This window comes from Cryptomeria japonica, chromosome 4, assembly GCF_030272615.1.
Source record: "Cryptomeria japonica chromosome 4, Sugi_1.0, whole genome shotgun sequence".
Taxonomy (NCBI): domain Eukaryota; kingdom Viridiplantae; phylum Streptophyta; class Pinopsida; order Cupressales; family Cupressaceae; genus Cryptomeria; species Cryptomeria japonica.
Window position 1 is genome coordinate 452,405,784 of NC_081408.1, and position 144,179 is coordinate 452,549,962.

The 144,179-nt window shown below is 37.7% G+C and overlaps 1 protein-coding gene across 1 annotated transcript; it reads left to right on the forward strand.

Annotated features, from left to right (window-relative positions):
- The first annotated feature begins 3,603 nt into the window (after positions 1-3,603).
- LOC131077389 (glutaredoxin) lies at positions 3,604-78,446 on the forward strand. Its single transcript, XM_058014883.2, has 4 exons — positions 3,604-3,829; positions 3,928-4,016; positions 37,819-37,917; positions 78,200-78,446. The coding sequence occupies exons 1-4, from the start codon at positions 3,735-3,737 to the stop codon at positions 78,262-78,264; spliced, it is 348 nt and encodes a 115-aa protein (XP_057870866.1). The 5' UTR covers positions 3,604-3,734; the 3' UTR covers positions 78,265-78,446.
- The last annotated feature ends 65,733 nt before the right edge of the window (positions 78,447-144,179 follow it).

Sequence of the window (144,179 nt, forward strand, 5' to 3'; positions counted from 1 at the left end):
AAATTAAGCACCCAACCTATCCATAGTTGAGTAAAAGGAAGTAAAGAAATATAAAAAGATACCATTCAATTCAAGAAAAAATAAAAAAATTGCAGTACTTATTAGTTTTATCTTTCCCACAACCTGCTAATAGGATTTGCACTCTTTATCTTCATCAATGCTTACCCTATAAGGATATTTAGAAGAAAAATGACCTACTTTACCACAATTGAAACATTTGAAGGGTAGATTACCTCTGTATCTACCAAATCCTCTCTTTAACTTTCTTACAAAGTTAGCTTTTTTCAAATTTGATTCATCATTGGGATAAGACTATTCAATCTTCTTAGATGTCTTGAAAGCTACCTCTTTTCTTGAAGATTTGTCATTCACAATCCTCATTTCATATCCAATCAATATTCCATGTAATTTATCCATAGTCAAAGTATTAAGATCTTTAGCTTCTTCAACTACAAAAACTTTTGAATCAAAACTTGAGGGAAGGATCTAAGTACCCTTTTCATAATTACTGATTCTTTCATTTCTTCATCAACTCCTCTAATGGTGTTGATAATCTCATCAACTTGGAGTAGTACGCAATAAAGTTTTCTTCTTCCTTCATCTTTATACTTTCAAATTGTCTTCAATAGGTCTAAAGTTTTGCTTGCTTGACCTTGTCATCCCCTTCATAGATATTATGCAATTTATCCTAAATTTATTTTGCGGTCTTGTAGTGCATTATTTTGACAAAAGTTACATGGAATGGCATTCCTTTCCCTCAAATTATTCTCACAAGCCTTCTTGTTGACTTGATCTCTTAAAGATTTTTTTGGAATCTCATAACCATTTGTGACTTCCTAACAAACATCAAAACCTAAAGCCATCGAATAGGTTTCCCTCCTTACACTCCAAAATGCATAATTGGATCCATCAAACAATGGTGCCTTGTTTGAAGAAAGGCCTTCTTCATCTGTTATGTATGTCATCGTGGATATGCTTCAAGTTGTTAAGATTCTCCAAGGAACTTAGCTCTCATAACAATTGTTATACACAAAGATATGTTGAGAGGTGGGGCTAAATCAATATATACCATTTTTTAACTTCAAAAACCATATGCAACATCAAGATCAATATCACATCTTAAGATGACAGATCAAAATAACTAGGCAAGAGATAAACACATCTAGAAATTGACATAAATGGATTCCAAATTTATGTGGAAACCCATAAGGGAAAAACCATGATGAGAATAGGTACTTGGATTCATTGCCAAAATCTAGCCTCACAAAATAATAATGAAATTACAATAATTTTTTAGGTAACAACCCATAGGGATTACAACCCAAAAAGGAGACACCAATCCTCAGTCTGATTTTTAGGCACCAACCTATAGGAGAGATCAATCCCTTAATCCAACTTGAACCAAGCACCATCTCAGATTATGAGTCTTTAACCTTAATTACAAAGAAGATATAAGAAATACAAAATATACTTGTCATGCAGACCTTTCAAACTCAATCCACATCACTTGATTGATATGATCTACTTCATAACACTCTCACTATGTGTACAAGATGTTTGCATCTTAGTTTGCATACTTTACAATGCATGTTCATTCATCGGGTCTTCTTCATCTCATCACATATTTTGAATCACATACAACCATACTTCTTCATTAGCTATTAAATGATATATCAATAACAAATATGCATTCCAATTCACTATTTTTATCTTATATCACCTAAAAATTACAAATTCTGCAAGTTGGCCAAAGATAAATTCCTCAATCTAAATGTTTAGTTAGCTCAATCCCAAGGATAACACTTTACACCAAGAGTAAGAACACACTATACATTTTTTTATCATGAACTTAACTAGTCCCAATTTACCCTCACACACTTCCTTAGCTAGAGCACATTTTCATTCTTTGACCCATCCAATAGAAATTTTTGCACAATCAACAAATAAACATGATGTGCACTCTGTCACTTGTAACTTTTGCCTTCTAAAACAAAGACTCTAAAACTCTAGTTGATTTGTCTTCATGTGTAGCTTTACTAACTATCCAAATCACAAGCCAAAATACTCAACTACAATAGAATGTGGTATCAATAATTATGATAGTGCAACTTGATACATGACCAGTCTTTGAGCAATGAACCACAATACCTTAACACAAACACTTCTAGGCTTTTACAGATGCATTAGATATTTAGGAACACTAGATCCCAATACATAATGACAACATTAGCATTTTGTAAGAGAGCTTTGCATGCTTTAAATGAGAGTACTTGTCCAATAAAATTTGTTTTTCTACTTTCTCATGCTTACTTGACATTGCTTTATTCTTGACATGTTTCTAGACATCAATGTTATAAATCTCCTTGATATCAATTATAACACAATATTCAAAAACTATATATTCACATTTTGATGGTCTATAATAACATGCTTGACAATTGTTGTAGACACCTAAAATTGCCCATACCTAACCATAATTAATTTTAGCCTATCCTAAGTCATTAATAAAATAAATATTTATTATTTAACTAATTTATCCATCTTCTATCCTACATTATCTTAACTTTTAATTAAATAAATATATATTATTTCTTTAATTAGTTTCACCAATTACCTTTATCTCTCAATCCTTATTCATTTACTTCCAGCTATTAGATTTATTCATATGGCACATAATCCAAAATTGTCATCATTGACAAGTGTCCCTTTCATATGTCTAACTAAGACCTTGTCCACATTTATTGAACTTGACACTTTCTAAAAGTCAAACTATTTTTTCTTCTCAACCATTCATTTCATACCACATCTCTTAATCTTAGCCATATACATAATGATGTTTCTCTAATGCCAATGCTTAACCTAAACTTTGTCCCTCACGCGACAATTGTCACATGACTACATCTTTGATCCTAATCTTAATCCTCATCTTATCATAACCATCCATCACTGATCAATCATAACCTTTGATTTTGCCTTTTGGGAATCCTATAAATAAATGACTTCATCATTCATCTACCTTATAGAAAATGAATCAAGTATATGCTAGAGAGTTCATGCTACTATTTTTCTATCATAAAATCCTTTCTATACTAAGGCTATGCTAGTTTCATATTGAGCATTCTAGATTTTATCATAATCTAGAACAAATCAAATATGACTAGGGTGCATTCTATTTTAGCTAAATGTAAGATGGAGATTGTTTATAGTATGCATTTGATTATTCACATCATCTTATAGATAATGTTGTTTTGTTTTAATCATTTTTCCATGTCTTTAAATTCTTTGAAAGATTTTTCCATGTTTCTAATGTTATATTTTTTTAACCCAAACTTTCTGTTTTCTATAACATATATCTTCAATACAAGACAAACCATGCATTTATAATAAATAAGTCTACTAACTTCTTGATAAATATGTAGTAATCAAACAAATAGAGAAAAACAAATTTCAATCCAAAATTATTTGATAGAAACAAAATAAATTGAAGGAAAATTGATTAAACCAAATATATAATACAAACATTTTAAACAATATTATGTGCACTTCAAACCTTATTTCAAAATTATATTCTCAAACAAAAATATTCTTTATATAAAAAGGATAAAAATGTGAATTTTCTTCTGGAATAACCATTGTACCTCCTTCTGCAAGTGAGAGTTTCCTATTGGCTAACATTTACCTCTTGGCGGTGGAAGTACTACTTTAATAGAAGGGTAGAGCGGGGGTATTGCTACATGGGTGTATCCAGCAGTAAGAATCCTGAATTAATTGTAACGGCAATGGAGAAAGCCAAGTCTACCGTTTCGTCACATCCAGTTGTTATTTTCAGGTTCTATTCTTATCTTTATATATATATATATATATATATTTTTTTTGATAAATCATGAAAACAAATAGTGTGGGCTGACGTGGGTTTCTGTACTGCAGCAAGACATACTGTCCGTATTGCACTCAAGTCAAACAACTATTGACAAGGTTGGGCACCAAGCCGGAGGTCATTGAGCTTGATACTGAAAGTTAGTATTATCCCGAAGCCCTTATTTTTCCCCCAACATTTCTTTGGAATTTGCCAGCATCTATCGCTAAATTTAGACATGTTTACTATTTTATACCAACTTCATCATTCTTCACTGCTAATAAATTTGCGGATTAGATTTTAAACTGCCGTGGTCATGATACCTTACACCATGGAGTATTAGGAAAGTTTGACATTTGATGTTTTGCCTTAATTGGAAGAGAATCAGGGTTGCATTTCGAGAAAATGCCTTCATTAATTACGCGAACATGGATCTTGGATGAGCAGCCAAGGGAGGAATTTGTTTGATTAAATTGAACTTGGGTTTAGAGTTTTGGTTTAATAAATTCCGTTCCACAAGTAGTTGATAATAGGTTCTCGATTCTTAGGTATGCTTTCATGTTTATTACACCATAAAGCATGTTTATCAACCTATCTTCCTTGTTAATCTCTTAGTTGCCATGTTTTTTCTATTCACACCTGGCACAGAGAGCTTAGATCCTCTTGGCCAGAGTTATGAAATGATGCATTATATTTGTGACGTCAATATACACTAGTTTAACATCAATTTTGACCTCGATAACCTCAAACCATATAGTATTCCACAGCTTCCAATTTTGATAAATACGAATAAAGTAGTGTCACTCTAGAGTTTTAGACATACTGATCGACCTACAGGGTTGGCAACCATCCTCAAACAATCCACAAAAAGAGGTGATTATAAATTATGAGCTGGAAAGGAACCAAAGATTCCAATCCAGTTTGCAGAAAACGATGTTATAATTTATAAAACATGAATACTAACTTTCTTTAGTACAGTGGGTTTGACGAGAAAAGGCTTGCCTTTGTTAGTAGAGGGAAAACACAATATAGCCTTTCATCGTGCCACGAAAGTTAGCTTGTTGACCTTAAGAATTTTTAGTTCTGTCATGCCCCCACCATGAAAGAAGGCGTCAATGCTCAGAAAATCGTCTTATTTATAAGACTTCACGATTTGCTATAGGAGTTAACATATTAAGCTAGTAATTATCTTCATAAGTGTGAGATTTTGCCAAGATCAAGAGGCAATGGAAAGCACAAATAAGAGAGACAAAATAGATGATAGGAATAAATTGTATTCTATCAAGATGAAAATACTGATCAACTGGATCATCAATCGTTACATACAATGAATATGACCCTGCTTATATAGGCAAGGCTATATGGATATGTGAGCACACAAACATGACATGTGGCTCAATAAGAAACAAGGGTAGGTAGGAAATAGGTGTGGGTAGGTAGGAGAAACAATATAATATTCCACATGAGGTGGATCACCCACTGAATGTGGAGTGTAACAACAAGATCACACCATAAAAGGTGAAAATTCTCCTACATACACTATCCCAATGTGGCACAAACACCCAAGCGTCTCATACCCAAACTACTATGAAATGCATTTCCTAAGTAAACTTAAGTAAGGTGTAATAATATCCAACATGAATAATTATTTATACCAACACCCCCCCTTAAGTGCAACTTAGGGGAATGCACTAAAGTCTACAATGCAACTAAGCAATGCAAGATGGGTCTCGACTACGAGGCCATGTTGAGTACCCATGTACAAATGCAAATGCATGCAAACCAATACAATGAAATCTCCCACAAAGCAAGGAAAGAGAGAAAAACCCAATGGGAAAAAACCCTCCCCCAAAAGAGAGATGAAAACTAGATACAAAGAACTCTCATAGAAGTATGTGAAGGACAAAACCCCATGTGAGGAAAAAGTCCCCCCCATATGAGAGAAGAAGAAGAGAGACTAGGAAGCCCCCCCTCAATGTGGAATCTACACCAATGATAGAAGTTCGAAGTTGAATGAAGAAACTGTTCCACGAACTTTGAACCACGTTCCTCCCCTTAGGAAGAAACAAAACCAAAGGTGTATCCAAAAAGTCTCCCCAACCATGAAGGGAAGATGAAGCAAAAATACTCATGATGAAAGGAATCTCTGAAAACTGCTTAAGTGTCCCCATGTCGATGCTTAAAGTAACCTCCTCCAAAGGTGGTAAACTGTGCCATGCTGCTGAAAAAGGCACTCCAAGATCTAGTGGAGATGAATATAGAACAATGTCCAAAGACTCATATGTCTCCTCAAAGATAAAGAGACCTCCTCCAAGTGTTGGACAAAAGTATCCACAATCATGTCAACCTCTAAAGATTGATCATGTAGAGAATCCACAAGAGGGTCAGAGTGATCCCTCGCAACAATCAAAGAAGGATCATCTTCATCAAAGAGAAGATGATTATGTCATCAATGGTGTCTCCCAAATCTGCAATGTAGGACTCCACAAACAAACCTACAATGTCTGTCAAGTAGGCATCCCAGTCAACTGAAACTGGAAGACATGAAATATCCTGTTGCACTGAATCATAAGAAGGCAAAACTGTCGCACTAGCTGCATCATCAGGTGCAATAGGTGGTGTGATATCAAGAGAAGGAGATGAAATGCAAGGCTCAAGAACGGGACCACAAGTGAGAATCCCCAAGTTCAAATGCCCAAAGTTCTCAAAATCTGAATCATCAACATAGGAAGAATCAACCTCATCAATAGGACTAAAATCTGAAAAAGAGTACAACCGAGATGCATGATCAACCACCCTAGTCGCAATGATAGCTCCACTCTCCAAGTCTCTAATGATAACTGGATCAGGTGTGAACTCCACAAGTTTCCTAGTTGCCCCATGTGTGATTTGATAGATGGAAAGAAGATTATTTGTCAAGTGGGGTACACACAACACATCATTGAAGGAGTTATCCCCAATGGCAATAGATCCTTTCCGAATCACATCCATGTATGTATGATTGCCCATCAAAATCTACGGCATGTGGCAAGGCTCAAATGTAGAAAATATAGACTGCGAAGATGCCATATGATGAGAAGCCCCTGAATCTAGAAGCCATCTCCCTGAGTCAGGACTTGTAGTAGCACAAAGAGCTTGTCTCTTTCCTTTATCTGTCCCAAAAGAGTGATCCTTTCCTTTATCCTTGGAAGAAGAAGCCGATGTAGACATTCTAGAAGGTAGGTTGATTCTATTCTTCTCAAGAAGATTCTTCAACTCATCAATATCCTTCTTATAACAATGATGTTCATCATGTCTTGACTTCTTGCAATATCCACAAAAAAGATTTTCCTAATAATATTTCCTCTTAGGTGAGAATGGTGAATCACCTTGTTGTGGAGAGGAAGATTGTGCTCCATCTTGTTGTGGTTTTGACTTAGGTTGCTTTTGATTCTTACCTTTTCCTTGATTACTTTGATTCCCTTTGTTAGCCACCAAAGCTTGTGACTTTGAAGATTTGAGAATCCCCATTGTGGTCAACTTAGATTGCTCAAGTATCAACATCTCCGTGAATGAATCAAATGAGGGAGAAGTGTATGAGGAACCTTGAGCTAACCTATGGGTGTGAAAGCTAGATACAAAGGCTGCATACTCTGAAGGAAGCTTGTCCAACATGTTATAAACCAATTGAGCATCTTTTTTGTCAATTCCACAATCCTTTCGCTTTGCTCTTAACTCAATTGCTTTTATGACATAATCTTGGATTGTATCAAAATCCTTGGGATCCAAAGTTGTGAGTTCACTATCAAGCTTGTAGCCCTTAATCTCATCAACTTGACCATACAATTTCTTAAAAATATCCCAAGCCTCTTTAATTGTTGTACACTTATCAATGTGAAAAATGAGGTCATCTGATACATATTTTCGAAGAGTTCCAAGTGCCATAGCATTCTTAGTAAGCCATTCAATTTGAGCATTAGGATCAGCCTTAGGATCAGGTGGTGCTGTTATAGTTTCATTTACATAATGAATGAGTCATTTTTCCATTAGTTTACTCCTTGCCTTAATCTTCCATGATGCATAATTATGAGGAGTTAAAAGTGGAAATTTAGGAGAACCCATAGCACCAAAATTAAAAAATACAAGATAGAGAGAGGCACAATCACACAAGACACCCCCCCCAAAATACTCAATCAAGAAACCCCCCCCAAAAAATGGTGATTTGACACTTTATACTTAGTGCGTATACAATGGGCCACTTGCAAAACAAGGCAAAGTGGACTTCTGATTTCAATTTACAACTTCTCAAAATGAGATCTAAGAGACTTCAACAAATACTGCTAGTGATCTAAACTGAGATCTAAGCAAAATGCAAGTACCAAATATGCTAAGAATGGCCAAATACTGAAAGTACAATTTCTACTCAAAATCACTGCAAACTAATGGCAGATTATGAAAGTAGACAAAAAATTATGCACTCTAAAAAAAAGGCACCTGAAAAGGAGTCCATATGAGCCCAAACAAAGCCTCCAAAGTTGTAAAAATCGGGATTTCATGATTTCCGAAAAATCCGTATTCGAAAAACAGAAAACTTCTACACCACTGTACAGATCACAAAATTCTATCCCAAAACAAAAAACATTTCTCGAAAAAAGGAGTCCAGATGAGTGAGATATCGCTATTTGAAAATTGCCTGGAAAATTATAATTTTTCGAAAATTTCTGCCGCAGCTTCAAACTTCAAATGTCTCTAGATTTGGCCTCCGAAGTCCGATTTGGATGAAACAAAAGGCAAAACTGACTTTCTTGGACTTCCTCAATCCAATGGTAGCCTCAGATTTGACCCATCAAGCTTCGATAATAACCTGCAATAGAAAGCTCCAAAATACACAACCCCAAATAGCATCAAATTTCTCTCAATTGACAAACCAATGACACTCTAATGGCTCTGATACCATGTGAGATTTTGCCAAGATCAAGAGGCAATGGAAAACACAAATAAGAGAGACAAAATAGATGATAGGAATAAACTATATTCTATCAAGATGAAAATACTGATCAACTGGATCATCAATCGTTACATACAATGAATATGAGCCTATAGGCAAGGCTATATGGATATGTGAGCACACAAACATGACATGTGGCTCAATAAAAAACAAGGGTAGGTAGGAAATAGGTGTGGGTAGGTAGGAGAAACAATATAATATTCCACATGAGGTGGATCACCCACTGAATGTGGAGTGTAACAACAAGATCACACCATAAAAGGTGGAAATTCTCCTACACACACTATCCTAATGTGGCACAAACACCCAAGTGTCCCATACTCAAACTACAATGAAATGCATTTTCTAAGTAAACTTAAGTAAGGTGTAATAATATCCAACATGAATAATTATTTACACCAATAATAAGCAAAGTTTAGAATGCAGCGATAGTATCTAAAACTGCATCTATGCATAAGTATGTATAGTGATCCATATGCAAGTTAACATGGCAGCGAATAGATAAAGGATATGTTAAGAATTATGTTTACATTAATATGTGTTATTAATAACTATTGATGAGCTGCGATCACAGAAGCAGTTATTAATTAAAAGGCAAAGGATAATTTATCAAGATTTGTCACTTTGCAAGGATGGTGTCCGTGGGAAAAGACACAACCTTCCATCCAAATGGAGGGATATATAAACAGCATATTGACCACTCAAAAGGGGCATCGAATCATGAAGAAGAAGAACAAAAAACAATACCTAATCTGCACTCAGCATTCTTAAAGAATTTCTGCAATAACTTGTATTCTACAAGTGTTTTGGTATGCAATGGAATAATAGACCGATACTTAACTTCATATGGAATTTCTGCAATAACTTGTTTTCTACAAGTGTTTTCGTATGCATTGGAATAATAGACCGATACTTAATTTCATATATTTTATATGCAGTAATATGAAATGCTATTCCTTAATTATTAAATTACTTTTTTTTAACAAGTAAACATGTGGAGGTGAGTAAGGAAATACAAGGAGGGAGAGCAAATACGAGATCCTCTTTTAAGTAGGCCACCCTGTGATGGATGACTGACGTGTCTGCCACATGTGGGCCAAGGGGGTATTGCATTCCGCCCTTGGGCTTAGATAGGAGGATTTCCGGGCACCCTGTTGCTGTTTCCTTGCCAACCTCTAGGATGGTTGATTGTTGAAGTTACAATCATAGGTGGGCAAATAAGGTGACACAAATAGGAAGGGCAGAGATGAGCACCCCCACTAGGTAGGCCACCCCATGATGGATGACTGATGTGTCTGGCACATGTGGTCTAAGGGGGTATTATACCCACTCTTGGGCTTAGTGTGAGGGTTGCTTTGGGCACCCTATTGTGTTCCCTCATTCAACCCCTGTTACGGGTGAATACTAAAAATGAATATAGATATTACATGATATGACATTTTTGGCAGATTACATCCTGGAAATATGTACATTATGTATCATTGTGCAATTTTGTGGTAACCCAAGCATCGTGTCACATCTTAAAATCAATATGAAATATTTGAGAAGTGGGTTTGGTCTGCTTAAGAAATTAAGGACAAATTTTCTTACTCTCATTATGCTCACTTGTAAATTGCTTGTGAGGGTATGTGGTTGGCTGCTAGAATTTTAAAGAACATTTAAATATACCTTTGTACTGATGCTCAAGCATAACTCTTTCCAGAATTAGGTTTTAAAACCTTATGTGGGTCATTTGGGATTTTGTGGTTAAGTTAGTTATTCTACTAACATTTTTTATGCTTATGTAATTCTTAGTTTTTTTAGTAGTAAGCAAATTTTTTTGTAAAATATAATTATCTTACAAGTGAAAGACTTAAGATTTAATGCGGGTTATCATCTATAAAGAAGTACATAGAAGTAAACTAGACATGCTTTGAGTAGAAGTTCGAGTTTTACCCGTGTCCTCCAAGGGTGCTCAGCAACATAGCAGTGCTCTCAGCAAAGAAGTGTACCCAACAGCGTCTTTGGTCTGTGTGCAGGTGGCTCGAAATCACAGTCAAGAACAGCATTAGCATGGCATAGCAGTACTACTTTGGTGGGGCTCACTCACCAATTTCAACGCAGCACTGTAACATTTTATTAGCGTTTTTTATTTTAGCTGGGTGCAGTTCTCCTTTTTTAGGATGCTTTTATATTTAGACAGGATTTATTTTCTTTTTTTTAGATTGTGTTCTAATTCTTTCAGCTGATGTTCTTATTTTAGATCGAGGTGCTTTAATAACTTTTATTTTTGAATTAGGTCAGGGTTTCTCTTCTCCTGGCCTATGCACTTCATTGAGATGGGGGTTTATAATTGTAAGTGCCAGATTTTATTTTCTTATTCTTCATTCAGAGAGAGAGAGAGAGAGGGGAGGGGGATGTAATTCTTTGTTCTTCATTAATAGAAGGTAGGTGGTGTGGAATCTGTAGATGAAGGAAATGGAGGTCTGAATTAGAGATTCAGATTTGTTCCAACATCATAACAATGGAGTACCTGCCAAATAAACACACATGCAAAACAAATATCAAATAAACACACACATGCATTCAAATAAAAACCTCACTCCATTGCCTCCTACCAACCAAGATCTCGTGTTCGAAAATGTTTGCTCTCAAAGCATTGTGTACAAGAAGCTATGGAGAACGGACATTAGAAGATGAATTGCAATTGATGTGGAGAATATGAAAATGCAAGAGGATGCAAAAGCATGAAAAAGCGAGAATGCAAGAATGTGAGAATGTGTGAATGAATGAGAAATGAAAGGGAGCAAGGTTTAAAATTTTAAATAGATGTCCTCAAGGTGGATCCAAGTACTGGGATGAATGTGAGATAAAAGAATAGGGTAGAAATGTAAATGTTTATCCTACATTGACTAAGTGGATGTGGTTGATGAAAGTGAAAGAGGATAAATAAGAAGTTGTGATATGAGAGGGATTAGGAAATGGATAATAATGAAATAATAAAATATATGGAAAAATGGAATTAATGGAATTAATGGAATAATGATATGAAATGATGTGAAAGATATATTATTATGAAATGGAATAATAAGTAATTAATAAATAAATAATGGATCCACATATTGATAAAAGCATTAAGATTATTAGAGGAAATTTTTATGTGTCTACAGGTGGAGTTTCAAGAGTGCAGCTCTGTGAGTAGTTGCTGTTTATTTTATTTCCAGCAGTATGTTTTTGTAGATAAGCACACTCAGATCTGCTGTTGGTGCTTTTGATTTAAGCTGCTCTGTACTTGGGGATTAATTTGCTGGGTGCAGAATTCGCTTACCTTGGTCTGAAAATTTAACAGAAGTGGTTATTTATGCTGGTCTATGGAAAGTTTGTTCACCTCCATATATAGTGGGGTCATGATGCTGGTGTTAGAGAGCTGACATTCTTTGGCCTTGAGCACATACAACAAGGATGGTTTCATATTTCAATTGCTTTAGAAAAATGATTTGAAATTAGAAATTGTATTATTGTGGTATGTTCCACCAGCATCCACAAATAATTGTTTCATTAATAAAAAAGGACCTTAATCAGAACAGAGCAAAATATAGATTACAAGTTTTATCGATAAGAAAACTACCGGATACACATGGTGGCAGCAGTTACACATTTGCAATGGCTGTTATGTAAGTGGCAAGGCAGTTTCATGAGTGTCATGGGCCCATGGCCGGTTTGTCTTGACAATTATGTTGGTTCTCATTATAGCCATTTCAAACAAGAAATAAAAGCAATGACAGAAAATAGTAACTTTACAAATTCTTTGACATTTGGAGGCCCTTTGGTACAAAAAGAGACATTATTATTAATTGTATATATAAGCAACATATATCCAATTGAGATAGAAGGGTGTGAGAATTGGTTTTGAAGAGTGTTAATTGGTCATAGGAGAAGATATTGTTGTAAAGAGTAGCAGAGTGGATATAGCAATGGGGAGTGTTGATGTGTTTTATGCACATGTGAACACAGAATAAAATACCAAGGTATCTTATCCTCTCTTGAACAAAATCTTTTAGATGCTGAAGATTTGCTTAAGGTTCATCCAAAAAAGACTCCAAGGTTCTTATATGTAGGGTCTCTACGTGTGGATAAACTTAGTTGGTTTGATGTGATTTTGCTGGATTCACAAGGGGACTTACATTTGATTGCTTGAAAGCTTGATTTGCTGGAACTCAAGTCCTATCTACTCACCAGGGAGAATAAAGAAATAGCAAAAGGTGTAGGGTTTAGAGAATCTATTCTAGGACCTAGAATGTAAGAATATAGATGAACGACTAGGTGGAGTCCTACTGGGTTGGGTCTCACCATCAGGTTGAACAATTTGACACCAACTCAGTGCAATCTTTTAAGGGATGCTTCGAACATGTTCAAATCGTTACACCATCAGACACTGATCACCATTTAAGTTAATGCATGAACAATAAACGCATAACAATTCGAGATTAAGCTCATTCAATGCCAGTTGACCACGCAGGGCGCCCGTACAATTAGTAAGAGGCTAGTGGTATGGACTAGGCGGATTCCACACAAGTGTATTCAACAATTTTCTCCATTCAATTTAATTATCTACCATCTAATATGAAAATCCAACAAGAAACCATGCATATTGCAAGAAACAACACATTTCACCTTAACTTCAATGAAAAATGAAGTTTATTTACAATCTTGGGCAATAATCTCTTGCCTTCTCCTCCTACTCTACTCTAATTGCTATTTTATTCTACTGACTACTTGTTGTGACCTAATCACACATCACCCCATCCCAGATAGGGACCCCCCCTTTGCTTTTAGGCCTTTTCGGTCGTTTGGCTTTCGTTTTTGTGTGTGTTAGTGGCAATCTCTTCAATCTCTCCGTGTTATAGGTGTTTGGGAGTCAATTGGGGTTAATCTGCTTCTCTGTCAAGCAAATTCTGTGGGGTCTAGGGCCTGTTTTGTCCTTTTTCTAGGGTTTTGCCTTCTGTCCTAGATTTTAGGGGTTCCTGTTAGGGTTTTGGAAAAACTAAGCATACGACTGGAGTCAGGACCCTTCAGGGGACCTCCCAGCAAAATTTGAGCCCAAACGGAGTAACTTTCTATTTTTAGAAAGTCCCTATTTTTTAGGGATTTTTCCGAGTCCCAGAATGTCGCCATTTTGCCAAAAATCAAACTTACTATTTTTAGTAATTTCTATTTTTAGTAAATTTCTATTTTTAGTAAGTCATCCCGCGCCTTGTCTTGGGCTCTAACTCTAACATTTTGGAAAGTTTCTATTTCGGGAAAGTCTATTTGTGGCAGGATCAGGCTAGCAGACAACGGAGAGTCAGCATGCACAAATCACTTCTAAATCTGGAAAGTTGAAAGCAGGCAGGCAGGAGTCTAAAATGGCTAAATTTGAAGAATCATCCTTGAAGTGGAAGGTCAAGATATTCTAAGTCTGGAAGTCATTCACAAGCAGGAAATTCCGCCTCTCCATGGACAGGGTGAAAATGCGCCCAGGTCAGGCCTGGGGCGCTGAAACCAAGAAGGCATTCACAAGTGCAATTTTCCGCCTCTCCATGGACATGGCAAAAATGCGCCCAGGTCAGGCTTGGGGCGCTGAAACCAAGAAGTCATTCATAGGCACAATTTTCCACCTCTCCATGGACAGAGCAAAAATGTGCCCAGGTCAGGCTTGGGGCACTGAAACCAAGAAAGCATTCACAACTGCAATTTTCCGCCTCTCCATGGACAGGGTGAAAATGCGCCCAGGTCAGGCCTGGGGCGTTGAAATCAAGAAGTCATTCATAGGCACAATTTTCCACCTCTCCATGGACAGGGCAAAAATGTGCCCAGGTCAGGCCTGGGGCGCTAAAACCAAGAAAGCATTTACAACTGCAATTTTCCGCCTCTCCATGGACAGAGCCAAAATGTGCCCAGGTCAGGTCTGGGGCGCTGAATCCATGAAGGCATTCACAAGTGGAAAATTCATGAATCCTTGGCATGGTAAAATTTCACCTAAATAGAAAATTTGAAATTTTGCCTAAGGCACGGATTCCAAGGAGTTAAGGAAGAATAAAAAGCAGAAATTCCCCTCGGGCGAATTTTCAATTATGCTATTTTAAGACATCAAATCCCGGCCAAATATGGAAATTTTCATAGATTCCGAATCGGGACGAAATTCCCCATCCAATGAACTTGACTCCTAAAATTTAGGAAGATCCCTAAAAAATAGGGATATGGAGAAAAGCTGGAAAAGTTCCTTTGACAGCACGAGAAGAGAAGTCGGAGTGGAATTGAGCAAATCTCGAGAAAAATCCTGCAATCTCCCTCCAAAATTGGAAAGTATGGAATCAACGAGTTGGCAGGGAGAATCTTCCAAAGCATGACGCATGACTGGGAGCATTTAAGGAAGGTTCTAAATTTGAACTCACATGCATGGGAAACTGCCTTGCATGTCATAATAATTAAGGAAAGTATGACGCGCCATAAATACAGTTACTAATTTGATGCCTCTTGAGAATTTTATATAAGTTGGAAAAAACATTTCATTCTTCATGTGCGAGATTCGGGAAAGGAAGAGTGAAGAAGTGAAAAGTTTTTATACTTAGTCTCTATTTCATCATTTTGAAATATTCCCAGGATGGCGGAACCTAGTAGGACAGCTACTATCTCCAGGCAAGCAATGATCAAAGCAGAGACGAAGGGTTTTCTCCCCCATTCTCGGTTGAATTCAAGATGGGAAGAGATCAGTGATACCAACTTCGGCATGTTCAACTGGGCTGCATTCAAGATAAGAATGCTCTGAACTGCAGGACACAATCCATCTCCGACAGCTGTCAAGATTGTGAGAAGCGGAATAGTTGCAGCAGCTGGGTTTCCTCCCGCCATTCAATGCCCAAATCTAGTCTTGGAATGTGCAGCATGTTACAATCTGGAGCGGAAGACGATCTCAATGCCAGACGGCAAGTTACTGGCAACATTGACTCCAGAGGCGATTGGTGAAGCCTTCAGAATCCCTTCACATTACTCCATGACATACAAGACCAGCAGCGGAGCCCAAGCAGTCTATGAAGCAGGCCCCACCAGGTGTGCTGATTTGATCAACAAGCAATGGTTGCTAAAACCTAGAGTGCACGTTTCCAAGATGCCCAAAACTCTCACAATCTTCGAGTTCAAGCAGGAATATGTGGACATGATAAAAATGCTGAGCAGAGTAATGGGATGCTCGCACACGGTTAACTTCGAGCCTTGGATGTTCTTCTACATTGGCGAGATCATGAATGCTAATACATTGATTGACTGGGCTAGATTGATCAGCCACTACTTGCACGAACAATTGAAGAACCTGTAGGAGAAAAAGTCTCAGTCCTTTTTCATGAGTTCCTACCTATTCTATATGCTGGCACGAAGGGGTGGATTCGATGGGCTGCCAGCAAGAGGAATCATGGGCTGCGGGCCAGCTCAGCTAAAGGTACATGAATGTTATCGTCAACTGCATCTCCACAACGTGAATTCTTACAAGTTGGCGAATGACACCTTCACCATGTACCTGACACAACTTATGCAAAATAAGTTGCACATGAGGTTGTCTCCGAGCAAGTGCTTTGGTCCAGAAGTATGGCGTCGCATTCCTGCAGTTCCCCAAGTTCACCTACATCAGGACACAGGGTTTCTCCTTCCAATCTTACAAATTGCCTAGATATTCGTCAGATAAGCTTATACTGCTCGAGCTCATGAGGCAATTGACTGCCTACGATCAACTGTAGAAGAAGAAGAAGAAGCATTCTATTGAATTTCCAGTTGTCTTGGGAGATTTCATGGAGATATGCCCAGGATTGGAGGCCGCTGAAAGTGCAGCAAGCGAGTTTGCAATCTACCGACTACCATTTTACACTTCCAAGGCCATATATGATCCTTACAGCCAGATTAGGAAGGTTGCCGGTGTCAAATTCATACACAGATTTCACTTGGAGGATTACTGGGCCGGTGCCGAGGATGACTTTGAGGTCCGGAGAAGGATGCACTCCAGACTGCCCCTTGACACCATTAGAATAAGTGAGATCCATCAGGTGCCAGATTAGGTAAAGGAAGACTCAGATTTGATGCAACCCGAATTCGAGAGGATAAAAGATCAACCTATCCTGTTGCCAGATTGGTCGGAGCCTGAGGTAGATGATTTGAACATTTTGGCTAGGCCAGTGCTAAAATTCACTAAGCACTGGATTGACAGGCAGACAAGAAAGTTGGTTGAAAACCATGTCCCTTTGACATACCAGGTGATGGGAAATCTGGATTCTCACAGCGAGGCAACTGAAGACTCTTCACAGGGTCAGGCAGGAAGAGAGGCCCGGATAGACAAAGGAAAAAGTGCCCCAAAGAGGCCAAGGATAACAAAGACGAAGGATGCTCAACAGGAAATCCCGCGCGAGGTTCAACAGGAAGCCCAGCAGGAGGAGCCTCCACAAAAGAGAACGAGGACAGGAAGGGAACATTCACCAGTCAGCTCCGCGAGCGTACAAGAAGTAGAAATGTTCCCACATCCCGCAGGCCCACTTCCAGGAAACGTTCCATCACCTGATATACTCAGCATCAATGCTTCATAGGGCCGTCATCAGCCAAGAAGTTAGAGGCAAGAGGTTTCCCCGCGCCTGGAAGAAGTTCGCCAGGATAATTTCATAGAGACTATCCCTGGCGAAATGGAAGAGGAATCTCAAGAGCGGGAGCATGCAGGGGAGTACAACCATTCCATCCCCGCGCCAGATTGGTTGGTAGGCAGATTGGGAAATGAAGCAAGAGGGGAGCCCAATCTTGCTCAGGAATTAGAAGAATTATTGAAGAGGATGGATCAGCCACCGGAAAGGAAGGCCCCTCGGAAGTTTTCCAAGGTAGTCAGGGAAGAATCCGGAGCCCGGACGTTGCACATTGCTGAACCTGCTGTGGATAGGGATAGGAGTGAGATCAGGCAGGAAGATTACGTCATCAGACAAGTGGATCTTGGCCATCCTTCCACCGGTCAAGTAATGGGAGATTTCGACGATTCTTCCTTTGCCATGAAGGAGAAATTGCTGAAAACAAAAGCAAAGTGTAAGCGGCTGAAGGAGGAAAACGAACTTCTATGTGAGTATGTCAGGAGTTTCAAGAAACCCCTCAGGGAAGCAGGTCCTTCATCCACTCCCCCTCCCTTCCTTCCTAAGGAAGTAATTGACGATGCGGAACTTACAAAGGCAATGGCACAAAATTCCCGAGAATGGGTAGAGGATGTTTATGCTGAGGCAGGGAAATTTGTAGAAGATCTAGCTCAGCTCCATTCAAGGTTTGTGGCCCTCCTAAGTAGGTTGGAAACGACGGAAGGACTATGGGAAGATGTTGATGTCTACCAAGACTTAACCATTTCCTGACTTAGGGCTCTGATGAGGACTCCAAGGCAAACACTGGTAGACGGGAAAGTAATCCAGGAGAATGAAGCCTACGACTTTCCCCGATGGTTCTACGCCATCTGTTCAGGGAAGAACACCCTTGATAAATTCAGCATTGATTCCGTCACCTTGAAGGAATCCATTAGGGGGATACAGGAAGAAATCCTCAGTGCCATGGAAGCTTCATTTTCAAGGAAACTCAACGACGGGGAAATAACAGTGAATTCTTTGAAATCCTAGTTGCATGATTTCTTCTTCGTCGGTTTGTTTCCCAAGGAACATTTTGCAAATGTTTCTTCATTCTCCGGTATGATGAAGAAAACACAGGAAGCCATGGCGGATTGGGAAAGTTTCTTTTCCAGAAGTGAAGAGGAGATTGCCTTGATGGAATTCAATATCGAGAATGTGCCAAGTGTCTCCATCGGAGAATTGGAAGCCGTCGTCGGTAGGTTCATTATTTACGCCATTAATGAGTGAGATAATGGTCGTCCGTTTTTGGACGGAAGTCTTTTGACTGAACCATGATGGCGTATTTATGGCTGAAGAGAACATTGACTAGGTGCGGGACTGGTCAACGCATGCCACCACAGGATAAGGGAATCTTCTTGCATGTCATCCCCTCATAATGGTTTTATGACGGATTCTTTTTGCATGTCACCGTCGCTTGAAGAGTGATGGGTATTTATGACGACGTCAGTTATATTCCGGGCATGATCATCATCATGGGCGCTATTTGAAGCCCTTTTAAATTTATTGTAAGTGGGCATAGTGGGTTATTTAATGCAGATTCCCACCTTGTTGCATAATGTGTGGAGAATCTTTTGGGCAAACCCTAATCAGGGTTTTGCATGTAATCTGGTCTTGAGGCCTATATAAGGGGGTGCCCCCTCATTTGTAATCAGGAGAGACTATAGTCAGAGATTGTTGCTAAGAGTTTTTGAAGCAAACACTTAATACATTGTTCAATTGTTGGTGTGTTCTTGTGTTTTTTTGGAACTCGCATGGTCTCGTTCTCTTCATAGATTAGATTTGTTTTCATGCAATTAGATGAACTGGATTTGATAGGATCGCTTGTTGCCAAATTCCTGCTCATACTTTTGGTGTGCAACTGATTGTTGCATACCGTGCAAAGTCAGTCTGAGCCTCGTCATATGTGTATGTTCAACTTCGATTGTTGGAAGAGATTGTTCTATTTGATGGTTTCTTTTGACGATTTGAAACTCCTTAGCACTCCCCCTGAAGATTGCACCGCCTTCGTGTAAGTTGTGCTTTGTTGGCGAAGCGAAGCGCGGTTGGATTTTGCACAAGTTTATCCCGTCTCCTTGTTCCTAGGATTAGATTACCTTTAGTTTAGTTTCCCTCTGCCCTATTCCTATTTACTTTTTGCATATTTCATAATCCGAAAATCTAAAACTTAGAGCTTCATTGCAAATCATCCGCGTCAATAAATTCTCGAGCTTGCATAGATTTCTTCAACATACGTAAGGCCCCTTGGATTACCAGCAATCACATCGGCCAACTGAGTCACATCCGCAACATAAAAGGAACCTTGGAGTCGGTTGTCTGTTTCTCCTGCCATATCAGCATGCAATCGTACTTTGATCAAGAGAGAGTGAAGTGACCGTTGGGCAACTTTATTCTGTGTTGGACGCTGTCATAAAAAACACGTCAACACTACTCATTATTGACTATTAGCTATTGTAACCTCTATTCTAACAACTATTAATCCACTATTCTAACAACTCTTAACCTTTACAAAATGAAGAGCCAAAGCTTTATATAGAGAGCTCTTTACATCTCAATGGCTAAGATTTTAAGAGAAAAACCTTAATTAGGATTTGTTACAACAAACTCCTTTAGCCAATGAGAAAATTACATTTAATGCATGAGAACCAATAGGAAACAGGGGTAGGTACATCGGAGTTTGTGTCTCTATGCATAAGTGTGGTTCATCGAATCTGGACATGCTGATGCGGACCCTTTTGATTGGAGGAATAGTAATTGGGATGCCACCTTGTCCTACACTTGTGTTTGGTCAAGGAACGTTGAGCAATTTCTCTTGATACTCAATGTGATGATGATGAGAAGAGGACTTTGATTAACTCTTTTGAAACTATCTGCCTCTTCGATCATGTTCAACGTACCCTTGCGATGACCTTGGTTAATCCTCCTTTGTCCCTGATGTACTTGATGAATAGCTTACCCCTCCTTGACTCTCTTGCGTTTGATGAGGCTTCCTCTTGATCTCACATAGTGATGGTAGAAGGTCATAGTCAAGTCATTCCTTTTCCGGTAGCATATCTCTCTTTGAAGTGTTTGTATGATCCTTTTCTTGATGTCCTATGATTTCCTTGAGGATAGCTCTAACACTTGAAGTCCCTTGATCTTAGTAGCACTTTGAGTCTTCTTCTATGCGCTTAAGGTGCCCTTGAGGATGATGGAGCTTCCTAATGGCATCTTGTTTGTCCATGTCCATTCTTCCTTTATCCTAATTCTCAATCTTTTCAAGGTTCAAGCGCATTCAGCTAGGTTTCAATTCATTCTCAAGGCATTAGCATTCCTTTCCTCTCTCACTCATGCCATGGGAACAAGGTTTGTGGTCTAAACTTAGGTATAAAAGAGGATTTTAAGGAATTCGCTCCTGTACCCTTGGAAGGGTCAGGAGCGAATTTGGCTTTAGGGCTCTAATTCCACTCATTTTCCTCATTCTATCATGTTGCAACTTACTTCCAAGGCACGTTCAAATGAACTTCTCTTTCAATCATGCCATAGGAACAAAGATCTCAGTCTAAGCTAGGAGCAAATAGGCGATTCTAAGGAATTCGCTCCTGTACCCTTGGAAGGGTCAGGAGCGAATTTTGCTTCAAAGCTCAAATCCTCCATGGTTCATCCTTTAACTTGGTTTACATGCACTTCAAAGGCATGAACAAATCATCCTCTCTTCACTCAAAGCTTAAAAACACCAAATTGATCCAAATTAGAGGGAAGAAGGGAGGTTTTAGGAGAGTTCGCTCCTGTACCCTTGGAAGGGTTAGGAGCGGATTTCATGCTTGTGCTTAAATTCTCCAATTCCCTCTCAAACTCTCAAGTCTAGGGTGGCTCAAACTCATACTCAAAGGCGCGCTTAGGTTGATCTCCTTCCAATTCAAACCTTGAAAGTGAGATTTCATCCAAATTAGGAGAGCAAAATGAGCCTAGGAAGATTTCTCTCTTGTACCTCTGGAAGGGTCAGGAGCGAAATTCACAACCTAGCTCAAATTTTCCACTTTCCTCCAAGTTTTCACCCTCAAGCTTCGTGTCCTTTGCTCCTCAAAGTGTAAATGAGTGGAATTGGTATCAAACAAGGCTCTAGGATGAAGTCTCCTATCCAAATGAGGGCAAAAATTCTCTACCAAGAAAGTTGCTCCTGTACCTTTGGAAGGTACCAGAGCGAACTTGGTTCTTAACCTCTAAGTTCCTCATTAACAGTCATTCAAACATATTTCAAAAGCATGCTTAGGTCAACTTCGCCTGGGTCGGGGCCTTGAAGCAAGGATTTAGGCCTAATTTGAAGATAATGGATAGGGCTCTAGAGGATTTGCTTCATTTGCCTCTGTCCCTCGTAGTTGCACTTGATCCTCGCTTTACTCATGACCAACTTAGACCCAAAAGGGGGCTCTTGACAACAACTTTCATCTTCATTCATATCCTTGATTGACTCTAACTCAAACTTCCAGGACCACGCTAAGATTTACTTTCAGGTTCTAGACATAATGCAAAGACTCTCCCAAACTCAATCAAGGCATGACCCCAAAACTAGAGCAAGGCCTGACCTAGAGAAGGCCTTCAAAGAGACCCTGACCGGGACCACCTACTGATCCATCTCAACTCAAGGAGACCATTCAATCCCAATGAGCTCTCTGGCAACTCCCCAATGCAAAGATTAAAAGCATGAACCTAAAAGACTAAGCCAAGAAAACTAACCCTAGAAAGCAAAAAAGCAAGGGTCCCCATTTGCAATGGGGCGATATGTGAATACGTCACAACAGGGAGGTTACTTTCATATACTCTATAGTCTGTCCTAGTTCTTTGTAACGAGCTTTGTTGAAGGAAGGCGGGTAAGTTGAGCATTTGCCATATCAGTTTTGTTTTCTCCACATCAAGGGTTCTAGATTAAAAATGTTTGTGTCACTTGTTTTATGGTGGTTATGTTATTTTCTTTTACATTTTGTGCAGTTACTGTCGTATGACACTCTAGCAGTCAAAGAACACAATTTCTAGCACTAAATTGCACTCTAAAAGCACTTAATATGAAGTTAATTCGAGTATTAAAACATGGATTAAAGAACACAATTTCTTATCACACTCTAGCAGTCAAAGAACACAATTTCTAGCACTAAATTGCACTCTAAAAGCACTTAATATGAAGTTAATTCAAGTATTAAAACATGAATTAAGATCTACATTATTTTTTGTTATTGAATGGTAGTTGACTCTAAGGAGTTGTTAAAGATGAATTGTGATGCAAAGTTGTGGAAAGAATAGCAAAGGAATGAAAAATTCCATTAAGGTCGAGAAATGACCTCAACATAAAGGTTTGGTATACTTTGGTGGCAAACAAGAAGCTGGCTCAAAAGCAGCTGAAGCAAGAGAACCATGCAAAGACAAGAAGCTCAAGCCACTATCTTAGCGAAATTAGCCCAAGCAAGATAACGACATCATATTTTTTACAAATTTAATGAATTAATGAAGTCTCTGAAGTGAAAAGAAGCCAAGTGAGTGGAAGAAGCTTTCTACACTAATCTATGCAGAGGAGATAGTGCAATTTTTTTTGAAATTCATTCAATGTAACAGATATTTATTGAACATAGAATAACACATGACACAACATGTATGTGGGGAAAACCCTTTCGGGAGGAAAACCGCACACTCCAAAATACAAACCAATGTATTATCAATAAATAGAGTTTACAATACAATTGCAGAGCTTTGCTCTTATAGGAGTCTTCATGCTTCTACAAGATTCTGGAGTAATTCAGCAACATAATGGTACTTGTAAATACAACATAATGTTACTCTAAAATACAAGTGTACAGGAGTTTACAATGTAGGATTGCCTATGGGCTTATATGCTCCTACATCAAAAACATGTAAAATATACATTACATTCCTAACTTTTACTGATTTAGCTTCAAACAAAATCTTCTCACATATTCTATTGGGGTTGAAATTGTCCAGGTGAGTTAGCAGAATGCAGAGTTTGTAGTTTGTCAATATAGACAGGTATGATTTTCCACACTGGAGAGGTCTGGCAGTGTGCTACAAAGGTTGTAATGAGCTTTTTCACATTTTTCCATGCATGTATAAATTGTTGTGGACTATCAACTAAGGTAGAATGCATTTTGGGCAATACAATGTGGCATTGTTGGTCTGATTTTATCATTAGTGTCTTGTGAAGTCCACTAATTTCAGGTGAAAGTATGCTTATTGTCAGTATTCAGAATGGCTCTTTTGTAGGGATAAATCTTGTATTTTCCTTCTCAATTATTGGGTTTGGGGGTCAGGGTGTGTGTGTGGGTAAGATACTAGACAGTACAGCACAAACACTCCCAGCACATAAACCTATTAAAAGAAATTTTAATGAACATAAAGAAGCCCTTAATTTGGAAAATCATTAGGATTGTTCATTACAATATCTAGACTTAACATATATTTGATTGAATTACAAATACAAGCCGATGTTTGGTGTTGGAAGTTGCCAAATCTAGTATCGCACCCCTTTGTATTATTCCACGATAAGCAGCTCCCGCCAGGATATTTCCACACGCACCTGGCAGTATTGCTCCCTTCAGTTGCAGTTGATTCGATCTCAGAAATAGCTGCGGTACTCTCACAGCAATGATACAATTGACCGATATTTGGAATATAGCAAAGATTGATATATCTATTACCCACAGCCAGTATTAATTCCGAGCCTCAATGGAGCCCGTTTATAATTGCCTTCGGCAGTATGGGTGAATGAAACCGGTAGAAGCAATTGAATAGCCCGCTATGAACATAAGATCCAATCACCGAAAGATATGTTCTTTATTTTTCCTTCAGAACATTGATTTATCAGACATATGACTCTATAAAATTGAACCTTTGCTTATTTTCTTTCCTCCACCACTATTTGCCACTCAACATAACACTCACACAAATACTATAATGAATCTTGGACTCCTCAATTATAAGGTGCCTCAATAGTAGAGTCGGTCCATTAATATCAAAGGTCTGCGCTAGAATATTTCTACTCTCACAAAAGCCTTTCAATGAAATTGATACCTTGAGCCAAAGATTTAATCAAACTATAGTGCCGCACTATTCTTTCGGATCAATACAATGCCGTCAATATTATTATTTCCTCAATAATGCTCAGCTCGGGACCTTAGAGCTTTCCTCTTTAATAACACTCATAACAAAAATCAAGCCCGATAATATTCATTGCCACAAGGAACTAACTTTGGACTTGTTTTGATATTCATGGCGATAAAGACTTCAAATGCCAAATATAATACTCAGAAATGTAACAACCAAAATACCTTAACAGTATAAATCAACAACTTATAACAATCCTATAGAAAAGATTTGTAATAACAATCAAGTTTAGCTAAAAATGAAACAATTACTAACCAACTTAACTACTAGCTAACTAACCATTTCGGCAGAAAGGAAATTAACCATCAATTTAACATTATTTAATTTCTAATGAAAAGAAAGAGAAGGGTTAAGAGATTACAGAGTAACGAACTTCTTGTTGAAATAGATGCATAACTCAGTACAACACAGGAGAGGGAGAGCATCATCAAGGGCTTTTCCGCCCAACCACGAACATAAGTCTCACGTGCCTCTTCTACTGGAAGGGCCTGACCCTTCACAAGGGTAGCAAACTAAAGATAGAACAATGCCATTAAGCCCTCTTAGCCTGGTGTTTAGAATCTACACAGACTAGCCGGTCATACACTATAGGTACCCACCTAACTAGCATGACACTCTGGCTAGTGGTGTATCCGACTCTAGTGAACTAACGGTCGCTTGCTGACCACAACACCACCTTGGCCAAGGTTTTAAAACAAAGCACGATAGAGTGTAGTCAACGTTCATCACCCTTACTCGGCATAATGAAAGGAAGTATTTCCATGCACAACATTACACAGGGTCTTACTGACCAAAAATAGTTTCACATAACCATTCATAAAAAAACAAACTACAGTAACTACCAACACAATGGGTCTGATATTTCAATACATCTTGATGCAGAGACTAGAAGCTTACATTCTTCTAACTTGGCTCAGACAGAGACGTGATAGATTGATCAAATAAACATAAGTAATGCATCATTATTACAAGGTTAGGAAAACTTCAAATGACTCCTCAAACTTTCCTCCTTAATAGATATGGATTCCACAACCCTTACAATGGTTCTCTAAGAAAACAGACCTCCAAACAAAATGGATTCAGACACAGTCCATTAGAGAAAAGAATGCAGACTCAAGCCTATGCGTCATATTATCAATCAGATCGATCAGTTTCAGCAGCATGAATTGGTTACCATGATCAGTATCTAGATGAGTGCAATTCCAAACCAAGACTCATACATAGAGAAACACTAACAGCAAAGAAAGAACAAATATCGATACGCTCCTTCGAGCTCCTATGTGCATTATACATCAAGTAAATGATTTGCAAGAATTCACAAACATAAGCAGAGAAAATGTCTCAATATATCTCTCAAACAAATCAATTAAGAATGCTCATAGTTAACTTGATATGAGCATCAATAGAATAATCTCATGCCTGAATGATTGGGATTAGGTTGACAAGCTTCCACAGCTTCACTTGATTCGGCTCCAATACGAACGGTGGACTCTGCACTTGATTTTGATGGAAGAATGCCATCACCCCTGAGTTCCAATAAACTCTATCCGTCTCCTTAACGTCGGTCTATGATTCACTGTTTATGATCAGAGTTATGCTCTTCCTTTCATACCATCATTTTCCCCCAAAAACATATTCTTCCCTGCCTCATTACGTATTTTTCCAAAGATAAATGAAGGGCAACCCCCACAGTTGTCTTCAATGGCCATCTTTATTGATGCAAAAGGAGCTCGGCCAAGAAAACTGACACAGCCTGAAAGCTGGTAACGTTGGACATTACCAAGGTAACTTAAGCCATAAGAACATGGACTCACTCGACTTGCTTGTCGGTGATGAAAATGGAATCCGCCACCAAAGTGTTATTTGCCATATCATAATATATATATAGCTTAACCACGAAGTCACAATGACAGGAAAACATGATGAACACAAAGATACATAACCGCTCAAGAGACACATGAGGCGACAAGGTAAACACAGGTTGACATCAACAAGTAGGATGGAACAGACCCTACCCAACCAAAGTGGCAACGATCAAAAGAATACATCTTACTTCCCTGGCTCAAGGCTTAATGACAATTATTCTTTTCCAAAGTCTGCGATCCTCTCCTTGATGATACTCTCCCTACCTCTTGAGGGTGTTGTGATTCCTGCATCCACTCGGTTATACAAAAATCAGTTAGCCACATCTTAACCATATTAACAGATCTCATAAATTATTGAAACAAGATAATTTTCATTTTTCATTATCCATTCATAGCAGAAAACAAAAGCAATATCATTGATTAGCTGAACCAAAGTATAATAAGCATTTTCCAGAGCCAAGAAAAAGGGATGTAACAAGAAAATAATTAATTATTTGCCCAAATAAGATATAAACTTCAAATACCTCAGAAGTGCAAATGACCTTATTTTCTGCAAATTTGTCTCCAAAAGAGACTTCACAAATTTGTCCAGATGTAGACTCCGTCATGAATCCACCCCTTAGGAAGAGCTAGGTTTCAGTCCAACCCTTCTTCGGATTCCTGAGGGTTTCCTTCTCTAGAAATCATGAAATGTTTTGTCAAATCAAGCATGCCTTGCTGAAACCCCAAGACCTCCTTGTAAAGTCCTCCAAGAAACATCTAGAAGATCAAGCCAACTGGAGAACTTTATTAAATAAAGTGACCTTATAATAATATTTTATTATATTATTGTTATCTTATTAAATTAATTAATATTAAGTCGTTGAATGAATATTTTATTTATATTTTGATAACTTATTAAAAATTAATTGAATTAAATGTCACCTTAAAAATTAAGGACATTACAGTGTGGGTATGGTGTTGGTGTGGGCCAGGGTATGCACTGGGTTCTGCAGCATAAAATGTATATTTAATGTATTCATTTCGTCCGATCTTGGCTTGTCCAAAAATAGATGTTCATTCCAGCTTAATCAACACCAAATCTGGCTTTAAGCAATGGTCCCGGTTTGAAGGTATGCATATAGATCTAATGTACATTAGGAACATGTCAAAAGCTCAGAAAATATTATATATTGTTGAATTAGAAGTTGAAGATGTATTATATATAGTTTTATTAAATATATAATAACATTATGAATATTTATATTTAATATTTTACATATATTTAATGTATTAAATTATATATATATATATATATATATATATATATGTATGTACTGACGTACCTGTATTTGTATCCAAAGAAACTTTTTTTCCGTACCCGCATATCTGAATCGGTATCCCATTGTCATGTCCCCACCTTAGTTACATTTTCCATCCTGTCCTAAGATAAGTTCAGATATAATTAATTCAAGAAATGTCTTCATTACAATGAGAGGCAATTCGTTTACAAAGTAGAAGAAAGTTAGTGGCAGACCGGTTCTGATGCATGTCAGAACTTTCTGCCTTTGTAGCAGTTAAATAATCTAGTAATACTTAACAGCAACTTTATTATGAATACGTATTAAAGAGCAATCCGATATTAATAAGGAACACACTCAGATTTATTTCAGCTTAACAAGTAGCAATTGTATTAAGACTTGCTAAGGGAAACTAATAGTTATTTCAGTGTTTTCCAAAAGCCATAATTAGTTAAGAAATATATTAAGGAAGGCAGCGATTTATTAAGAAGGGACACCACCCGTGGGAAGAGGCAAGAAGAGGTGCCTAATCAACCTTCATGGAAACTATATAATGAAGAACCTCATTTGGGTGAAGGCATAATGAAAAGGGAAAGACGGATGGATCTAGGACAAATCTGGAATCAGAGTTAATTAAGGAAAGTTTGCATGAATATTGGCATTTGACATTCTTTACATTAGTCTATCCTTGAACATTATTGTGGTATCATTATGGTTCATAAATATAATTTACTAATTTAAATAAGAAGAATAATAAATAGGCGAATACGCAGATTGCGAATTCGCAAAAGTGTTTTAATCAAAATATTTCTAGGGAACAAAATTCGGTAGGCAAGAAGGTTTACTCTTAAGGAAATAGTGATTGAAATGGTGGAAACTGTAGATAGAGACATGCAGGGCTTTCAAAAAATGGTGATAATTGGAAGAATCATGGGTGCTTACAGACATAGAGATGAAATTTGAAGATGGGTTAAGCAAAATTGGCCTAACACGCAGCGAGTATATTTCATGCAGAAACAATTCTTTGTTGCCGAATTTGGGAATGAAGAGGAGCAGGAAGCTGTTATTGACAACGGTCCCTGGCGAATAGAAGAATCCTTTGTGTATACTCAGAAATGGGATCCTAATTTCAACCCAAAAATAATGGAGCCATGCAATAATCCAATTTGGATTCGCTTATACAACCTTCCTTTTGAATTCTGGAGCGAAGATGGTTTGAAAATGATCAGGAATAACCCAGGGCATACCCTGAACATAGATATGGGAGAGGATGATTTGATACACTATGCCAGGATAAAAATAATCTCAATAGAGGTGATACCGAAGGTATAATTCTGAAAACTTCGGCTGGCATTTGGAAACAGGAGATCGAAGTAGAAGAGCAAAAGTTTTATTGTTGTTGATGCAATAGGAGAAATGACTCCGAGGATGATTACTGTATTCTAGAAAGGAAGGTATGGAGACAAAAAAAGTCAAAGGAGGAAATCAAGATTTAGGGCGATAGAGCGAATACAATTGACTCCCCGATATTGGGAAATGATTGCAGAAGCAGGAGTAATTTGTTAACCAAGAGGATTCGATGGTTGAGGAACGGAAACCAAAAGTGGTTCAAGAAACGGTAGCGGAGGATGCCCCCTTGTTTATCGAATATCCTTTAGAAATCTTGTGAATTGAGGCACAAGAATCTCTTGGTGATGAATTGGACATAACAGAGCTTGGGACTATCAGTCAATCTATGGCAAGGGAGTCTGAGAGCGTGGTCACCAAGCGGAAAATAGGAAGAAAAACAAACAGTAAAAAGCGAGTAGAGGATGGTCTTCTTCTAGACCAATCCTCAATCAAAACCTACTTGTTCAGATCTAGGGGAGACAAGGCCTCCTTTGGGGGGCAAGGAGGGTCCTCACGTGGAATGTTAGGGTCTTAATGCCCCTAACAGGTGGTGTATGATCAAATGCCAGATTGATAACCAATTGATCGATATGATATTATTATAGGAAACTAAACTTTCCAAGGAAAATGCAAAGGAGTTTGTCAAATATTGCTATGGTTGGACAAGGTTAGCGTAAGGTGCTGATGGAGTGGCTGGAGGTTTGTGTGTAATGTGGAAACCAAATAAGATAATGGTCACAATTTTGAAATCTGAACAAAACTGGATGAAATGTGAGGTTAAAAGCTTAGCCTCTGATTTGGATTTTTTTTATACAATATTTAAGGGCCTGTGAGGACTGTGGACAAAAGAGAACTATGGAGAACACTTGAGGAGGATTTGCAAATTAGACAAAATAAGGCAATTTTGGCGGGGGACTTTAATGCAATATTGCATCCAAGTGAAAAAGTAGGAGGTCTCGGGAGAACCACTCAGACTCAAGCAGATTTCAGTCAATTTATATCGGATTGTGGATTAATGGAAATATCACCAATTAATGGTAATTATACATGGACAAATTGAAGCTGGGGTTTCTCCAATATAGCGGAGCAACTTGACAGGTTTCTTTTGTTAGAGGATTGGATGGAGGGGCCTTTGCCACCAACTTCTACCATTAAACCAATTCCTATATTTGACCACTTCCTCGTTGAACTTAATATCCTGGAGGACGCTCGGCCTATGAGGTACTAGTTCAAATTTGAAAAGATGTGATTTAGATGGCCTGGAATGACATAGATTATTTTGGGTTAGTGGGAGGACTCAAAGCACGTCAAAGGTACACGAATGTTTGTTTTTTGTAAGCAACTACAACTACTTAAGGAAAAACTCAAGATCTAGAACAAAGGAGTTTTTAAGAACATTTTCGTGGAGAAGAAATGATTAGAAGAGGAAATGGAGATGTTGAGCGACAAAGTTATCAAGGATGGCATGACCAATGCAAATTTCATTAAGGAAAATGAGTTCTTGAAAGAATATGATGAAATCTTGGCCAGAGAGGAATGCTATTGGAAAGAAAAATCAAGAGAAGTTGGTTGAATAAAGGCGACCTGAACACTAAGTCGTTTAACAATTCAACCAAAATGAAAAGATGCTAGAACAAGATCACTCAAATTCAGGGGGACGGTCAGATCCTAAATAAGGAGGAAGATATTCAAAAGGAAGGAGTAAGATTTTTCCATGATTTGTTGGGTGGTGATGGGCTTGCAAAAAATCTATGTGGAGATTTCATTGACGACATTCCATCACTGATCTCGGAGGAAGACAATAGGATGTCAACGGAGCCAGTGACTATGGAGGAAATCAAAGATGCCACTTTCCACTTGAGCCTCGACAAGGCCCTTGGGCCAAATGGATTTATTGCGGCTATGTTCTAGAAATGTTGGAACAATATGGCTAAGGACATATGGGCAGTGGTGGAGGAATCTCGAAAGTAGAGCTTGATGCTGAAAGAGATGAACAATACGAACATTGCCCTCATCCCCAAAAAACAAGAGGCTGAAAAAGGTCCTACCAAGAATCATTTCTCTGGAGTAAAGCAACTTCGTCCTAGGAAGAAATATAGCAGATGGTATTGTTGTTGCTCATGAATTGGTACATTTGATCAAAAAGGAAAATCTGAGGAGTATGAAGCTCGACGTCAGGAAGGCCTATGACCATGTATAGTGGAGGTTTTTGATGATGGTTCTGAAAAGATTTGGTTTTTGCAGTAGGTGGCTGGACTGGGTATTCAGATGTATTTCCACTCTGAGATTCTCCATCTTGATCAATGGGATGTCGTGTGGTTTTTTTTAGGGTGGGAGGGGCCTGAGACAGGGTAATCCCCTCTCGCCATTTCTTTTTGTAATCATGGCAGACGTGCTTAGTAGGAAGATTGAAGCTACAAAGAGGTCGGGAACATGGAAAGGTATTAGAGCCATTCAGTCATTCCCAACTTTCACTCATCAACTTTTTGTTGATGACACCAACTTATATGGGATAGCAACCTGTGACGAGGCCACAACAATCAAACATATCCTAGATGACTACTGCAAAGTATCAAGGCAACAAATTAATAAAGACAAATCTAGAGTCTACTTCTTCAACACCAGACAAGCGACTTAGCATAGGATAGCTACAATACTTGGATAAGTTGCCATCCACTTACCTTGGTGTCTCGTTGTTTTGTGGGGTTATAAAGAGCAATCTTTGGAGGGAGGTCATGAAGAAGTCTGGGAGGAAAATTGAGTGTTGGAAAGGAAGGCGGCTGACAATGGCAGGGTGCATCACTATGATAAAATCAATTTTATCGGTGATTCCAATCTATATGCTTTCAATAGTAGAAATCACCAAAAGGATTGAGCGTGATATTACCAAACTTCTTCGAAATTTTTTGTGGGATGGAGCTAGTGATTCTCACAAGATACCGCTACTTGTTTGGGATATCTCAAAGAAATCAAAAGAGGCTGGGGGTGTTGGTATAAAGGTTATCATGACTCAGAAAAAAGCGTTAGTAGCAAAACTGATCTAGAGAATGTCCAAAGAGCCAGAGGCATTGTGGTGCAAGGTGCTACAAGGAAAATACTTGGACACAAATATCCTAGAGCGCATACTGACGATTGCTAATCCCCCCAATGGTTCTTCTATTTGGAACCACAGGATAAGGAGCAAACATGTAATAATTGATCACCTCTCGCGGAGAATCAAAGATGGGAGGCTTGCAGACTTTTGGATGGATTCGTGGAATGGCTATGAAAGGTTGACTGATCTTCCTGAGATGGAAGGAATCAGGGAGAGGCTGATTCCACTTTCAGGGCACAAAGTCAGAGACCATCTGGAGATCACAAAACATAATGGTTTCTATATTATACAGTGGAAAAATCTGGCGGTTTTGGATGAGGAAAGCCATAAGGTCCTCAAATATGAATTGGACAAGCGATAGGTTTTGATATTGAATGGACAAGACCAAATCTTTTGGTGTGTTGCTAAGTTAGGGGAGTACTCGACCAAGCTTGGATACGAGGTATTATGGAAGGATTGGGATAGATGTGAGTGGTGTTCTGATTTGTGTTGGCACCCGAGTATCCTACCAAAGGTAGGTGCCTTTGCTTGGTTGGCTGTTCAGAATAGAATTATGACAGGAGAAAGATTGATGAAATTGGGGTTTGCTGGTCCTTTTAGATGCCCGATGTGCTATAATCATGAGGAATTGGTTGATCATCTCTTTGTTCAATGTGAGGTGGCACGTAGATGCTAGCATTTATGTCTTGAAAAGATTAACTGTTCTCTACCTGCCATTGTGAAGGGAATCTTTACATGTTGGTCAACACTACACAAGGGGTGATGTGGGGTATATTGTGGTATGCTATCCCGACAACTATCATATGGACTATCTAGAAAGAACGAAATAGTAGATTTTCAATGGGAAGGAGAACAATACATAAGGCATATTGGTTAAGGCACATATAGCCATTTGTGAGCACCTCAACTCTATGTGGCATCAAGGAAATTTAATGCTTACTCTTTATGGGATGACTGTATGGTGCGGGCTTGGCCACATCTCATCCCTCCAAAAGCGGAGACAATTAGAATGACACTGCAAGACAAGATGCATGTTGGATCCTTCCTGCTCGTGGGCTTCTAAAGATGAATTTCGACGATGCCTCAAAAGGGAATCTTGGTCCCTCAGGCGCAGGTTTCATTGTTCGTGATGACAGAGGCACATTGGTTTTGGGAGGATCTATCAAGCTGCCAAATGGTACCAACAACGATGCAGAGTTTGACGCCCTTTTGATCAGGCTTAGATGGTGTTTGGAGAAGGGACTGCTTCGACTTGACATTGAGGGTGACTCCCTAAATGTCTTCTGAGCCATTATGATTGGATTTGCACCAAGTTGGAAATCTCGCATGTGGACAGAGGGTATACAGGGCATCCTTCAAAATTTTGTAGACTTTACAATTAAACATGCCTACAGAGAGGCGAATATTGAAGCAGATTTCTTCTCTAATCACGGGATCAACTAGTCAAAAATGAGATCATTGCCAATGATACGGGCGCTTGACACGGTTTAAGTCTCTAGACTCCCATGGTAGGATAGGACATGGCCCTTAGGTCGAGTTAGCAACCCGTGAATCTTGTTCATGGGATGGTGGTGATCATGCCATCTCTATAAATTGATGCTAATGGGGCAATAGACAGACATTCGACAATGGCTTCTTTGTCTGAGTTTGTCAACATTTCAGGTGTTGGGTGTTAATGCGACTATGGGTTGGTGGGCCTGCAACTAAAGGATATCTTCCCCATTGATGGCAATGTGGAGGAAGATACTTGGGGAATCATTACTGTTACGTCCCCATATCTACAATTTTGCTTTGGTGGAGTGCTTCATCTACAATGTTGCCAGAATCACGGGAGATCATGAGGCAACTGAACAAGCGACAAGGAGAATGGTGGCTCCGAGGTTGCAGGAGGTAGCTGTGATGGCTTTCAACGGATTGAACCCCACGGCTCACACTAGTTTGGTGACATATGCCTCTGATGTGGCGGACTTGCTAAGAATGTGTATGAGTTTGATACCATCAAGGTGTTGACTGATGGTATCATGAGTAAAAATTTGGAAATAAATGAGTTCATGATGTCTCACAATGGAAGCATGTTCCCATCTGCACATATAGAGAGGTCCCAGGAAGTCATTGCACTGTCTGGACTTTGCTGTTCTCTCTGTGTGCTTAACTATGTAATCCCTTTGATATTAATAGAATGGTAGCTACCCCTAGGTAGCAATTTGCTTAAAGTAAAAGAATAATAATAATAAATAAATATAATTGTCCATTAAATGAAGTAATAATGAATATTGGTATATGTTATTATATATATAAGCATGTTTATTTGTGAAATAGAAAGTCGTATAATTGATATTGAATTATTTAATAAATAGGAATAAGGGCCAATAATAATGAATTCAGTTTATATATATATGTATATATACACATGGAAGACTATTATAATGACCTTTCCTTAAATCTTTTGCTAATGTTTTTAGGAAGGACAGGTTGTCTTGTGTAGGGAGAGGTGGAGTAATTCCATTGCAATATAGGTGAGCCCCAAGAGGTGGTATTGATGGGTGTTCATGAAACCCTTGGGCCAAGTGGTGGTATTGATGGGTGTTCATGAAACCCTTGGGCTTATTGTGGAGAGGGTTTCCAAGCACCCTATGACAATAAACCCCCATCCTCCATTAAGGTTAGGAAAGAAGTAAGGATAAGGTCTAAATATAAAAATTAAAAAATTGCTCATCTCTAGCTTAATAATTTGAAATAAAGAGTAATGGTGCATAATAATGTATAATGTTGCATGTTAAACGGGAAGTTCCTAGTAGGGGACATTACACCCATACCCGAATCCGAATTGGCAACTTAGTTTTCCTTCGAGAGTGATTTTTAGACTAGCATGCATCTTGAATTGATTTATGCACTAAGTCATGATCATAGTATGACAATAATTTTTTAAAATTAAAAATTGTAGACTCCAACAGAGCAGAGATTGGTATTGCATCTTTCACAAGACAAAACAATAGAATTGATGGCTTGTTTCGGGAATGGTATTGGTTCTCCTTCTATCTTTTTGCATTAGCCTTTTGATCAATTCATATATCCATCCTTTAAGCATAAATATACTCATTGAGGTATTTGCAAGATCCTGTCTTCATGGGAAGACAAGAAAGGGTTGACGGGAGAGTTTTCTTGAAAATTATATTCTAGTGATACTAGTCCTAGGATTATTGGCAATTAAAGGTAGAAGTCCATCACCATATTTCTTAAGGTTGTATGTAGCCGTTGTAGTCCACTAAATTAGGTGCAAGTGGGAGGATGCTAGAGTGGCATTCTTATGGCCCTCATGAAGGGAACAAGCTTGTACAATTGATTGATAGTACTTTGCTAAAGTATTCTTCCATATTGGGTTTATCTAGGGTTAATCTCGTTATTTTGCTTGTCTCGTTGTTATTATTTACTTGCTCCATGCTTATTCTTGTAAGTTGCTAACTACTAGAGCTTAAGTGGATATGGATCATGTGAAAATAAATTTCTCTCTCATTAATGTTAAGCATGATGTTTATGAATCAGTCACAAAGCATTTGAACCTCATACTTTCAGTTTTCTATGTTTCTCAATTGAAGTGTTGAAATAGGGAATACAAAATAATGAATATATGTTTCATATTGGTGAATTGTGCAATGGAATATCCATGCCAGTTAGAGATCATTGCATTTCCATGCAAAAACATATGTAGAGGGTTGTCAAGAGTCATCTTACAAAAAAGCTGTTCTCTAAGGACAGTCCAACAAAATGAGAGATAAAAAGACTATGTTAAATATAATTGATCTCTTATTTTTACTGCTCAACAGTTTGAAGGAAGAATGGAGGACTCTGCTAAGGTTAATTTTTACTCAACAGCTTTTCTCACTGGCAAATAGGTTCGGTGTGAGGTACACAAGTACATAGTGTATGTTCACATGAAGATCATTAGGAAACAGTTTAGAACAATCACAAAGACGAAGTACAAATTTTGGATTAAACTCAAGAATGGAGAGAGATATTTGTTTCACTTGCTTCCATGGTAGGAATCAATTGATACCAACCATTGATTGTAACAATGTAAAGAGAAAAAGTGAAGAGAAGAATATTTCAGTCAATACTGGTGATTGGTGGTAAAGAGAAAGGTGAATGGAGAATGCTTTGTTCCTTATTGATTTTAGCACCATTCCCGAGCTAATGAAATTAGTATTTAGCATCTGTTAGCCTAAGAGTTGTGTCCTTATCAACTTTTTAAGTACGAGTGACCAATACCGTTTGAGTGCAAGGGGATGATAAATAGGGCTGGAATCATGCCTGGGTATATGCAAATGCACTTTGATTCTTGTAGTATTGAGAACAGACTAACCTGGTCGTGTAGGTACAATGGTTGAGATCCCTAGAGGAATTCCTTATAAATTTGATGGGCCGTAAGTGAAATTTAAGGACAAATGGTTATTGAGCTGAAATCAGGTACAAATTGAAATCAAGTTATATCAATTTATAGAAAAACCACTTCAAAAAGTGAATTATGCTATATCTTTCGATGTAATCCTGTGAAGGGTCTTGAGTTCATGTTGAATGCAGAACCCACAAAAAAAGAAGTATGATGTCTAACTGGTGAGTATGCAGAATTTTGAGTACCCTCTATGGTTGCTATCAAATATAGGGGTAAGATCCCAGAGTTCACTTAAATACCTTTGAGATGTTAGTCAACATCTCCATGAGATGTTTCTTGACTTATTAGTAACCAAAACATCCAAGCATCACATTTCATTGAGTTGGACATCCAACTTTGCTTTATAAGCAGGGTAAGTGCTATGAATGCCAAGGGCTCATCTTGCAATGACATTTTATGATTATTAAAAGCTGAGGAAACAGAGCATGAGAAGAGATCACTGTAGAGAGCTATAAGAAGTTAAGCAGAACTTTGAGAATTATTTCAAGGCTCGACATACCCACTTACATTTTGTGTAATGCATTAGTGCTTGTTTTGTAATGAGTAGATTAGTAAAATGATGATATTATTAATGAAGGATGTATAACAAGGGATTTTAGTTAGCATCAGTGGCTTACATTTGGATTTTTCTCCAAATCAACATGTTGTGGTAATTTTGAGTTTTATCTAACAGATATATAGGTTCTGCTAGCTTTGGGTTTGAGGTTGAGCAAATTGAGTGTTATTTTGAAAATTGTCTGCAATTTTCATTGGAGATCTGTGTGTTTCCATAGTAATGTTGTCATTGTTTCTATAGTTGATGACTATAATAAATCTCTGCTAAGTGAAGGTGTGGATTCAATCGTTTACATTATGTGATTGTTCATATTGCAACTTGCATGCTTATTGAATCTTATCATTGTAATCGATTGTTTTCACTGTTGGTGTTGCATTGTTTGGCTGCCATTGATCTAGTTGCTAGTGAATGTGTTGAAGTATTTCCATTATAAAATATTGAAATTCATTGAATGCATTCTGGTAGATTTCTGTTTAATGATTTCTCTTGAGTTTTGGTGATATGTGCTTGATTCTATGCTACTGTTGTTTGGATTTCACTCATGCAGGTGATGGTTCAGATATACAGGCAGCTTTGAAAGAATGGACAGGACAACGAACTGTCCCAAACGTATTCATTGGAGGCACACACATTGGTGGCTGTGATGGTTAGTAATTCAATGCAGGAACATATCTCGATAATTGCACAGTTTATAGTATATTTTTTACATTAATAGGAATTATCCATTTGCTTTTTTAAAACAATGGCATATCGTCTTTTGATGGCTAAATTACGTTTTACATCACTTTCTTGCAATGTGTAAGATTTCTTGTGGGAACTGCTCTAATATAATTGCATGTGTACAACTTTTGGAAGGAGAATCATAAAACCTCTAAAATGTACTTAAAAAAGCTTTATTTTTATGTTTAGGTTTATTAGCGAGGGTTCTAGCGCTTGCCTGAAAAATTATGAGAAAACATAAAGCCGGATAAGGACTATCACAGCAAGCCTTTTGAGCTCTTACTACCACATCTAAGCATATAAGATGCAATTTTCTTTGTTTTACCAGAATTTGGAAACTGAAGTCCAATCCACATCTCCTGGAATTCCAAATTGTGCTGCTACTTTGACATAAGAGGCTTCTCCTCACATTCCTTATTCAAATGAATGAGAGGCTCTACAGGATCTATTGGAGGTGTACTTGCCGTCTCCAGTGTATATGCTAAATGGGTTTTAAGGAATAACTTTATCCTCCATCGGAGCTTTCAGTTTTAACCTCTTAGAAGAGGAAGAAGGGATTGCTTGAGATTGTGCTTCATGTGCAGAAAGACATCCACCAAATGAGGCTTTTCCTGAGACTTCTCAGAAGACAAAGATGGGATTAAAGGAGCCCCGTGATGGGGCTCTAAAACATCAGAGATACCTGTGGGGTCTTTGAGGGAAAATAAGCCTCATTTAAAGCATTCATGACAATAAAGTGGTGGGGAAGAACTTCTTTCTATCACGAAGCTTGGCTGGCAGATTTATGGTAAGGCTAGAAAAGTCAGTGGCAACATGTCCTGTAGCAAAGCACTTGTGGCAATGGAATGTGAGTCTCTCATAGTCCAATAGCTGCGTCTGTGATCACTTAAGCACAATATCTGTTGGGAGATCTTTTGAAATGTTTGGCTCAACCAAAATACGGGCAAAAGTTGTGTGGGATAAAGCTGAAGTTGCCACATTTGTAGATGGAAATCTTCCCAAGGAGTTACCAAATGCTATAAAACAAGAATCAATCCAAAATTGGAGAGGGTGATTAGAAAGCGTAATCCAAATTTGCATGACATTTTAAGATTCTGTTGAAGGATTGAAATTCAGGAACTATGGCACAACGAGGAGCAAATGCTTCCTCCATGCCTAAACTTGATCATGAAGAATAAAGTCACTATGTTTTGGGAATTCAAACGCTACAATAAAAAAATCCTATGCACAAGGGTGATTTTCAAGATGGCTGTCCATGTATGTTTGCTGAGCTTGAGAACCATTTGTGCATATCAGAAACTCCAAAACATAGGTGATTAAAATGATAGACCAAACCACATTTGGATAAGAACTCCTCTCCTTCCAATACTTCTTCACTAGAAACTAAAATAGGGGATGACTTAGAGCATTTGATCAGTTTTAACTCTACCTTGGTTTTAGCTTGCAAATTCTATTTTTCAAAATTGCATCCTCTAACCTAGAAGCTTCCCTGGTGCAATACGTATAACTGCACTATCGATGCTGCTGTAAATGGCTATCTTTGTCCTATCCTATGCCTCTAGGGAAGAAAGAGATTCAGGTGCAACATCAATGTTCCCCAACCTTGAAAAGAAGACAAACACTAAGTATATATTGTAGAGGCAGACACAACAATGCTACTCGATGAGAATTTTAAACCCAATGGATGATCATTGTTCAAAGGAGAACGACAGCAATTAGAAACCTTATGCACTAGATTTTCAAAAAAGATATATTAACTTCCATATTTCACCTTTAATAAATAATATATAAGTAGAAAAAATGAGCCCTTGACAAATGAGGTAACTATTAACTCTAGTCTTAAGTATTGATTTTATTTCTACATATTTAATAAAATTAAGCTTTCACAAATGAGATAAACTATTAACTTAAATGTTTAGTCTTAAACTGATTTTATTTCTAACATATTTAATAAATTAAGCGAAGTTATCAATCCTAGTATTTGTTTGGTTTGGGGGTTTGGTTCATGGATACAGTAAAAAAATTAGCAGTTGGGTTTGTTTTGGGTTCATCTATACAAATAAAAATTATATATAAGACTTTTCTTTAATAGATAATAAATACATGAAGTATCATGATATCATGAAATTTGATATATATTAAAAAAATAAAAAATATATCTAATATCCATTTACATAAATATAAAATATATAGAGCTGTAAATACTTTTGATAATATGATACTTCATTATTGCTCAATGGTAGTGATGAAGATAAATACCTATATGTATATGCAAAAAAACCAATAGATATATGGAGCTGTAAATACATTTAATAGTATGATACTTTATCATTGATCAATGGTAGTGATAAAGATACATGCCAATTCAATAATATGTCATATATCATATTTGTCTGGGACGATTCACATGAAAAACCATTACAATTACAATTTGAAAATTGAAATAAATACAAGAAATTTTTTGTATAATTATCTTTTGTTTTCATCAATCATCAAAAGGATCTAGATCAAGGTCATTGTTTGGTTCAAGATCATTTGAACCATAAGTAAATGTGGTGCCACTCCCACTAGCTGCATCATGTGTAAGAGTTTCATCATCATCATGTCATGACCCTGCAACAGAGAGCTCTAAATATCAGAAGATTGTCTTATGAAATAAGATTTCACAATTTTCTAAGGGATTTCGGTCCAGGATATCAAGGTATTAAACCCATCGAATCTGCGTCAATTTCCTTATCCACATATATGTTGGTCTCTATGTTTGATCATTTGGAAAGCATGTTTGCTAAGGCATTGTTGTGACCATTTCACACATCGCCCCATTAAAATGGGGACCCCCTCTTTTTGCTCGTTTTTGCTCGCCTTTCTCTCTGCTTTTTAGGATTTTGGTTTAGTATGCCAGTTGTCTGGACTAGGGACAAGCCTTAGGGTTTCTGTTTCTGTGTTTTCAAGCCAGAGTCCAGTCAATCTTGAGAGCTTTTTTGAGCTTCCTCTCGTAGGATGCAATTTTGAATAAAGTAAATTCGCCAGAGGCTAAGTGAGTTGGTCTAGTTTCAATTGGAATTTTGAATGCAAAGTCCAAATTTGTCTAAGTGTGAATGATGAGATTTTTTGATTTTTGTCCGATTGAGTAATTTTGACCAAATTTTGAAAATTTTGATAATTGATCCCGGGCATTGGAAATGACTTGTTTTCACCTTGTGAAGTGATTAAAATCCCAAAATCTTGATATTTTGGCCTGTGGAAGCAAAATCGCTCCTGTCCCTCAGTGAAGGACCGGAGCTTGTTTCTCAAAATTTTACTGTCTCTACAGGATCAAGATGAATTTCGGATTAGAAATGATAAAGGGAGGCATGTTCTTTCCGTTGAATATAATTTGAAGAATTTTACAAACACGGAAATGTGCCAGGAGCAAAAATCGCTCCTGTCCCTCGGTGAAGGACCGGAGCTTGTTTCTCAAAATTTTACTGTCTCTGCAGGATCAAGATGAATTTCGGATTAGAAATGATAAAGGGAGGCATGTTCTTTCTGTTGAATATAATTTGAAGAATTTTACAAACACGGAAATGTGCCAGGAGCAAAAATCGCTCCTGTCCCTCAGTGAAGGACCGGAGCTCAAAATCAAACATTGCCTTGTCCTTGCAGGATTTGAACAATTTGACGATTTGAGGAGATCAAAGGAGATATGTTTCATCAATTGAATATAATTTGGAAGTGCCTTCGTGAAGAAAATTGGACCTAGAAGCTAAATCGCTCCTGTCCTTCAGTCAGGGACCAGGGCGAAATTCAGTGGTAGCTCCTGTCCCTCTCCCAGGGACCAGAGCGATTTTCCTTGTAAGGCAAAAGTTGAGCAAAGAGCAAGCAAGTTTTAAGTTTGAGGTAAGCAAAGAAGGTGTAATGAACCCGTTGAAGACGAATTGAAGATTACAAGACATCAAAGTGAACCCCATATTGGCCTGGGCGCTCCTGTCCCTCAGCCAGGGACCAGAGCGATTTTTGCCTTAGACCAATTTCTCACCAAGTTAGAACAAACTCCAGGCCAAGGATGAATGAAAGGGTGCACAACAAGACCGTTGAAGATAATTTTGGAAGTTAGCAAAGTGTGATGGAGCCTACAAGTGAAAATTCGCTCCTGTCCCTCAGCCAGGGACCAGGGCGAAATGTTAGTTATCTCGCCTTCCACTCAAGTTTAAATCACTCCAAGTCAGGATACAGGGTGGCAAGGACGTTTTGAGGTGTCTCGACGAAGAACGAAGTTGCAAGGACCACCAAGGATGAAGGATTTACACTCAAATACCCAAATTCGCTCCTGTCCCTCTCCAAGGGACCAGAGCGAAATGTTCAAATGTGTCCAAATTTATGTTAATTAATCACATTTCAAGCGTTTGAAAGGAAGTAAGGAACATCATTTTGCGCCTTGAAGACAATTGCAAGTCAATATGATGAAGATTTTGCACTAAATGCCCTAGTTCGCTCCTGTCCCTCAGTCAGGGACCAGAGCGAAATTTCTATGGAGGCTTAAGTTTTGGATGTTGATCACGTTTCGAGTGCTCAATAAGGATCAAAGGACCTCATTCTACGTTGTGAAGGTGATTGCAAATTGATGGAAACAAAGATGAGCCCAGAATACTAAAGTTCGCTCCTGTCCTTCAGGCAAGGACCAGGGCGATATTCACTATACTAGCCATTTCCTTCAAAAATCACGCTAAGTAAAGGATGTACAAAGTTGCACAAAGTCTAAGGTGTTCTTAAGAAGATGATATACGAGGAAGTCAAACATCAAAAAGTGAGCAACTAGAGCATGGAGACAAAATCGCTCCTGTCCTTCAGGCAAGGACCAGGGCGATTTTCATCAAAAACACTCATTTTCCTTCGAAGATCATGTCAAAGCAAGATTATATAAGATCGAAAACGTCATTTGGAACGCGACAAGTAAGAAGCTAAGATTAAAAGATGATGAATTTTGGCTAGAGCATAAGGTTCACTCCTGTCCCTCACCAAGGGACCAGGGCGAAAACCATTCAAACATCAAAATGCCTTGTTAAGGACGAATAAAGTAAGCGTGGAACCAAGGGATAACGTCATTGCTTGCCACATGATGAAGATTGGTAATTGAAGAAGTTAGGATCAAGGAGAAAACACAAGGTTCGCTCCTGTCCCTCACCAAGGGACCAGGGCGATAATGGTCACAAAGGGCATTCGTCTACGAAATCAAATCAATCAAGCACAAGATTCTTGTCAAAAATGCCAGTTTCAACGTAAAGATGAAGATTTTGAATGTAAAAGGTAAAAGAATCAAGGCTAAGATGATAATTCGCTCCTGTCCCTCTCCCAGGGACCAGAGCGATATGGTTTGTATCTTTCCACCTCTCCAAATTTTGGCGCTAAAACATTTTTTTTGAATTTTATTAAATGCTAAAAATCGATAAATTCAATTAAAAGTTAGCATTTAAAATTTGCGCGTGAGCATTTAATTAATTATTTCTTGCCTTTAAAAAATCGAAAAAATTAATTATAAAGGCATTAAATTAATTAATTATTAATAAAAAGTGGGGCGCTTGGGGTTTATTTGTTTTATTTTACCAAAGTCGGCCTTTAAATTTATTTTAAATTTGTTTTAAATTACCAAGTCGGCCTAAAGGTAATGGGGGGTTAAGCGCCTATAAAGGAAGGTGAAAATTTTCATTTTTAATCATCATTTTAAACCTTCATTTAAATGCAATTTGGAGTAGACAAAGGGGTGTGCGAATTTCATAAAGGAGAGGTGCGAATTTAGCAAAGGAAGTGGTGCGAACATCATCCAAAGGAGTGCGAGTTTGAGATTGAGCGAACTTGCCAAAGACTACGTCAAGGACCCCCCAAAGGTGGCGAATTGCTAAGGAGGACATTCGCTAAAGGAAGATCACTTGGGAAGGCTTCAAATTTTGATTTTGCCTAGGCGAATCTCTTTATTTTGCATTTTAGAGTTAGATCTCAAGTAAGGTATGGCGAAATCTTCCTTTCTCTCGAATTTTGAATTTTGATCGTCATAGCCTTAAGTTTTGAATTTTGAAATTTTGAATTTCAATAGCTCAATCGTTTTTTGGGAAATGATAACTCAAGGACTTATCATGAAGTTTCCTAAAAATTAATCTCTAATCTATGTTTGTATATTGCAAAATCTAGTTTTTTTTATTATGAAATGTTGTGTAGGTATGGCGACCCCGAAGGCGGGAGCATCCACCAGTCGTCCAGCTCTCATGAAGGAAGATCAAAAGACCGAAGAACTGGAGACCAAGATCGTGTCTAAGTGGAGCAACATTGGAGATACCAGCTTGGGCAACTTTAGCATGAAGAAGTTTCGAGAGGTCCCTTACATTGGCAAGCCATCACCTGTCGCCAGGAGGATAATTGAGAGTGGCATCATTAAGGCGGCCGGCTTCCCTCCAGCAATTCAGTGCCATGAGTTGATGATTGAGTGTGCTCGTCATTATGATCCACAGTCTAGAACGATCGTGTCCAAGGAGGGAAACACTTTAGCATATCTTTCAGAGGAGGCTATAAGTGAGGCTTTCCATCTTCCAGAGCACAGAGATATGGTCTACAAGAGCATAGAGGGAGCCAGGTCTATGTACGAAGATGATCCAGATGCTTGCCTAAGCATCATCAACAAGAATTGGTTACTTAAGAGTCGTCCTCGCTTGAGCAAGATCCCGAACACACCACATAGGATCGATTTCCAGGAGGAGTACAGAGATTTGATAACAATGCTCAACTGAGTCACAGGAGCCCCTCAAGCCTTCTATTTCGAGAAGTGGATGTTCTACTTCATCCAAGTGATAGTTCAGGGAAAAGGAACAATTCATTGGGTTAGAATGATTAGCCATTGCTTGGACGTACAGTTGAGGAGATTAAAAGCTACCAAGTCCTTCCACATGAGTTCGTACGTCATATATGCCTTAATCAGAAGCTTTGAGTACGCAGGACTACCTCACAGAGGAGTGATTGGAAGAGGACCCGGCGAGGTCAGGGTTTGTGATTCCTATGTCCACTTGCATCATCCGCCAGGAAGTAACTACAAGTTAGTTAATGATACCTTCACAATGAACATCACAAGGACGTTGCAAGGTGGGATTCACAACAGATTATCTCAGGATGCACAGGAGCTAGTGAAGAGGTACAGTGCTTGGTTTATCCAATTTCCGAAATTTACTTATATTAGAGTTCATGGATGTCCTTCACCTCCATACATGTTGCCGAGATATCCGACAGACAGAGTAGTGTTACTTGAGGTAACAAGACAATTGGCAGCTTATGCGAAGGCGTTCAGACACAGGCATGGGAATGGAGTTCCGGTACCTATCATATTGGGCAATTCAGTTGAGGTATGTCCTAATGCTTTAGCCATGGATGACGCAGAGAAGGAGTTAGCTTTGTATTCTTTTTCATTCTTTGCTTTGAGAGAAAGCTTTGATCCACATGGATATATAGAGGAGACAGTCGGTAGGAAGTTTAAGCATGAGTTCCAAATAGAAGATTTTATGATGAATCTCTTAGACGATCTTGAAGTGAAAAGAAAGATGCATTCTAGATTGCCTTTGGATTTCATCAGGAAATGCAAGATTTACAGAGTGGCCGACCAAGCTCAGGACAGTGGCAGACATCTCCAGTCATCCTATGATCGGGAAAGCAAATCAGTAAGGTTAGATTGGAATGAGCCCGACGTTGTGGATCTAGATACTTTGATGGCTCCAGTCTTGTCTTGTACTCGCAGATGGGTTGATGTGCAGCATCAGAAGTTGAGAGAGCAAGGCATAGCTATGACTTTCACCTTGGAAGAGAAACCCGCCGAAGGTGGAGCTAGTGTAAGTGAAGGCAATCCTAATCCCAGAAATGCAAGTGAAGGCAACCTTCGAAGTGCAAGTGAAGGCAATATCCATCCAAGAGGCTCGAAGAGGAAAGAGAGACCTGAGAAGAGAGAATCTTCCAAAAAGAAGCAAGAGGCCAACCGAGATCGTTCATCCAGCACATCTTCTCGACAAGAGAAGAGGACACTTGAAGTGGAAGAGTCTATGGAGTCAATGGTACAGAATGATAAAGAAGGACAGACACCTCGAGGGTCACCAAGTGGATCTCTCCAAGATTATGAGTTGCATGATGATAAGGAAGACAATGACGAGGTAACATCTCCTCCTAGAGAAGAAGAAGCATTGCATAAGGAGATACAGGTTAAAGAGACAAGATCGGCTATCCCAGATTGGCTGAAGGAAAGATTAACGAAGGTGATTGTGATCGAGGACGAAGACAATGTGATTGATTTAGAGAGCCTTGTTGGACATTCCCAGGAAGTGACAGAGAAGAGAAAAGCTACCAAGATGTCCAAGATGATTAGAGATGAGACTGGATCCAGAATATTGCAGATAGCTACACCGGCCGTGGACAAGTATGAAGGTGAGATCCTTGCAGAAGAATATGATGTAGAGACATTTGAGCTTGGTCCACTCACAGCCGAGCAGACACTAGATGATGCCACCGATTCGTTTGAGGCATTGAAAGATAAGCTTAGGGAAGAAATGGAGAAAAATAGAAAGCTTGAGAGAGAAGTTGGTGCATGGAGAACATATTTCAGCCATCTCAATCAGCCTTTGGGACGTCAGGATCCAGCAAGATCACCCGTACAGGCACTTCCCCTTCAATCAATTAGTGAGGCAGAGAGATTCAGGAGTATGGTCCAGCATATGAGCACTTGGATGGACAAATCTCATACAGTTGCCATAGAATTTGCAACAAGGATGATGAAGACCATTCATAGGGCTATCCAGGTTCTTGAGATCATCCACAACTTGATGATAATAGTGGCCGCTTTTGCTCATACCAAAGAGGTTATCATTCCTGTCTTGCGAGTAATCAGACAAACATCGAGGAAGGTCTTAGCACAGGGAAAGATCATGGATCGAGGACCTCACAGTTTGCTTCAGTGGTCAACCTTACTCCAGATAAAGGAAGTCCTCTTCGAGGACATCAGTACTAGGTGCAATCATGTTGAGGAGGTGATCAACCCGATCCAGGACAGAGTATTTGAGGTACTTCGTACCATTCTTGGCAGGAGAATCGAAGTTGAGACAGATGTGGATTTGCAGGAATTGGAGGATAGAATCAAGGTCACCTTTTGCAAGGACGCTAATATCACAGATGAGCAACGGGACCAGATGTTTGCTACCATGCTCCTGATTGAAAAGACTAAAGAACTTGAACCTGGATGGGACGCTGCTCTTCTCGAGGCATTTGATCAGGTCATCCACTTGGAAGAAAGAATGAAGAATCTTCCCGAGATTCCAATTGCTGAGATCGAAGGAATCGTATCAAGATTCATTGCATATGCTAAAAAGGAGCATTGGAAAGGGAATAAGATTCTAGATGAAAGGTTGTTATAGATGACATGGCATCTTAATTGTCATTGGTCTATGTCTCCTAGGTTTTTGTGCCAAATTTAATATTTGGTTATGCATTTAATATTGTTCAGTAAAAAGGAGGCTATTTGTAACAAACCCTAATTAGGGTTTAGGTGTCATGATCTTGACCGTTGATCTGCTTTTTGATCTGGACCGTTCATTGTAATTGAGGATGCTATTTATACCCTCATTTCTTTCATTTTATGTAACTAGAAATTAGAGAGAGTTAGAAATTATTGATGTATTAGAGAGATTAGAGTTTAGAAGCAATTTACTTTTGTAGCAAGATTGAGCTTTGAGAAAGGAATTCAAACAATTGTTGTGCATGATGGCTTTGAGATCAATGAAATATTGAAGTTATGGTGTTTTGTTGCAATTCTCTTGATTATCTTCATGGTTGTTCAATTTTCTTGAATCATTCTCAATCGAAGTAGTGTGTTAATTCGAAGGACAAAGTGTTGGACTTGATCTTTGGTAGGATTTGCTTTCCAAACCACTAGCTTCTTGCTGATTGTAGGAACGCCTTGCGTGGTCGACTGGAGATATTTGAATCGCCTAAAATTTCAATCGTTGTTGTATCTTGGATATGTACCTTCGTGGTAGTGTTCTTGATCTTTGATGTATTGAAAAATCATTTGTTACCTTAGAAGATCGCATCAATTTCAATTGAGTTGTTAATTTATGGCAATATTGAAGTTGGTTGAATCTTGCCAAGTCTTGTCCGCATTGAGCCATTCTTAGGGTTAGACTAGATTAGATCTCTTGCAAACCCTATCCTTTTGATATTTTTTGAAAAGCTTGTTTAGTTTGGCAAAATCTTCGGCGACGTAAGGGCCCTTGATGACACAGCAATCACAACGACCACTGGTGCTTATCCACACGTAGAGACCCTACTAAAAAGAACATTGGAGTCATCCTAACTGATCCTTCTTGCGATATCTTCAGCAGTTAGCGGCTTTATTCAAGAGAGGATAAGATGCCTTTGGGTATTTTATTCTGTGTATGATTGTGTACAAAATACACGTCAACAAAATTGGTGCTAGAAGGAGGGCGAGTACTATCATGCCTCGATCATTATCAAGCTGTTCATAGATAATCATATTCGCAAGGAGTTGTGCAGGACTTTTGTCCCTCCTCTCGCGCACAACAGAATTGGTGCTAGAAGGAGGGCTTAGTATCCGAAGTCCGAAATTTTTTTGAAGAAGAACACATTTCAAACATGATCATGAATCACGATGGTGTTGCCACATGAAGGATTGAATCAAGTATTGCAACCAAATTTGCAGATAGGCGACACTCAAGAAGATATCGTTTCAGGATTGAATCAAGTAGCGTGGAACATAAGGAGAAGTGAAGTTGAGTATAACAGAGTCAGAATCATCTTGGAACAAGAAGAAGATAGAGCCGAAGAACATCAAAGGGTCGTAGCTAGAGAACTTCACAATCAAAGGAATCTACAATAATCTTCGCAAGACTTCACGCTGGATCGCATTGGTTCTTTCTCGCCCGAGAAACATCAAAGATTATTGAGGTCGACACCAGGCATCAAGAATCTAAGTGAACTTCAGTTTACTTCAAAGGCGAAGCGAGTCAAAAGAGAAGACACTCCTAAGGAATTCGAACTAAGATTGGAGGAATCTCCTGAGTCATCACAAGTTCTTCAAGAACAAGTACAAGCGGCAATCCAATCAAGTATCCAGGCAATTTCTCAAACAAAAGACCAGGCTAGTTCATCAAGTCCCGTTTCAAACACTCAAGCCTCGAAGAGTACGATGGCTCACCACGCTCCGCCTCCTCCTCCTCCTCCTCATGTGCTTAATGGCGCAACTTGGCTAATCAACAATCCATCATCGTTGGAATTTGCAGTTTATCATGATATGCCAAAGAATCCAGAGCATTTCTGTTCCAAGTTCAATGTCAGTGATTTCCATCGCACAGCAGAAGATCATATCAAGATGTTCGAAGACCTTCTTCGTAACAGGCGGATCGAATATGGAGATGTAGCATGTAGGCTTTTTCCCTACTCATTGGGAGAAGAGGCATACTTTTGGTTCATTCACTTGCCTACAGGGTCAATCAGGACTTGGGACGCGATGAAAGATGCATTCATTGCAAAATTTGGTATACCAACCACACCAGTTGAGTTGTATCGACAATTTGTTGAAGTTCGAAGGAGAGAACATGAGCCAATCACTTCCTTTAACAATAGGTTTCACCGCGCATACACGATGTTACGGCATCCTTATCTCATTGCGGACCCAAGGGAAATCTATTATGGAGCTTTAGATCATCTCACTGCTATGTTTGTAAGGACGTATCCAACCCCGAATGATCTAAACGCAGCATATGCAAAAACTATTGAAGTAAGTAAGCACATGGGACAGAATATCACTGGGCCACTACTACACATGGGACCTGTCGCAGCACCAAACCAGATGCAGGCAGTTGGAATGGCATTGGCCAACCAGACTCCAGTCATGAATCCGGTTCCACAAACAACATATCCGAATGTACAACCGACAAATCAGTTGGTCCTTCACCCCGGAGTTCCAATTTCACAAGCTCCACCCGCACAACCTGTGTACCTGCAAAATGCCACAAGCTTGTCAAGGACACAAGAAGAAAAAGACGAAATGAAAGAGTTGATTGAACAAGTCAAGAAGTTGTCAACCGAAGTGACTCACCTGAGAAACCAGAATAATCAACTCCAAAGTATGCAAAGGGTCAATCATGCCCAACATACGAACAATCAAAATTTCCAAGGAAACAACAATCAAGGTTTCAGAAATAATTATCAAGGAAATAATAACCAAGGCTTCCAGAGGAGACCATGGAATACAGCTCCCAACAATGGAAATGTGGTGACACCATTAGATAACCCACCAAATTCGCAGAATCAAGAAAATCCTTCTACCAGCAAAGTGTTTTTAGCCGAAGCAGCCTTGTCTAGTTGGTGTAGACTCCATAATACGAACCAACATTCTGAGTTGCAGTGTCCTGAGTTCAAGATCGCGGCCGACATTTTCCAACAAGAGATGCGTAGCACTGATCCACCCGAAAATCCGCCCACAACAGGATACGAGATGGTCCCAACCACGCAGTACGGTCAAGCCATGATTGTTGAAAGCTGCAAGTATTCACAAGAAGAGGTTAATCAAGCACGAAATGGGAGATTTCCACCAGAATCTGCGAATGGACCAATGGTTCCTCCAGGTTCCCAGTTCCCGCCAGCATCTGCAAATGGACCTATAGAAGATTCAGAGTATTATTTTCCACCATTGAACAACAGTGTCTTGGTAGAAGGGATAAAAGAGGTATTTCACCAATCTTCGGGAGGTGTAAACCAAAGGGTTTATCATAGAAATCAAAGGAATCAAGAACCTCTAACTACATCAATTCCTCCAAACAATTTCTCTACTCCGCCGGATCCCCAAGCCAGCAACAATCCGGAGTATCCACAGAACACGCAAGAATACAGATAGAGAAATTTTGCGTCCCCTGTGGGCAATGAAATGAAAAGATTGGCCGCATTGGTGTTAGATGAACTCAAGAAAGTTAAAGTTAGTCTACCACTCTATGAGTTACTCAAAGTTTCAGAAATCAAAGATGCAGTGATCAATAGTTTGAGTGAGTCTAGTACAGTAAGGTCAAATGTTCAGGACTCGACTAACAGAGCTCAAGCCACTATCAATGTGACCCAAGAGGAAACTAATAACCAAGGACAATCCGAACAGAATGAATGCATGGTCCAGACCATAACCTTTCTAGCTAAAAGGGAAGACATGTTGGAAGGAAAGGTACTACTCAAAAGGGGCGAAACTAAGAAAACTCAGCCTACCATCAAAGAAGGCCTCGCCACTAACCAGATTCTTCCAGAAAAGGAAGTCGCAATTAAGAAAGATGTGGTCAAGAAAGGAAAATCCATAAACAAAACAGATCACTCAAGAGAAGAGAGTCTAGCAAAAGACGACCATTCAAAGGTCAATGAAGTGAAACATCAAGAACTCGGTGAGGATTCTTCAGGCCCTTCTCAAGGGAAAGACGAACCGGCTCCGTTCTTGCTATCAGTTAGAATTTTCGGAAAATTATTACACAATTGCCTTTATGATTCAGGAGCTTCCAGTAATGTGATGCCCCTAGCTGTCTATCAAAGACTAGGAATAACTCCCGCTCCTACCAAGAGAAAGGTCACTTAGCTAGACAAGACAGAAGTTCCAGTCATGGGCGAATTGAACAATATTCACATGCAATTGGCCGCGGATCCAAGAGTTCAAAATTTCATAGATATTTCAGTTGTGGATATTCCTGATTCATATGGGATGCTTCTGAGTAGGGATTGGTCACGAAAATTGAATGGGTATGTGTCGACAGACTTTGCACACATGTGGTTACCATGGAGAGGAGTCCCAAATCAAATCAAGATCGATAGCACCCCAAGATTGAGACTTATGATAACCGAGTATGGGGAAGACAATGAGGTCCTGTTCTTAGAGTCCGATCTGGGGACATACAAGCCCAAAGTGGAGGAAGTCTTGATGATACGAAACATACAAGATGAAGATGGCCAGCAAGAAGTAATGGAATCTACCGAAATTGTCGTCGAAAGTGATCAAGGATCCGACCAAGAAGATGAAGGAATGTTTGAAAATTTCAGGAGGTTCGTACATAGAAACATACAGCAAAGTGTGCAACTTGGTAATTTGGCGTCCATCCGAGATTTGCTTCTTCCAAATTGGTGTAGGATACACAATACCGTCCATTCAGAACTATCTTGTGCTTTATGTCAAACCGCATTAGAACAAGTATACAAGAGAGCCCCGCAGGCATTGATCTTAGAAGAAATTCAAGATTCAGAGACCGAGAGTTCTGTGGAAGATGAAACCTTATCCGATACATCAACTGAAAGTCAGGAAGGCCCAGAGACAGAAAATCAAGAAAATGCAATATGGACATTAAGGTTCGATGGATCTAAGTCTAAACAAGGATCTGGAGCTGGCTATGAATTAATTAGCCCAACAGGAGAGACCTACCTTGCCGCTCACAGATTACAATTTCCTTGCACCAACAATGTAGCTGAATATGAATCCTTGATTTATGGATTATTGTTAGCCATCAAAAAAGGGGCGAAAATACTGCAAGTATATGGAGACTCAGAAATAGCTATAAGACAAATCAGGAAGCAGTATGTTTGCCATGACAAAAGATTGACCAGATACAGAAATCGAGTCTGGGATCTCATTGAGAGTTTTGAGGCTTTCAATATCAATTCTATATATAGACATCAGAATCAAGTGGCCAATTCCCTTGCACAAGCCGCCAGTTCATTGATACCATTAGCAATGGAAGGATTGAAGAAATTCACAGTCGAGTTAGTATCAGTACCTTCGGTCCCAGATAACATCACCAATTTTCAAGTTTTTGAAGACGACAAGCACATCCTGGATTTCTTAACTAACACAGATGTCTTCATAGCCCAGATCATTGATGAAGAAGAAGTGGGAGAAGCAGAACTTGATGCCGAAGGTGTCCTGAATTTAAAGACAAACACTATTCCAAAAGGAATGGTAGAATTGGAAAGAATTTTTGATCCTGATAAATTGAAAGAAAAGAAGAACCACAGCATGGAAGGAAACGTGTGCGACACAATCAATCTAGGTGATGATATACAAGCTAAGAATGTGTTTATCGGAAAGTCTTGCACAGCAACTGAAAGAAATGGGATCCTGAAAAACATGAAGGATTTCCCAGATGTCATTGCGTGGAGTTATGAAGATCTCAAGACTTACGACACTGCAATTATTACTCACACAATCCCTTTGAAGCCAGGGAGCAAACCATTCAGGCAGAGACAAAGACCGGTTAATCCTTTGTTGGAACCCCTGATATACCAAGAAGTGAAGAAGCTGCTCTCAGCCAAGATCATCTTCCCAGTGAGACACTCGACGTGGGTCGCCAACCCGGTACCTGTCAGAAAGAAAAATGGAGAGATCAGATTGTGTGTTGATTTCCGAAATCTCAACCGAGCATCAAAAAAGGACAATTATCCGCTACCATCACTAGATGAAGTATTGCAGATTGTCAATGGGTCTCAGATGATGTCCTTTCTAGATGGATATTCAGGATATAACCAAGTTCTGGTCGAGCCCGAAGATCGACTAAAGACTGCTTTTACCACCAAGTGGGGAACATTCGCATATAAGAGAATGCCTTTTGGACTTATAAATGCCGGGGCCACATTCCAGAGAGCTATGGATATCGCTTTCAGGGACTTAATTGGAAAATGCATTGTTATATATATGGATGATATCACAGTTTTCTCCAGGCAAAGAGAGGATCATGTGGACGACTTAAGAAGGGTCTTCCAAAGGTGCAGAAGATACGGTGTCTCTCTCAATCCAAAGAAATGTATATTTGGAGTAACAGAAGGAAAACTTTTAGGACATGTTATTTCAGAAAGAGGAATCTCCATCGATCCTGAAAGAGTAAAGGCCATATCCACTATTAATTTGCCGGCTAGCAAGAAGGAACTCAAATCATTTTTCGGCAAGATTAACTTCGTCAGAAAATTCATTACCGGATTTGCCGAGATAGTTAGACCCCTGAACGAGATGTTGAAGAAAGACGCAAAGATTGAATGGTCTCCACAAGCCAAAAGGGCATTCGAGGAGATAAAGACGACAATTACAGAAGCACCAGTATTGATCAGTCCAGATTATCACAAGCCCTTCTATCTATATTCCTTCGCTTCTGACTACACTTGTGCCGCTATTCTCACCCAGAGAAGTGAGGAAAAGGATGAAAATCCAATTGCATTCATGAGTACCCCGCTGAAAGATGCAGAACTCAGATATCCCACCATTGAAAAACAAGCATACGCACTGGTAAAGGTAGTTAAGAAATTCAGACATTACCTCCTGAGGGCCAAAATTTATGCAATAGTGCCTGATGCAGCAGTCAAGACTCTTCTCATGCAAAATGAACTAGGAGAAAGAAGAGGCAAGTGGGTCGCCATTATTCAAGAATTTGATATTGAAATCCAGCCCATGAAACTTGTTCGAGGACAAGCTTTGGCGCAGACATTGGCGATTGATGGACCAGGATTAGTCCAGCAAATTTACGAATTAGAGGATGTCACCCCTGATGAATGGTACAAAGATATTGTGACATACTTACTTAATCACAGATGTCCTGCTCGCATGACGCCCACACAGAAGAGAGCACTAAGAATGAAGTGTCAACATTACATGCTTCAAGGATCTGTTTTATATCGCAGAAATCATGAAGGAGTATATTTGAGGTGTGTTGGCAAAGATGAAGCTAAACAGATAATCGAACATTTCCATTCCAAGTTTGGGACCGGACATGGAGCCAACCTCGCTACAGCTCACCAGATCCTAAGGGCAGGATATTACTGGCCTACACTTTTCAAAGATACATTTAATCATATCAGGACTTGCCACACATGCCAAGTTGCAGCTTTTAGAGAAAGGAATCCTGCCATGCCACTAAACCCAGTGATTGAAGCCAGACCATTTGCAAAATGGGGGATGGATTTTATTGGTGTCATCAATCCCGCATCCTCAGCACAACACAAGTATATTATCACAGCTACTGATTATTGTACCAGATGGTCAGAAGCACAAGCACTTAAAGTTTGCACTACTGAAGTTGTAATCAAATTCCTAGAGGAAAACATAATCACAAGGTTTGGATGTCCTTATGCATTGGTTTGCGACAATGGATCGGCATTCACATCATTGAGATTCTCGAATTGGGCTTTTGAATATGGAATAACCCTCAAGTTTTCATCAAATTATTATCCTCAGGGTAATGGGTTAGCTGAGTCAACCAACAAGAACTTACTCAGCGTTATCAAGAAATTGCTAGAAAGAAGCCCGAGAGAATGGCATACCCAATTGAGATTCGCCTTATGGGCAGACCGAATCAGGACTAAGAACGCATTAGGCATTTCACCTTATTTTCTGGTTTATGGCCAAGATCCAGTCTTTCCCATGCAACTCAGGATCCCGACTTTGAGATTTATTCAGGAGTACATGGAAGACACTGATGCCGTTCAAGCCCGATTGATGCAGTTAATGAATTTGGAAGAAAAGAGAGATCAAGCGTTAGAAACTTTTGCGAAACACCAAGGAGTGGTGAAAAGATGGTTCGATCAACAAGCTAGAGTCAAAGCATTCCGGATCTCAGATCTCGTCCTATATTGGGACAAGGCACATGAGAAAAGAGGAGAACATGACAAGTTTGATAAGCTCTGGAAAGGCCCTTATCAAATTTCAGAGATATTGGGAGAAAATGCATTTAGGTTGAAGACTTTAACTGGAGAAGACATCCCATTGCCTGTCAATGGGAGGTATCTCAAACATTATTTCCAATCTTAAGATGCCTAAGGCCTTCCCTTGTACATAGTTAGTTTAGTTTGCTTTCGTTGTTTTTCGTTTGTTTGCTTTTCTTTTCGCTTTGGTTTGCCTTTCGCTTTGTTTTTCGTTTTTTTAGTTTAGGTGTTTTGTTTTAGGTTAGTTGTTTTGTCCTGCGGGGGTATCCATTTGAAATTGGGTGATTTTGTCATGTAACGCTTTGACTTCCCGCTAGGTTGTTGGTTGCATTTGGAAAATCATGAGGTCTTTTGGAATTACACAGGGGGTTTCTTTTAATAAAGCTTTGAGTCAGGACATATTTGCATTGAAGCAAGATTAGCTTATTGAGCTCACTATATTAATTTATAGGCAGATTGTATTATATTGGCAATAATTGTGTAACAGCAGATTGGTATGCTGTATCTCACTCATATACTGAATGTTTATTTACAGTATTATTACATATGAATTCTATTAGGTATAAAGGACAGATATATGGCCTATAGTATAAACTGTTACATTAATTCTTATATACACATATAACAGAAATAATAATATTTATATTTGTTAATCAGATTTATATAATAGTTATGCTTAAATTCATTTGTTTACATATATATTCATAATACATGAGAGAATAGTATACTCATAGCCTAATCCTTAATCATTCTCTATTACCCTTCATGAGGATAGGTTGTTATTGTTAGGGAAAGGCAGTTGTAATACCTCCCAAAGTAGGTGAGTCCCAAGAGGTGGTATGGACGGGTGTTCCTGAAACCCTTGGGCCTATTTGTGGAGAATGGTTTTCTTAGCTCCTTAACGAGTAATTCCCCATCCTCCGTTATTGATGATTAGGAAAGAAATAAGGATTGGGGCTTCAATATAGTAACTATCGACTGTATTGTGAATGCTAATTGTTCTCTAGTTTAGTGTTCTGATTTAAGGCATATTCATGTATGTCAATTATACAGGCAGCCTCCTAGCAGGGGGCATTACACATCATCTATATTCATTCTAGCAAGTTCCGCGATAGATGCATTCAAGTTGGTACACTCAGGGGCTAAGTACCAATGCTTTGTTGCCCCTTGTAGTGATCTTGCTTATGTGATAGAAGGTGCAAGTTGGAATGGGTGTGAACCAAGTCTTTTGCTTTTTTTGTAGCCGATTTGTTACTCTTCATTGAGTGAAAAAAAGGAGTATGTACTCGAGTTCCATTTAACTGCAGAAGAACTTGCAACTTGTTGAAATTGGAGAGAAAACAAACACAACTTAAAAATAGAAAAGCATTAAATTAAAGAATGGTAAGTACTAATGTCTACAATACAAATGTAAAAAATAAAAAAATAAAAAATACTTTGTGATAGAATTTTGATTGCAAGAGGCCAGAGTAACAAATAATCTTGTCCATGGAGGTACCACCATGTACAAGCATCTTATTTGTATTGGTCTTGAAGAGCACAAATACTATGATCTTGTTTTGAGATGAACTTGCCAAACACTTTCCTAACATTATCCACCACTTATGGTTCTGAGAAGAGTCTTAAAAATGTTGACTATATCTATTACTAACTTCATTATCTCTACATGGTGTAGTTCTTCCCATCAAAGCAAGTATCTGTGCGCTATAATATTTGGAAGATAATTCATGTGCAAAGAGATGCAATGGTGTGTTCATCTTGTTCTAGTGGTGATGATTGAATTTTTCCACACTTACGGAAAATGTTTCTTTGGACTCATTCTTTTTTTGTTCCATCATAGATTTCCCCCCATCCTGACTAATCTGTATCAACAAACTTGATCATACTCATGATAGGCTCAGTGAAACTCAAGACATAGCCCACACGAGCCCACCAATTGTCAACTAGGATTAATGATATGACCTTTTGGGCCCTCTTTGAATTTGATTGCTTCCAAATACTCCATTAGTGGCTAATAACTACGACACCCAATGCCCCTCACACCTTCACAAGTCATCTCAAAATGATTATGTGTAATGCAAATTAGGTCTGAGTAAGCTAAGATCATTTAAAAAATAAATAACATTTTAAAATATAAGTAAACATGGCATAAATAAAACTAAAAATTAAATTAAATTTACCTTCAACAATTCCAAATTCTAGAAAGCCCTAAAAATGCCTTGTGACATATGGTGGTTTGTCACAAACATTTGGATCTCCTCACCCTCTTGGTTTATAGCTTTCAACCTCTCTATTTGAGTGCCAATTGCTTGCATCACCAAGTTAAGGGAATGTACGATGAATGGTGTCCAAAAAATGTGTGCATACCTTTTCTCAACCAAAGCATTTGCAATTTTTTTGTATTGTCAGTAATGACTTGGACAACATTTTTAGGAACCACCATCTCTATGGGCTCAATGAGGATTTTAGAAATTAATTTTGCATTCTTGATTTGCCCTTCATAATCAATCGCCTTCAAAAATATTGCTTCTTTGGGGGACACTGCAATAATATTTATTAAAGGTGTGTTTTTTCAAATTTTCCATCCATCAGAAACAATAGATGCTCTTGTTTCAATCCAAGAATCCCTAATTGATTTGAGTGATGTCTCCGCATTTTTTTTTCTTTTGCCAATAAGGTGGTGTCCACCTTTTCATACCCAGGACTTGTGTGTGATGTCCCCATCAACAACCTAGTTATAATAACAATAAAATGATCAAGGGTGGCAGCCTTGATAGTAACTTCCATTAGTTAGAAGTTAGCAAGAGTAGTCATACCACAGATTGATAGTTAGAATACATGAGTGAAAGAATAAGATGTTAGGAAACCGTGCGGTCTTATAAATAAGACGGTTTCCTAGTTACCTTAGGAGGAATAAGAGATTGATTCCAAGTGATGATCATCTTCAAGGAAACTTATGGTTGCATCTTCATCATCAAGTAAACATTAAAAAGATCATCTTGCTTCAATATTGGATAAAGACAAATAAGAGATTAACATATCATCCAACCATCAAGGAATAAAGACTTGCAAGTATCCAGGTTCTCGTGATAATGATCTTGCTAACAACTCTCTCACCATATGAGGATCCAGAAATCAGTTAAATGTTATCAGTGGTAACAAACGCGCATCAGAGATGAATCCAGAATTATGTACATCCGATTTGTGTAAGCAAGATCACAAGGCTGTCAGCATAGTATATACACATCAGTATGTCATCAAGAGATCTTCAAACCAGCATCCTTGGGATGATGATCAGATCCGTAAGAACTTCAGCACCTTGATCAATGGCAAACAAATAATAATCTGCCTGTGATTCGTATCCAGTCATTAACAACGGAGATTTCTGTGACTAGGGTTAGTAGTCGAAACATGATGATAACCACTTATCATCAGAGAATAATGCCTTACCATGTGATCCATTTAGGAACCCAAATTATGTGTTAACAATCAATAACTAAGAGTGTGATTAGATATTTATGAGAGGACACGTTTGGGAAAAGGTTTATCTTCAAACGTAAGGGCACGACTCCTCACCGTCTCAACCTTCCATCACATATTAAAGGTGTATCACATCCTCACAAAGGTATTGTATAAGTTTGTTTATTATTTCTTATCCAGTTTGGATCTCTCTTAGTGAGAAAATGCTGTAGGAACAATATCAGGTGCATAAGGAAAACAATTACAAATCTGATACAGCCCCTAATGTTGCAAGCATTCAAATTACCATCAGGAAAAGCAACCTGATCACTATCCAGCGATATCAGAACCATTATCTGCTTATATCATCGAAAAATCAGACAGAGCAGCCCAACGCAAATAGCAGTGAAGACAAGTGATTGCATACATTAAAGAATCATTCAGAGACAGCAGCCTCTTTGCCTGAAGATATTACATAATTGCATGAACATCTTGGTTTACATCAGACATAGCATTGTACTACCATAAGGGATAAAGTGATCATATTCAAAGCAAGTTGCATAATTGTATAATCTGATATTGCTATCAGTTCATTCTCATTTTGCATATACCTATATATTACATCAGAAATAGCAATGGTTAACTGAGTAGAATATCCATTTTGATTTCATTGCCATCGATTGATAAAGTAAGAAGGATAAATTAAGGTAATTGTCTCATAAAGGCTAACAGTCCTGAAGTGGGACATTACGTTGTGAAACTAGAAGGCACACTATTGATTGCTGCTAGTTGCCACCATTTCCGCTAATATGGTGATCTCACCAAGTTGAAAGGAAGACCATTGGCAGAAATGCAATGTGCAACTTTTTCCTTTGCAATGTTTCGTGCTTCGTTTTGAAATGCCTTATCCAGTGGGCCTCTTTTTTGGGAAGTGTTGGTATCTGTTTTATCATCTACCAAACATTAGAATAAGATACCCAAAGGTATTCTATCCTCTCCTGAAAAATCACCGCTTATCATATGGCGATTCCAAGGTCTATATGTGTGAACAAGCGACTTTAGTGGGATAGTGTTGACGTGTATTTTGTACACTATCAAACACAGAATAAAATACCCAAGGGTACCTTATCCTCTCTTGAGTAAAGCCTCTGATTGCTGAAGATGTCGCGAAAAAGGATCAATCAGGATGACTCCAAGGTTCTTTGATGTAGGGTCTCTACGTGTGGATAAACACCAGTGGTCGTTGTGAATGCTGTTTCATCAAGGGGCCTTACGTTTCCGAATTGTAGGAACAGAATTTCCTAAAACTAACAAGTTCTCAAAAAGATCAAAAGGTAGAGTTTGCAAGAGATGAATTCTAACCTAATCCTAAGAATGACTCGATGTAGGCTAGACTTGGTAAGGTTCTACCAATTTCAGTATTGCCAAGGAATTACAACTTTACTGGAATTGATGCGATCTTCTAAGGTGACTAATGATTTTTCAAATCATCGAGAATTATAGACACTACCATGAAGGTACATATCAATAGTTCAATAATGATTGAAGGTTCAAGCAATCCAAATATCTCCAGTTGACCACACAAGGCGTTCTTACAATCAGTAAGAAGCTAGTGGTTTGGAACATGAATCTCACCAAAGATCAAGCCCAACACTTAGTCCTTCAAACTTAAATACTACTTCGACTGAGAATGATTCAAGAAAGTAAACAACCATGAAAATAGCCACAAGAATTGCAATAAAACACCATAACTTCAATATTTTATTGATCTCAAAGCCAAAATAGACAACAATTGCTTGGAATTCTTACTTCAATGCTCAATCTTGCTACAAAATAACTTTCTTCTCTCTAAATTCTAATATCTCCTCTAATATCTAGTCTCTAACTACAAAATGAAACAGAGTGAGGGTATATATAGCATCCTCAATTACAATGAACGACCCAGATCAAAAGAAGATCAATGGCTGAGATTTTGACACCTAAACCCTAATTAGGGTTTGTTACAAAAAGTCCCCTTTTTATTGAACAATATTAAATGTATAGCCAAATATTTAATTGGCACAAAAATCTAGGAAACATAGACCAATGATAATTAAGGGGCCACATCATCTACAACAACCTCTCTTCTAGAACCTTATTTCCTTTCCAATGCTCTTTCTTAGCATATGCAATGAATCTGGACACAATTCCTTCAATCTCAGCGATAGGAATCTCGGGAAGATTCCTCATTCGTTCCTCCAAGTGGATAACCTGATCAAAGGCCTTGAGAAGAGCCGCATCCCATCCAGGTTCGAGTCCCTTGATTTTCTCAATCAGGAGCATAGTAGCAAACATTTGATCCCTTTGCTCATCTGTGATAACATTCTCATCTTTGCAAAAGATGACCTTGACCTTTTCTTCCAATTCTTGAAGATCCACATCTGTCTCAACTTCAATCCTCCTGCCAAGAATAGTACATAACACCTCAAACACCTTGTCCTGAATTGGATGGATGACTTCTTCAACTTGATTGCATTTGGTGCTGACGTCTTCGAAAAGAACTTCCTTCATCTGGAGTAGAGTTGACCACTGGAGTAAATTATGAGCTCCTCCATCCATTATCCTTTCTTGTGCTAGGATCTTCCTTGGTGTTTGCCTGATTACTTGTAGAACAGGAATGATAACATCTCTAGTGTGGGCAAAGGCAGCTACTGTTATCATTAGGTTGTGGATGATCTCAAGGACCTGGATAGCTCGATGGATCGTCTGCATCATTCTTGTTGCAAATTCAACGACAACTGTGTGGGATTTGTCAATCCAAGAGCTCATAAGCTGAACCAAGCTCTTGACTCTTTCTGCCTCGCCAACTGATTCAAGGGGAAGTGCTTGCACGGGAGACACTGCTGGATCCTGACGTCCCAAAGGCTGATTGAGATGGCTAAAGTAGCCTCTCCAAGCACCGACCTCTCGCTCAAGCTTTCTATTCTTTTCCATTTCTTCCTTAAGCTTGTCTTTAAGTGCCTCAAATGAATCGGTTGCCTCATCCAGTGTCTGCTCAGCGGTGAGTGGACCAAGTTCAAATGTTTCTACATCATACTCCTCTGCAAGGATTTCTCCTTCATACTTGTCCACTGCTGGTGTAGCTATCTGCAACTTCCTGGACCCTGTCTCATCTCTGATCATCTTGGACATCTTGGTGGCCTTCTTCTTCTCTGTTACTTCCTGAGAATTTCCTACAAGGCTCTCTAAGTCAATCACATTATCTTCATCCTCGATCACAATCACCCTTGTTAGTCTCTCCTTCAACCAATCTGGAATGGCAGATCTCGTCTCTCTAACTTGTATCTCTTTAGGCAATGGTTCTTCTTCTCGGAGAGGAGATGTCACTTCATCATCATTCTTGTCTTCATGTAGCTCATTGACTTGGAGAGATTGACTTGATGAACGTTGAGATGCCTGCCCTTCTTCGTGTTTATCATTCTGTACCATTGATTCCATAGATTCCTCGACTTCAAGTACCCTCTTCTCTTGTCCTACAACCTGACTCGTCCTTTTTTCATGTCGAGAAGATGTACCGGATGAGCGATCTCGATTGGCCTCTTGCTTCTTCTTGGAGAGTTCCCTTTTCTCAGGTCTTTCTTTCCTCTTCGCGCCTCTAGGAATGAGGATTGCCTTCACTTGCGCTTCTGGGATGAGGATTGCCTTCACTTGTGCTTCTAGGATGAGGATTGCCTTCATTTGCGCTTGCTTCTCCTTCTCCCGGCCTTTCCTCCAAAGTAAAAGTTATTGGTACGTTCTGTTCTCTCAACCTTTGATGTTGTACATCTACCCATTTGCGAGTACATGACAAAACTGGAGCCATCAAAGCTTTTAAGTCCAAAACCTCAGGCTCGTTCCAATCTATCCTCATTGCTTTGTCTTCTCGGTCATAAGATGATTGGAGATGTCTGCCACTGTCCTGAGCTTGATCGGCCACTCTGTAAACTTTGCATTTCCTGATGAAATCTAAAGGCAATCTGGAATGCATCTTTCTCTTTACTTCTAGATCACTTGAGAGATTCATCCAAAAGTCCTCTACCTGACATTCATGCCTGTACTTTCTACCAATTGTCTCTTCTATATACCCATAAGGATCAAAATTCTCCCTCAAGGCAAAGATTGAAAATGAATATAAGGCCAACTTCCTTTCTGCATCATCCAAGGCTAGAGCATTAGGACATACCTCAACTGAATTCCCTAGTATGATAGGCACAGGAATTCCATTTCCATGCCTGTGTCTGAATGCCTTCGCATAAGCCGCCAACTGCCTAGTCACCTCAAGTAGCACTATCCTGTCTGTCGGATATCTCGGCAACATATAGGGAGGTGAAGGACACCCATGAACTCTAATATATGTAAACTTTTGGAATTGGATGAACCAAGCACCATACCTCTTTACAAGCTCTTGTGCATCTTGAGATAGCCGATTGTGAATCCCGCCTTGCAATATCCTGGTGATGTTCATCGTGAAGGTATCATTGACTAACTTGTAGTCACTTCCAGGTGGATGATGCAAATGAAGATAAGAGTCACAAACTCTGACTTCCCTGGGTCCCCTTCCGGTCACTCCTTTGTGAGGTAGTCCTGCATATTCGAAACTCCTGATCAAGGCATATATGATGTACGAGCTCATGTGGAATGACTTGGTAGGCTTTAGTCTCCTTAACTGCACGTCCAAGCAATGGCTAATAATTCTAGCCCAATGAATTGTTCCTTTTCCTTGAACTATTACTTGGATGAAGTAGAACATCCACTTCTCAAAATAGAAGGCTTGAGGAGCCCCTGTAACTCGATTGAGTAAAGTTATCAAATCTCTGTATTCCTCCTGGAAGTCGATCCTATGTGGTGTGTTGGGAATCTTGCTCAGGCGAGGCCGACTTTTGAGTAACCAATTCTTATTGATGATGCTCAAGCAAGTGTCTGGATCATCTTCATACATGGACTTGGCTCCTTCTAAGCTTTTGTAAATCATATCTTTATGTTCTGGAAGATGGAGAGCCTCACTTATAGCCTCTTCCGAAAGGTAAGCCAAAGTGTTCCCTTCCTTGGACACGATTGATCTTGATTGTGGATCATAATGGCGGGCACACTTGATCATCAGCTCATGGCACTGGACCGCTGGAGGGAAACCGGCCGCCTTGATGATGCCACTTTCAATTATTCTCTTTGCGACAGGTGATGGTTTTCCAATGTAAGGGACCTCTCGAAACTTCTTCACACTGAAGTTTCCCAAGTTGGTATCTCCAATGTTGCTCCACTTTGACACGATCTTGGTCTCCAATTCTTCATTCCTCTGATCTTCCTTCATGAGAGCTGGACGACTAGTGGATGTTCCTGCCTTTGGGGTCGCCATCTTGACACCTACACAACATTTCATAATGAGCAATATATTTTTCAACGTAGAAATATAGATTAGAAAGGAAGATTTAAGCTTTTAATTAGGAAACTTCATGATAAATTTTTGAGTTATTATTTCCTAATTAACTTATGCAATTTCAAAAAACTTGAAGTTCAAAATTCAAAATTTCTACATTGGGACAAGGATGATCACGCCATACCTCCACTTGAGAATTAACTCTAAGAAATGATGCAAAAATAGGAGAATTTGCTAGGCGAAAGATAGATCGAAGTCCTCCCTTTAGCAAAATGTACTTCCTCTAGTCTTCACAAGCATCAATTCCAGCACCTTTAGCCTCCAACAAAATTCGCTCCAACCAGACCAGTTTTCACACTTCTTTCTTGCTCTTCCAAATCGCACTTGAAACAATGAGTGAATGATTTGAATAATGAGAACATGCCCCAAATATATAGAGCGCTCACCATTTCATTTTCCATAGGCCGACTTGGTAAAATAGAACCCAAAATAAACAAAAACTAATAAAAGAAGAAGGCCGACAAAATATCAAAATGATACCTTAAGCGCTCTATCTTTTAATTTTAATTTAATAATAATTAATTTCAAATGCCTCAATTAATTTAAAAAAATGATTTTCTAAGGCTCAAATTAATTATTAAATACCCATGCACCTTTATTAAATGCCAATTTAATTAAAATTTTTAAAATATTTCGAAGTTTTTAGCGAACTTGGCATCTAATGCAATTTGGAGGATATTAACGCCCAAGCATGGTAAAAAATAACGAATGTCAATAACCTCGCTCTGGTCCCTTGGAGAGGGACAGGAGCGCTCTTGCATTTTACACCTTGTATTCCTTGCTTTCACGCTCAAAACCTCATCTTTGGTGTCCAAAATGGCCTTGTTATTTGGAAATTTGAGTTTAATTCACTTGATCTTTAGAAGGAGTGTGCCTTAGGACATTTTCGCCCTGGTCCCTTGGTGAGGGACAGGAGCGATTTTCTACTTTTGTCCTTGATCTTTATCTTTTAAATCGCCAATTCATGTTGTGGGGTAAGCAATGATCCCCATTGTTCATTCTATGCATGCTTAACTCGTTTCCTCAAGGCAAAATAGGCTCTCCCAAGATTTTCGCCCTGGTCCTCTAGTGAAGGACAGGAGCGATTTTTGCATTTGAGCCTAGGATTGTCAATTTTTGGAAGCAATTCCTTGTTCACCATTTTTAAAAAAGCATTTCTCATCTTGCACTACCTTGCCTTGATGTGATTTTGGAGGGAAATTGTTGATTTTATAAAAATCGCCCTAGTCCTTTGGTGAAGGACAGGAGCGTTCTTTAATTCATTGTACAAACTTTTGATCACATCAACCTCCAATTACCTTCAAAGCATAAAACATCATTCCCCACTCCTTGAGTCTTGGAAACAAAAAAATAGCATTTCAAAATGTTAGGCAAATAGGCATATGTGGGGATTTCGCCCTGGTCCCTTGGAGAGGGACAGGAGCGATTTTGCAAATTGTCATTGAAATTTGTGGTCCTTGCAACTCCATTCCACCCTAAAGCATTTTATGTATCATTCCAAACTTGTACCTTAGCCTGGATTCGTCCCAATTTGGAGAAAAGAGATAGTCTTTTAGGTTTTTCGCCCTGGTCCCCTGGAGAGGGACAGGAGCGATTTTGCAATCATGAGCTTACCTGTGCTTTGCTAGCCTTCGAAATTACCTTCAATGGACCAACCACGCCCTCTTTCATTCATTTCACACACGAAACTTGCCTTACCTTTGCAAGAATTTTGCCTTTTTAGAAAATCGCTCTAGTCCCTTGGAGAGGGATAGGAGCGATTATTGTCTTTTGGGTTGATTCCCTCCTTTGTGGTCCACTCAAGTTATATTCAACGGACAAAACATGCCTCCCTTGACCTCTTCAAATCGTAAAATCATTTTAATCTTGCAAGGATAATGCAAAATTTGAAATTCAAGCTCCGGTCCTTCAGTGAGGGACAGGAGCGAATTTTGCCCTCTAGGCCAAATCTTTTCGCTTTTCATCTCGAAATTCCTTTGCTAGGGAAGATATCATCCTGTTACAAGCTATGAACAAGAGTTCAAGTCCGAAAAAGGTCTTAAAAGGTGTGTATAAAGAAAAAACGCTCTGGTCCTTCAGTGAGGGACAAGGGCAAATTTATCTTTTTTAGACAAAATCTCCATCATTTCATTGCCTTTAATTAAGCCTGGATGCTCTAACATGTGTAATTCATCTTTCACCATGCCCTTGACATTTCAATTTGACCAATCAAGGCTAAGAATGACTCAAATAAACCTTTTCGCCTTGGTCCTTCAGGGAGGGACAGGAGCGAATTTATCTTAATCCTTCAAATTTCATCATCTTCAAACCTTCAAAATCCTTAAAGTCCTCAAGTCACGTCCAATTAGCTCCCCTGGAGACCCTGCACAAAACAATTTAAAAAAAGTCAGAGACAAATATGCACTAAATAACATTTTCGCCTTGGTCCCTGGGAGAGGGACAGGAGCGATTTCACCTTTCTAAGCTAAAATATCCACAATTTAGGTCTTCAATCATTTCACAAGGCATAATTAGGTCATCTTCAAGGCCAGGAATCAGTTATCTTGAAAAAAAAACGGCATCGTCCTTCAGGGAGGGACAGGAGCACTTTCTCTGTTTCAGGCATCATCTTGCCTCCAAAATTTGATCAAAATTTACCTAGGCAAAAATGTACAATTTTATCTTCAAAATGCTAACACTTAGACAAAATTTGAATTTTCCCAAAAGAACCCTGACTAGACCTAACCTGAGACATATCTGACTTCGAGACAGACTCACCCTACTTTAAGAATCTCAGTCTTCGGGAGGATGCGTAATAACTTTCAAAATTTGACTGGGCTTGGCTTGAAAATATCCAAAAGAAACCCCTAAGGCTTAGCCCTAGCCCAGACAACTCACTTACTCAAAATCCTAGAAGCAGAGAGAAGAACAGGCAAAAACAAAAAGCAAAAAGAGGGGGTCCCCATTTTAATGGGGCGATGTGTGAAATGGTCACAACAGATAGCTACTTGGATAGTGTATGCTGAAAATCTCAAGGGGGACTTACGCTTGGATCATTTAATTCATGGTGAAGGTTTAGATAATGAAGCTCTATCATTTGAGACTTGGATCATGGAAAAACTGAAAAGGGTTTAGAAGTTCTAATCTACTCCTAAGAATTTCAGAGACGGTATTAACTAGGTGTTCTCGGGCAACCACACTTTGCTTCGCCACACTAAGGACAACTACACAAAGCGGGTGCAATCTTCAACGAGTTGTGCTTATGATCGAAGTTTTGGCATACACAAGGGATAGGCTCAGACTAACTTTGCACAGTGAAATGAAAATCATCCATTCACCAAAAGTATGAGCGGAGATACACCGTTAATTAATACTTATCAAATCCTTCATTCAACTCTAACAACTTGAAAGCAAATCTAAATTAACCTCTAACTAATGTGTTGAGGAAATTGAAACCATGCTAATCACTCAAATAACAGAGATTACAAAGCCTTAAGAGAAAGTGCACATGCAATGTATTATTTTAAAACTGACCTTCACGCAACAATATATCAAAAACCTCACACTCTCCAAATAAGAGGAGGTAGCCTTATATAGTTTTCCAGAAAACAATGAATGATCGAGATCAAACAGTGATCAAGGGCCCAGATTGAAAGCTACAAACCCTAATTAGGGTTTCTCAAAACTCTAACAGTTAGAACAAGTAAAAGAGTGACACGTGGCACAGTTGCTATTATCATTGAGGTGAGTGTCTAGTTTCCTGTTTAGATAAGTCAGGTTCATTGAATCTGGACACGTTAACTTGGATCCATCTGATTAGTCGGAAGATGACGAGGCGCCACCTCAACGTGAGTCACTTTGTTCTTCTTCCATGTACTTGCCTTAGAATATTTTCCATAATTAGCCAAATTTTGGCCATCTTCATGTCCGGACGAACCTTGCTCGTGGACTTGTCTTCAAATCTGAATTTGGCTTGAAACTCTAGGTGTGTTTGATGATCCGGCCTCAGCTATCATCTGCGACCCTTGAAACCAGATTTCTCCTTTAGAAAAGATGAATTTGCTTTCCAATCAGTGAAGGCTCTTCCAAAATCTGTGTGCAAACTTGTGATAAATGGTTGAAAATCTCAACCTTATACTTGGAATCACCCTTAAAATCTTCTTTCAACCTGCAAAGCTCAAAACTTCTCTCAAAATGTTCTTTACCTGTAGAAAACCTCTCTTAATTGCTCTCAACTTGCTCAAGAAATTCGAACCTCATGTGTAAAAATGAGAGAGTGAATGAAATATTTGTATGAGGGTTCAATTTTATAATTAGAAATTCAGAAAATCTCTTCAAAATTTGTTTCTAATCCTTCCCTAGTCTTTTGAATCTGCAGAGAATGTTTCTAATTTGGTCTTTAGTTTGCAAATCGAACTCAATCTTCCATATTCTTCTTTCCGACTTTCCAAATCTGCACTCAGTTCAAACTTGGATGATAGATTCTGCTGACATCATCTTCTTGTCTTCCATTTTAGCAAGTATCTTACTTGGCCGGACTTATTTCAAGTTGGGGAACTAAACAAGGCACCACACTCCAGCGTAGGGCGGACTTTGGAAGATTGGTGGAACAAGACAAGGTACCATACTTCAACATAGGGCAGACTTTGGAAGATTGGTGGAACAAGACAAGGTACCATACTTCATATTCATTCATACTTAACCAAAATCTGATCATTTCATCCCGAACTTGAACTCCTCTTCAGCTTAATACCTCATCTTCAAACCTGATCTTACCATGATCTGATCATTTTCAAGGCATACTTTGGAGTTTGTTTGATCTTTCATCAGTGGGGCTGACTTCAACCAACTCATGACACCACACTTGTTCATCTTTTGGGGCGGAGTTTAGAGAGTTTGTGGCACCACACAATCATCTTCATTAATACTTCCAAGGGCGGACTTTATGAAGTTCATGGAACAGCTCTTTTAAACATAGGGCAGAGTTTATGAAACTCATGGAACAGCACTTGGAACCAAACTATTCACCTTGGGCAGAGTTTCTTGAGCACATGGAACAAGTCTTAGCACTTCATCAAGTAGGGCAGAGATTTTCAATCCTTTGGAACCTTTCATCTGCAGCATGGGGCGGACTTGACAACACTTAGGAACTTTGTAGGAGGGCGGACTTGGAAATACATATGCATCATTTACTTGCTTCTTATTTCACCTTAGAGCGGACTTTACTTGTTCTCTTCCCAAGTAGGAAGGCGGAGTTCATGCCTTTCATTCCCCAATGCAAACTAGTCCTAGGCGGACTTTCCTTGCCTTTCATTCCCCAATGAAAACTAGTCCTAGGCAGACTTTCCTTGCCTTATGCACTTGGTCTTTGAAATCTCCCTCAAGGCGGACTTTGGAGGGATTGATGACTCATTACCTCAAGGCGGACTTCAAGAGGAACATGATTATGCTTTTGCTTTGGACTCACCCCTAGGGCAGACCTTGTTTGATCCATGATCTTAGGAGGGCGGACTTTCTTGGTTCCTTGCACCATAGCTATGACCTCCAAACACTTAGAAACTTCCTTCAACTTTGACAAGGCAGACTTTATATGCTGATGGAGGGCGGACTTTGAGAAACCTTGGAGAGCGGACTTCATCAGCTTCATGCCTCATTGCTTGGGCAGACTTTCTGGAGTTCATGACACTTATACTTCACCTTGGGCAGACTTTATCCATCTCTCCTACATGGCGGACTTTGCTGAAGTTAGGCATCATCACTCATCACCTTGGGCGGACTTTATCCACCTCTCCTACATGGCGGACTGTTGTGACGTTTTCACACATCGCCCCATTGCAAATGGGGACCCATGTTTTTTTGCTCGTTTTGCTCGTTTTCGCTTTGCTTTTTAGGGTTTTGGTTTAGTTTGTCAGTTGTCTGGATTTAGGGTCAAGCCCTAGGGTTCCTTTTTCGATCTTTTCAGGCCAGAATCCAGTCAGTTTTGAGAGCTTTTTGAGCTTCCTGTTGTAGGATGCAATTTTGAATGAAATGAATTCGCCAAAAGGTCTATTTTCAATTGGAATTTTGAATGCAGAGTCTGAATTTTTCTAAGTGTTGATAATGAAATATGATTGAGCAATTTTGACCAAATTTTGACTTTTTTGATTTTTGATCCTGGGCATGGGAAATAATTTGTTTTCGCCTTGTGAAGTGATTAAATGTGTAAAATCATGATGTTTTGGCCTGTAGGAGCAAAATCGCTCCTGTCCCTCAGTGAAGGACCGGAGCTCGTTTTCAAATATCTTATTGTCCCTGCAGAGTCAAGATGAATTTCGAATTGCAAGTGATGAAGAGAGGCGTGATCTTTCCGTTGAATATAAATTGAAGAATTTCACGAACACGGAAGTGCCTCCAGGAGTCAAAATCGCTCCTGTCCCTCAGTGAAGGACCGGAGCTACAAATTAAATATTGCTTTGTCCTTGCAGGATTTTAATGACTTGACAATTTGAAGATGCTCAAGGAGAGATGTTTTATCAAATGAATATAACTTGAAGTGCCGACATGAAGGAGAATGACCCAGAATGCCAAAATCGCTCCTGTCCCTCAGGAAGGGACCAGAGCGATATTCTTCATAGGGCATGTTCTAGGCAAAAATCAAGCAAGTTATAAGTTTGAAGGCAAGAAAAGAGGTGAGTTGAAACTGTTGAAGACAAATTGAAGATTATCAAATGTCAACAAGGGACCCAAATGCCCAAGTTCGCTCCTGTCCCTCAGGCAGGGACCAGAGTGATTTTTGTCTTAGATGATTTTCTTGCCAAATTTAAATAATTTCCAAGGCATGGATGAATGAAAAGGTACATTACGAATCCGATGAAGATAATTTTTGAAGGTGAAAAAGAAAGATGAAGCCTACAGGACCAGGATCCCTCCTGTCCCTCTCCAAGGGACCAGGGCGATATGATGATTATGTTGCCTTTTCTTCAAGTTCAGGACATTCCAAGTTCGGATACATGGTGGTGAAGACATTTTAAGGCGTCTTAATCAAGCACAAAGTTACAAAGGTCGCCTATGTTGAAGGAATTACACCAAGACCCCTAGTTCGCTCCTGTCCCTCAGGAAGGGACCAGAGCAAAATTCTTATAATGGCTTAGATTTCGAAAATTTGTCAAGTGTCAAGCGACCAAGGGGATCAAGGGGACTTCATTTTACGCGTTGAAAGCAACTACAAGTTGAAGAAGACAAGGACAAACTCAAAACCTTGAAGTTCGCTCCTGTCCCTCAGGAAGGGACCAGAGCGATATTGATTATATTGGCTAAATCTCTCAAAAATCACGTTAAGTCAAGGTTTTGCAAGGTCGTAAAAGGTCTAAGGTGTCATTTGAAGATGATTTACAAAGGTTTCAAACGTTAAAGTGCTATCAATTAAGCAAAGAGCCTATATCGCTCCTGTCCTTTGGACAAGGACCAAAGCGATTTTCATCAAAACACTCATGTCCCGTCAAAACCAAGACAAGGCAAGGATAGGCAAGGTCAAGGACGTCCTTTGGAAGGCAATGAACGAAGAACGAAGATCAAAAGTTTGCAAATTTGAGCCAGGACACTAGGATCGCTCCTGTCCCTCAGGAAGGGACCAGGGCGATATTTGCCAAAGCACTCATTTTCCTTCGGAGATCATGACAAAACAAACTTGCAAAGGGTTCAAAGCGTTGTTTGAAAGGTAATAAAGGAGAAGTTGATATCAAGGACGGAGAATTTCAAGTAAAAATTGATGGATCGCTCCTGTCCCTCTCCAAGGGACCAGGGCGATAATAGTCATGAGATGCATTCATTCGCACAAACAAGTCAATTAAGCTCAAAGATCCTAGCAAAAATGTCTAATTCAACGTGGAAATAAATACTTTGGACGTCGAAATTGCAAGAATCAAGACCCAGTTGATGGATCGCTCGTGTCCCTCTCCAAGGGACCAGGGCGATGAGGTACGTATCTTTCCATCTTCAAAATATTTTGGCGCTCAAACACATTTTTGAATTTATTTAAATGCTAGAAAATTCGATAAGATTGAAAATTTAATTAAAAATAGCATTTAAATATTGCATTTAAATATTAATTAATTTTTGCCTCGTAAAAAAAATCGAAGTTTATTAATTAAAAACGATGGCAAATTAATTAATTATTATAGGGCGCTTGGTATTTTATTGTTTTATGAAGGTCGGCCTTTCTTATTTATTAAAAAATCGTTTATAATTGCTTTATTTACCAAAGTCGGCCTAAGATCAATATGAAGGTAAGCGCCTATAAAGGGAAGGTGGTTTATTCATTTCAAATCATCATTTAACATCCTTCATTAGCATGCGATTTGAAGAATACAAAGGAGGTGCGAAATTGTCATTCAAGAGGAGGGCGCAGACATCATCAAAGGAGTGCGAGCTTAGTCTCAAGTTAGGCGAACTTGCCAAAGACCACGTCAAAGATATCCTCAAGGGTGATGAATTGATAAAGGGATCGTTCATTTGAACAAGAGATCACGTTGAAGCCATCTAATATCAATTTTGCCTAGGCGAATTTTCTTCATTTTGCACTCTAGAGTTAGCTCTCAAGAGAGGTATGGCGATATGGATTTGTTGTTTTGATTTTGATTGTTGATCGTCATAGCTTAAATTTTGAGTCTTGAAATTTTGTTTTCCCCTAGCTCAATCGTTTTTAGGAAATAATAACTCAAGGATTTATTATGAAGTTTCCTAAAAATTAATCTAATCTATGTTATGTATTGCAAAATCATGTTACTAATTTTGAAATGTTGTGTAGGCATCAAATGGAGATCTCATCAAGGAAAATCAAGCCGGATCAAGGACGGTCTTCGCCGGGACGATCAAGCCAGGACAGGGACGACCTCTTTCAATCCAGCGTTCCAAGGCGAGGTACATCATCATCTTGCAAATCAAGGACAAAAGGAGTTAGAACAAGAGTTAATTAAAGATAGCCTCTCAACGACATCAAATTGAATATCTAGCAAGCTACAAGTGTCAGATGAGGTGGCATCCTAGTCATCACTCCTCCAGTCAGTGTGGTCCACCTCAACATGTCCAGATTCAATGTACCTAACTCATGGAAGGTGGCACAAACTCCGATGTACCTACCCCGGCTATCCATTGGTCGATTTTTCCAGAGAGGACATGTGTCCAAGCAATACAATTTTATCATTGGTCAAGCATTAAATGTTATGTAATGGTTGTAACAAACCCTAATTAGGGTTTTCATTGTTGAATCTTGGCCATTGATCTTGAATTGATCTAAGCCATCAAATTGTATTGTGGGCACTATATAAGCCCAGGCATTTCATTTGTAAAGGCTAATTAGCAAGAAATTAGCAATAAGTTAGAGATAGTATGTAAATAGTTGGAAGAGTTAGAATATAGTTGATAGAATAGCAATTAGAGTAGAATAGGAGGACAAGGCAAGAAATTGTTGCCATTGATTGTAAACAAACTCCATTTTCATTAAAGTAATGGTGAAATATGTCGTTTTCTTGCAATTTGCATGGTTTCTTGTTGAGTCTTCAATCATAGATGGTAGATGATTAGATGAATGGAGGAAATGTGATTGATTGATGGTGGAATTCGTATATCCATACTACTAGCAGTTTGTTGATTGCAGACTCGCCTTGTGTAGTCAACTGGAATCGTTCAGCCTAAGCTCAATTTCAATTTGTCGCTTCTTCATTGATATGCATCAACTTGATGGTGTCTATGCCTGCGGTGATGATTTGAACATCATAAAGCTTCCCTTAGAAGATCGCACTAGCCTTGTGTAGATGTTCCATTGATGTCAAAACAAGACCTAGTTAGAGTTTTGTCAAAGATCAATCATTGCTCCTACATTCTTAGTATTAGGATTAAGTCCTCTCTTCCCCCTCCTTCCTTTTTCCTTTTTTTTTAATCTAAGTTAGTTAGAGCCTGTGTTCCAGCAAAGCAGATCGGAAGTTCAATCATAAGTCCCCTTGTGATTCCAGCAAATCACATCACACCACGAAGAGCTTATCCACACGTAGAGACCCTACCAAAAGAACCTTGGAGTCTTCCTAACTGATCCTTTATGCGAATCTTCAGCAGTTAGAGACTATTTTCTCAAGAGAGGATAAGATGCCTATTGGTATTTTATTCTGTGTATGATCGTGTACAAAATACACGTCAACACGGACTTTGTGAGCCTCCCTCTCCATCATGGGGCAGACTTTTTGGAGTTCCTGACATAAACACCAAACATGATTAGCCAGACTTAGAGAAATACTTGGAAAACTTCAAAATTTGATAACCTCTTCAATTTTAGCCAGATTAACATGACATTTGAAATCCATACTCAGGTAACCCATCCGAAGTGCCATGACCCCTAAAATGTAGGAACTTTAGCTTTTTGGGTCAAAACTTGAAAATTTTCGATTGCGATCGATGTAGGCTAGTGGTACCAGTGCAAACCCTAGGTCCCCACTCCGAAAAAGCAAAAAGAAGACATCCCTAAAAAATAGGAAAAACTTTCTAAAAATAGTCATCCCCGGGATCAAGCTAAAAATGCCAAAAACGAAACTTCCTAAAAATAGGAAGAAAACAAAAAAAAAAAACTTTCCAAAAATAGAAAGTTATCTGAATTCGTTCAAATCAATTGCGTTCTTCGTCCTTTGGCCTTTCTAGGCACTTTGACGGTGTCTAGACTCTATTATCACTTGGCTCGCAAAAACTAACTTTCAATCCTTAAGAGACAAACCGTTCAAAACTTGACAAAATTGAGCAAAACTGAAGCGGAAGGCCACCCGACTCTAACAAAAAACCCTAGAAAGCGGGAAAAGAGAGGGTCCCCATTGGCAATGGGGCGATGTGTGAAAAAGGTCACAACAGGAAGGAGAGGGATCTTCTTCTTGTATAAAAGGTGTCTCCAAGAAAAGGATGTTGGGAGGCCATCATTGAATCTATAGGTGTATTCATTGACATTTTCTTTGCTAAAGGATGAGATCTTAGTTTATCTCTTTCACTCACAACATCAATTATTTGTTCTTTAATGAATGCCATTTTTTTTTTGGCAACCCCTTCCTAGTTCACCCTTCCCATATTCTAATCCCTTTCGCACTTATAGCACAAGTGGCTCTTGCTCGACTATATGAGCTTTTAAATTGGACTCCACACTCACCACAATTCCAAATGAATGCCTCATCCCATGGAAGTTGTGAGATGCATTGAGTGCTATGGACATCAACACTTTTGGAGTAAATGGAGGCTCTCAAATACATAGAGAGATCCTAGGTGATTAGTGGTGGGCTTGTGGAATATGTTTTAAGTTTCATTGAGCCCCATCTTCAACATGATTAGATATGCTTATATAGATTGCTCATGTTTGGGTGAAATTTATGATGACATGAACTTACAAGGACCATATAGAAGCTACAAGGCATGACCACACCACCTCTTTTCAAAAGGGTGCAAAAGCCCTTGCATCTCCTAGCATTTATGTCGTCTCTGAAAAAATATAGCTCAAAGACACTTTTTTGATACTTTTTTAGTTAAGGGTGGCACCATACATAATGAAGAGATTGATCTTGGTTACAAGATTGCATTCAAAAGAATATTTCTAGATGTATATATAAAAAAATGTTTTCTTGAGTGAGTTTAAATATTTTATATCTTCAAAGAATTATGATTTTTCCACTCTTCAAGTCCAAGTACGAGAAGTATGCTCATGAATGGTGGTGCATACATGTCCAAGGCTCTTTTTATTTGTAGCCCTCTTGCAATAAAAATTCTCTTTCAAGTGTGCATCTTTTTAGTTTCAAACTTACTCATTTTTCATTCTCTGCTATATATTATAAATTTATAATTTATAATTTATGTTTTGTAATTGTAAATGTTGTGTACGAATTCAACAGGTTGTGAGTTCTTTTTTAGTTGAGTAGACATTGGAGTAAAATTTATAATTTATGTTTTGTAATTTTAAATGTTGTATACAAATTCAACAGGTTGTGAGTTCTTTTTTAGTTGAGCGGAGTTGGAGTACATACTCTTTTATCTACTTAGTTAAGCACAATCCATTGTTTGCAAAAAAAAGCTAAGGATTTGGTCTTTGTGCATTCCAACTTGTGTCTCTTGTTACAAAACAGACTTGATTACAATGAGGGGTTGACGAGGAATTGGGACCTAACTCTTTTGTGTGCCAATTTACATGCTATAGTTGTGCATCTTGCCAAAGTCCCTATACATGAGTTAGCTTCTACATGACATGGCTATTGAGACGCTAGAACTGATTGTGATTCAAATGAAATTGAACTAAATGATAACTTTGATGCTCTTGACAAAGAGACAATATGAAAATGATTGAATATTGTGTGTGTGTGTGTGTGTGTGTGTGGGTATTGCCACTTTTACCAAGGTACATTACTACACAAGAAGATCCCAAGTCACATAGACAATTTATTGGTTGAGCCTATGCATTTATATGTTTCTTACACAGAGGTACACAAAACTTTAACATGCTGATGGATGTCTGACAGCTTCTACAACATCTAGCATTATTGTATTGTAGGGTCCTTTAATTGCATATTACAACTTTGCCAAGTATCCAAGATAAAGCTCATATAGTGGTAGATGATGGGATGCTAAGCCCATGCTTGTGATGAGATAGTGACCAATGATCTTGCTAAAATTTCTGGTGGGACTGGAGATAGTGGTAATGAGCTTAAGAAAGGAAACTGGGTGTTTTTTTCACAAATAACCACTGGGAGTAACAAAAAGGGGAGGAGGAGAAAAGGGTTGATTGTTATAAGATGCTTTCTAAGGGTGGGGTGAAATAGCTTGACCATCTCCCAAAATAATAATGAAGATAGTGAAGTGTATCATAAGAGGCTTGAAGCATGGGATAGTAAGTTAGGTTTAAATGTTTTGCCAGTCTAGAGATTCATTGGGCTTTGTGTTGTTGCAAGAGGTTATGTTGGTTTCTTCATGGAAAGCTCTTTCAAATTTATTTGGCCAGAGGCCTCATTTGTATGCATTTGCCATCTTAAGAGTAGATGTGTCACATTGTTTTGTTGAGCTAGGGCTTGGGAACATGAATTATTGACAAAGATTGATATTCTAATAGGTTGCTTGGGTTGTTGTCTCTCCCCCAATGGTTGAATTAAAACAGCATATAAGCTGAATGTTTGTCATTTGAAGGATCTAGACTGTCTTGCTGCTTTTAAAATTTTGTCAACCCTTAATAAGGCTTATAATTCCTGACCCAACGATCTTGAGATTGTAAATTGTTATGGAGGCCCTTCAGGAGCATATGAGAATCTCTGGTAGGAGCGAGGTTTGGAGTAAGCAGCACTTTTCTTGGATTCTTTAAGAGAAATTTATTGATCTTGATTCACAACTTCAACATAAGCAAGAAATTTGGTTCTACAGGAGAAGTTCGTGAAAGCTGCTTTGGAACTTCAAAAAAAGTTTTTCTTGGTTGTTTCTAAATTTTATATATGAAATGATCAATTTGCATATTTATGCTTGTTAGCCTTTTGAACTCTGTTTTTGGCTGTTCCTCACAATAGACAAAGATTGCATTACTCGAAGGTCTCTAACTCTATTTTTCTGTGTGTAGATACTGTGGCAAAGCATAATAGTGGAAAGCTTGTACCACTCTTGTCGGAAGCTGGTGCTCTTTGAGAACTGTTTGGCTAGTATTAATATGTCAACAAACAAAGGAAATTCGTTTCCAGAACAATAATTATGTATTTATGCTTATTGTAGACAGTAGACTGTGCTGCATATTTAAAACATTATATGGTTGTACTTGAGATTTATGCCATGTTTTAATTTAATATACTCTGATATTTGGTTGGTATTAATATGGTGATAAATAGAGGAAATTCCTCTATAGAATAGTAGGATATATATACATACACATTATAGACAGCATATTGTGCCGCATATTTAAAACACTAAATGGTTGTATTTGAGATTTATGCTAGGATTTAATCTTAATAAACTTTTTCTGTGATTGATATGAAAAAAGGTGAATTATTAAGAAATTCTGTGCTACTTCACCCCATTGATTCTATATCCAGTCAAATCTATTTCTCCTGCTTGTATTGTCAAGTAGAATCTGTTGTCTTGTGAAAATATGAATCATATATGAAACGAGAAACTCTGCTACTTTACCCCCAATGAATCTGTCTACATCCATCAAACCCGTTTCTTCCTTATGAGTTTGGCAAGCAAGAAAATTCTCTCGAGGTCATTTGTCTGTTAGCCTTAAACTTTATCAAAAAGTGGATTTCGCCTGCTTGTATTGGAAATATGAAAATCTCATCAGATATCTGCCAATTGGCCAATTTTTTGTAACCTGTTTTAGAAAATTAGATTATGTCCGGTCAAAAGATAGCTTGTATTTATGAAAAGTACGCATGAGTTTTTGCAAGAGATCTGCCAATTCGCCAATTTTTTGTTTTAAAAAAAGTTAGATTATGTCATGTCAGTAATCAATTTGTAGATGGTAACAAAGAAAATTTAACTAAGCTTGTACCTATGCAGTTAAATTTCAAAAGATGCTTCTCAATCTACATAGAGGATGAAATGTCTATAGTTGTCAATTTAATGTAGCACTTGGGTAAAGGGGCATCACTGGATTATATCGTAGTAGCAACTATCTTTCTTGGTAATAACTTTTTCAAAAAAATGGGATTTAATGGGAAAATTGATGAATTCTCTTTCTTGGTAATAACTTTAAAAAAAGAATGGGATTCAATGGGAAAATTGATGAATTCAAAAAATAAAAATAAAAAATCAGGCGTCTCTTATCTGAAATGGATGAGCTAGCTTGTTGCATCCACTGCTCAAAAAGGACAGCAAGATTGAAAAAATTTTGACCGTCCATTTTTTTTTTTTAAAACATCATCGTTATTTGCTATTTCCCTGTCGTACAACACAACACGATGTGCTACCCATGTCGAACGCATTTTGTGGGATTCTCCGCCCACGGTCTGACAGATTGGCACCGATATAATAACTCGAGTCTTGCTGTGGTAAAATAAAGTTTGTTAGATGTGCACATTTAAATTATTAATAAAATGACCTGTCGTGATAAAAGAAGTTTTAAAATGGTGAGATCTGTATATGGTTTGGCCTAGCCCTCATCCAAAAAAAAAATGCAATATTAATTCTACTTGCATATAAATTTACTGTACCATTATCTCTCTCTCTCTCTCTTCCCCCCCTCTCCCACTATCCTAAACAAAGTATCGGATATCAAATATTATCCAATATCTGATATCTTTTATTATTAATATATTAATAAAAAAATTAATAATATATTTTAATATATAGATTTATATATTAATATGTTGTATATATATATATAAGATTATGATTTAATCATTGTAAAAAGTTTTTATTTATTTTTAATCTTTTAAACTTATTTTTACTCATAATTTTTTTGGTCGATAAGGGCACTGCCGAACATTATTGCTGTTAAAATCTGCGAGCATGTCAGCCAAGCATGTCTTCGAACATAGCGGTCTAGTGGGGATTTGAATCTTGGCGGTGGTTTCACCAAACAAGTGTTTTAACCGTTGAACTACATGGGACACTCCATTTTTACTTGTAATTTCTAATATTACAATAAAATTTTAGTTTAAATATAATTAATTTGATTTAAAATACAGTTTTATGTTCAATTTTATAATAATTTTTTTATTATTAATATTGAATTTATCTATCAATTAATGTTAATGTTGTGTTGGTTCCTAAAATAGGGTTTACACTAATGACTAGTAATCAAGCTGATCATTCAATTACCTATGGAGAAGCCAACTCTAATTATCAGTAATTTCTTGAACTTGGACCAACTAACAAGGATATTTCAAACCCTTCTGCGCTTTGGGCTCTGCAAAACCTGGGAGGGTGATCCCTTAATGCATTTACAACATCTGCATCATATTTGCAAATGGTAATAAAATGGCATTAAACCTAAGCAAATAATCTCATCTAAACGACTCAACAAAGAGGGAGAATGCTACAAAATGGCTAATTCTCAATGATCTTTCATCAACTTTAGAGCATGAGATGTCTTCAATAAATAGTAACATACGTGGAATGAAAAGATATTCTGATATTCAACAAATTATAGCAAGTTATCGGTGAATTTGAACACAAAACTGACATTAAAGGTAGTTACAAGCTCTGATCAGTGCCTTACTCCATTGGGTACCTGAATTTACAAGATGTAAAATGAAAATATGATAGAATCTTATCTAATAGCATAGGATCTAAGATAATATTGCCTTACAATATATCTCATCTGCAATCCCAACCCAAACTACTTATTGAAATCCCTGCATAAGCCCTACCACTCTGCAATTCCACTCAAGCATTTAATTGACCCCTTAGATCAAAGCACGAACATAAAATACATACACCACAACAATGCAATGAATGAAAAAACCCTTGATTCTACACATTCAAAATATGATAGAATTATACACTGGAGAAATGGATTTGAATTATATTTTTATTGACTTGATCAGTTATCTTCTGCCACAAAACAATTTACATATAACTCCTTCAAGAACTTGCACAAAACTTGACACTAAACGCTTTTCATTGCTCTGTAAATGACTTTACAACTTGCTCACCTAGACTCAATACTGGAAACTATCCTCTCCAAGAATAGAGATCTTGAAACCTGGAACCAAGAATTTGGAACAAAATTTTGTGAACCCTCGTCTCATGGCCTTGAATTCCCTTTTATAGAAACAAGGGAGATAACAAGCTTTGGGCCAGAGGAGACAACTGTCACAAGCCCATAGGACTACTTGTGATTCTTTTACAAAAATATTTCTTACAATCTTCCAAAAACTTTTCACGCTAACGTTCATGACGAGGTAGAACCAAAATTTCTTTCATTTTGGCAGAAACAAAAACTCCTTGAGCCGTGCCATTATCATCCTTGATGCCTCTAGATGGACCGTGAGATGCGTCGTTTTGTCCTACAGAGAATTTCCCTTCCCAGAAGGGTAACTTAGAGCCTAGCAAGAAGTAAAGTCACCCTCAAACTAGAGGAAGAACTCCACACTTCATGCCCAGGATCAATGAAAGTGGATAGAAGAGCTCACAGAGGAACATAATAAGAGGGGAAAGGGTCGCAACTTCCATGCCATTGCAAAACTGACTGGTTATTGCCCCTTACCCAACCTTGTCCTGTTCCTATTCCTCTGGGGGACCCTTCCTAAAACCCCATGCCAACTAGTGGCTGGGGAGAAGCAGAGGATGTGTCACGAGGGGCTCCTTTAGATGAGAAATGAATTTCAAGCCTCCACAGACTATCCTCCCAACTTTCAAGGCTCCACTGACTATAAGCATACTAACTCAGAAAAGGGGACTTCCATCCAGTATCATAGAGTTCACAGTAACTCTTTGCACGATATTTGCTCAAACATCATCCTTATCTCTAATGAAACCTCTTTAGAAAATAACGAGGTCTCTGTTCTCTTCTACCAATTGAACCGTGACCTTATTGTATTTATAATAAAAAATCACTTCATTTGGCGATGCTCATTCTACTCATCCTGCCAGCTATGGATTCGAGAAGTCATGTTTATCAAAACCATCACATTTTAAGCTATCAATCCACTGCCTTCACCTTACGTGAATGATTTTGTTCCGATCTTATCTTTTGAATTCTTCTCGGAGATAGTTCCTTGATTTTATCTTACTGTGAGAATCCTTGACAAAACGCATCTTCTGATCTTGTTGACAGGTCCTTGATCATTTCATTGCCAACTCAGGAATCATCCCAATCCTCTTATGCCTCTGAAACTTTGACTTCTCATTGTCGTGGCAATGAAATTTGTTGAGACGGCGCCTTTGGAACTGTCAGCTTTGCTTGCTAATTCGACTCGACTCAACAAACAACCTTTAGAAAAGGTCTTCTGAAAATTAGTCAACGTCCATGCTTCTCGACTTGTCTTCATTCATCCTATGTTGACAAGTTTACATTCTGTCTACCTTTATTTTCCCACGCGGGTGATAAGCAAATGGCTCCAATCACCCTTTTCAAATACGTTCTAAATTTCCACTGTAGATTTTATCCAGCCTGGCATATCACACGATCACCATTGGTCAACCTAACATCGACCTTCCAATGTGGCAAGTGGATCTGTCAAAAGCCTGACTAAGCATCACCAAGTCGCCTTCCAACTCAACTTTGTCAGCAACACCACCATCGGACTTCCCGGTCCGCCTGGGACATGTGGCATCATCTCGTGATGCCGTGCTCCTTAACCTCCTTGCATCTTCCTTCACGAGACTGCGAGGACTATTAGATCTGTTCACTCTTAACCTGTCGGCCACAATAACCACCTAACACTGGCCGCTAACCCTCAAGCACCTTTTGGACCCAGATTAAAACATCGTCGTTCATTAGTTCCATGTGCAGAATTATGCACCTTTAGTAGCTTGAGTTTTAACTGAAAGTGACTGGTAACCGCAAAGTTGAGGTTATTGTTTTGGTTAAACTATCAGTCAAAGAGGGACACGCGACAAGATCTCGCGATAACACGGAGCAGTGGCGGTTAACATATTTTGATCGCGACATTGTGAGGAACCATAACTGCCAGAAATATAAACCGCTAGGCTTATCAAAAAATGAACCCGACCATAGGAAATAAAACGCGGACTTAGGACAAAATTAAAAGGGGCCGACATTTATAACTTTAAACCTAGAGAATAAATGGCCTCGCCAACGAGCTTTGACCCTTCAGATTTAGGACAAAAAGGTAATGAAGGAATATAAGATGTTTGGGGTTTTTTTAACAATGAGACTTAACCGGATGACATAAACCCTAGACCCTAAGCCTGAAAATACAAGAGAAAGAGCCAAATAAAATCAAAATAACCAATATTTTGCCTAAGGCATGAAATTTTTTTGCTAGGTGATTTTCAGGACTATCATGTTGTTTGTATCATATTAATTATATTTTTAGTTACATATTTTACTAATATTTAAATTCTAATAAATTAAAAAAATGTAATTATTTGTCATCTTAATAAGTTATATATTTATTGTTGGATTTTTGAAATCATTATTTTTATTAATAATTAATTTTTTTATATTTTAGTTTTGCTTTGTTTATTCTATTTTAATTTCTAATTTAGATATAAGTTTAAAGTTTATTTTAATTATTATCTTTTCTATGAAATTACAAAATAATAATTAAAATATAAAAATAAATTTAATTTATAATTGTTTATCTTCTTAAAATTTTAATTATTGTAGAATAATTATATTTTGAATTTTAATTTTAATTTATTTATCATATCTAACTTATGTCTCTCCCCCCCCCCCCCCCCTCTCTCTACACACACACACACACACACACACACACACACACACACACACACACACACACACACACACACACACACACACATTTACTATATCTTCATCTCTATATCTCTTTGTCTCCCTCTCCCTCGAGTCCTCTCTCCTTCTATCTCTTACCCTCTATCTTTCCCAAGTTATATCTATTTCTTTATCTTTCATTTCTATCCATCTCTCTCCCTATTTCTCCCTCCCTGCATATCACTTCGTCTTTTTATATCTTTGTACTCTCTCTACTCTCTATTTCTCTCCCTTCCTCCCCCTCCCTCTTTGCCTATTTATATATACCTATCTCCCTCTCTATACATCCATATTTCTCTGTAACCCATATTCTCTCTCTCTCTCTCTCTCTCTCTCACTCTCACTCATACACTAGTCCACACACTCCTTATTTCTCTCTCCCTATCTTTCTCTATATTCCCCCCTCTATCTTACTCTCCCTCTCTTTATATATCTCTCTATTACTTATCTCCACCACCTTCTTTCTCTCTCGCCCTTTCCCCTTCTATCTCTTCCTCTCCCTCTCTCTCTATATCGTTATTTTCGTCTCTCTCTCTCTCTCTCTCTCTCTCTCTCTCTCTCTCTCTCTCTATATATATATATATATATATATATATATATATATATATATATATATATATATATATATATATCTCATTTCTCTATTTATTTTTATCCAAATCTTTCTCTACGTCTATCTCCTTATCTCTTTTCCTATCCCTCTATATCTATCTACATCACCCTCTATCTACATGTCTCCCTCTCCCTCTATATTTAGCTATCTCTACCTCTCTTTCCATCTATATTGATCTCTCTCCCTCTCTTCCCCTCTTCTCTCCCTCCTTCCTCTACTTATCTCTCTCCCTTTCTCTCTATCTTTCTCTCCTTTCACTAACACATTTGGACACATTTTTCGACGAATGATGGTCGAATTTCCAACGGTATTGTGTTGATGGTTCGATGAAACGACGTTGAGCTTTTCATCACTGGATTTTCGTCAGAGCCTCCGACACAGAATATTTCGTCGAAAAAACGACGAACATTCCGTCAAAAACCCGTTTTACCTCAGACAGAACCATGCAACAATTGTTGTCGGATTTTCGACAGAAACCATGCTAGATGCGATGGGGTTTTCCATCGCACATACAACATTCCCGTCAAAACCATGTTGTACGTGCGATGAATTTTGACAACAATAATTGTCAGGATTCCAATGAAAGTGTTTCGACTACCACTATGCTCTGACGAGAATGCTGTAAGTTCAACATTCTCGTCGGAGCCTTTTAGGGACTTTTGTCAGAATTTCAACGAACAATTAATATTTTAAAAAATAAAAATGTCAATGCATCGAAATAATTGGCATTGGCACAACGTGGTGCCCTGGTTCGATGGTGACGATGTGTAAGAAATGCATTGCATGGTTTAATAGCAGATGTAAAATGCTAAATGAAGATTACAATTGGCAAATGTTGATAGTTGTTAGTCAAATTTTAGTATTAGAAGGTGTTCTTGCTATGAGGTTATGGATAAACAAATTAATAATGAGACAATCATATGTTGTCATATGGGCTCTCAAGCATCTAGATCTTACATTGTCTCATATTTCCAATTTGTATAGCAAAACTTACCATTGGCTTAAAGTGATTGGATTAAAGTGTGTGTCCATAATTACTAACACTCTGAATAGATAGCATTGCATGATTCAATAGTAGATTGAAAATGCTAAATGAAGATTAGAATTGCCAGTCATTGATAGTTGTTAGTTAGATTTTAGTATTAGAAGGTGCTCTTGCTATGAGGTTTTTATTATCAAATAGAGATAAGGGTTTTTGAGTATAAAGAGGTGATAGAAGATAGGGTGAAATAAATTACAAGATACGGTCAAAAAACCTTTAGAGTTCAATCACTCATCAAGAAGTGATAGTAATGAGAGATTTTAGATTAGAGAGACACTGTCAAAGGAGACTCAGAGCAACCGAGTTATTATGTAATTTTGGGTAAAGTTTTAATTGTAAATTTATTAGTTCAATGATTGCAAGTTTTGTGTAGAAGATGCTCTAAAATCTTGAAATGTAAAATTTCTGACTATTTATGGGAAGCCTTAGATATGAGGGGATAAGTTTTTGTCTTATTTAAGTCCTTAGCTTGACTGAGCTCAAAAATCCATATGTATTTGATAGTGACAAACACTAATGATTGCATTGACACGATGCTACTATTATAAAGAAAAAAGTAATCCATCTGTAAAGCTTCAAGAAAATTAAAGAGAGGAAAGAAAACTTGAAAAATATATATATTTATACCTTCCCACATAGGTTGTATTGATCCATCTTAAAGCAAATATGAACATCAATGGATTCAACCCCTGGTAACAAAATGAAATAGCAATGGTGAGTTATTTTCATGTAAACCATAGTCAAAGTCAACCATCAATGAGTCTTTGAAGGGTAAGCATACCTGAATTGTTCCTCACCTAATCTGTAACCAACATTTATCAACAATTACGTACATGTTAGCTTATGTGGTAGAAAGTGAAAAATTTAACCAAACAAATTACAAGAATATACACTTAATTTCGTCAATAATTTAGGTAATTTAGTCAAATTACCTGGCTTGAAATATAGCCACACCGCTCATAGATACCTTGTTCTCACAATTATGTTGAAGAAAAAATACTGAAGTTCTCAACCGATCTGATGATGTCAAGTATTTCTCTTAGACTAAAAGATCGAGACTTGAAGCATCAGATGCCCCAAAGACAAGAAGAAATAAAATATGAATAGACTAACAAGTCTATACTATGAAGCATTGGATGCCCCAAAGACACGAACACATCCAATGCTTCATAGTATAGACTCGTTAGTGTACTCATATTTTCTCTCATCTTTTCCTTTAAGGTTTGATGTTCATGGGAATCTGTAACTTTGCATGTAAAAAGCCGATCCAAGCAACTTGTGGTGTTGTTGTTCGTGTTGGCTCTGTCTGACCCTGCAATTAAGATTCAATACACATTATTCAATAAGATTAATAGTGAAGCATAATGAAATATTGAAAAGTGTGTTAACTTATTGAGCTTCTCTTTGTTTCAAGAATAGTTTAATATTCTCTACTTAATAGGGCCAACCACGTAATGTTTTAATTGCAAAATTATTAGTTCAATGATTGCAAGTTTTGTGTAGAAGATGCTCTAAAATCTTGAAATGTAAAATTTCTAACTATTTTATGAGAAGCCTTAGATGAGGGGATATGTTTTTGTCTTATTTAAGTCCTTAGCTTGACTTATCTATGAAGTATAAAAAATGGGCTTATCTTCCCATTTTAATTATTCCAAAAGATTGAAAAAGCCATTTGAAAATGGGTTCACGTGGAATTGTGATGTTTAAGTTTGAAATCAATCCCTAGGTTTGCAGGGAACTTTTGAAGGCTTCTCCAACCCTACATTTGAACTGAATACAAAAGAATCAAAGTTTGGACCCATAGTTAACTTCAGTTATAGAGAATAGATTGTAGTTCTCTCCAAAGAAGCCCTAGTTTTCTTTTAGTTTAATCATGGCTGCCAAAGATGAGGAGTTTCAATCCTAACAACAAATTTTGGATGGTAATAGTGGCTGAAAGATGCAACAACAAAATTTTAATGAAGGGACAACAATTACTCTTAAATGAAGGCACAATAGTTACTCTTAAATGATGCCATCTAGTAAGAACCTAGTGGATGCAAGGAATATATGATTATTAAAATTCAAGAAATAGGCATAATTATTCTTCTACCAATATCATATGTTATAGATGCAACAATGTTGGACATAAATTACAGTATTGCAGGATTAATCCTATGAGATCATTCAAGTATAATATAATAGTAGGAACATTGGACAAGCAAAAGAAAGAACCTAGGAAGTTTTTGAGTAGAAAACAAGGGCAAGAAGAGAAAGAAGATTCTAAGCCTATGCTTCTTGCACAAGGGACATCTCTTAATACATAAATATAATCCAATGGGTTCAGGGGGAAAATCAAGATAACATCTCTTAGTCTCCTAAGGAAAGGCAAAAGGTAAGTTGTAGGTATTGTGTGCAAAGTTTGGTCTTCATACTCATGTTTTGATGGAATTGTTGTTCAGGTATTCATAATGAGGGCTCATAGGATATAAAGTTGAGATTGTTTGTGGTATTTGTGGAAGGTGTTGAACATCACTGTCTTTTCTTTCACATGAATTTATGTGAATTTGGGATGAGTATGATGTTTCTAATAGTTCAAGTACGTATAAAATTGAGTTAAGGTCGATGGGAGGCCTGAGAGTCATTATAAAAGGCCTTTCCCACATGATAATGGGTTGTTGTTGGATATAGTTCACAAAAACCAATAAAAAACTAATATTTCCTTGCACTTTCTATGTTATTTTCCACATTGCAGTCCGAAACTCTCTTGATTTTGTATTGAAAATTCATTATTTTGAATCTTATATCAGTTGGCAATGATAGAGGAATGAATATACTCTAATTTGGTTTCTGTTTCATTTATTTTCATTGAGTTTTATAGAAGATCCATCCATTTTAGTGAATCACAACCAAAACCCTCATAAGGGTAAACAATGATTAAAATAAAATGTTTTATGAACTTGTACCTGATTGAATGGTCTCACCAATGCTTGTAACTTTGCATTATATAGTGTTCTCTCTTACAAACATGGTTGAGGGTTACAAGAAGGTCTTTGCACAGGTAAACAAAATGCAAAGTGGCTGCCATATTGTTTCAGATTGTGAACAACAAATTGGGTTGAAGTTTTGGGTGTGTTGAAGTGTGTAAGGAGAGATTGAATGGTGATGAATGGGTATGAAGGTGTATGGTGAATGTGAGTGTAGGTTGACAAGGTTGGGAGTCAAGAAAAACAATCCCAAGAGTCAAATACATGACTGTCCTAATTTTGACATTGTCAAGACTCTCTCTTTGTTTGATTAGATTGAGCGAGTATGATTGAGAGTAGGTATGTGGGATCAAGTGCAAACTTATAAGAGTGTAAGTGGGTTCCTTGGCTGTGTTTTAACGTCACCAAAGGTTGGGAAACAAAATTTTCCAAATTAATTCCTTTGACTTTCCTAAAGACTATGATTATGACAGTCATAACAAAATAGGGAGTTAGCCACTTCTAGATTGTTAGGAAGTGTGATTGGGATGGCTGGAGAGTGGAGAGGGATTAGGGAAGAACCTTGAGAGTCTAAAGAATCTTGTTTAGAAGAACTAGAGAGTGAGAAGAAGGTCAAATTGTTTGACTGTCCTAATTTGTTCCATGGCTGTCCTAAACCTTGTTTTTTACTGTCCTAAAATCAATCATCTATAATAATTGTTGTTGAGTTCCTTAGGGTTGATGGGTGGGTGTAGAAAGGTGTTTGGATAGAAAAGAAGAGTCTACAAATGGTTGGGTGTGTTTGAGGAAGATTTTTTACATGTTATGAGTTACTACAAGAGAAGGAATGAGATCCTAGTTGGATAGTCCTAGTTGAGTAGCCAAGATGTGTTGATGATTGTATTAGAGTTGATGAGCATGGTTAAGAGTTCAAGAAGGTTGGTTATGAGTGGAAGAATTTATGTGAGTGGTTGGACAAGGGATTGAGAAGACTTGAGTGAGTTTGGGATATTGAAGCCTAGTGAGTGGGTTGAGGAGTCAAAGAAGAAGTTTCATCTATTGAGTTGGTGAGAAAAGAAACTAGCTAGGGATAGCAATAAATCTCAAAAGGACTTCAACCAACACAAAGGTCACAAATAATCTCTACACAGTTATGAAGCAAGTTCAAAGACAGTGAACAAGGAGATCATATCAGTGTGGAACAATATATGCACAGCCCAAGATGCATTAGCTCAAACATATGATAGTAAGAAAAGGACTCAAAGCCTCCATGGTCTCAGTCAAACCCAAAAGGATCAATCCAAGAGTTGATGCATTAATAGAGACAATGATGAGAGCATGAATCCTAAAGATCATGTGAGAGATACAACCATCAAAGGCATATAGACAGTGAATAGTGAGCATAGAGCATTTCAAGATGTATGGTAGTCATTAGTGTCACATCCACAATAGAGAAACAATCTTGAATAGTGCATCAAATTTTCAATGATTGAGGGCATTATCTAACCTTAGAGCATATTTGAAGCCAAGAGTATCCAGTAGCAGTTCATTAGAGACACACCTTGAAAAGAATCCATATTTTTTAAGTGAATTAAAAAAAATAGTTCTTATTTACTTCCCTAAATTATGTGGTGATTTTCATCCTAAAATTCCACTCGCCAACAAAATTATCTAACTTTGTTCCTATGAAAATTCCTAAAATTTGTTCTCCAATTCCATTTCCAAAGCATGTACTCCTTTCCTCAACCCAATTATGCAACCATATATACTAACATCCATTGTATGATTCAAAGAGGATCTTTGATATCCTATCCATAATATTGATGTAACTCTCGAAACCCCATATGCATAAATACCATCTATCCCTATTACATAGAATAGGTAGCCAAAATTGGGCCCCCAAAAACATAACCCTAGACTAAACTTACTTCAAATTTGTCATTAGCAGCTAAAATTGGCCTCAAAAAACAATTACAACCCATTTACAACAACATTGTGACCCTTAAAGTTCTTACATAGTAGGACTTTATGAAACAAAAAAGAGAGCCAATGATCAAAATCTGCAAAAATGAGGTGATGAGCAGCATCCATCCCAACTACCATATTCATCCTCGATACTTAAGGTAACAGTCCCTTGTCAAAATAAACAACCCCAACTATTGAAATACTAAGAAGGAATCATAGTTTAATAAATTTTTACTCATATCCATTATTGAAAGACAATATATTAGAGGGATGAGAAGCAAATTATGTTATCGTTTACCAAAATATGATAGCACGATACTTGAATTGCCCATCAAAAAATGTAGTAAAACTTCCAAAAATTGGTATCAACTTCCAGAAGAAATCAATCATTCCTCTATTGGTTGGAATTCATTAGCATCTTCATCAGTCAACACATGATTATCATTGTGCGTTTGACCCAGTGGATAATCGACAACATCTTCCTTAATACCCTGCAAAGTGGATGGAATGGTTGCCAGTAGTGTCTCCCATGCGGAAGAAGCAACAGAGGAAGGATTTCCACAAGGACAATGACTATCATTTGGGGCATATGCAGATGATGGAAGCCAAGCCCTATCAACTGGTAAACTCGTAACCGACAATGGAGGGGTGATTACATTCTCATGACCCATTATAGCTAACAATGCATGCACATTCGAGAAAGCCTTACTCCTTAACTCTGAATCAATGGAAAAACCTAAATTCCTTACCAATTGTTGTAAATGTCGAACATTACAAAGTTCCAACAAATGCTTCATATTGTCGTACAGGGCGAAAAAAGACTCTTTGTTCAACAAGAAATGTCTAGGAAACACACCTCCAACATGAGCCTGCCCCCGCCAAAGGTCATATTTCTGCACTGCTAATAACAATTTATCTCCCATCCTAAATTCCTGCTTAATAGTGTTCTCTGCAGTTTGTTCCAAATCCTTCCAAGATTGCATTAAATCCAGAGCATTCGAAAGGAAAATGGAGATAAGTTGTGAGGGAAAGATTACTCTTTTTGTATGCGGGTAAAGGATCTCCTTGCCAAGAATTTTCTTCACACTTCTCCTACAATGTTGACACTGAAAGTTAAAACTTGACCAAGATATTCTTCCACAACATGTTCCTCAAACAACTCCTCCCATTCTTCCACTCTCAAAGCAACCCTGTAGTTTCGAGGCCAATATTCTCTTGTTGGCACCATTATCAAACTCTGTAATTTTGCCAAATTTGAGGAAGATTGGCTCTGCATTTTGTTTTCACCACATTCACAACATTTGAAATTGCTGGAAGATTACGGGCAATTTAACACAGATTAATACTAAAGTAATTATTAGTAAGGCTTGATGCAAATGGTCATACCCAAGCTGGAAGTATATGTTATATATTTCGCACATGTAGAAGCTAGATTGATTTCCTCGTAATATTTTGAATGTCATTTGTATGATGAGATGTAATCATTTTTTAGACACGTGACATCTCCATATGCATTTTGATCCCAAAATGATATCGCACACATCAAATAGTACTCGTGGCATATTGGCATAAACTTAAATAATTAAAACAAGTTTGAGGTACCAATGCTTCACTCTTCGTATTTAGATTTTGGTGTTCAATGCCTAACATCTAGGCTCTCTTGCTTCACTTACATTTGAATATGTTTGAGAAAATTAATCCATATTCCTTATGTAGGGTGCAACAAGAAGTAGAAATAAATGTCACATTAATCCATATTACATTTGAATATGTTTGAACAAATTAATATTCCATATTCCTTCTGTAGGGTTTTGCAAATCGATGACTAGAATCCAATAATACTAGATAGATAAAATTGAACACAAAACAAAAGCAACTAGACTATGACAAAGGGTCAGGTACATACACAGGAGGAGAGAACAACAAAAAAAAAATCAACATACACAATCATTCTCCAGGAAATAAATCGATCTACAGAGGAAAAAAAACAACCCAACCTGGATGACGAATCCCCAACAAGGAGATTTTCGTAGTTGGAACCCGTTCAAAGAATCCTCTTCCCAAAATCCTTTGCTCCAATGGTAGATTCAATTTCCCCTTCCTATGATCAAGCTCCTACGTGCGGGAATGAAGTGTTTTGTTGTACATACAATTTTTTTTTTTTAACATCAATTATGATTATATTAGTTTGTGCTATGCATATATAATGTTATAGTGACTATATAATTTTTTATTTTAACACCAAGTATATATATATATATATTGTAATGTCACCAAAATGTAATGGTTGGTGAAAAATGTGTGAATGAGAGATCAAGAGGAAAGCTACCCTTTCCCTCCAAGGAGAGATGAGAGTTTCACTATGGATTTCCCTTCAAACACTTTTCATGCATTACATTGGAAGAGGGGGGGGGGGGGGATACATTAGGTTCAACCTCTAAAGAAGAAGATATAATTCTGAATGAAATGAGAATGATAAGCCAATCCCCTCTTCTACTCAAAATGTAAAGGAATCGATTGAATTATGTACAAACACTAAGTGCAAAAGTGACAAAGAACTAATTATAACTTGAGATTGAAGCATGGGATGAAGCTGTGCACCTGGATTTGGCAGTAATATGTCGAGACGAAGCCACCCTGCGAATTTGAGGAAAAGTTGCCCAGACCGTGGCGGGAATGTACACGGTTCTTCGAAAAATCCGCGAAATGAAAAGGGTTTTTCCACCTCTGCAAACAAAGTCCAAATCTGAAAGTATAGTTGTGCACCTGCAACCTACACACAGAAAAGAGAGGAAAATGGGTTGGGATCGAGGGTTTTCCTTCGGGTCGAACCCCAATTTTGGAATTAACCAAGTAATGAAAGAAAGTACTTGCAAGTAAATGTAAATGAAAGACTGAAATGTAAATCACCTCAAGAGAGGTTGTGATAGCAATGTTGATAGAAATGCTTGCATGAATTTGAATATAGGAATAAATCTCCTCTTCAATGGTTGGATCCTTGACTTGAATGAAACACCTAGCCTTGAAGGGAGACTTGAGAATGCTCAATGCTGGAAAAGAATGCTTGAATGATCTTGAATGCTTGAATGCATGATCTCATGTATCTATCCCATGCCAAAATGGAAGGGTAAATGCAACTTTTATACTTGTTAATTAGGGTTAATGGAATTGATTTTCGTCATAGGCTGACATCGAGAATGTTTTCCCGCTCATTGCACAACCTTCTATGCAAACTCAAAAAAGGTCCTGCCCCAAAAATAGGGCAGGGACAGGGGCGCCACACCCCTGTCCTACTCTTTTCTCTAGGGAAAAGTGTAGACAGGGTGGTGTAGAGGGCAAGGGAGAGGCAATTTTTGGGGGTTGAGCAGTCTCCACTTTCCGATAAAGCTAGGGGATTCAATTTCGCATGCCTGAGGACCTTAATGCGGTCGAAAATTGCTAGGGTCACAATTTTATGACACTACATTTAGCCCCCACTTTAGCGGGAGTATGAGCGTACTCCAATACTGTCGGTAAAGTACAAGGAAACAAGATCGAAAGACTTTTACCATGTCAAGGAGGCAAGATGTGCCAAGCCCCCAGTGGACTTAGGATCTTACGACTCCGATTGACAAAGTAAAAGGGAAGATCGAGAAGGGGAGAACCATGACTGTAAGTAGCAAAGTTCTCCTCACTATGAGTCATGAAAGAAAGGATACCAAAGATTACAAAACAAAACAAAGTTCACTCAGTAATTCTAAGTATCAAGAAGGACAATATGAGCGGAGTGTATGCCCCCACGTTAAAGCGATCGCGCACACCTTATCAGGAGCGATTGCTTCAAGGTAGGATACAACCAAGAGAGAGAGAGAGAGAGAAGAGAGGGAGCATGTTATTGCAAGGATTTAGCCCCCTCAAGTAATAAACCCAAGGATAAAGAACACAAAACACGAGGTAGTTTCACTTTCCTCGGGGTTAGTATGCTATTTGATAACTCATATATATCATATATGTATTTGCATACAATAATCGTCACTCCCCAAAGAAAGGAAACTACCTTGGAAGAAAGGGAAGATAAGAGTCTTTTGAGTCAACATGAAAGAGACCAAAAGAGATCTCAATGCTTTGCGTCATCCTCAAGTAGACATTCAGGGGATAATAGAAGAACAGGGATACACATAGAAGAATGGTTACAAAAGAGCAAGAAAGGAGAGAGAAGATCTAGAGTGCTAATATTGCTAATCTAGCATGACATCCGCCTCCCGATCTTGCTGATTATTATTTTGGAAAGGCGAGTAACATGCCAAAGGAGCGACATCGAGCACAACAGATGGAGCTATTACAAGATCAAAACAAGGACTATGCTCATGTTGTAAGTCACTTTGTTCGATTCTAAGAGCTAGGATTAGGGTTTGTGAAAATTCAGTTGATAAATGCTTGTCCACATCAACATATTCATACTCACTATCAGAAGCATTAGGAGTTGTATTACCATCATGAATAACATTTTCACCCATTTCTTCATCAAAGTTTAGAGAAAGAGGAACAAGAACACGAATAAGAGTAAAGCCATCACATGTTTTGTGCAACTTATGATTTGGAGATGTAGGTTGAACATCTTGCTTAGGAGAAAACATAATCATGTCAACTGTTAGAGTCTTAGGAGATTGGGTATTTTGAGGGACAACCTCACAAGCTCGAACACGACGTCTTTGTCGAAGTTCTCTCGCACTATTCCGTCGAGTCTTAGTGAAAGGCTGAGAAGGAGGAGGAACACTGGAAAAAGTAGGAATGTTTCTCTCCTTGATAGTTGAAGGTTTAGGTTGAGGTTTTTTAGGTTGAACAAGAGGAGAAGCAGACCTCTTCTCTTGATAAGAGGAAGGAGGTGGAACTGTGCCATACAAAGGAGGAATATTAGGTGCAGGAAGGAGACCAGGTCCATCATGAGGAAGAGGTACAAGTCTAACCTTAGGAAGAATATTGTTGTTCTTCTTAGGAGAAGGTATAGTCACATCCATAGGAATAGGTTGATGATCTTCCTTAGGAGGGAGATTAGTTCTATCCATGAGGGGAAGAACTTTATCTTCAAGTATGATAGGAATGTGAAGTGTTGAGGATCTAGGCTGACTTAAGGATAATATCATATCTTTCTTTTATTTTTGATAAGATTGAAAAAGAGCATCGCTCCTTGATGGAAGAGATTTAAATTGCTTAGGCCAAAAGAAATCAATAGGCACACACTGGCTTCTTTCGAATGGTTTAAATAAGTTATGGTTCACAGTTATGATTTTGCCATTGTGAGGAAATTTCAAACACTTATGGATAGGAGAAGCAATAGCCTTCATGGAAGATAGCCAAGGATAGCCCAACTTCACACGAAATTGCTCGGAAAAGGGAATGATAACATAGTTGACATCCATAGATTTAGTATTAACTTCAACAAGAAGGGTGATAGAGCCAATGGTAGGACAAGAGAATCCATCAAATAACTTCACAACCACATTCGAGGCATCATATTTTGGTTTATGCAATCATAAAGTGAAAATATACTCCTCAGTGATGACATTAACCATGCAAGAGGGATCAATAAAGGCACCACGACAAGGTATATCCTTAACCTTCACAACTATGTATAAAGGGCCATCGGGTTCTCTAATGGTCTCACTAGGGTCAAATGTAATACAAGGATCCTTCGGTGTATCTTGTTTTGCTACCATATTTACCAAGTTCGGAGCCATACAGGTGAATTCCTCAGAAGAGAAAGAAGTAGGCACAATCTCAATAACGTTAGAGGTATGAGAAGCCAAGGGATCAGTGAAAATCTTAAGATTTTAATTAGGAGGAGCTACTAATTTATTCCCTTTATCATTCACATTGTTATCACCATTTTAAAAATGGATGTTCTCAGTCCATAATTGGCTAGGTTTTTGAAAATTTTGAGTCTGGTATGCCCTAGTTGCTTCAAAAATTGTTTTAAGTCCTAAGGAGTTCAGGGTTTTGGGTTTTAAGTTGCTTCAATTTTTGAGAAAAACCTTTGGTTTCTAATCCTGCGTTACTTTATTCACTTAAGTGATGGGTCTTTTTGTCGTGCAAAGTGTTCCCCCCCGTTGCTATTTACCTAGGTGGTCCCTTTAAATGTTTTAAATTTTATTCGCCTTTAAATCTGCCTTTTCTAATGTTCGTCGAGCCTTATAAAAGTCGATCAACTCTCAGTCAATCGGACGGCCCGCATGGATTCACGAACTTAACATTCCTGAAAGTTACCTATCACGAAATAGCGAAAAGGTTTGGCGCGACCCAGCAATGAGGACTTCTCCCTTGGCTAAAGGGCGATCAGTTTGCAAAGAGATCAACGGCTTGCATTGATTCATAGCCGGGAGGTGCCCGTGGTTTACAAGTTGCAAAATGGCGAAAAGGTTGTGGGCTCGGTTACCCTTCGCGAAATAGCGAAAGAGTTTGGTGGGCCCAACGTCCAAGCTTCGTCTGAAGATTAAAGATCGATAATGTTCTATCTGATTGGATGGCCCTCGTTATTTCGTGAGATCAAAGTGCATGTGTTTTAGCTATTGTGAAATGGCAAAAGGTTGTGGCGGGTCCTAGAAGCCGACGGGTTTTCTGACGAGTAAAGAGTGAGTGGTTCAAAGAATAATCAACAGCCTGTGTTGATTCGCGACCCAAAGATGCTCGAGAGTTAGTTTTGGTGAAATGACAAAATGACATGGCATTCCAAGTGAGCAGTCCAGGAGGTAGGGATCACGAATCAAAAGGTTACACATGTCCTCCGGATCACGTAAATCAAAAAACAAACTTGGCGACCAAGTGGTAGGCCCAACAAACAGAATGATCTAAACTGAAGACAAAGAGGATATATGTCAGGCACAGGTGGCATTTCCGAAGTAGATCCTGTTGAAGTCTTTCAACAAGTAGGAAGTTGACATGTCAGTTTCAAGAGGGATCAAATGCCAAAGTGAATGATGCTGATTCAGAGGTCCCACGTCTACAGGTTCTAATAGTTTGATAAGGGATGAGCATCTCAAGAAAGATCTGACGACGGGCGTTATTTCGCAACCCAAAGATGTGAGCTTGTTACCATTTGCGAAATGGCGAAGACGGTTAGCGGTAGCCAATTTGAACACAGTTAGTAATATTAACCTCCAGGTTAAGATAGAGTAAAGACCGATCAAGTTTCAGTTGATGGGATGGCTAGCACAATTTCGCGAGGACAAGATGCAAGATGGTTACCTATCGCGAAATAGCGAAAAGGTTTTTCAGTTCGTTGCCAAATGAGGAAAAGTCAAAAGCTAAAAGTCGATCAAGTTTCAGTTGATCAGATGGTCAGCGTGATTTCATTAGATGAACCTGCAAGCACTTTACGCTATGCAAAACAACGAAAGAGCAAAGTGAAAAATACTCAGAGCAGTTTTGATCCGTTGGAACCAAATTTATGAATTCTTTTATGAATTCAATTTTGAAGGGATGGCTGAAGCATGCGGTGTTAATGTTGTAGTTAAGGAGCCAAATTGCCTTATATATCCCTGCATCAATTGAATGAGGGTATCATTTCACAGAAGAAGTTGCAGAGGGAGCTGGTGCAGAGCAGAAGTTTGCAAACAAAAAATCAGGTTCTCTTGTTCTTTGTTTACCCTTCGCTTAAAGATTGCTGAATTGTGGTCTTGTGCTGGCTCAGTCGCATACTTTTAAAATGGGACCCAAAAGAGAATTAACAGGGAAGGTAAATTACCAGGACCGAAATATTTGTGATGATTTTCTTGAGCAGTTAACCATGTCGACCAATGTCGGGGCTAGAGCTAAGGAATTAGTACCAAAGAACCCCCCTCTGAAAATTGGGGATGGTTTATATGATAAAGGAAATTGGTTGAGGGACCCTGAAATAGGGACATCCGGTCTTAGTTTGTTTAAAGTGGGTTTTGGTCAGAGACTTGCCTCTTCCCCTATGAATAGTATCTGGGATTTAGATGTGGGAAAAATTGTGGTCCCTGGTGTGTTCATGGACATTGATTTGTTGACCTTAATAGCACAAAGTTATGACCCTGCTGCCAGATGCATCAGAAACATAAAGGGATCAACCCTTGTTGAAATCAAGGATGAAGAATTTAGAAATGTTTCAAGCTTAGTGAAGCTTTGATCGATCTTGAGCCTATTGATTTTGAGGCATTAACCCAAGTTTACAATGCCCAAAGAGATCATCTTAGGAGTGGCCCATTGAGAGAATTCTTTGTCAAAATAGGGGGTTAACAGTTGTAGGCCCTAGCACAATGGAGCCATTTTCCTTGAATTTGTTTACCTTGAGAGCTAAGGGTGTGTACTGGACATTGTGTCAAATTTTTGGGGAAGATGCCGAGAAAAACATGCCAGTCCATTATATGTTAATGATTGCCCAAATTTTGAACCCTTCCCTGGCCATACCATTTGACTTTGCTCCTTTCCTCACTGATGCTATCCATGAAGACCTAGTAGGAATTAAAAATGGTAAGGTAGACAATCAATTTGGATGGTATTCCTTGTTGATGCATATGTTTCTTTTCAAAGGGGCAGATTATTTTGCAAAAGAGATGGACCTGGTTAAGGTCAAGGATAAAGAGGAGATGCCAGTGCAATTGTGGAGTACTATTCTATCTTGGGATAGAAAGGATGCGAGTTATCTGAAGTTTGATAGATGCTTTGCATCTAAGATTAGAGTGCTATTATGTGCATAAAACCCTAGGATTCCCAAGGTTCTCTTGGAATTCCTTAGGCCCAAAGAGTTTGCAGAGGACATCAAGATTGTTCATAACTGGGGAGATATGTATTTGTATCCAGTCTCTACTGTTTTGAGAGTATATGGTTTCAGAGGAACCCCCTACGTACTGCCTTATCAAGTTCCATTGAAGATAGGGATTGCAGAGGTGTTGAGACAGATTGGTGGAGTGCAGGAAGCCGAGTTGACTAACAGGGGTAAAGGGACAATTTTCCCAACCATCACAATGGCTCATCATTTTGTAATAACTGAAGGTGGATGGAAGTACTTTGAATAATTCTTTACACAGTACATGTTATCAACTGCAGTATGAAGGTGTGCTGACCTTGAAGATTTCTTCAACGACATGTTCAGAAAGAGGGCAGTATGTAAGATCAGGCCTCATCAATTTCAGTTTCCTGAAGATTTGATCAGGAATGAATTTAGTCTAGATGAGCAGGAGCTAAGGAAGGAGAAGTGGATTGCCTACAAGAGAGCCCTTGACTTCATCCACCAATTTGATTCTAGCTATGATCCTCTTTCCAGTTTTACCCCATTTGAGGAAAAGATTAAATTCTTGATTCTTTATTTTGAGGATTTAATGCAAACCCTGAAGGAGAAGAGAGAGGCCATAATGCAGAATGATCCTGATAGGGCTAAATTGGTCCTATCCAAGTCCGCCTTTGCTAAGGCTATCCACCAGGTAACTATATAATGCAAAAAAAATCTAAATACACTGTGATGATGCCAGTGTCAGGTGAACCTTCTACTTCCAAAGGGAAGAGGGCCATTGACGATATTATAGAGATTCAAGATTCACCAAAAAGGCAGAGGGTAGGAAAAGAAATTGAATCCGATGACCCTCAGTACTCTCCCTCTTAGTCCCTAATTCATATAGGAGATGAGCAAGCTGTGGCAGAGCAATTATTACAATTAGGGAGTCTAGGTGAAATTGCATACACCTACAATGAGACTCAAGAAGGAATGCTAGAGGAGCCACCCAGTGCTGAAATGGCCATAACTGATGGTGAGCTACAAGGAAAAGAATTGGACATCACTGTCAAGCAAGCCAGTGAAGAATTCCTAGCTAACAACAATTTTGTTGCATCAGGTGCTTTCATGCAGTTTCTTTGGAAACAGAATATTGATCAGTTCAAGATCAGATGTGCAAAAAGAACAAGTGAACAACCTCATAAAGATACAAATTCAATAGAAGAAGAGGTCAAACAAGAAATGATGGCTGAATTCAAAGCCATCACTCCTGAGGCTGGAAGGGAAATGGTTTCAAAAGCCGGTGTGCTAATTCTCCCTGAATGGGATATAGTTGATGCATTGGTCTTGGAAGCGGTCAGAAAGGAAACCAAGCCTATGAAAGGAATGGTATTTAGTAAAGATGATACCTCTTTGGTAATGTGGTCCCTTAAAAGAGATGAGGGTAGAAGAAGGAAGGACACCTCGGAGTCTAATCTCTTAGGAGGAATGATAGTTAGGAGAGTCCAGGACATAGGGGTGGTGGAAGCAGCTAGTACTATTTTGGAGACTGCTAAGTTCAATATAGTAGTAGCAAAGAAGGAAGCAAAAGAAAGGGCTGATCTTCAAATCAAATTGGAGACAGTTCTAAAGGCTTATGATGAAGCAAAGAAGGAGGTAGCCAGCAAGGACACTATCATTGCCAAACTTCAAAGTCAGCTGATGGGACAATACCAAGGAGGCGAGTCCTCTACCTTGGCAATCTCTTGATCTCCAACAAGACCTCCTCCTACTAGTCCCATCATAGAATTCCCTCCTTCTCCTATGCTTTCTGGTTTTCAACCAGCTGAGACCTATCAACATGAATTGGAGAAGATGAAACAGGCTCAGGCCTTATTTGCAAGCAAATATGAGGAGAAGATAAAAGCTACAATTTTGAGTTTTGCTGATAAAATTGATGCTCCCACAGTACACATAAATATGAAGAGGATCTTGGACACTCTTAGCGAGTTAAATGAGGACAAGGCTATTTTAGAGCCTATTTTAATAAGTGGATCTCGAGGGAAGTAGATTTAGAATTCATGTGTGCATCTTATGATGAAGCCGGATCCGATGCCACTATCAAATCCACATGTGAATTGGCCAAAGGTTTGACAAAGCTAGTAGAAGGAAAAGCCAATGTGGAAAGAAAGGCTAATTTATATAGAAAAGAGTATACTGAGCACAAATTTGAATTGTTTCCTGGAGGTTTTGTCAACCAAAATCAGATAAAGGACAAATAGGTATGGTTGGATGAGTTAGGAGCAAATCTATCTCTAAGGGTAAATGAAATAATCAATAAGGATAACACCTCACTGTTTGTTAAAACAATTGAGGAGATAGAAAAGATCAAATCACATTATGGTTTCTTGGAGTTAGAAGTGAGGAAAATAAGGAACTCTTGGAAAAAGCTATTAAAGTTGAAGAAAAAGATTATTGGCTACTCATGGCCTACCGATGATGTTTTTCAAGAGTGGTCCAAAAAATATGCGGTGCAGGAAGAAGATGATCCAGAACAGTTAGAAGATGCTCTAGAACAGTTAGAGGATATTGCAGAAGAGTTACCAACTAAAAAGGCCACTGAGACAAAAAGAGACTTGTAACTGCATTTTGAAACAAAGTATAGTTGTAACAAATTTTCCTAGGGAAGTTCGAAGCTTTGTATGCATCCATGTTGTTATAAATGGATACCAGGACTGTAGGAAAAGGGGGGATTGTAAGAATTTGTAAGGAAATGCTGCAGAAATTTATCTGAGCTTTTTCTAAGTCTTATGGAGAACATTCAAGTGTTTTTGTAATATTTTTTGAATTAATATCAATACACAGACCATCAACTTTGAGCCTAGAATCTGTGTTGTCTTCAAGCGTGCTTGCAAATATTTACTGCTTTCAATCTGAGTAATCTAGGGTTATTCATTTGAGTATGGGTTGTAAGGAAAACTTTAAATAGAAGTGTTTCTTAGCTTTTCTCTTCAGGAGGGGAATTAAATATGCAGGAATCATTTCTATCAGTAAATTCCTTGTGGGAGACTTTGAATTTGATGAATGCTATCTAGTTTGATGAGGGTAAATTCTTATGTATGTCAGGCATATGTGGGGTTTATAAAAGCCAAGGTGATGGGATGTATAGAGATGTTTAATTGTGAGATTATTGTTTAAACTTAGATGACTCTGTGGCCTGGATAAGGCACTGGTATCTATTGTGGTTATCTTTTACATATCTTGTAGTTCAATACTGAACATGAGCATAAGCTTTCTTTCTTTGTTTCAGTTAGTTTTGAGGCGATAAGATTCATTGGTTTTCGGACTGGTTTACTGTGGATCTCTCTTTTAAAAGTGTGAAGTCAATTCACATAAGGTATACCCGCCTGAACTTTGGATAAGTTCGAAGTGTAGAAGGTTCATCAAACCTTGTCATATGTTGCTCTAAAGTTTCCTTCTCCTTGATTTCTCTTTTGCAGATAGAGTTTATTATTTTATTATAAGGGATTTTAGGGGGAATCATAATTTGAGAACAACACACACCTGCCACATATATAGTATTATTATCAATCAAATATTAAATCTTATTTTTCAATGTGAAACATTTCTCATTATCATGACCAAGCTGACGATGAAATTGATAAAATGAACTGTTATCAAAATAAGGGGATGCAATTTTAGAAGGATCAACTTGTTTTATAGGAGGAAGTTTGATAAAATTTCTTTGCAACAACTGAGACATAATACTATGTAAAGATTCATTCAAAGGAGTAATCAGTCTTTCTCCATTGAAAAATTTAGAAATAGAAGGCACACCTATTGTAGCATTCACATTGTTGTTGTTGTTGTTGATTGTATCATTGAACTTGATGAAGCTTTTTGTTGGTTTGAACTTTGCAAATGGTTGTTGAACACTCCCCCGCTTATCACTCAGAGCCATAGGAGTGGATTGCTCCATTTGACTCACAACCAATTGATAATTGTGGAGTGTTGTGCACAACTGTAGAAAGGAAGTAAACTCAGACAAAAGAAGCTTTTCCCTAATATTTTTTTGCAAATTAGAAATAAAAATTCTTTGAATATCATTATCTAGTACAGGAAAAGAAATTTGAGCACACAAATGCTTATATATATCAATTAAATCAATCACTTTTTCTTTAAAACCTTGTTTACAATGCATTAAATTAGTCAAAGTGATTTTAGGACCAATGTTGTTTTGAAATTGTTGGATGAAAGCATTTGACAATTGTTGAAAAGAAGTGATAGAATAAGAAGGCAAAGAGAAATACCATTGTAAAGCCTCATCTCTTAGTGTTCTTGTAAACAGTTTTAAAAAAATCTTTGATCATAAGCAAAGTCAATACACAAGGTTTAAAATGTTTTGACATGCGTAAGAGGATCACCTTTTCCATTATAGAGTTCTAATTGAGGGACCTCAACATGTTTAGGTGGCATGACTTTAACAATATCAAGAGAAAGTGGGCTCGTAACATCAAAGGTGGGCACACTAAACTTGGATTAACTCATGGAAGCAATTTGTTGTTGTAAGGAAGACACAGTTTGAGAAAGATTGTTAATTGTCGCTTCGATAGAAGAATTGATGCTAGACATAGTTCATTGAGAAGGTGGTGTGATGTTATTGAAAGAAGGCATGGACTGAGAATAAGGTGGTGGGACATTATGATAAGGAGGCATAGGTGATGATTGGGTAGGAAAAGGGACACTTAAAGGAGGAACAAAGTTGTTGAAGGAATTGCCCCCTTGTGTCACATTGATTGGTTGAGGAATAATAGGAATACTTATGGAAGACATAGGTAAAGATGGATGATTAAATGAAGAAGAGGGATTGCCCCTATGACCAATGGTTGTAGGAATGACATTTTGAGTTGATGTAGCCATGATGTTGGAGGTAAAAGTAGGAATACTAGTCATAAGAGTATTTAAAGGAACTGAAGGATTGACTTGTGTTGAAGGTTGTGAATAACCTAGGGTTTCGACACAACTCTTGATAGGCATGACATTAGAATAAAAAATATGTGCAATGCCACACAATATATCAATTCCATTCTTATCACTTTGAATCATGCTTTTAAGGCCTTCAATTAATGGAAGAGCTTCACTATTGGGGTACTCTTGGGACATCCATTGTTGAAAGTTATCAAATTGATTATACAATTTTTAAAGTTGATCTGTAAAGACTCTAGTCAAATCTTCTTCTTCATCATGGGATTCATAAATGTGGTGAATAGGCACATGATTAGGATGGGAAGAATTAGCATGATCCTCATTAAAGAAGTCACCCAAATTAGGCTCCATCTCCTCAGTAATTAAACCTTGGGAGGCCTTAATTCTAATGCTTCGTCTAACAGGGATAGTATAGGTAGGACTAAAAGTGGTATAACTCATGCACTAGAGGAAAAAATTGAAAATTTGAATTTGGAACAAAGCTTACAAAATTGAGTAATGCAAAATTTAAGAAAATAATGATTACACAATTTGAACTTTGTTGGAGGAAGCAAAATGACACAATTTCCAAAAATAATTTTATAATAAATCAAAAGAAATTGAAATTTTAAAATTAGGGCCAAGGGGATACCACTTAATTTTAAAATCAACAAAAACATAATTTTTAAAATTAGGGCAAAATATAATTAACCTCTTAATTTTAAAAAATTTCTTGAAATTTGAAATGTTGAATTTTGGAGGTATTTTCGATTCTAAAGGGATCAAAAATCGACAAAATCAGCTAATCTTCTGAATTTAGGTTATTAAATATAGTCATAACACTCTCCCAAAATTTCGGGAAAAAAGCCGAGGACCGTGGTGGGAATGCACATGGTTCGACTAACTTTTTCCGAAATTTTCAGGGATGAATATTACGATGATTTCAAAGCTAACCCCCAAAAGTTGGCGAATTTTACGATTTCTAGATGGGCGAAATTAAGGTTCAAATGTAAAAATAGGACACTATTAGGGTTTTGAAGAAAAAAGAGGAATTGAATTGCAAATTTAAAAAATGTCAAACCTAATGGATAGGGATGCCTTGAAAAATGTTTAGAAATCTGAATTGGAATGAAATTGATTGAAATTTGCACAAAATCCAATTAAATTTGAAAATTAGGGTTTTATGGCCTAACCACTTAATTTTGAAATTTGAATTTTGGGAAAATGGAGGGAAATTGAAAATTTGAATTGTAGGAATAAAAACAAGTCTGAGAACAATCATAAATCTGAAAATTAAATGGAAATCCAATTTTTGCACAAGTTCAAGATGATATTTGAAAATTAGGGTTTTAACAAGTAACCACTTAATTTGTAAATTTGATTTGCAAATTGAACAAGACAATCAGAAAATTGAACAAACAAAACAATTTTTCAGATCTAAGATAACCATAAGCAATTTTTACAAATCACAAGTTCAGTTTTAATTTTAAAAACTAGGGTTTTTAATGATTTAACCACTAAGTTTGCAGAAATTTGAAACTTGCAAATGAAAAATATGCAATTTTGTTCAAAGGAAAGCATGCAAGATGTCGGGTTAACCAAAATTTAATGGTGAGTGAAAAATGTGTGAATGAGAGATCACGAGGAAAGCTACCCTTTCCCTCCAAGGAGAGATGAGAGTTTCACTACGGATTTCCCTTCAAACACTCTTCACGCATTACATTGGAAGAGGGAGGGGGGAATACATTAGGTTCAACCTCCAAAGAAGAAGGTAGAATTTTGAATGAAATGAGAATGATAAGCCAATCTCCTCTTCTACTTGGAATGGAAAGGAATTGATTGAATTATGTACAGAGACTAAGTGCAAAAGTGACAAAGAACTGATTATAAGTTGAGATTGAAGCGTGGGATGAAGCTGTGCACTTGGATCTCATACTATTATGTTGAGATGAAGCCGCCCTGCGAATTTGAGGAAAAGTTGCCCAGACCCTAGCGGGAATGTACAGGTTCCTCTGAAAAATCCGCAAAACGAAAAGAGTTTTTCCACCTTTGCAAATGGAGTCCAAATCCGAAAGTACAACTGCACACCTGCAACCTACACACAAAAAGAGAGGAAAATGGGTTAGGATTGGGGGTTTTCCTTCGGGGCAAACCCCAGTTTTAGAATTAACCAAGCAATGAAAGAAAGTACCTGCAAGTAAATGTAAATGAAAGACTGAAATGTAAATCACCTCAAGGGAGGTTGTGATAGAAATGTTGATAGAAATTCTTGTATGAAGTTGAATGTTGGAATGAATCTCCTCTTCAATGGTTGGATCCTTGACTTGAATGCAACACCTAGCCTTGAAGGGAGACTTAAGAATGCTCAATGTTGGAAAAGAATGCTTGAATTCTCTTGAATGCTTGAATGTGTGATCTCATATATCTATCCCACACCAAAATGGAAGGAGAAATGTGACTTTTATACTTGTCAATTAGGGTTAATTAAACTGATTTTCGTTACAGGCTGACATCGGGGAAGTTTTTCTGCTCATTGCACAACCTTCTATGCAAACTCAGAAAAGGTCCTACCCCAAAATAGGGTAGGGATAGGGGCACCACGCCCTTGTCCTAGGAGGACAGGGGCATCACGTCCCTGTCTTGTCCTTTTCTCCAGGGTATAGTGCAAACAGGGTGGTGCAAAGGGAAAGGGAGAAGCAGTTTTCTGGGGTTGAGCAGTTTCTGATCTCCGATCAGGCTAGGGGATTCAATTTCTCATGTGTGAGGACCCTAATACAGTCAAAAATTTCTAGGGTCGCAATTTTATGTCATTACATATATATATATATCTTTTAATAGAAATACCAAATGTTAATATATATTTAAGAGTTAGATTTGGGGATTGATTACTATTATGTAAGATTAAGGTCAAAGTTGGAGTAAGGTTTAGAGTTAGGTTTGGGGAATTTATTACTATTAGGGTTAGAGGTTATTAATAAGGATAAATATTCAATTAGGATTAGGTCTGATTGATGTTCAATTAGGGTTCGGGTCTAGGATAAATTTTGGTGTTAAGGTTAGGGTTGCAATTATTCAACTATTATTAGGGTTAGTGTTACAATAATAATAAGGGCTAAGACAATTAGAATTCAATTAAGGTTTTGATTAGGGTCTTTATTCAATTAGGGTAAATATAGGGTGTATTGACTCATTTCACATCAATCATTAATTCATTTATTTTAGATACATTCAAATTTTGTTAGGTGCACTTAGGTTCACATTAGTTAAGTTCATATACATTGGTCCATTCATCTTAAAGAGTGCATTTTAGATACATTTAGTTAATTATACGCATTAGGGATCTCCTTCAATTAGGATTAATGAATTTTAATTGGGTTAGGTTTAGAGCTTACATTCGATTAGGGTTGGAGTTAGGGCTATATTTATATTAACATTAGAGTTAGGAGTTATTAGTTAAGGTTGAGGTTAGAGTTGGAGTAAGGTTTAGAGTTAGGTTTGGGGATTGATGGTTAAATACAAAATCTCTATCTCTCTCTTTTGCTCTCTTCATCTCCTTCTCCTTCCCTTCCCCCCCCCCCCTCTCTCCCTTTCTCTTTCCCTCTTTCCCTCTCAAGTCTCTTCCTATGTCTCCCTCTATTTGCCTCTCTCCCTCCCCTTTCCCTCCCTTTTCTCTCTCTCTCTCTCACCCTCTATCTCTATCTCTCCCTCTCTTTCTTTCTCTCAGGTGTCTCTATCCCATTCTATGGATTCTCTCCCTCCCACTCCCTTTTTCTATCTCTCTCCATCTCTCTATCTCTTTCTCTCTTTCTCTCTCTTCATACCCTTCCCCTCCCTTTGTCTGTCTGTCTCTCTCAGTCCCCTTTCCCCTATCGCCCTCGATCTCTATCTCCCCCTCTCTTTCCCTCTCTTCTTCCCCTTCCTCTCTCTCTCTCTCAGGTGTCTCCATCCCATTTTGTCCATTATCTCCTTCTCCTCCCTTTCTCTTTCTCTCTCACATCTCTCTCTGTTTACCTATAACTCTCTTTCTCTCTAAAGTATCTCTCTCCTTTCATATAACTCTCTTTCCCTCTCAAATCTCTCCCTATGTCTCCCTCTCTTTGCATTACATATCAGTTAAAACTCTCTATATCCATATTATTTGCATTACATATCAGTACAAACTTAAACTTAACTTTGGAAAATTTTACTTGGCTAATAGATGGTTAAGTTACTCTAATTTGGTTAAGGGTTATATAGGTCCACATTGACCTTGTGTGTACAGGTCCACACAATTCAATCTTCTCAACTTGGTGTATGAGGTAGTGTTCTTGTGAATTGAAAAATGTCGAAGGTAGACACTTTTGCATTTCACACATTACACAAGGATTTTTTCTCTTCCAATAATTTATGTCTTCTTTATGGATTTTTTTAGATGACATCCATCTACAAGTGATTCAAGACACAAATATATTAACGAGACTTAACAAAATAATGTACAATATATTACATAACAAGTAAAACAAATGGCAAATATAATATCTATACAACAAATTGAACAAATATCACTACTTACCTCATATATTTTCCAAGATCATATATAACTTGCTTGACATTGTTGTCGAAGTGGTCCGAGAGAGATAGAGGTAGAACGTACTGCAACAATTATAAAATGATCTTTTCATTGTTTTTCCAAAACTAGTAAACATAATACAATGAAAAGTACATGCAATATACAAATATATAGTAAATATACAAGAACATGAATGACCTTAATGAAGGTATGCCAATCATGCGTTTTCATCCCTAGCCCAAAGTCGCCTTTCTTTGTTATGATATTGTTTATGTTCGTAGCAAATCCTGTGGGAAATCAAATTTTCATATGGCTTCTTTTATAGTATTGCTTTGCTGCTCCGTTAATAACCAAGGAAGGGCACTTATATTAATTTGGTCTCCATCGGTATTTAATTGAATGGCATTTTTCATTGCATGATTGGATTCCTGAATGTCACTACAACTTTTGACAATTTTTTCTTTGTCACACCTTCCATCCAATATTTTTCATAACATCTCTGTTATATTCTTTCTGATATGCATAGTATCAAAAAAATGCACAATTTGTAGCTTCTCATAGTAGGGAAACCTACTAAATTTTCTGGGATAACTTTTTAGTCCCTTTGGAACTTGGTCATTAATGTCTTGATGACCTTCATGAAGCATATAAGTTTAAAAATTTAACAACGACAATCATTGTCAATTACAACATGAGTAAACAAAACACAATATAAAAATATAAATTCCAAACATATCAAATATGATAGATAAACAATTTGATTGAATGACATTACCTTGATGATTAATTCTATTATATTCTAACTTCCATAGGCGAGGTGTCATTCTTCGTGGTTTTGATGTAGTCTTTTCTTTCCCATTGAAAAGACATTTTTCAGTAGTTTGATACTTATGATTTTTGTGGAGGAAGTACCTATACTCATCAAACACCCACTTTCCTAAACTTGTTGAATGACAAGATTTCATCTTTGGACCACAAACTGGACATGCAAATTTTCCCTTTGTTTGAAGACCTCCAAGATCATGTATAATTGGATTAAATATGTTATTTTTTATAATTATATATATATTGAATAGATTATTTAAAAAATGCATGATTTATACTTTAAAAAATTAAATATTATTAAAGTGTGCAAGTTGACCTTTATAACATACCACAAAAATGTGTTAGCCCTGGGGTATCATGAATTGTCCATACAAGCATTACATGGAATTGAAATTATCTTTGTCCTATTGGTCTAGACACACCATACATAGTGACGCCATTCCATAACTCTTGTAACTTGTCGATAAGAGGCTTGATATATACATTCATATCTTTAACTTGGTACTTACCTAGTTGAATGAACATAAAAATCACGTAATTATTATAACCATTTTACTGCAATATATATAATTTAGTGTAAATGACTATTAAATGAAAAAAGTACCTGGAACAATCATTGCCAACTGTGAGATTATGCTTGAAGCAACCAAGATCAAAGAGACCAATAGATAGCAAAATAACAAGAATAAACTATATTCCTATCAAGATGCAAAAGAGATTAACTGGATCATCAAGAATTGTTACATACAATGTAGATGAGCCTACTTATAAAGGCAAGACTAAGAGACAAGAGAGAACACAATGATGACATGTGGCTCAATGAGATGCAAGGGTAGGTAGGGGTAGGTAGGAGAAATAGTAAAATATTTCACATGAGGTGGATCACCCACCGAAGGTGGAATTATCATCCCATAATAAGTGGATATGATAAAGTAATAACAAGATCACACCATAAAAGGTGGAAATTTTCCTACATACACACTCCCAATGTATGAACATATCCCTAAGTGTCTCATATACAAACTGCAATGTTGTGCATGTACCTAAGTAAACTTAAGTAAAATGTAATTATATCCAAGATGAATAAATAATTACACCAACACCCCCCTTAAGTGCAACTTAGGGGAATGCACTTAAGTCTATAATGCAACTAAGTAATGCAAGAAGGGTCCCGGCTACAAGGCCATGTTAGGTACCCATGTACAAATGCAAATGCAATCTCCCATAAAGAAGGGAAAGAGAGAAAAACCCAATGGGAAAAAACCCTCCCCCAAAAGAGAGATAAAAACTATACAAAGAACTCTCATAGAAGCATGTGAGGGATCAAACCCCATGTGAGGAAAATGTCCCCCCCATTTGAGAGAAGAAGAATAAGACAAGGAAGAGAGACTAAGTAGGCCCCCCTCAATGTAGAATTGCACCAATGGTAGAAGCTCGAAATTGAATGAATAAACTGCTCCATGAACATCGAACAATGTTCCTCCCCTTGGAAAGAAACAAAACCAAAGGTGTATCCATGAAGTCTCCCCAATCATGAAGGGAAGATGCAGAAAAAAACTCATGATGAATGCAGTCTTTGAAAACTGCTCAAGTGTTCCCATGTCGATGCTGAAAGTTACCCCCTCCAAAGGTGGTGAACTGCTCCACACTACTTAAAAAGGCACTTCAAGATCTAGTGGAGATGAATGTAGAACAAGTCTTAAAGACTCGCATGTCTTGTCTAAAGATAAAGAGACCTCCTCCAACTGTTGTACATAAGAATTCACAATCATGTCAACCTCGAAAGAATGATCATGTAGAGAATGAACAAGAGGGTCAAGTGTTCCCTCACAACAATCGAAGAAGGATCATCTTCATCAAAGAAAAGATGAATATCATCAATGATGTCTCCCAAATTTGCACTATAGGATTCCACAAACAAACTTGCAATGTCTGTCAAGTAGTCATCCCAATGAACTGAAGCTGGAAGACAAGGTATATCCCGCTGTACTGAATCACAAGAAGGCAAAATTGTCGCATCATCTGCATCATCAGGTGCAATAGGGGATGTGATATCAAGAGGAGGAGATGAAATGCAAGGCTCAAGAACGGGGTCACATGTGAGAATCCCTAAGTTCAAGTACCCAAAGTTCTCCTCAAAATCCGAATCATCACAAGAAGTATGATCATCATATATAAAATCATCCTCATCAATAGGAACAAAATCTGAAAAGGAATAAAACCAAGATGCATGATCAACAACCCTAGTCGCAATGATAGCTCTACTCTCCAAGTCTCTAATGATAACCAACTTAGGTGTGAACTCAAAAGTTTTCTTTGTTGCCCCATGTGTGATTTGATAGATGAAAAGAAGATTATTTGTCAAATGGGGTACACACAACACATTATTGAAGGAGGTATCCCCAATGACAATAGATCCTTTCCCAATCACATCCATGTATGTATGATTGATGCAACATGGTGCAAGGCTCAAATGTAGAAAACATTGTCTGTGAAGATACAATATGATGAGAAGCCCTTGAATTTAGAAGCCATCTCCCTGAATCATGACCTGTAGTAGCACAAAGAGATTGTCCTTTTCTTGTCCCAAAAGAGTGAGTCTTCCCACTTGTTGTGGCCATGAATGCTTTCCCTTTCCCCTTTGATTGTGAGGAAGTGGAAGGTGATGAATCCTCCTTCTTGTAGGCATTAGGAAAATCAATGTTGTGCTTTTTGAGGATATGGAGGAGCTCATCAATCTTCTTAGAATGGCAACGACGCTCCTCATGACCAACCTTTTTACAATAGGCACAAGTAGGTATCTCCTTCTTTGGTGAATTGTCCTTCTTGGAAGAGGATGAATCTCCTTGTTGTGGAGAAGGTGGTGCTTTGTCTTTAGGCTTTGATTTCCCTTTCTTCTTGTTTGAGTTGTCCTTTCCTTGATTTCCTTTGTTTCCTTGAGTTGCCGCTAATGCTTAAGACTTATAAGTCTTAAGAATGCCCATGCTTATCAACTTAGTTTGTTCCATCATCAACATGTCTGTGAAAGCATCAAATGTAGGCATCATGTAGCTTGAACCCATTGTCATCCTATGGGTTTGGAAACTAGAAACAAATGCTCCATATTCTTGTGGAAGCTTGCCCATCAAATTGAAGATCAATTGTGTATCCTTCTTGTCAATGCCACAATCCTTGAGTTGTGCCCTCAACTAATTTGCCTTGGTGACATAATCTTATATTGTATCAAAGTTCTTGGGATCTAACATGATGAGATCACTATCAATTTGATATCCCCTAATCTCATCAACTTGACCATACAAGTTTTGAAACTTTTGTCAAGCATCCTTAATTAAGGTACATTTCTCAATATGAAAGATGAGATCTTTTGATACATACTTTCTTAAGGTACCAATTTCTATGATGTTCTTAGTGAGCCAATCCAAGTGAGCATTAGGATCAACCTTAGGATCAGCGGGAGCAACAATAGTTTCATCAATGTAATGAGTTAATCCTTTTTCCATTAGTTTACTCCATGCATCAATTTTTCAAGTAGCATAATTATGTGGAGTTAAGAGAGGAAACTTAGGAAAACCCATAGCAGAAAAATGAAAGAACAAAAAAGAACAAGAGCACAAGAGATACCCCCCCCCCCCCCCCCCCCCCCAAATTCACTCAATCAAATTACCCCCCCTAAAATGATGATTTTGGAACTTTATATGTAGTGCGTGTATAATAGGACACTTGCAAACAATGGGAAAGTGGACTTCTGATTTTTTTTATAACTTCCCCCAATAGGCTAAGAACTACAAAAAACCAAAAAAATAGATCTATGCTATACAAGTGCCAAATTGGGCAAAAAGGACCATATGCTGAAAGTAAAATTTCTACTCAAAATCACAACAAATTGATGGAAGATTATGAAATTAGACAAAAAATTATGCACTTTAAAAAAAAACGGCACCTGGAAAGGAGTTCAAATGAGCCTGAACGAAATCCTGGAAGTTGCAGAAACGAGGATTACTCAGCTACAACGGTGAAAATATGCATTTTTGTGAAAATCCTTGGATCAAAATAGAAAACCACCTGGACCACTATGAAGAGAACAAAATCATACCTCAAATAAAAAAAAATTGCTCTGGAAAAGGAGGTCATATGCCCAAGATATCACCATTTGAAGTTCGCCTATCAAATTTAGAAGCTCAATGGAGAAGGGCTAGCCAAGAGGAAAGTTGAATTCCTAATGTCATCAGAGAATATGTTGTAGCAGGTGGAATATGCTCTGATTTTTTATTTAATACATTTTCAAGAATTTCATAATTTCAAAATCTCTTTTTCTTAAAAAAAAAAATCTATTAAAAAAATAGTAAAATTTGTGGGGGCCACGTGGGACCTCACCCACACCCCATACTCCAAAAAGGCAGTATTATATTTTACGTGGAGCATGAAAAGAGTCTTTTTAAGAAAATTTGACTTTCTTTTTCTTTCTAAAAAAATATGTCGGTACTTAGAAAGTATGTGAGTAAATTGGAGGTTGCATTCAACGCCAGTAAACAAAAGCCAAGCACCAACAAATATAAATCCACCTCCACACATTATGAAACATCCTCCAAACACCAATAAAAAGATGACCACAACTAGAGATCCGATGTGAGATCACCACCGAGCAAATATTGAGTACAACTTCAAATGGAAATTGGTTCTTAATTCCAATAAGCACACACGCTTCCAATGATGAATGCTTGGTCTAGAATGTGCCACCCAAAAATAGTGGTCAAGGCATCTGTAATCAAGTTGTGAACAAGGCTGATGCCTCCCCCCTCCCCCAAGACCAGCCAGAAAAGCGATGCGAGTGGGCTATGCAAAAGTTAATACTCATCACCATGATTACACGAGATACACGACTTTAGCAATGTTCTGCAGAGAGTTGATGGAACCCGCACTGGATAAAGTCGATCTTACCAAGCAATATGTGCACAACCAAGCAATTCTCAACAACACCAATGGAAATTAAAGGTGCTTGTCACAAGAGATCTGTGAAAAGTATAGAGACAAAGCTTGCAATATATGGACCGACAAAATACAATATGTCCAACAATAGCCTTTGCCCAAAACAATTATTTTTCCGATCTAAAAATAACTGAATTTTTTTCTTGGGACAAATAATCAGCCCAGATCTGATAAAATTGTAGAAATAAAAGAGACCATGTGAGATTATGCTTGAAGCAATCAATATCAAAAAGACCAATAGATAGCACAATAACAAGAGAGATAAAATATGACAAGAATAAACTGTATTCCTATCAAGATGCAAAAGAGATCAACTGGATCATAAATAATTGTTACATACAATGTAAATGAGCCTACTTATAAAAGTAAGGCTAAGAGACAAGAGATGACACAATGATGACATGTGGCTTAATGAGATGCAAGGGTAGCTAGGGGTAGGTAGGAGAAATAGTAAAATATTACACCAACACAAACATTATGTTCTCCCTCTTTATTGACATCCATGGAAGAATGTTATTGTTGATAACAAAAATAGGCCACATCGAGTAAATAGATCTCAGCTCTCCAAATAGAATGACACCATCCACTGCCAATGAAAGCTTGAGATTATGAGGTTCTTCTTTAAAGTGTGGCCATTTTTCCTCTATGTCCCTAAATGCAAAATCGTTCGCATGCATTCGAAGAATGTCATCTCTACTTCTATTCCTTGCATGGTAATCCATAAATTGTGCTAAGCTTTCACATCTAAATAATCATTGCATACGTGGAATAATGGGAATAGAACGAAGAACCTTGCGAGGCACCTTATTAGTTGATCTATTCGATATTTACTGATATGACATTCGGGGCATTCTGTTGCAAATTCATGTTGTTTATGATATATAATATGATCATTGGGACATGCATCTATTGCTTAATACTCCATTCCAATGTCTTTCATAATGACAGATAATTCTTGGTATGAGCGAGGTAGAATATTTGATGGTGGTAACAAAAAATCACCTATCAATCTACAACGAAAGAAATAATTTGTTAATATAAAGAATATTAATGGTACATATTTCACCCTTTATTTACTAGTGATGAAATAACAACAAAAATAAATGAAAAAAGATGACATATATGACATACCTTAACATACTTGAGATTGTTATGTTGGATAAACCATTCATAACCTTCAAGTTCACCAACAACAATACAACAGAGAGAAGAGTTGTTTGAGAGCCTTCATAAAGGGGCTCATATGCCTTCTCGAGTATAGGTAAATCATGAACAACATTAAAGTCATCTTGATTATCATGATCAACAGTGCCAGTACTAAATGTGTCATGGTTCAATGTATTTGTACCATCATCTTCAACTGTGTTTTCCGGCGCATGATCTTCTTCCATAGGATCATTATATTCATCTTCGATGTTCACACCTCCATGTTCCTCCACTTGGAAAACCACATTCTCTAGGTCGTGGTAGTCCATATCATGTGCCCTAGGGAACCCCACCTATATAATAATGATCAACCTAAATAAACCATGATCAAGATCTCATTATCAAGTGATTTTTTATGTAAATAAATTGTTAATACGATATAAACATTTACAAATACATTCAATATAAACACATATAATGAACACCTTACCAATTGACGATAATCATGCCCCCCTTCAATGTGACCATTCTACCTACAATGTTTCTCAACTATTGTGATTACAAGTATTTTCATCTTTAAGTCCTTGCAATTTTTGCAGGTGTGGAGGGGAAAAAGCGAGACCGGGTGACTAGGACCTAATCCCACTTTTGCCAACACATTGGGAATACTAAAGAGCCTAGAGAGATAGCTCACTTTGGCTACTTATTGTGAGAAAGAGAGAGCCAAGGATTATCTCTTAGGGTTTCTATTCCTCTTGTTGTATATGAAGAGAAGATGTGAAAAATAGGGTGTGATTGATCAACTAGACTAGGTGATGAACAGTGAAGCATATATGAACTGAAATTGTAGAAACTTGTAGGACTGAAACTGAGATACTGAAAGCAGAGAAGGGGGAGGAATTTGAATGTGTACCTGGCACAAAAAACTGAGTCAAACTGCCCGGGACAGGGGTGCCACACCCCTGTCCTGATTCTGCAAACATGAAGCTACAACTGAGAGACTAGAATCTTGATGTTCTGAGCCCTCAACCTGCCAAATTTCACCTGAACGTGGGGGGACAAGGGTGCCACGCCCCTATCCCTGATGATTTTGGGATAGATCTGAGGTCTCAAGATAGTCCTTGTTCCTTTTAGTAGTCTTGAAAGTCTTCCAAGTACCTGTACTTGCACTTGCAACTAAAAAAGGGGGTCCGAGTGGCTACATAGGGCTTGACCTTGGTAAAAACCCTTATTTTGGTGATTTCCACCTCCACAAATAGTCGATAATGTATTGAAAATGTGTGTGCTAAAACCTTGTGTGTATGCAAGATCCTAAATGAGAAAGACAAGAAACTAGAGCTGCCCTGCGCTTTAGAGTAAACCCTAAATGCATGCAAATGTAAATGTAAATATAAATGAGAATGCTCTAAATCAAATGTGCTAAATGATCTAAAGCATGAATGAAAATGTGAAAATGAGTGTAAAGAAGCTCATACAAAGACATGAAAATAACATGAAACCATACCAATCCCCAAGGGAGAAATATAAGCCACTTGATCTCCTATTATTCTTCAATGTCTTCAAGGCTCCTAATTGATTATGAACGCTTGATGAATAGTTGATGAAAGTTGTTGAAGACTCCACATAAGTTTCTCTTTCACTACATAGAAGGATCCTTCAAAATGTCTCCAACTTGATTGATTCAACTCATGATCTTCCTTTTCTACTTTTTTAACTTTTTACTTGCCCTCAAATGAAGAAAGAGAAGTTCTTATATATGAAACCCTAGACCTTAATTTTGACTTTAGGCCAACTTAGAGATTGAACTTTTTGCCAATTTCTTGGGGTTAAGCATTATAATATCATAGAACTATGCTCCCGAAATTTTGGGAAAAATGTTGGGGACCGTGCATAACTTACGCATGGTCCGACCAACTTTTCACCAAATTTTCAAGACCGCTAGATATGATGATATTAGAGTGAATCCCAAAGTTACAACTGATTTCAAGATGTTTTGATATACAAAATCAGGCCTTAAAGGTCGAAATAAGACATAATTAGGCTTTATGATTTAATGATTTATTGGAGGAATAAAATAAAAAGGGGCACACTTAGGGTAAAGGGCCCAATTTTATGATGTGGGGAGTGATGAAATTTGACTTTATATTTAATTAAATTAATTAATTAAATGCTTAAAGGGAAATTACAATGCAAGATGCAGACACACTAAGGCGGGTGCTAAACTAAGCGTAGAATTCTACCACTCTAGCAAGGGTGTACAATTTACAACGCTACAACAGGGACAATAACATTTCCCATGAACTTTTCTTTTCAATCTAGACCACGATCTAGCAATTGTCTCCTTATTTTGTTCTTGACTAATATTATCTGACATAATTTTTCTTCACATGCAACAAAATCATACTATAAAAAATTCAATCTATAACCTTCACAAACCTAGCAAAACGTTGTCACAAGTATGGAAAACACTGTCCGTGTGATTTTTTTATATTTTTTACTTGACTAACCTTAAGGGTTTTTTTTTTACTTTTTTACTTTTCTAATTTTTGTCAAAATCTCGACGAACATCCGTCGTACCTCCGATGAAATTAATAATCATCAAAATTTTGACGAACATTGGTCAAGTTTTTAAAAAAATAAAATAAATTGACATATTTAACCTCATAAGATCCGACAAAACAAAAAAATTCCCATAGTTCATCAGAAATTTTCGTCGGAAAATGCACACAAATGAGTTAGTGTTTGCTCCTTGCATACCCCCCCCTCCTCTCTCTCTCTTTATATATATATGTGTGTGTGTGTGTGTGTGTAGTGTCGTAAATTGTACACCCTTTCTAGAGTGGTACAATTCTATGCTTAGTTTAGCACCTGCCATAGTGTGTTTACATCTTGCATTGTAATGTCCCTTTAAGCATTTAGATAATGAATTTAGTTAAATCTAAAGTTATATTTCATCATTCCCCACATCATAAAATTGGGCCCTTTACCCTAAGTGTGCCCCTTTTGATTTTATTCCTCCAATAAAACATTAAATCATAAACCCTAATTATGTCTTATTTCAACTTTTAAGGCCCGATTTCGCATATCAAAACATCTCAAAACCAGTTGTAACTTTGGGTTTCACTTTAATATCATCATATCTAATGGCCATGAAAATTTGGTGAAAAATTGGCCAGACCATGTGCAAGTTGCACACGGTCCCCAACATTGTTTTTGGAAATTTTGAGAGCATAATTCTATGATATTATAATGCTTAGTCCCAAGAAATTGGTTAAAAATTCAAATCCTAGGTCAGACTAAGATGAAATTAATATCTAGGGTTTCATTCATAAGAGCTCTCTTTCTTTATTTGAAGGCATCTAAGGAAGTTTCTAGCTAAGCGATCACAAGGAGCCTTCTATGTAGTGAAAGAGGAAGTCTTTTGGAGTCTTCAAAAACATTCAAGAACATCTATGCAGCATTCATCAATCATTCTTTCATCAATTGGGGGCTTTTGAAGATGTAGGAAAGCAATAGGACATCACCGACTAATGATTGGCTTGTACCCCTCCCTAGGGGTTGGGTATGATTTCATGTTGTTTTCATGTCTTTGTATGAACTTCATTACATCAATTTGCAGATTTACATGTATGCTTTAGATCACTTAGAATAATTGATTTAGAGCATTTACTTTGTCAATTACAAGTATTTAGGGTTTACTCTTTAAAGCATAGAGTTACTCTAGATTGTTTGCATTCATTATTTTAGGGTCTTGCACACATACAAGATTCCTATACACTCAATTATACTATACAAATCAGCTATTTGTTGAGGTGTAAATAACCAAAATAGGGGTTTGACTAAGGCAAAATCCTATATAGCCACTCGAACCCCCTTTTTCAGTTGCAAGTGTAGGTACAGGTACTCAGAAGACTTTCAAGATTGCTGAAAGGCACAACGACTGTCTCAAGGCCTCAGATATGTCTCAAAACCATCAAGGATAGGGGCGTGGCACCCTGGTCCTGCCCAAGACAGGGGCGTGGAACCCTGGTCCCCCCACTTTCAAGTGAAATTTGGCAGGGTGGAAGCTCAGGACATCAAAATTGTAGACTTTCAATTGCAACTTCTTGTTTGCAGAAACAGGACCAGGGCGTGGCACCCCTGTCTAGGCTAGTTTGGCTCATTTTTCAACACCAGGCACACATCAAAATTAATCCCCTTTCTCTACTTTCAGTATCTCAGTTTCAGATCTACAAGTTTCTGCAAGTTCAGTTCATATATGCTTCATTGGTCATCTCCTAGTCTAGTTGATCAATCACACCCTATTTTTCACATCTTCTCTTCATATACAACAAGAGGAATAGACACCATAAGAGATAATCCTTGGCTCTCTCTTTCTCATAAGAAGTAGCCAAAGTGAGCTATCTCCCTAGGTTGTTTCGTATTCCCAATGTGTTGGCAAAAGTGGGATTAGGTCCTAGTCACCTGGTCTCACTTTTTCCTCCACATTTTGGTGAACCCGATGTGAATCCAATCTTCTTTAATTCTTATTTATGTTCTCAGATCTAAGTGTTTTTTCTATTTCAAATTCAAATTTACATTTACAAGTTTCAATTCCTTACAAATTTAAAAAATTTGGAGGTCAATTTTGTTAAAACCCTAATTTTTTAATTCAAAATTGAACTTGTGGATAGCTTAATTTGGATCATTAATTTAAGTTCTGATTTAGGAACACATTTCACTCATAAATTTCATTTTTTAAATCAATATTTAGAGTGCTTGCATTGGTTAAACTTGAATATTTCCTTCTATTTTGCATATGTTATCATTTGAAAGAGGAAAATTGTTGTCATGATGCATTCATTTCATAGATGTGATAATGGGTTAGCTTCCCTTGTTTCAATTTTCCCCTCTTAAAGAACCTCCTCCTATCTATGATAATATTTTAGTGCCTAAAAGAGTTGTTACCAACCCCTTCAAAACTCTCCCATGCTCTAAGGATGAATATTTGAAGAGTGATCTTGACAATTCTCCTAAAATGTGCTCTTCCCATCTAGCTATCTTAGAGGAAGAGGATGATATAATAAACACCTTTCTTAGTGTTACTTTACCTTCTTTACATGATGTCTCTCTAAGTGAAAAGGTATTGATGGATATTGACTTATCTTCTCCTAAATTTGGTCTTACCAATGGGGGCATGTTAGTGCAACAAGAGGCTATGAACACTTCTTTCAAAGATCTCCTTTCTAAGCATGAATCTTTGGAGAAAGATGTTCATCTCCCTCATTAAGAATACTCTTCTCATGAGGATAATTTTGTGCAAGAAGATGGTATTGTCCCTACTTTTCCTAGTTATGGCATTTCCTCTTTTGACTTCAACAAAATTCCCACTAGAGATGATGCATTAATGAGGAATGTTTCTCCTTGCCCATAAGCTTGTCTTACTCGTAAAGATGCCTTATAAAAAGAAGATGAAATCATAATCAATTTCTTTAATTATCTCTCTCCTAAATATCCCATTGAACACATTTCAAGGCAAGAGGATGATTTAAACACGTAGTGATGCTTTCTCTCCTAAGGATGAAGAATTAATGAACAATGTTATCCCTTCTCCCAAAATTGACAATAACAATAAGGACATCTTTGTGCAAGATATTTATAATACTTTTTTGAATGGCCTCACTATTTGGGATGAAAAATTAGAAGAAGGTGTTGATTATTCTCTACCACACGAGAGAACCCTAGCCAAAAAGGATGAAATCATGATTGATAACTCTCTTGATAGCATCTCACCTTCCATGAATCTTAATCATTTTTCCTCTAAAGGTAAGGCATATCCTTCTCCCCAACTAGGTTCTACTCATAAGGATACCTTAGTTCAATAAGAGATTGTTAACATCTCTTTCAAAGATCTCCCTCTCAAAGGTGAAACTTTAGAGAGTAATGTTGATCCTTCTCCTAGAGAGTCTATTCCCCATGTATATCCTTTGATGATAAAGTATAATATTACCTTTCCTACTAATACTCTTCCTTCTAAAACATTGATGCCTACTTTAGGTCTATCTCCTAAAATTTATCTTATCCATGAGAACATTTTAGTGCAAGAAGAGACTATCAACAATTCTTCCAACAGTCTTGTCCATTCTTCTTCTAAAATTCATAAGGACACCTTTGATATTCCTAAACCATCTTCAATCAATTTGATACATGTGAATGAAACACCTAATAAACCCCTCTTCACAGTTCAAGGTGCTTGTCCTTCTCAAAGTTCTCAATGTAAGCCTATCTTAGTGGTTCAAAGTGGTTATGCTAATGATTCTTTGTGCACTCCTAAGAAACCTGCTATTACTGTGCAAGGAGGTTATCCTACTAAGAGTCCTTATGAGTATGCTAAGAAAATCACTAAAGAGAGTTGTCATGCGGTTGCTCATACATACAACACAAGAAACAATAGGGAACCTAATCCTCCTTCATTTATCCTAGCTTCACTTCCTCCCTCTCAACCTACTCTTCCATAAGCACCTCATATATCACAAACTCTTAGTAAGGAGTATGATCTCATTGAACAACTTAAAGCTACTCCTGCCAAGGTTTCTATTTGGGATTCGGTTCAAACTTCAGCTTCTTATCATGGGATGTTACAAGATGCTTTGAAAAACTTAGATGTCCCACCTGCAGTGACACCTAATAACATGGCTTCTTTGATTGATCCTACAAACAAACCCAAAGCTCAAATTGTATTCACACAAGATGAGTTGCCTTCTCATGAAATCCAACATCAGTATGATCCTCTTATGATTGTGGTTATTATGAACAATAGTGCTATAAGACGAACCCTTGCAGACAATAGATCTGGCCTTAATGTTTGCAATGTGGACATATTGGATAAGATTAATGTGGATCGTTCTCTAATCGAACCTCCTCCTATTTCTATTCGAGGCTTTGATAATGTTGATAAACAATCTTTACGTGTCATAACCTTGCCTGTTAAGGTAGGTCCTTGGTACTTTATCTACACCTATTCATGTCATTCCTGGCAATTTGACATATAACTTTCTATTAGGGAGATTGTGGATTCATAGCATGTGAGTTGTCCCCTCAACTTTGCATAGGCAAGTCAAGTTCATTTATGACAATAAGACATACGCCTTGTTAGCTGATACCAATCTTCAAGCTCCATTAAAAGATGGATCTTCTTGTTCAACTACTTCCCATTCTTCTCTCAATCCTCCTATTTCTTCAAACACATCTATTTCCTTTAATGATCTCGTTCCTTCTAGTACTCCTAATTCTTCTACTCAACTAGAATCTCCTCCCAAGGATATCTTTTCTCCCAAAGGAGTTATCTTAGATGATGATTGGGGATCTCTAGACTTTAACCCTACTTTTATAGGAGAGTATAGAATATCTTGGAAATAATCTAAGACTGAGAAGGAGAAATCTAAGGAGGAACCTAAAGAGCAACCCACTTTGTCTAAACAACTAAGTAACAACTTTTTGTCTGCTTCTAATCCAAATAATTCTTCAAATGCTTCCTCTAATTCATATAGCACTGAGACCTATGAGGCGCAACCATCTCTTTCTGATTTGGCATCACTTTATGGTCTTGGTTTTCACATTTTAGCTAAGAGTGGCTATAATGGAAATGGTTGTGGCACAAATGAACAAGGAATTAAAGTTCCTTAAGAACATAACACACATGAAGCTTCATTTGGACTTGGATATAATCCTTCTAATCCCACCAAAGCATCTAAAAGACCATCTCTCAATGTGAATGCTATATTTTGTAGCGATGATGATCTCACCTCAATTAAATCATCTTCTACTTCTTTCAACACTCATCCCCCTCATAAGGAAATATTGGTGATGAACAAATATCTTTATGAATCTCCTCAAGATATTTCTAATCCCACTTATGAGACTTTATCTTCTAATCACTCTAAAATCCCTTCTTCTAGCAATAAGGCTCTAATGGATTACACTTATCCCTCTCCTAAGATTTCTTGTATGCAAGAAAAGTATGACTTAGTGACCTATTCTTCTCCTATAAAACTTCACTCTTTCTAAAGACTTTTTAACATTCATCATCTTATACATGTTTTTAATCTAACTTATAGCAGAGCATTTAACATGTCATATTCAAATACCTCATTCAATATATCATGTCTTTAAATAGCATTAATGGCTATTATGTTGCTCATCATTATGTGACATTGGTAGCTCACTTATTGGGGGCTCATTGTCATTCATGATGGTACAATTTCATGTGCAATCTTACTTTTGGAAGCAACATAATAGCCTATTTATGTCTCATCTCTTCTCCCTATATATGGGGAGCAAGAGTGATTTCAAACATCTCTCCTTCTTAAGATTAAAATTTCCCCTTTGTGAAGTAGTGCCTTCTATAAGGATTTCTTATTGATTGTAGAAGTATATTCATATTTGAATTCCTTCTCTCATATTGGAACAAGAATCCCTAATGGGGATCTTAAGTACATATCCTTAATTGAGACCTCCTCCTTGGTGTTGGAAGTCTTTGATCATTCATCAATTTCTTTTCTTCATTGAGTAGTATCTTTTATAATTAACCCTTCTATTTTGTGAACGTGCATGTCCCTGATTAGGATCTCTTGCCTTATTTTAGAAGAGTGTTGCTATAAATAATCTCTCTTTGATGTCATTTCAATCCTCCATTATTTTCCAATTTCATTTATGGAGTTACATTTTTGGATTATATCTCTTGCATTTGTTTCCATTTAAATCTTTCATCTTGTGTGAGAGAGATCTCAGATCCTCACACTCTTTGTTGTGTTGGAATTGAGGTTTAGTCCTCTTTCTTACAAAATGATTATCCATTAGTTTTTGATCTTGCATCAAATATTCTTATGAGCATTTGTCATCAATCTTCTTTCACAATTCACTGTGGTAAACATGATACCCTGTTTCAACTCACTAAAATATCAAGCCAAAACAGGGGGGGCATATAGCTACCCTCGAATTTTCATCACCTTCCTTAGTAAGCATTTAGGTGATTTTGTGATTTTATCTAATATTTGGTTTTATAGGGTGCTGTTCCTAACTATGTACTACAGATACCGCTGGGGGCTTCATCTGACAACTTGTGGATATATCCTTTTTCATGAATGTTTACTTTTTTCTTTACTTTAGCTTGCATATGCACGTAGTGTCATATGACTGCTAAAGTGGGGGCTAAATGTAGCATCGTAAATTGTACACCCTTGCTAGGGTAGTACAATTCTAAGCTTAGTTTAGCACCCACGTTAGTGTGTTTGCATCTTGCATTGTAATGTCCCTTTAAGCATTTAATTAATTAATTAAATTAAATCTAAAGTCATATTTCATCACTCCCGACATCATAAAATTGGGCCCTTTACCCTAAGTGTGCCCCGTTTTATTTTATTCCTCTAATAAAGCATTAAATCATAAACGTTAATTATGTCTTATTTTGACCTTTAAGGCCCAATTTAGCGTATCAAAACATCTCAAAATCAGCTATAACTTTGGGATTCACTCTAATATCATCATATCTAACAACAATGAAAATTTGGTGAAAATTTGGTCGAACCATGTGCAAGTTGCGCACGGTCCCTGACATTTTCCCCAAAATTTCAGGAGCATAGTTCTATAATATTATAATACTTAACCCCAAGAAATTGGCAGAAAATTCAAATCCTAGGTTGGCCTAAAGAAGAAATTAAGATCTAGGGTTTCATACATAAGAGCTCTCTTTCTTCATTTCAAGGCATCTAAGGAAGTTTTTGGCTAAGCAATCACAAGGAGCCTTCTATGTAGTAAGAGCAATTATTTTGGAGTCTTCAACAACATTCAACAACATCCATCAATCATTAATCAAGAATTATTTCATCAATTGGGGGCTTTTGAAGATGTAGGAAAGAAATAAGAGATCACTGACTGATGATTGACTTGTACCCCTCCCTTGGGGTTGGGTAAGATTTCGTTGTTTTCATGTCTTTGTATGGGCTTCATTACATCAATTTTTAAATTTACATGTATGATTTAGATCACTTAGCATCATTTATTTAGAGCATTTACTTTGTCAATTACAAGCATTTAGGGTTTACTCTTTAAAGCATAGGGTTACTCTAGATTGTTTGCATTCATCATTTTAGGGTCTTGCACACACACAAGATTCCTGCACACTCAATTATACTATACAAATCAGCTATTTGTTGAGGTGTAAATAACCAAAATAGGGGTTTGACTAAGGTAAAATCCTATATAGCCACTCAAACCCCCTTTTTCAGTTGCAGGTGCAGGTACAGGTACTCGGAAGACTTTCAAGACTGCTATCTCCCTAGGCTATTTCCTATTCCCAATGTGTTGGCATAAGTGGGATTAGGTCCTAGTCACCCGGTCTCACTTTTCCCCCTCCACAATATATATATCCCTTTACCTCTCTCTACCTCTCTATCTATTTGTCTCCATCTTCCTTTTTTCCTTTGTCTTCCTCTCTCCCTATATCTCTATCCATATCTCCCCCCCTCCATCCATCTCTCTCCCTCTACCTCTTCTTGAGACCTTTATATATATATATCTCTTTGTCTCTCTCTCTCTCTCTCATATCTTTTCTTTCATCTCTCCATCTCTCCCTACTTGTATATATCCCTCTCTTTACCTATCTCTATATATCATTCCATATCTCTATCTTTATCTTTTTATTCTTCTCTTATTCTCTCCTCTCTCTTGATTTATATTTCACTTTCATCTCTATCTATCCCTCTCTCCTCTCCTTTTCTCTCCACTTCCTTCTATCCATATCCCTCTCCTCCATCTCCTTATCCATATCTATCTTTGTCTTCCTCTCTATCTTTATCTCATTATCTATCTTGCTCTTACCTCCTCTATCTCTCCCTCTCTCCCTATTGCAAACTTAACATCAACTTGCTCATAATGGAGCTTAATTTGATTTAAAAGTTTTGTTTTAGTCATTTTCGGATCCTTGCAAGTGGACGTGATGTTTATTTGAAGCTATCACTTCTCCATTGAGAATTTTGTTGCATAAATAACATCACGTGCTACACAAATTTATGCAAAAAATAAACCAGAATTTTCCCTCATTGACCTTCCACACCTCTTCGGTGTACCCATTGCACACCAAGGTGCGATTTCTAGTTTTATTTAAATTAGTGCTCCTTGGGTACATGTCTCTTGCTTTATGTGACCCCCTCCCCTAGAGGGAATGTTTCACAGATTGAAGGACACTATAGTATTGCCAAGGGACATTGGAGGACAATTGACTATTGTCTACAACCCAACAACATTTCAAAAGTATTTTAGACACATTTTTAATTAAAAGGAAAGATGGTAGGCCCACAAAGAGGCCCCCCTCCTTTAAACAATACTTAATAGAAGCTTCAATATAACTAAAAATGAATTAACAAAATCTCATTTTAGCATTTTCAAACTTGTGTAGAAGAGTAGCAAGAGAATAACAATAGTAAAATAGGAGGTAATAGTGGTGGAAATAAGGCACTGAGGTATCAAATCCATTACATTTTTAGAATTTAAAAAAAATTAAAATTAAAAACATATATTTAAATTTATTCCTTCTATTTGAACTTGGAATTGCATTTTAGATTCTTAAAAAAATTAAACAATGAGCAAAAATAGAATTAGTGAGTTAAAAGGTTGAAGTTCAAATGCAATGAAGAAGTAGAACTAGAAGTCATAGAAGTATGGTTGCCATTGAGGGTTCTTTTGGAAGTTGAGTGTAGCAAAGTTAGCAAGTCCAATCAACCCATTTGAATATTTTTTCCAAAATCCTCAAAAACAATGCAAAAGGCCCATTTAACCCCAAAAATTTCTCCTACAATGCATCACAAATACATAAATATTATAAAAATTCATAGGGGAGTAGATTATGACTATGTCATTTGTGCAACAAAAGACAATAGGGGCTGCTATACTCATTCGTGTGTTTTGTAGATAGGGGAAAAAAATATAAAAATATAGCTATCTGGACATATCTGGATAGGTTCGTCCTCGTGTAGCTTGACGACATATTGATTTATTCCAAAACCATGGAGGAGCATCTAAGGCAGGTATTGCAGTGTCTAAGGGAGAATCAATTGTTTGTGAATGTAGCTAAGTGTGAATTCTGTAAGACCGAGATCAAGTATCTTGAGAACTTCATTTCTGGAGAGGGTATTGCAGTTTATCTTTCAAAGATCCAAGCGCATCTTGAGTGGTCTACACCTTCAAACGTGTCTGAGCTTCATAGTTTTATGGGTTTAGGAGGTTATTATCTGAGGTTTGTTCAAGGATTCTCTAGGATTGCTCATCCCATCACTACCCTGTAGAGAAAAGGGAAGAAATTTGTTTGGTCAGAGAAGTGTCAGGAAGCCTTTCAGATTCTTAAGGAGAAGTTGACCAGTGCACCTATTTTGGCAGTTCCTGATCCATTCGGTGATTCCTTGGTTTGTACAGGTACATCCTTGGAAGGTTTTGGTGTGGTGTTGATTCAAGATGAGAGAGTGATTGCTTATGAGTCCCGTAAGCTTAATAACCATGAGCTTAATTATCCTATGCATGATTTGGAATTGGCCACTATAGTGTATGCTTTGGTTCGATGGAGCCACTTTCTCCTGGGGCATCAGTTTGAGTTGCACACAAATCATCCCAGTTTGTAGTACATATTTACGCAGCTAATCTTAAATGCTAGATAAAGGAGATGGATGGAATTCCTATGTGAGTATGACTTTGAGGTTAAGTATATTCAAGGAAAGGAGAATTTAGTGGAAGATTCTCTTAGTCATTGCCGACATGAGATTTTAGCAGTAACTTTGGAGGTGGATCTGAGGGGATGTGTTTTGGCAGCATTCCCTGCGGACACCTGATATCTAGAAGTCCATTTTGAGGTGGAGTCTGGTAGAGCTTTGGAAGGGAGATTCACAGGTTACTCCCTTGATTCCGATGGTCTTTTGTGACATTTGGGACGTATTTATGTACCATCTTTTGAGGATCTTCACATTTTGATTCTTTCTAAGTCACATCGGGCACCATAGTCAACACATCCTAGTGTCAAGAAGATACATGCGGATCTTTGGCAGTTGTATTGTTGGCTAGGTATGAAGAGAGATATAGAAGATTTTGTAGCTCGGTGCTTAGAATGTCATAGAGTGAAGGCAAAGCATCGTCATCCAACAAGAATTTTTCTGCAACACCTTGTTCCAGTTTGGAAATGGGACATTATTTCTATGATTTCATTGTGGGTTTACCAAAAACCCCGCATCATCATGATGCCATCATGGTCACCGTGGATAGGTTGAGCAAAGTTGTATAATTATCACCTGTCCGATCCTCTTATAACGCAACAACGGTGGCTAGAATTTTCATGGAGGACATTGTTAGACTTCATGGCATTTCTTGAAAGATCATTTTAGATAGAGATCTCGTGTTCACGTGAGATCTTTGGAAGTCTCTTCATCAAGCCTTGGGCACTCAGTTAAATTTCAGTTCAAATTATCATCCCGAGACTGACGGACAGACTGAGAGGGTCAACTAGGTGCTAGAGGACATATTGTGAATGCACGTTATGGATCAACAAACTCATTGGGAGGAGTATTTATACTTGGTGGAATTCACTTACAATAATGGATACCACAGTTCCATCGATATGGATCCTTTTCATGTGTTATATGGTCATACTTGTCAGACTCCCTTGAGTTATGACCGATTAGAGGACAGGGTACATTTGGGTTCGAATATTCTTAGGGATATGGAGCAGCAGTTTGAGAGGATCAGAGAGCACTTAACAACAACACAAGATCGATAGAAGAAGTACATTGACACACATAGGGTTGTTTGCCAATTTTCGGTTGGAGATCATGTATTCTTGTGTGTGCGACCATGAGAGAGTCCAATCCATTAAATAAAGGGCTCTAAGATTGCGCCACACTTTGTGGGTCAATTTGAGATCTTGGAGAGGATTGGTCCAGTTGCCTATCGACTTGCTCTTTGCCTAGTCTCTTGCGCATTCATGATGTTTTCCATGTTTCTGTTCTTCATCAGTATCATCCTGATATATCTCACATTCTTGATTGGAGTGCTCTTTAGGTCAAGGATGGGCATCTCACTCTTGAGCCCGTGGGCATTCTGGAGCATAGGCATCAAGTTCTCAGAGGTAGAGACATCAAGTAGGTCAGGGTCTAGTGAGACCCTAATGATGAGTCTTCTGCTACTTGGGAGGAGGATTTTCGTATGCGTGAGCTTTATCCTTATCTTTTTGAAGGCTTCTATGAGTAAGACTTATTCTAGGGGGGGAGGATGTAGTGCCCCTCTCTTTTGACTTGGAATACTATATTTTTGATCTTTCTATGCGTGGCTTCGACCCTTACTGGTGTTGGTCAATTTTGGATTTGGTTGTGATGCTTGTCTATGCTTCCTAGATTTCCATATGACTATGATGTTTCATGTTATGTGGATGGTTAGAATAATGATGTTATTTGATGTTACTTCACTATGTGTGTATGTTATATGATTATAGATGGGATATTTTTTGTAATAGGGCAAGTGCACAAAGATGGTGGTAAAAAAGGGGGGTATAAGTGGACACTTTTTTTTTGAAATCAGGTGAACCTGAACTTGGAGGCAAAATTTTAAAGTCATCCACTGAAGATATGAAGATAATAAAAGAACAAATATTGTAGTACTCTGAATCTAGTTTCCAAATTACTAAACTTTTTCAAAATTGGATAAGATTAAGGGGGTCAAATCCTTCGCGCACGAAAAACTGACTCTATTTTTTTTTTTTGAAAAACATAACATAGTGTCTGACGTGCACATCAAAAAAGTCATAGTTAGATTTAGTATTTTGACAAATACTTTGGCGGAAAGATAGTTAAGAGTGAGTACTAGAATATGTGTATTTTTTTGTAATTTTTTGTTGAGTATTTTTTTTTATGATTTTTCCAATCGAGCACATCCTGAAAATTTGATACCTGTTCATGTGTGAAGCATAAGTTGCACTAAACAAATCAAAAATACAATTTTTTTTTGAAAATTGTAAAGAATCAAGTGCACTACAATAATATATAAAGTTTTTTAAATTAGGATAAGTATATCAAAAGTTATTCAAAAAATGGTGCACCTATGTCTGTGAGAACTATGGAGACACTAGTAAAAGAAATTCAATAATAATATGTTATTGTTGTTCAAATTGAAAACAAATTATATGGTTAGAAAGCTCAGAAGATGGGTGAAAATATGGTGGCAATTTTAGAAATACCCACTTTATGAAGTGTAAACCTGATGATGACAAAGTCGATAAACCAAGTTGATAAAATAAAACACGTCAAAAATGAGAGAAATGGAGGGAAATCAAACTTCTAATCCGTAGCTTTGTCATCTAGGCCTATTTCCAAGCCTAAACAGTCAAAAGCGCATATGGGGTACTTATGGTTTAAAAAGTGCGTACGGGGTACTTATAGTGTAAGCAACACATACATGCTTGTTTCCCTATAAATAGCACGTACGCGCTATTGTATAATATGATATTCTATGTGTATATATATATATATATATAATATGTGTATAATATGACATTGTATATATAATATGTTTATATACATATAATATATGTATATATATAATATATTAAACATATATATACACATGTAAGTGTATCGTCTCTCCCTCTCAAACGCATACAAGGTGTCTCTCTCTCTCTCTCTCTCTCTCTCTCTCTCTCTCTCTCTCCCTCTCTCTCCCTCTTTCTCTTCTTCTCTCCCTCCATACCCCACTGCAACTGTGTCTACACTTCTATAGAAGTAAGTGAATTTATTTTTTGTTTGCAACTTCCTCTTTGATTTTTATCATGTATCCTCTCCTAAAAAAATTGACTGATGGATTTTTGTGTGTATATTGAATAGGAGGAATAGGGTTTGAAATTGAACCACAGGTGTATTACCATGACAAACAAGGAAACCTGTAGAAATATTCTTCTCGAATGTGTTTTTAATGAGCAGAGAAGATGTGGAAAATAGTGTCAACAAAGCAACATGATGAGTCAGAGTACTTGCAATATATTTTTCAAAAGAAAACAACAGGTAGGAAGAGAAAGAGGGAGAGTAACACAAATGATGTCCTATAGAATGATAGTGGTGGGTATGCGAGAGTTCCCATGTTGTTACACAACACCTGTCACCTAAAGAAATTAAAGTTTGTTTTTATGCATGGCAGTGGTAGTATATGATGATCATCACTTGTCAAACAACTTGGAACAGTACATACCCATGAAAGAAATCAAGTATGTAATTCCTATAGTCACAATCGAGATCAATCTTATAACCTTACAAATTTAATAGCATCATATGTTTTAGAACTTAGGCAGTACTCTTAGGGTTAGGTCAAGCTCTTACACTTGCTTTTTAGTGAAGCCTCGTTGTTTGTTTGCTTGGAGTCTCGTTGTATGATGTTCTATTCATAACTTTAAATTTAATATATCATTTTATTAGCCCACCATATGAACCCTTAGGTGTCATTAGAGGTCGTATTGTTTCCTAAGAGGTCATATGGTATCCTATGACCCCTTAAGACCCCTCCTCTTTCCCTCCCCCCTACTCTCCCCTCTCCCTCTCTCTCTCTCTCTCTCCCTCTCCCTTCCTCTACCTCTCTCCCTCTTTCTACCTTCCCCCTTCTCTCTCTCTCTCTCTTCCTCCATACCCCTTCTTCTCTCCCACCCCCCCTCTTCTCTCTCCCTCTCCCTCTACCTCTCTCCCTCTCTCTCTACCTACAATATGTTTTTCAGAAGAAAACAATAGGTAGGAAGAGAAAGAGGGAGAGTAACACATATGATGTCTTGTAGAATGATAGTGGTGGGTATGCGAGAGTTCCCATGTTGTTACACAACGCCTGTCACCTAAAGAAATTAAATTTTGTTGTATGCATGGCAATGGTAGTATATGATGATCATCACTTCTCAAACAGTTTGGAATGGTACATACCCATGAAAGAAATCAAAGTGTGTAATTCCTATAGTCACAATCGAGATCAGTCTTATAACCTTGCAAATTTAATAGAATCATATGTTTTAGAACTTAGGCAGTACTCTTAGGGTTAGGTCAAGCTCTTACACTTGCTTTTTAGTGAAGCCTTGTTGTTTGTTCGCTTGGAGTCTCGTTGTATGATGTTCTATTTATAACTTTAAATTTAATATATCATTTTATTAGCCCACCATATGACCCCTTCGGTGTCATTAGAGGTCGTATTGTTTCCTAAGAGGTCATATGGTATCCTGTGACCCCTTAAGACCCCTCCTCTTTCCCTCCCCCCTACTCTCCCCCTCTCCCTCTCTCTCCCTCTCCCTCCCTCTACCTCTCTCCCTCTCTCTACCTTCCCTTCTCTCTCTCTCTCTCTCTCTCTCTCTCTCTCTCTCTCTCTCTCTCTCTACCTTCCCTCCCCCCTCTTCTCTCTCTCCCTCCCTCCCTCTACCTCTCCCTTCCCCCCATCTTCTCTCCCTCTCTCCCTCTCCCCTCTCCTCTCCCATCTCCTTCCCTCTCCCTCCCTTCCCCCCTCTTCTCTCCTTCTCTCCCTCTTTCCCTCTCTCTCCCTCTCCCTCCTTCACTCTCTCCCTCTCCCACCCCCCTCCTCTCTCTCTCTCTCTCTCTCTCTCTCTCTCTCTCTCTCTCTCTCTCTCTCTCTCTCTCTCTCTCTCTCTCCCCCTCTCTCCCTCTCTCTCTCTCCCTCTCCTCTCTCTCCCTTCCCCTCCTCTTCTCTCCCTCTCTCCCTCTCCCTTCCTCCATACCCCTTCTTATCTCCCACTCCCCCTCTTTTCTCTCTCTGTCTCTTTGTCTCTCTCCCTCCCTCTACCTCTCTCAAGAGCGCATATGAGGTATTGAAACTATTAGTTCCCTGCCTTGCCATAACTTTTTTAAGGCTTAGTAGCGCGTATGTGGTACTTATTACTCATAAGCGTGTACGGGGTACTATTCCCATTATTCGTTACCCTGGGATAACATTTTTAGGCTTAGTATCACGTACGCGCTACTTATCAGCCCAGAATGGGAAAAACGAATACCGTTGGGCTTGTCAACATTTTATGGTCTAACAGTGCGTACGTGGTTATTAATGTAGCGCGTACGCAGTTTATAGACATAGTTTTAGTTGCCCAAGAGCCTCAACGACCTCAAAAGAAGTTTTTGAGGTCATTGAAGGCCCCACTGGAACTGTGTCTGCACTTCTATCACTGTTGTATACATAAAAGTAAGTGAATTTTTTGTTTTTGCATGATTTCAAATGATTGAATTGTTGTTTTTATTAGTTTTTTTGTTTTTGCATGCTTTCAAATGATTTAATTGTGATTGTTTAATAGTTTGATTCCAAAAAATAGTGATAAGATGCATTATTTATGGTTATTTATTTATTTTTGAACTTTTCTTTACATATATATGTAATATGATTCTATTTAGGTCAACCGATCTCAACCATGGGAAAGAACAAGCGAAGAATGATGGAACAATGAGAGGCTCAAAAGGAAAGACAAAGGTATCATATGAAGAAATTGCGTGACATAAGAACAATGGGAGAAGAAGGTATGTCAACCTCAACATCTCAATTCGATTTACCAAATGAATATAATGCACCTAATGCAATTGAAGAAGAAACATTTGATAATTTACTGTTTGAACCTAATGCAATTGAAGAAGAAACATTTGATAATTTACCATTTGAACCTAATGCAATTGAAGAAGATACCGCATTGAATAATCAATTAAATGATGAACATATTACACCTTCTCTACTTGATGAATTGAATGTACATAATGCACTGATGTTAACACCTCCTAGAATCATTCGTAGGAAACCAAAGTATCTAATTGACATTGATGAGAATATATTGAAGTCAATGCCCAAAAAAATGAATGAATGAACTTGTAGGAGAATGGTTAAAAGAATATGGCAAAACTATTTTAAAAACTTAAATCAAACCGCAAGATGTCAATTAGTTGTTCAAATGATTAAAAATTTGAATTTTAGAGAGACAATGAAAATTCTAGGCCTAAGATCATCTGAAAGTAACAGTGAAAGAACTATTGTCAGAAATCTATTTGATGCATATCAATCTATTGGTTCAAAATCATGTAGTAAAGATTCTAATGCTACTCAACGTGTCATTACATCAACCATAATGAGCAAGAAAATAAAAAAAGATCATTTGATAAGCAAAACAAGTAAGTCATTAAATGTTAGTAGAACAACATTAAGTAAAGCATTAAAGAGGCGAGAACAAATAGAGGAACCTAACAATAATTCTCTTTGGGCATTCTCAGGTAGACTACCATGCAAAGATAAGGTTGTTGTAGATGCACTAAAAACATTAATTGAAATTTTTTGGCATGACAACATAAGAGTATCGCCCAACCAAAGAGATGTTGTTAGAAGGCGAATTGGGTCTAAAAATCATGAGCCACATGCGAAACACTATTTGGATATGACTGAAACTAAATTTTATGAAAGATTCCTTCAAAAGTTTCCTCAAATAAAAATTTCTCAAAGATTTTTTGAAATGGCAAAACCTTTTTATATTAAGATTAATCATGTACGCACCACGTGTTGTTGTAGGATGCATATTGAATTTTCCATGAATTATGATATTTTTTTGTCATATTTGTTCTACTTTGCACACTAACGATGTTTTGCAGGAATGTAATATACAAGCACCTCCTAAGTCGGCAAGAGAATTTAATTCAAGTGTGCTATGTAATAGACATGATGGTTGCATTTATTATAAGATGCCTTGTTTGGAAGGTTCTTGTGCTATATGTGTTGGTTTGCATTGTTTACCAAGATGCATACATTTGGAGAGCACACATGAAAATGGTACGAAACTAGTTTCTTTCAGAAAAAACAAGACAGTCACATATGGAGTTAAAGATGGAAAAGATTTGAAGAGATGTGAGCTAGTGAAAAATGATATATGTGTAGCTCAATTTATGAAAATGTTTCAAGAGAAACTAGTTTATGAGTACATAATGCATACACATAGAGCTCGATGGTTAGATGAGCAATTCAAGTTATGTAAGGACACATTTACTCTTGGCACCATTGTCTCTATCATTTATTTCACTGAAAATTATGCACTACAACCTCAAAATGAAGTGCAATCCATGTATTATCACTCTACACAAGTTTCTATTTTTGTACACATAGCATTCATGCATGTAGATGATAGCACAGAGGAGGATAGAAAGGTTGTAAGAGAGTATCACTTCTACATAAGTGATGATTGTACTCATTCATCAGAGTTTGTACAAGGATGCTTTAAAGTTTTCTATGATAGTTTAAGGGAAAGGAACATACGATACAACCGACACTTAATATGGTCAGATAATTGCACCACACAATTCAAGAATGCAAGGATGTTTTATTGGTTGACAAGGATGCAAGTGATAAGAGGTGTACAACATTTTTGGAATTTCACTGAGGCTGGACATGGTAAGGGAGAGCACGATGGTGCAGGAGCATGTGTGAAAAGAACCCTAGCTAGGGAAGAATTGAAGTACGAAGGTGGTGCTAAATTGGTAGATGCAGAAACAATTGTGCGATGGTGTAAGTCTACGATGGGTCAGGTAATCTAGGTACATCATTGGTACGTAGATATTTTTGGTTGATTACTGAATCTAACATTGAAAACTATCTAGATTGTTGTACAGTTGCAGGATCGAGTGACATGCACTCATTTATGAGTTCAAATTCAAGTTCATTGGTAATTTATACAAGACAGATGGTATGTTTTTGCTCTTCATGCATGTATTGTTTGTGGGAAGAATGTGAATCAGAAGAGTGGGTTGACAAATGGTCTTGTAGACCGTTGGTTCCTATTGATTCATATCAAATTCCCAAAGCACTACAATTGAGCCAGATGGAGACATCAGTGGATTTTGACCATGTATCTGACCTAGTGGATTCAGGTGATTTTTTGAGTTATTTTTTTTGCAAATATTCTTTTTGGTTCATTCTGTTGGACATCATACTTTATTTTTGGTATTAATTAACACTTTATAAAATGCAGGTCATGTGTATGCAGTTGTTGCAGAAGAGAACAATGAAGAAGGAACATATTACTATTTGTGTCGTTGTGTTGAGGCTAAAAGAAAATTGACAACCACAATCATTGACGGAGAGGGTATTGAGTACCCAACAAGGTCTGTTGTCATGATAGGAACATGGCTTCGGAGATACCCTATCAAGAATTATGATGTTTGGTTGTTCGAGGACTTTGAAACACACATACATATTCTTCATTTCTCTAACCTTGTTGTTACAACAAATATTCATTTGATGAAGTATCGTGGTAGACCTCATAACAAGATCTTAGGGAAAGTTCGTGAATCTGACCATGAGGAAATACTTGACACAATACGGGTTAGAGCCGATCCTGAAGGTTCACTTGATTGATTCTACGGTTCATTGTAGAATGATTTTGAGAATTTTGTATAAATTGTCGATGAATTGTTCTATATTCATTTTTTGTATATATAAATGCCCATGAGCTGATTTTTACATGTTTAGGGGCATAATTTTGTATATTTAAGTGGCAATGAGCTGATTTGTACATATGTACATGCCAAATTTTGTATATTAAAATGGCGATGAGCTGAATCACACATATTGTAATGCCAAATTTTGTATAAAAGCCCATGAGATGATTTGTATATTAAAATGGCGATGAGCTGAATCACACATATTGTAATGCCAAATTTTATATAAGAGCCCATGAGATGATTTGTAAGACAATTTTTTGTATAATCAAATAGCCAAGAGCTGATTTGACCATATTTAGAGGCAAATTTTTGAATAATATATTACAATGTTTTGTGACCATTTTGTGTGTCAATGTTTTGTGACTATGTTTTGAGTATATGTGATGTGTCCCTGGTCAATCATGAGCATTCTTGATTCTTGTATAATCATGGATAATTATTTGAGTCATTATTGGGTCATAGGGATCATAGATTGAGACTAGATACAATTTGAGCAAAAATTGTCATTGTTGTCAAAAAAATTGTCAAAAAAGTTGTCAAGCAACTTCTACATTGCGTCGGTAGGGTATTACTCTCGACGTTCTGGTGCTTTGGGATGCATGATAGAGCCATGCCTAGCGTAAACCTGCCTACCCAGACACACTCCCGACATCGGTTTGTGCATAAGACGAACCGAATCAATTCTAGCCAATCTTGCAACTTTTCCTTGCAAGCAACTGACGGTTTTTGGAGCAGGCGAAAAAATGCTACTAATTGAAAATGGCTCTGAGTCATCAAAAACTGAGAAAGGCAATTGTAGAGGAGCCTCATGCAACCCCATGGGATCAAATAGATTGACCGTATGTGTCATGGATTGGAAGAAACAATCCATCAAATTTTGACAATTTTTTGGACTTAGGGCACTTGAGAGATTGCACAAGTAGGGTATGACTCTTGACGTTCTGGTGTTTTAGGATGCACGACAGGGCCATGCCTAGCATAAACCTGCCCACCCAGATGTGCTCGCAACGTCAGTTTGTGCATAAGACGAACAAAATCAATTCTAGCCAATCTTGCAACTTTTCCTTGCAAGCAACTGACGATTTTTGGAGCAGGCAAAAAAATGCTACTAATTGCAAATGGCTCCGAGTCATCAAAAATCGAGATAGACCATTGTAGAGGAGCCTCACACGACCCCATGAGATCAAATAGATTGATCGTATGTTTGGTGGATTGAAAGAAACAGTCCGTCAAATTTTGATAATTTTTTGGACTTAGGGCACTTGAGAGATTGCACCGGTAGGGTATGACTCTTGACCTTCTGGTAGTTTGGGATACACGACATGGCCATGCCTAGAATAAACCTACCCACATGGATGCACTCACGACGTCAGTTTATGCACACGATGAACATAACCAATTCTAGCCAATCTTGCAACTTTTCCTTGCAAGCAACTGACGGTTTTTTGAGCAGGCGAAAAAATGCTACTAATTCAAAATGGCTCCGATTCGTCGAAAAATAAGATAGGCCATTGTAGAGGAGCCTCACATGACCCCACGTGATCAAATAGATTGACCGTATGTATCGTGGATTGGAAGAAACAGTCCATCAAATTTTGACAAGTTTTTGGACTCGGGGCACTTGAGAGATCGCACTGGTAGGGTATGACTCTCGATGTTCCGGTGCTTTGGGATGCACGACAGGGCCATGCCTAGTATAAACCTACCCACCTAGACGTGCTCGCGATGTCTGTTTGTGCATAAGATGAACCGAATCAATTCTAGCCAATCTTGCAACTTTTCCTTGCAAGCAACTGACGGTTTTTGGAGAAGGCGAAAAAATGCTACTAATTGAAAATGGCTCTGAGTCGTCGAAAACCAGGATAGGCCATTATAGAGGAGCCTCACACAACCCCATGAGATCAAAAAAATCAACCGTATGTGTTGTGGATTGGAAAAAATAGTCCGTCAAATTTTGACAATTTTTTGGACTCAGGGCACTTGAGAGATAGCACCGGTAGGGTATGACTCTCGACGTTCTGGTGCTTTGGGATGCACGATAGGGCCATGCCTAGCGTAAAACTACCCACCTAGATGGGCTCGCGATGTTGGTTTGTGTACACAATGAACAAAAATTGACCATTGCGAGCGTGAGGGTGCTCTCACACCAAACACATTGTTGTTTATATTCATATTGTCGATTTTTGTTGTTTATATTCATATTGTTAATTAAATATGCAAATATTCATTTAAATTTATAAAAGGGAAGCCACCAAATACATAGAATACACAATAATGAACTGACTACAAGGAGTTTTGTAGGGTTAATTCAACATTTTAGAAATTTTATCAAATCATATTCCATGATTGCAATGCTTTCTATCATATATTTTTGTTGTTTATATTCATATTGTTGATTACATATGCAAATATTAATTTAAATTTATAAAAGGACAACCACAAAATACAACGAATACAAAATAATGAACTCATTACACATTTATTGGATCGAATATCGATATTTATATATATAAAAAAAGGTATGTCTGCCAAGTCAATACAAGTATTACAAAAATGTGGCATATGCCATGTCCAAATCGATATACAATAAAAATGTAGAATATATCTACATGTATTGGTCATTCTATGACCAAAAATAACACTATATGATCCTAAACTTGTGGTGGATCATCAAAATCAAGCCTCTTTGGCATAGTACGTAGCTCTGTAGATGGCTGCAAAACCACAATTCAAAAGCCAAGTTAGAATTCTTTTGTAGAAAATAGTTCACAATTAACAACATAATTATGCATTTAACTTTAATTCCTTTGCAATTGAAATGTAGATTACCTCATCGACTGATCCAGGAGCTAATGTCTTTGCTCTCCTCTCCTTGTCACTCTTAGGAGTTTTCTTGAAGACATACTTAAATGGATCCACGTTATGGCCGTACCGCAAAGGAGTCTATTGTAGATTAAATGTACAATTAATACAATGTACTAACATAAATATGTCAAAAACACTTAAAAGCTATAATATAGAGAGAAATGACGTACCTGTGCCTAAGATGCTTCTCCAATGGACTAAGGATGGCTCACCATCGATGTAGAAATTATCGCTATTACCTATACAAAAAATGTACAAAGATTAAATACAATTAATATAATGATAAGTATTGAAGGTTGAAAATAATTAATTTTACATATCAAACAAAACTTTACCAGATCCTGAGATGCTTCTCTAGTGCAAGGGGGAGGGTTCACCATTGACGAAATAGGTATGGATATTTCCTATATGAAAAAATTATAAGATTGTAATATATCACAAGTTCACATGTACGCGTGCATATAATCATGAAATCAAGAAAATAAAGTAGAGATACATATCTCCACCCTCTCTTGATCCGCGGGTGAATCAGGTGCATTCAACATATCCACAAAGCTCAATGGCCGCTGTACATGTAAAATAGACAAAAAACACTAATCAATCTACAAACCCCAACTAATACTTGATTTCAACATTTTCAAACAATTATACAACTAAAAATGTGTTCAATTACCTTCTTCACATGTTTTGGTGTCTTCGAGGAATTCTTTTTCTTAGGACGAGCCCTAGACGCGGAGGGGGTACCCTAAAAAAACAAAATTAACATGAGATATTAGTACAGATAATAAATTAAACATAATTTTAAAAATATAAAATGAAATGACTTGCATATTCCATCAAAACAATACATAAAAAGAGTTGTACACAATATGATACTGTATAGCCTTGTAGGCCAAAATCGATCGCTGAGAGCGTGATGTCATCAACCTGGGACATTTCATCCCCTGTCAACACCTACAAACCAGAAATTGGACCAAGCATTAAAGATAGTTAGTATATCTTTTATTTTTTTGAATTCAAAGTGTACTATTCTATTTTAACATGTTACAAAATTTATACCTGAGGCATCAAAGTTGCAGCTATGGTAACTGGGGGAGGTGTATGGGATACCGCTGCTGCATCCTGAAATGCATATTATTTGTCTCAATTTAAATCGATGTATAAATGAAAATTCATTTATGTAATTACAAATTTAAAGTGACTGATAAATAAAATGTTATGAATTCAAATCAACACACCTGTGTCTGTGGCTCATGGGCAAACACCATGTCCATCAACTCATCTGTCAGCGTGACATCCTCAACTGTGTGAGCCTAACATCTACAACTAAAAATTGTGCACAGATGATATGAGTATCCATCTGCACCGGCTGCATCATCTATCCCTAAGAAATTGACACACATATGCTCGATGGGCTCTCTGTCGCCCTCTAACGGCTCATCATCCAATACAATAGGGTGTGCTAATGACGTCCCTTGCTGGATGATGGCACTAGTCAATGTTGTGGCCGCTTGAAGAGTTTGTAGCTTCATCGACTCTTTCAGCTCTAATGGGACAACCTGATGCACCTTGGGTTGGGTGCTAGGGGGCGGCGACTCTCTACGACTAATCGCCTACGGGCTCCAAGTCTATCTTGGGCAGAGCCACCACCTCTACCATGAAACTCTCTCATGTCAAAATAGTTTGGCCGCACATTGAGCACAAACTCACAATATATTTTTCTCAAAAAATATAATGGCACCTCATAATTATTACAAGGTGGATCATCAAAGACCATCCACCACCTCTGCCAAAAAAGATTCTTCATCTGCACATTGGTACACCAATGTATGGGAAACCTCTTTGCATTAAGAGGTAATGACTGACCAGTTTTGGGATCAACAAAAAGGGCACATATTTGTTGTTTAGAAATATTTTTGTTTTTTACTCCATCGTATGATAGCCCATTAGCATAGAATTGGCGACACCTATCCCTAAAGCTTCCCCATTTGGTAATTTATGTGGAAATAGCTATGGCACCACTAGCTAATGTTTCTAGGCTAGTGGCAAGGGATTGATGATGGTCAAGTTCAGAAGTTTTTAATTTTACAATCAGTCTATTGATTTTAGACATATTTTGTCCTAACTGATTAATTAATTCTTCCCGTGTTTCGGTTGTGCGGTCAAAAGGAGGAATTGGGGAGTTGTTCTTGTGTGTTTTCAGGAGGTGCATTTGGTTGTTCTTGTGGGTTTTCAGGAGGTGCATTTGGTTGTTCTTGTTTTGGATTAGAAGAATCTAGTTTTTGAAACAAAAAATGAAAAAACCTAATCAAAATTAATGAAATTAAATTCAAAATGTAAAACAAATTGCATAAACCAGAAAGAAAGACAAAAATAAACAAAAACTAACCTTGATCCATAGACTAGAGGAAAAATTTAGCACCCCATTCGCGGTTTAGGTGAGAAAATGGGGAAAAAACGAAGTTAAAAATGTGATTTATGGGTAAATGAGACCCAGTTTATTTTTAAAAACTTTTTTTACCAGGCATCGCGTATGCGGTTTTATTTGGATTATTAGCGCGTACATGCTCATTTTCCTATAAGCAGCGCGTACGCGCTCATTTTCCTAGGCGTAGCATGTACGCGCTCATTTTCCTTAAAGCAACGCGTACGCGCTACCTTTTCTAGGCTTGGGAAGAACAAATCTAAGCGTGTACGTGGGAATTTGAAATTTTAAAACCGCGTACGCGCTTCCTGTTTTTCCAAGTTTTTTTTGGGTGGTGTCCACTTTTCTGACCACCATCTTTGTGTACATGCCCAATAATAGAATTTTATCTTAATTCTCTTAGGTGTGTATCTGCTTTGATCTTATATTTCTTATTATCTCTGATGTGGTTATGTGGTTGTGTTTATTAATTATATGACATTGTCTTCAATGGAATCATATGATGCAATTTACAATGTGATTATTAGATGTTATTCATACATGAGATTTCATTATTGGATTAGTTTATCTATGAGTTTCTTTATATTTATCGATGTATACTAACTTGGTGTACACTGCTTCCATGTTTGATGTGCTTGGGTGAGAGGGAAAAGCGCCACATTGATCTTTACGAGCAAGCTACGTTGCCTCATAGTATGATATTTTGTGGATTGTATATATGTGTTCAATAATTCGTTTATGTAGTTGCAGGTACTGAGCATTGACTCCACCTGAATCTTCAGGTCTGAGCGTGCTCTCCAACCCGATGACAAAGTCGACAAAGGAGATATCAGTCAGGACCCCGTCAGGCACCCTAGTTCCTTGTTTGTCAGGTCTTGTTAGTCATCACCCTCTGTTGGCTCTATGTGTTTTGAGTTGTCTAAGTTGTTACTCATGCTTATAGTTAATAATTTTGTGAAATGATTAATATTTTACCCCTATCAATATTTGGGATGTGGTTGATTAATTAATTAATAAGTTGGAATTGGTGGAACTTTAAGATTTAAAATATTTAATTAATTCAAAAAGAGTATGTGTTTTTTTAAAGATTAATTAATTATAATTAATTATAGTTTCTTCATTTGACTTATTTATTGAGTAACTTGAGGGCTTATATTATTTTTTATAAATTGGTAGGATTAATTGAATAGAAACTATTAATATTCAATTAAGTATTTTCATTACTCTTGTAATAAAATATTAAATATAATTATTTCTTATTTGTTTTAAAAATTAATTTTAAAGAAAAGAATTAATATTTAATTAAAATATTTTGCATGTGAGTGGGAGTTACAAATAAATAAATAAAATGATTAATGATAAATTGTTGGGGGAATCTGGATGTTGAGAGTTACATTTTTGAAAGGATATTTTATTTTGGGTTGTTTTCTTTTTGGGAGGAAGAAGCTTTGCCATGAATTTTCCTTTGCTCTGCAAATTTGTGTTCTTTGGTTTTTGGGGGTTTTCAAAAAAAAAAAATTGGGGAAAAATTTGATGGTAGAAGAAATTAGCGAAGGAGCTTGATAGACTTCATTGAAGCCACTAGATTTGGGTGCCTTGTTGTGAATCTCTAAGAAATCTCAACTTCGTCCTCTGTATTGTTCTTCTGGTAGCGAATAAGGTAGGC

Bases quoted from the DNA above. Each gene is read 5' to 3' on its own strand.
- LOC131077389 (XM_058014883.2), top strand. From the start codon at position 3,735: ATGGGTGTATCCAGCAGTAAGAATCCTGAATTAATTGTAACGGCAATG. The intron at 3,830-3,927 runs GTTCTATTCTTA...TCTGTACTGCAG, and splicing joins CATCCAGTTGTTATTTTCAG to CAAGACATACTGTCCGTATT. The intron at 4,017-37,818 runs GTTAGTATTATC...TCACTCATGCAG, and splicing joins CATTGAGCTTGATACTGAAA to GTGATGGTTCAGATATACAG.